At 35.1% G+C, this 144,179-nt stretch overlaps 1 protein-coding gene and 1 pseudogene across 1 annotated transcript; both read left to right on the forward strand.

Annotated features, from left to right (window-relative positions):
- The first annotated feature begins 5,869 nt into the window (after positions 1-5,869).
- On the forward strand, positions 5,870-6,045 carry LOC127539531 (uncharacterized; annotated as a pseudogene).
- A 5,247-nt stretch (positions 6,046-11,292) lies between these two features.
- Positions 11,293-112,541, forward strand: IQUB (IQ motif and ubiquitin domain containing). Its single transcript, XM_052001377.1, has 14 exons — positions 11,293-11,571; positions 15,311-15,360; positions 25,205-25,674; positions 33,828-33,962; positions 45,846-46,010; positions 46,122-46,294; positions 46,610-46,765; positions 57,083-57,293; positions 72,793-72,968; positions 95,001-95,171; positions 95,883-96,059; positions 99,133-99,381; positions 103,965-104,150; positions 111,478-112,541. The coding sequence occupies exons 3-14, from the start codon at positions 25,209-25,211 to the stop codon at positions 111,715-111,717; spliced, it is 2,505 nt and encodes an 834-aa protein (XP_051857337.1). The 5' UTR covers positions 11,293-11,571; positions 15,311-15,360; positions 25,205-25,208; the 3' UTR covers positions 111,718-112,541.
- Positions 112,542-144,179: the final 31,638 nt, after the last annotated feature.

The raw sequence follows: 144,179 nt of genomic DNA on the forward strand, positions 1-144,179 counted from the left end.
TACAAATCCTTGATGCATTAAACATGATTACATTTAATTTTGAATCACAGAATACATTATACCTATTGGAATCAACATACCAGGGTTGTAAAGCATCCCAAAGTACAAAAAATAGTATGGGACTAATAAATCTTAATCTTTAACACAGCGTGAAGGTATTTTTTCTTTGATACAAGTAAGTAGTGAAATCAATACTCAAACTCAAGCCCAAAATCTGTGTTCAACTAAAGAAGGTCATTGATAATCTGGTTGCCTTTCTTTGGATGCTTTCCAGTTTGTTAGTGTCCATCTTGAACTATGGTGCCAAGAAACAGAAATTTCAAATTAGGTCTGACCTCTTTTCCATTATATAATTGTAAAATTATTTTAACCCAACTGTAAAAATTTTAATTTATCCCTACTTAATTTGAACTAATTAGTTTGAGATGCTGATTGTTACCTAGGATGTTAATGATCCCTTCTACTTTATACTGTAACATCTTCCTCCTCTTGCTGATTTTGCTTCTCTTGAATAAGGAATATTCACTTAGACCTACATTCCCATCCTAGGTTTCATCTCATATAAGTCTTAGTGATTCTTATAAGATCGAATATGTTTTCTTGTGTTAGGCTTTCTAGTTTTTCTTGTATCTGTGTAAAGTTTGAGCATTTTGTGTATTTGATGCCATAGGATTTTACTATTTTTGAATTTTGTTATTGTAGCTATTGATCATATTCTATCATACATAGTATGATACTTAAACTCCAGACAAATTTGACTACTTGTTGCTTTCTCTTAAATATGTCCTGTGGAAAGATGCACACTAATGCATTGTCAGATGGTAATTGCAGTTGAAAACTGATGCAACCACTTTGGAAAGCAATTTAGAATTATGTAAAGAAAATGACTAAAATGATTCTTTTTTTCAAAGCTTTTCATTTTCAAAACATATGCATGGATAACTTTTCAATATTGACTCTTGCATAGCTCTTATGTTTCAGATTTTCCCCTCCTTCCCCCCACCCCTTCCCCAGATGGCATGCAATCCAATATGTTATACATGTTAAAATATGTTAAATCCAATATATGTAAACAATTATCTTGCTACACAAGACAGATCAAAAAGGAAAGTAAATGAGTAAGAAAACAAAATGTAAGCAAACAACTACAAAAAGAGTGAGAATGTTATGTTGTGATCCACATTCAGTTCCCACAGTCCTCTCTCGGTAGATATGGCTCTCTTTGTCACAAGAAATTAGCACTTTTTTTAACCCAGAAATTTCATTGTTAGCTATATACCTCAAAGAGGTCATTGAGGAAAAAATGTAGAGTCTATATACACCAACCTATTTATAGCAGCACTTTTTGTGACAACAAAGAATTAGAAACAAAGTAAATAGGTATCAATCAAATGAGGAATGGTTAAGCAATTTGTGCTACCTCAATACAATATGTGACCGTGGGCATGTCACTTTGCTTCTGTCTTAATTTTATCATCTGTAAAATGTGGAAATAATAGCACCTATCTCCCAAAGTAGGTTGTTGTGAGAATCAAAGGTAATAGTTGTAAAACAACACAGTCCCTGGCACTTACTTAGCATTTTTAAAATGTTACTGTGGAATATTACAGCCTTATAGGAAATGATAAAACATGTTGAAACCAGAAATGTAGACTACCTGTGTTCATGGCCTTACATCTAGAATGCCCTTTTTCTAATTAGAAATTTTTTCTCCTTTTGTTGAATACTCATGTACTTTGCTATTCATGTGTGTGCCAGATTATTACATTTGTTTTATTCATGTCCTGTTCCTGAGCTGGACTTAACTCCACTACTGTCCTGTAAGTATATATAAATGAGGCATCTATTCCATGTACCCCTTTTTAGATAAAAATACTTATTTAATTGGGTGAATAAGGGAATAGCAGTACTGGCTGAACAAACAAATTAGTTCCAAATTTGGGAACTTTAAATAGCTATGTGAATTTTAGGATGTCCAATTGGAAGCAATTGTGGAAGGAAATCCCTGAATGGCACAGAGGACTAGGGCAGAGAGATGATTTTCTTTCCTCTTTGCTATTTTGACTGTCTTCAAAACTATTATATCAGTAGAAATTATATCCAATAGGTAGCAGAAATATATAATCCAGACAAATGCATTCTAGAGAGTCAGCTGAGGGAGGAAGTTACCTTTGACACATAGGTAACCAATTGTTTCATGACCATTGCACTCCAAGTTTGAATGAAATCTGCTCATGGTGTTTTTGTGGGAGAGTACCACAGTCTTTGGGGGGAAATATTTTGTACCAACCACACTTAACTCTAGAATCTGGATAACTTTAAGCTTCCTTGCTTGATAGGGGATTTATGAACTATGGTAGTAAAATTAATTTCTCTCATGATTATCTTTAGAACTTTAGTAGAGGACATGTCAGTTCTAATTGGGGGAATAATCCCAAAGAGAGGGGTCTTATAAATATTATGGAGCATTGGGGGGAGTAAGATGGGGAGGGTCTGATCTTGAGATTTCATCACTGAGGGAAATTCTCTTTACTGAAAAAGTTCTTAACATTTGTTCAGGGTTGTAGAGGGCTGAAACTATTGGGTTGATGCACTGAGGTCAGGACTGCTGAGCACTTGAGGCTAACTACTGATTGGACAGTACTCTATGGGCATATGCTTGGAAAATGGTCCTCCCACTATCAGTGCTGGCTCAATGATTGGTGTATAGAGGATTATAGGAGGGACTAGGGAGTGGAGTAAGACTAGCCAGACACATTCTCGGCAGTAGGCGAGGAAGAACGAGTTTGCAGAGATTCTTTTCTATCCCCTTCACTTCTACCTCTAAAGACCAAGAATATAGACGGACTTTTGCTTATCCTGATTCTGGGTAACAATGCTTCAAGCAACCCTTTTAGAATGAAATGCTTATATTTTGATTTTGGTGATCACTGGAGCTGGTTGCTTTTCATGTTAGAGTTTGGGCCCAAAGAGATTTGAGGAGTATGTAGCTAGGGGAAGAAAAACAAGCTAAGCAAATTATGGTAAAGTGTTATTTCTAGATACACAACAACTGCACCAACCTTTAAAAGTATTTTTGGCAATATTCTTCATGAATAGATTCTATGAACTATAATCTCCCTTAAAGGGAGATTGTTATCGTGGTCTCAAGATCGCCAAGCCTAATCTTAGCGTAAGAAGGATCTCATCCACTATTAGGTTTTCAATTCTAAGAGGGTCAAGAAATGCATAGCCAGACTGAAAAAGGAAAAAAATGTCTTAGTGCTTGAGTTGATAGGAGCTTTAGCTTCTAATGATTGAGACTAAGTTTTCATAGTTTAGTCTTATTTGTTGCATACAGACAACCAATAGTATTCTTTTTTTTTTTAATTTTATTTTATTTTATTTTTTTTTTATTTAGTAATAACTTTGTATTGACAGAATCCATGCCAGGATAATTTTTACACAGCATTATCCCTTGCAATCACTTATGTTTCGTTTTTTCCCCTCCCTCCCTCCTCCCCCCCCCAAGATGGCAAGCAGTCCTATATATGTTAAATATGTAGCAGTATATCCTAGATACAATACATATTTGCAGAACCGAACAGTTCTCCCACTGCACAGGGAGAGTTGAATTCAGAAGGTAAAAATAACTCGGAAGAAAATCAAAAATCAAATAGTTCACATTCATTTCCCAGTATTCCTTCTTTGGGTGTAGCTGTTTCTGTCCATCATTTATCCAATGAAACTCAGTTAAGTCTCTTTGTCAGAGAAATCCACTTCCATCAGAATACATCCTCATACAATATCGTTGTCGAAGTGTATAATGATCTCCTGATTCTGCTCATCTCACTTAGCATCAGTCCATGTAGGTCTCTCCAAGCCTCTCTGTATTCATCCTGCTGGTCATTCCTTACAGAGCAATAATATTCCATAACATTCATATACCACAATTTACCCAGCCATTCTCCAATTGATGGGCATCCATTCATTTTCCAGTTTCTAGCCACTACAAACAGGGCTGCTACAAACATTTTGGCACATACCGGTCCCTTTCCCTTTTTTAGTATCTCTTTGGGGTATAAGCCCAATAGAAACACTGCTGGATCAAAGGGTATGCACAGTTTGATAACTTTTTGGGCATAATTCCAGATTGCTCTCCAGAATGGCTGGATTCGTTCACAATTCCACCAACAATGCATCAGTGTCCCCGTTTTCCCGCATCCCCTCCAACATTCATCATTATTTTTTCCTGTCATCTTAGCCAATCTGACAGGTGTGTAGTGATATCTCAGAGTTGTCTTAATTTGCATTTCTCTGATCAATAGTGATTTGGAACACTCTTTCATGTGAGTGGTAATAGTTTCAATTTCTTCATCTGAAAATTGTCTGTTCATATCCTTTGACCATTTATCAATTGGAGAATGGCTTGATTTTTTATAAATTTGAGTCAGTTCTCTATATATTTTGGAAATGAGGCCTTTATCAGAACCTTTAATTGTAAAGATGTTTTCCCAGTTTGTTGCTTCCCTACTAATCTTGTTTGCATTCGTTCTGTTTGTACAAAGGCTTTTTAATTTGATATAATCAAAATTTTCTATTTTGTGATCAGTAATGGTCTCTAGTTCATCTTTGGTCACAAATTTCTTTCTCCTCCACAAGTCTGAGAGATAAACTATCCTATGTTCCTCTAATTTATTTATAATCTCGTTCTTTATGCCTAGGTCATGGACCCATTTTGATCTTATCTTGGTATGTGGTGTTAAGTGTGGGTCCTTGCCTAATTTCTGCCATACTAATTTCCAGTTATCCCAGCAGTTTTTATCAAATAATGAAATCTTATCCCAAAATTTAGAATCTTTGGGTTTGTCAAACACTAGATTGCTATAGTTGACTATTCTGTCTTGTGAACCTAACCTTTTCCATTGATCAACTAATCTATTTCTAAGCCAATACCAAATGGTTTTGGTGACTGCTGCTTTATAATATAATTTTAGATCACAACCAATAGTATTCTGTGGCACAAAGGAATGGGGATTTAGTCTTAGTTGTTGCATACAGCCAACCAAAACTATTCTGTGGCACAAAGGAATGGGGAAGGACATAAATCTTGGAGTCACAGGAATTGCTAAAAATCAGGTTTGTTCCTGTTGAAAATAAATTTCTCTGTAGTTACTCTTAGAAGTTGGGAAAAATCTAAGATAGTGGAGGGTTCCTTAAGATAGAATATTTTCTTGTTCATCTGGGTGTCATCAACAATGAGGGAAGCAGGGACAGCTAAGTGGTACAGTGGATAGAGCACCAGCCCTGAAGTCAGGAGGATCAGAGTCCAAATATGACCTCAGATACTTAACACTGCCTAGCTGTGTGACCCTGGGCAAATCACTTAACCCCAATATCCTCAGCAAAAATCCCAAAACAAAACAATGAGGGAAGTAAAGGAGAAACAAATAAAAATTCTGTTTCTTTGGTGAGTATTTAAGGTTACTTAATCATAGGTAGAACTCTTCAAGACACAATACTCATGTTTACTCCCCTCTGCTGTGTTCTAAAGAATTTGAAAGGCAGTTAGTTATAATCAAATAAAATTATTAAAGCAGCTAGGTGGCGCAGAGTGCTAAGTGGAGGGAGTGCTTGTCCTGGAGTCAAAGAATCATTTTTGTAAATTCAAATTCAGCCTTAGACACCCTGTTTGCCTGAGTTTCCTCATCCACAAAATGAGCTGGAGAAGGAAATGGCAAACCCCTCCATTATTTTGGCCAAGAAAACCCCAAATAAAATTAAAAGAAAAATAAGATCACAAAGAGTCAGATATAATGAAACATCTGAAAAAAATCAAAATATATTTTTTAAAAAGTTTACAAATCTGAGGTTAAGAATGCATAGCAATATCGCTTCTCAGCCTTTTGGCTAAGATCAAGTGTAGTATAAGAATGCATAGCAATTTAAAACATGCATTTTGGGAGCCTTTTTTGTGTCCCAGCATTTAGCTTAATGATCAACACATCATAGGCACTTAATAAATACTGTTGATTGGTTTGATTAGCCAAAAGTAACAAACTATGAATACTTTATAACATTCTTCTGATAACATTCTGCCACTAGATGGCAGTTGATAATAGAATTAAAATAGGAAACAAAAAGCTTATTTTATGTTAAAAATTAAAAAGTCAAGGTGGATAAAGGTGAACAGTTAAATATAGTGTGAAAAATAAGAAGAATGATTTTATGTAACAAATGCTAAATAGATATGAAATAATTATATTGTGAAACAAAGATTCCATAAACATTTTTCTGCTTTTACAATTGGGATATTCCAAATTCTCAAATCTATTCTCAATTTTCTTTGACTTGCATATGCATTTATCTTATGGACAAATCTTACATCTTAGTAGGAATGTTCCATTACTTTAGAATGAAATAGATGAAATAGAGCTATCTCATCACTGAGAACAATCTTATTATGTCTTTTTTTTTGGTAGCAATAAAATAAAAAAAGTTAATACTATTGGATTTTGCCATGGTGCCATTAGTCTTTTTATCCATAGAAAGCATCAGCCTAAGAAGACAACCAATTAAATTTAATTAATAATAATAATGAGAATTAAATTTAAAACCAATTTAATTAAATCAAGCAGGTCAGGCCTACTATGAAAAAGCCACTACCTATGCTATATGCTGAGATACAACCCCCCCCCCCCAAAAAAAAAAAAAAAAAGAAAAAGAAAAAGAAAAAAGAAAGAAAGGAACAAAGAAAGAAATAAAAAAGAAAAGAAAAAGAAATTTTCCATGTTTAAGATCTTACATTCTACTTGGGGTGTGAGATATAATATGTATATTGATAAGTAGATACAAGATAATATGGTTAAGGGAAGTGAACACCAAGAAAGACATTTAAGCTAAAGAATTTGAGTGGATGAGGAGTATATTTGGTCTTGACATGGAAGGGGTTCTGCACAAAGACAGATGGAATGTTAAATCTGAGGAATATCTGGTAGGTAAGTTTTAAAAATTGGAATTGTATTAGAGAATCTCTATGGCAAACTTTCTATAAGTGGAAGAGACAAAATAGTCTGCCTCCATGTAAGCGTTTCCTTTTGAGTCCCTTCTTTTTCTCCCTATATTCCCATTCCAGTCCCCATAATATTTTGTCATCCATTTCTTTCCTAAATTCTAAACTCTTGTTATGCCACAGTTCTCTTTAACTGTCCTGACTCAGTTTCCCTGCACTATTTTCCCTTGTCTCAGTTTCTTTAACTGTTCTGTGTCAATCCCCTAAATTGTAAAAAAAACCCCTCTGGTCCATTACTGAGGACCAATTACTCTAAGGTTATAAATTGTTAGCCCAACTAAGATAAACAAGAGAGTAGACCTCCTGACTCTTTTCTGTCCTCAAGAATTTACAACATCCCTCTAAAATATTCCAAGATATTTCACTGACATCTTTATCTCTGTGTATTCAGACATCCTGTCTCTGAGTTTTTTGGGGTTTATGGCCTCTTCCATCCTGACAGTTTTCCTGTACTTCTCACTCCTTCCTTTGTTCAGAGAAAAGGTATTTAAGAAGTTGGGGTTCCTCCATTCATTGCTGGAGGATTGGCAGCTGGCGGCTGGATGCTGGATGCTGGATTCTTTGAGATGACAGTCTCCTCCAGCCCTGGGACCAACATGGGTTCCTTGATCCCAGTATATCTTTATCTCTGTCTGACTGGATAATTTGAGACGAGAGTCCTGTCCAGTCAATCTTACTCTCCCATTAATAAAATATTTAAAACTCTCTGATCTCTCTCCTGTCTCAGTTTCTCTGGCATTAGACTCTTAAGTTGAGGAAATTACTGTGTTAAGCAATGCTTTTACTCTGTGCCTTTATTAGTTTTGAGATATTACTTGTTTCAGAGCCTGGGGATTATAACTTGGGGACAAAGAAGACTCACTGCTAATTATTTCCATGTATTCTCTTCATTATTACTTCATTATTTACTTCACAAAGTAAACTTTGTAACTTTGTGAGTTCACACCTCCCATAGTGCTCTCTGGCCCTAAGAGCTTTAAGGGAGGTGTGAATTCACCAAGTTACAAAGTTTACTTTGTGAATCTCACATACTTGTGAACTCTGATGAGTAAAGGTGTAAACACAAGTATTGTATTAATTAGTTCTACTTAATACCTTGTTTCAGGTTCTGGCCCAAAACATCTTCTTGTAAGATCAGATCAACTCTAATTAGTTAGCAGTTTGTAAAGATTCCAACAGGAGAACATTCATATGTGTAAGATTCCATGTAAGAAGATAGGCTACATTTCGTAGGAAAGAATAAGCTCTCTAATAGGAAATCTTGTGGTTGGAGGAATGGAATGACATCGGGAAGCTGCCTCAAAATTAAGTTTCCTTCTCTTCCTTTGCTTTAAGAGAGATAATTTCTATCTGACATTCAGGACAGAGAAATGCTGTAAAAGAACTGACATTCTCTGCCTACCACACGGCCGGTGAGAGCAGCAAATTTTGACAATTAGGTTTCTGGGATGCTACTTGCAGAGACCTTTTCCTCCATCTGTTGGAGATCAAGACTGATGGCTGGAAGAGCTGAAAACAACATTTAATACCTCTACTTGCGCAATGCCTCGGCTTGTAGTGAGTAGAACCATTGCTGCAACTGATGATGCCCACAAGTTGGGCCTAGACTATTTACTAGAGAGTGAGCAATCACAAAGGCTGATAGAATGAACCAAGGAGCATACTCTTTCTGGCATTGTTCTTGCTTTAATTGCTTAGAATTCAAGCTTTGAATTCATAATTTACCTCATTATTACTTCACCATTATCTATGAGTGAAGTATGGTTTGGAAATTTCTGACTCTATTCAAAATAGGGAGGATAGTCAAGAAGGAGGAGGTAAGTGGAAGTGCCTAACACGTATCCTTTCATTTTATATTGCCTGATAAACAATGTGGGCACATGACAATTATCTGTGATCTGTGAATGTGGAAGGTTGTTTAAAGATGAGACAGAGCAATAGATTTTCTACTTGATATAATTATAATTTCTTTTTCCCTCAGCATAAAGGCCTCTTTTTTTTTTTTTTTTGTTTTGTTTTGTTTTGAAATAACTTTTTATTGACAGAGCCCATGCCAGGGTAATTTTTTATACTTGCACTCACTTCTGTTCCGTTTTTTCTCCTCCCTCCCTCCACCCCCTCCCCCAGATGGCAAGCAGTCCTTTATATGTTAAATAGGTTACAGTATATCCTAGATACAATATATATGTGTAGAACCGAATAGTTTTCTTGTTGCACAGGGAGAATTGAATTCAGAAGATAAAAATAACCCGGGAAGAAAAACAAAAATGCAAACAGTTTACATTCATTTCCCAGTGTTCTTTCTTTGGGTGTAGCTGCTTCTGTTCATCCTTGATCAATTGAAACTGAATTAGCTCTCTTTATCGAAGAGATCCACTTCCATCAGAATATATCCTCAAAAAGTATCGTTATTGAGGTATACAATGATCTCCTGGTTCTGCTCATTTCACTTAGCATCAGTTCATGTAAGTCTCACCAGTCCTCTCTGTATTCATCCTGCTGGTCGTTCCTTACAGAACAATAATATTCCATAACGTTCATATACCACAATTTACTCAACCATTCTCCAATTGATGGGCATCCATTCATTTTCCAGCTTCTAGCCACTACAAACAGAAAGGCCTCTTTTTGTAAAGATACTTTATGGTGCTGAGAAATTAACTGAGAAATTTAAAAACTGATAAAATTTTCAGCTCTAACTTCTCTGTTCAGTTCTATATTAGATGAATATATGTTAATAGCAGTGTTGATTCCTTATTTATGTTCCTCTAAGCATAACATAGCTTCCACTTTATTTTTCTTGATATTTTCAGTTTTTCTTTTGTTTGATACTATAAAACTTCTTTTTCAAGAAAAAAACAAAAACAAAAACATCAGAAAAAAAAAGTAAACATCAAAACTATTTGATAAGAACTACTGGGAAAATTGAAAGCAATTTGGCAGTAATTAATGTTCAACCAATGTTTTACAATCTACCACAATAAACTTTAAATATACAATCTAATTGTTAAAGGCAACAGCATGAAAATATTAGATGAGAATTAGATCAGTTACAGATTATATTACATCAGTCTTTAATCAATTATTAAATATATAAATATATAATCATGTATAATAAATATAAATGATTTGAAATTACATATAATTTTAAAAGCAGAAATATTAAATATTTTATAGACCATAATGGAATAAAAATAGCAATCAGGAAAGAAAAAGCAAAAGATGAAGGGCCAAGTAGAAGCATAGTAATGATTAAGTCAAATAATAAAGCCCTCCTGCATACATGCCAGACTATTGGTAGGACCACTTGGCAGTTGATTTGAGCACTATTATCTGTGCCCAACTTAGATATTATATTTCTTCCCTAGATTATTGATGTAGTAATATGCTACTTTTCTGTAAATTTAAGAAAGAAAAAAATCCATATATTGTGATTCCATATTGTGGTTTCATAAAGAGTTATATGAGCTATATTCTTCATGTCTACATGCAATCACAGTGATTAAGTAGTTGGAATTTAATAGTTCTTTAAAAAAGTGAAAAAGTATGCTTCAATCCACACTCAGAGTTCTTCAAATCTCCTTCCTTCCCTCCCCCACCTTCCTCTCTCCTTCTCCCCATCTCTCCTTTCCTCCCTCTCTCCTTTCCTCCCTGTCTCCTTCTCTCTCTCTGTCTCTCTCTCTGCCTCTCCCTCTCTCTCTCTCTCTCTCTCTCTCCTCTCTCTCTCTCTCTCTCTCTCTCTCTCTCTCTCTCTCTCTCTCTCTCTCTCTCTTTCTCTCTCTCTCTCTCTCCCCTGCCCTTCCTTCCCAGGTTCTTTGGAAAAGTCTTGGATCGTTGTCTTGAATAGAATAGATAAGTCTTTGACCATCAAAGTTTCAATATTGCTGTTACTTTGGGCCGAGTTTTCCTGTTTCTGCTCATTTCACTTTGCATGCAGCTTTTTTTTTTATTTTATAATTTTAATTTTAAATTTAATATTCTGTATGACAGTGGACATAAAAATGCTTCAGTAGAAGGAAGGAACATTTGTCTCTGGACACACAATATTCAATTGCGGTTAGGCTTTTAAAAATTTTTTTATTATTATTATTTTTTAGTAATTGAAGGCCCATAAGTCAATTTATTCTCTCTCTCTCTCTCTCTCTCTCTCTCTCTCTCTCTCTCTCTCTCTCTCTCTCTCTCTCTCTCTCTCTCCTCTCTCTCTCTCTCTCTCTCTCTCTCTCTCTCTCTCTCTCTCTCTCTCTCTCTCTCTCTCTCTCAGAAAGCCACGGCCTTGTTCCCTTTAATATTTTAGATTCCTCTTCCTTGTCCTGTCAATTTCAACTTTTCTTCACCTCTGACATCACTTACTTTCCTTTCAGCTCCATCCCTCAGTTGGCTATTCTCGTTTTTGATCTCGCGAGAGTTGGTTTAACCTATCGGAGCTTCGGCTGGTTGCTAGGATATGTTTAACAGCAAGCGGCTCAGACGCTTCGGCTAATGATATATCTAGGTGAGGAATTCACTAATTTCTAAATCAGGTAAGAGAGAGTGTCGCAACTGGTTGCTCTTCACCAGGGAAGCTAGTCTTCTATTCCAAAGCGCGGAGGCGATAGAACTGGAGATGCAGTTAAGAGTGGGCATTGCTTGGGAGAATCGGAACTTCTGTTTGCTTGCACTGCTTCCTGGGAGTTGTATTCTCCTGGGCTACAATTCTCTCCAATTCCAGAGTCCCTTAAGGTCCCTTCCTCCCTTGCAGCCCTCCGTACGCAGCATTTCCCGCTGGGAGTTGTAGTTCGCTTTGTGTTCTAACGAGAAGTATTGCATTACTTGGGCAATTAAGAACAGCGCAGCTCTTTATTCTTCTGGTGATAACTACGTTTGCTGTGCGTGGGAAGCACCGTTCTCAGATTCTCAGAGCTTTCTTTACTGGTCTTTGTGTCTGAGTCTGCTCTGTAACTGTTTTGTTTGGGGCTTTTTTGTTTGGTTTGTTAGGACAGGACCTAGGATTTCATTGGGGAAATTCTCCATGATCACACTCTCTCCCCCGGTGCGCTCGTGCACCAGTCCTACAAATTAACAGTGCTACACGTAAAAGGACCCTTGCTTTTTCCAAATAATACAAATCAAATTAATTTAGATTTTAAGTTCTCTAGTCTATTCAGTCCTGTGGATTTGAATTGTCTTTCTGGAGTATTAAGAAGAAAATTATCAATGAATTAAAACGTGTCTCCTTTAACCCAAAATTAAAAGTTAAAGATACTGCTAGTTGAATGGCTGCGAGGAACGGGCAAGATTTTCATTATAAAACATAATCATGATCATAGCTACCTTTATATAATGCTTTAAGGTTTGCAAGATGTATTTTATTATTATTATCAGTATTATCTCACACTCCAAACAACCATGGAGAAGTAGGCACTATTTTTATTCTCATTTTGCAGATGGGGAAATTGAGGCAGACAGGTTTAAAGTTTAAGTGACTTCTTTCAACTGTATTGAATGTGGTCTATAAATCTTGAGTAAAGTCCTACTACTGATATGAACTACTTACTCTCTTGCCTTGTTAAGAAAGAAGTCCAACAGCTATTATCAGGGATAACCAATTCCCAGACTTTCCTGAGTGATTGTGAGGATGGAACTTTTTATCCACCTTCACTGTCTATCTCTCAACTTCTGGGTATCTTAAAAAAAAACCTTTGAGATGTTGATTAACACATTTTAGACTGCTATTGGACCTGGTCTGTCAGGTGCAGTCTCTTCCTCAAACGCTCCCTATGAGCTCCCGAATTCTTCCCAGACCTTGAGAACCGCCAAGACAATATTTTCTCCCATAAAAAATGTACTCATGATGAAGATCTTTGGCTTTTCACGACTAACCCTGCCTGCCATGAGGTACTCTCTCTCCCTCCTTAGAATACCTTCCCTCTGCTGGTTTTTCTCCTTACCATAGCTAACTCTGGTCTGCTAACCTCCTCTATGGATCTAACCTGCCAATCACTGGCATACCTAGGACTCCTGGCCTAGTCCTTTAATGGATTCTTCCAAACGCCTTTCCTGGGTCCTTTCCTAGGTAAATCCATTGCTCTTCCAACTCTATTTCATATTTGCCACTCTTGGTGACTGTTTTACCCCTTATTTTGTCTCTTCCCTTAAATCTATCTTTTGGCAAAGAGAATGGCCATTGTGGATTTGTCACATGTTTATTTCAAACTAAGAATTGCTACTCTATTCTCATCACTACAATGGGAATTGTTATGTTACCTTTCTAGAATTTATAGATATCTTCATAGTATGAGCTGAATGAGATTTCCAGCTCTGAATCTCACTAGTTGTGAAATTGTGGGCAAATCATTTAAAATCTCCAAGTCTCTGCTTTCCTTTTTATAAAATGAGCATAACATATGTACTGCCTACTTGACAGGGTTGGTTCGAGGAAAAACATTTTGTAAATCTTAAAATGAAGGATGTAAATGTAAGTTATTATTGTTGATATCTTGTTCTCATCTTGTTGGATGGAGTTCAGATAAAAACTGAACTGTGACATGTTGCTATTCTATTATTATTTTCTGTTTGTACAGATGTATAAGATAATGCAATGAAAATAATAGCTAATATTTACCTCGTGTTTACTATATGTCAAGCACTGTGCTATTCACTTTTTAAAAAAACTGGGATATAAGCTTACCTTTTGCAGGTATATTGAAAGAGTTTTTAAGATATCGCCAATAGAAAGATAGGATTTAAGGCTAGTCTGTAGCGTGTTACCACATTGTTTTGATTTCCTTCTCTAGATCTCTGTAGTTTCAAAACTTTTTCTACTTTATTGATTGGAGATTATAAATATTTAGCATGGCAGCATCTACTGAAAACATTTTCTTAATTTTTTATAGGTTAATGTTGTATTTGAGTGATTGTACAGGCACAGACCACCCTGTCCTAATTATGCCAATTATAGAGTGGCATCCTCTGAGAGAAAACTGAGATGCGAAAAGAAGGAGAAGTTTATCATAACTAGCTTGTTAAAAATAAGTTTTATTGGGATTAATTAAGTTGACACAGAAAAACAAGCATGGTTCCAGGGTGGCCCGGTTCATGTGCAAGTTTTCCCATGGAGTAGTTCTTTTGCTGTTTACATTTACTCAAGATAATTTACATTTTTCTGCAGTCATTGGTCATATTCCCATTCTGGTCTGCTCTCCCATACAATGATTATGACCAATAATTTTATCTGCAATAGCATTTTGTTTCCAGGAACTGATTTATTGACTTTTCAGGAATAGTATGGGTGATATTTGCAGTATCCAGATTTATTATATGATAGTTTGTGAAGGATAGTGAGTTTCTAGTGAATGATTGTAGTTATCTGATCATGTTGTAGATATTCAGTAGTGCCAAAATTCTGCAACCTGCAATGATATAATGAATTGTTTCCACATCTTCATTACATATTCTTTATTGATCAATATCTAGAGTTTTTAACAACAGCTTTTCCATAATTTCTAGTGATAATGACCCAATCTTAAATGGTTATCATAAATTATTCTGTTTCTCCTAGAAAATTTGCATGTTTCAGCCACTTTGTGTGGTTAAGTTCATGTGAATGCTGCCCAACTTTGAAAGCTTTTTCAATCTACTCTTAAAACAGCTATTCTTAAGTTATATCTGGAGGTAAACCACTTTATTATATTTGACAATTCAGTAGTATTATTTATTATCAACCTTTTACTATTTTTTTTTCAGCTAAGTAGACAGAACATTTATTAAATGCTTGTTTGTTATGTGCCTGGAACTGTGTTAAGTGCTAATGGTACAGATGTAAACAAAATAGCTCTTTAAAGATTTTACATTTTAATAGGAAAAGACAATACATAAAGAAATATTAGAAAATGAGGTAAAGGAAACAAGGTATAGTAAGGAGTTTAATTTGATTTTTATACCAATGTTAATGAATAATATTAGCCTTATTATTCTGTTTCTTTCCTTTATCTTTTCCTGGCTTAAGTATTTGGACTATATTTGTCTCATCAAAGAATTTGGTAAAATTGTTTCCTCAGTTTTTCAGAATAATTGTTATTTAAATGATTAGTAGAGTTCTTCTATGAAGCTACCTGGACCAAGTATTGTTTCCTATTTGGTAGTTTATTATTTCTGGTAAATTTTATTTTCTGAGATTATTTCTATTTCATGTCCTGTTAATTTAGATATTTAGTAGTTTTATATTTTTTAAATTCACGCTCAATTAATTCCTTATTTTCTGTTTTGTTAATGTGTTTTCAGAGATAAATTTTTCTTCTGAACATTTCTTTTACTGGTTTCCAGACATTTGGGTATGTAGTGTCTTTATTATTATTGTCTTTCACAAAAAATTATATTGTTTCTATGATTTATTATTTGACTTAATCATTATTATGCTTCTACTTGGCCCTTCATCTTTTACTTTTTATTTTCTGATTGCTATTTTTATTCCATTATGGTCTATAAGACATTTAATATTTCTGCTTCAAAAATTATATGTAATTTCTTTTTCGCCTTAGCATAAAGGTCTCTTTTTGTAAAGATACCATATGGTGCTGAGAAATTAGCTAAACATTAAGAAGCTGACACAAAATTTTCAGCTCTAACTTCTCTGTTCAGTTCTATATTAGATGAATATATTTGAATACCAGTGTTGATTCCTTATTTATGTTCCTCTAAGCATAACATAGCTTCCACTTTATTTTTCTTGATATTTTGAGTTTTTCTTTTGTCTGATACTATAGAACTTCTTTTTCAAGAATAAAACAAAAACAAAAACATCAGCAAATGTAATCATCAAAGCTATTTGATAAGAACTACTGGGAAAACTGAAAGCAATTTGGCAGTAATTAGTGTTCAACCAATGTTTTACACTGTCTACCACAATAAACTTTGATTATACAATCTAACTGTTAAAGGTAACAGCATGAAAATATTAGATAAGAATTAGATCAGTTACCTTTTCCTGCTATGGTTAGGCAAAAGTGGAAGGAATAATTCTTAATCAAATAAGAGAAAAGTGTGTGTGGGGGGGAGTTATTATCAATTAAATTCAAATTAAAAGTATTTACCTGAGCAAAATGAATGGAGATAGAATATGAAAAAAAGCTATCAAGTGAGGAAAGAAAATCTGTGTAAAATCTTTGATAAAGGTCTAAAATCCAAGGTGTTAAGCTTAAATTTCACTAAGACTTTTGAGACTCCCTTTATAAGAAAGAGAGAGAAAAAGAGAGACCGACAGACACATACACAGAGACAGACAGATTATTTATATACATGCATATACATATATACACAAACACCAAGAGTGGCTCTACAATAGGAAGTAATGAAAGTATAGGAACAAATCATTCTTTAAAGAATTATTAGCTATTATAATGAAATGAAATATTGGTTTTAATTACTAATAATAAGAGAAATGGAAATCAAACTGATTTTGAGGTTTTGCTTCTCATCCAGAAAACTATTCAGAAGTAATCAATATTGAAAGGGTTATGTAAAGATAGAGATTGTAAGTGGAACATTGTTCTAGAAAGCACTTAGAAGTATTCTAAGAAATATCCTCAGTCCCAGTAATCCCACTATTAAGCATGTGTCTCAATCAGCAATAAGAAGAAAGTTTCCACATATATGAAAATATGTATAGCAGCACATTTTAATAGTAGCAAAGAAATGGAAACAAAGTAGATACCTAACTATTGGGGAATATATGAATGATTTATGCTTTATGAATTTAATGGCATATTACTGTATTGTAAGGAACAATCAATATAAAGAATTCAAAGCATGGAAAGACATATAGATCAAGGCAAAGTGAAATAAGCACGACCACGTAAACAATATACACAATGCCTACAGTACAGCAGTATTAAGTAGAAAGATTCCCCATTCCTCAAAGCCTTCAGATTGAATATTATGTGATTATAAGGACCAATCTTAGTCCCAGAAAAGAGTTGTGAAAATGTAATTGCCTCCTTTCTTTGCAGAGATGTGTGGGACTATAAGTATGAAACATTGCATGTGTTGCCGCACCTAGCTAATGTGTTGATTTTACTGAATTGCATTTTTTTCTTCTTTCTTTCAAAAACTTTGTTACAAGGGCCATGTGGTAGAAGGATTTATTTACAAATGAAAGTAAACATTAGAAAGCATTAACATTTTTTTAAAAAATCAAACACATAAGAATTCCTTTATCCATAGCAAATTTTGTTTCAGTCTCTCATTTTTACTTGGTATGTTTATTTTTGAGATGTGAGATTCATTTTTGGCTCTTCATTTTATTAATTTGCATGATTTATTTACATATTTTGGTCTTCATTTATTTCTTGTTGATTTTTATCTTCTGTATCTTTTAGTTGGCCCTTTATCCCTGTGATCAGTTTTAATTTTACTGATTTAATGCTAGTCAGTTGCGATTGCCTTTCCTCCATTCCTGTTTACCTGTCTGCAGTGGTAAACACAGTACCTGGTCGATATTAAGTGCTTAGAAAATGCTTATTGACTTATTGACTGCCCTACCCAAAGTTTTTTGACTTTATAACTTGTTAATTATTCTGTCTCTGTTTTTATTTCTCTTCCTTCTTTGAGCCATCTCTTTCCTTGCTCATATTATTAAAAGTATATGGTTAAAAATCTTTCCTTTTCTCCATTTAACCTCTTATTTTAAGTAGCATCTGTATCTATAGTTAATTTATATAATTATATCATCATCACTAGATACATATCTACATCTCTCTATATATTTTAATATATAAATTTTATTATATATAAATATACATAAGTATATATATTTAATATTATCCCTTGTCCAAGAAATTTTCTTTTGTTTTTTCTTCAGTATATCTTTTCACTTGCATTATATTCTTAATTTTATTTTCTGATTGTTCCTTCCTTATTCTCTGTTTTTATCATGACTATGTTCCCCTTTATCTCATATTTCTATTTTATTATCGTTGTAGATATTTTCCTATTTTTTATTTTCTTTTAGAAATATCAATTAACAAAGGAATAACTGATGAATGGAAGCAGTGATGGGAACCCTAAGTTATAAGGTCCAGTCCTACAATTTGCCCTTACCCTAAATAAATCTTTATTCTTAGTGTCATTTGATCATATGTATGGTTCTGTGTTTCCCCCTATCATTTTGGATATGAGCTCACCCTTGGGAATTCGTATATACTACCTGCTAAAATGTGATTCTGTGCTAGGAGGTGTCAGTTTGAGAGAATGATCTTAGTTTCCCTCATATATCTCCTGTTCTGGGTTGTGATTTTGTCTGGAGAGGTGCAGCACTTTGGTTAATAAAGGGATCCATAATGTCTGAATTTCCCCTAGACTAAACCCATTGTAAGATTATTCTCTTAGAGTAGACAAAATCTTTTCTCCCATGAAGAATGTTCATTAGTAATACTTTATCCTTCCCCTGTGCAATAATTTATTATAGTGTTATTGTAGTATTTTTCCCTGTTTTCAATTACCTTTTCCTTAAAGTGCTTGGATACTTTGAAATTTGGTGTTTGTGTGTATGTGTGTGTTCGTATATATAATATATAAATATTGATATTATTTTATTAACTTTGATGCCTTTAAGAAAAAGGTAGTTTTTCTCTTTACATCTTTTAATAATGTTTAATTATACTATTATACAGTATGAGATCATGATTATCACTCTTGGATGAATGAATGAATAAATTAAAAGTCATTTATTAAGCATCTATTGAGTACTAAGCACTGTGCTAAGTACTGGAAACACAAATTACAAATAAAATGAAACCATTTTTGGTCTCAGGCATGACACTCTAATTGGAGAAAATAACAATATGAGAGTTTATCTACAAGGCAGAAGTTAAACAAACAGAAGTTCTAAAGCTCCACATTGGGTAAATGGCAAAATCCAGGATTTACGAAGGAGACAGAGGACAGTATTCAAGGTCTAGAGGGCCTAGTTACAGAGTAGATGAAAAGACTCAGTTGCCTTTTTTTCTTACTTGGAAGTATTACGATCCAAATAATATAAACAGCAATATTGCTTTTCCTGTTAGGATCATGGGGCATGGGTAAAAAGAAGGGAAGCAGAAGGATTCCTCTATTGACGGTTCTTCCCTCTTGGATAGTCCTGCTTTTTTTTAATTCTCCTGAGTCATAATAAATTCTACTCAATATATTGTTGTTCTGCTTTTTAATCCCTTCTGCTATACTTCTTCCTATTGTGGGGAAGTAAATACCATTCATATTCATGATTCTGGATAGTATTTATTTCCTTTATTATGATTGTTAATTATTTCTTCTGTCTGTCTTTTAATTTTTCGTCTTTTTGTTCCTTCCCTCTACTTCATCTTCACAAAGAAGGCAGGAAAACACAAGGAATCTGAACAAAATGAATAATTTATAAAGTGAATATTCCTTTGTCTTCTTTCTTCACCTGACTCAGATCCTCATCTTGAGTTCTTGCATTTTCTTTCTCTTTTTAATCACCCCTATATGATCTGCCCTCAGTAGCTGACAGATTTTTAAGCTCCCCAATTCTGCCATCCTTCTGAAATCTTATTCTTCCCTCTCCTTGTTCTCACCTTTTTCACTGTTGAATTTTATTTATATATGTGTATGTATATATGCATATATGTATGTATGTAGATAGATAGAGATAGAGCTATTTAGTGTGTGTTAAATACCGGAGGCCAGATTTGAATGCAGGTTCTTCTGAGTCCAGGACTGACATTCTATCCACTGTACTATTCAGCTGACCCAAATTTAATATATGTTCAACATTGTGTGTGTGTGTGTATGCATATATATGTGCATGTGTGTATATGCATATATTCTCTTCTTTGCCAAATTGAGATAAAATTGATCTCATGTGATGCCCACTTCCTCTACCTCCTCCTTTATTTTATATTCTCTTTTACTATACTCTTAACTATGGGAAGTTAGTTGTTTCTCTTCCTTTCTTATTTCTTTCTTACTGTATTCATTTTTAAATAATGGAATATTATTGCCCTGAAAGAAATGAAGAACATAAAGAATTTAGAGAAATTGGGGAAGATTTGTGTTAACAAATATCTTTAATGTAGATTTTTATTGATATCTTTTGTTTTTGTATCACCATTTCCCAATGCATCATTTCCCTCTGTAGCGAAGAGATGATCCTTATCACACAGAATTTTATTTTATTTTAATTACAGCTTTTTATTGACAGAACATATTCATGTGTAACTTTTTACAACATTGTCCCTTGTACTCACTTCTTTTCCAACTTTTTCCTTCCTTCCCTCCACTTCCTCCCCTCGATGGCGGGCAGTCTTATACATGTTAAACATGTTAAAGTATATCCTTGACACAATATATTTATCACACAGAATTTAAAAAAAAATAACTTACAAATTTTTAAAAATTATATTAGCATTTCTTATGATTTACATCAGTGGAATTCATCCCAGCACCTCTCTCTTCCCTAAGAGCTATTTCACATAGCAAATGTTTTAATTTTTATCAACTAAAAAAAAAAAAAAACACAATGGGATCTAACTTTTTTCAGCAAGTCATGGTTCAGCACAATGCATTTAAGAAAGATTCCCAGCAATCAAAAAGGATGTAATTATTAAAATAATATATCCACATGAACCCAAACAAAAGTCAAAGAAGAATCTTCAAATAAAAGAGTGTACCTCATGGCTATTTGTTTATAGACATGGAGGGATTTATAGGGCAATTATGAACCATGTCACCAGAAATTAAGAAGAGTTATCCTTTGGGGATCCTGATCAATTATTGATCAGTACAGATTATGCAAATATAACAAATACTTTTAAAGAAAAAAATCAACAAAAAAATCAATTCATGAAACAAGTCTGAAAGTTTATGTAAAGTTCCATATGTAAGAGTAGGGTTGAGAGTATTTTCTTATTTATCTTCTTTGGGATTAAGTTTATTTTTTTTTAATTATAGCTTTTTTATTGACAAAACATATGCATGAGTAATTTTTCATCATTGACCCTTGCAAAAACTTCTGTTCCAACTTTTCCCCTCCTTCCCTCCACCCCCTCCCCCTCTCATACATGTTAAATATGTTAAAGTATATGTTAAATACAATATATGTGTACATATTTATACAGTTATCTTGCTACACAAGAAAAATCGGATTTAATTAATAATAATAACCTGGGAAGAAAAACGAAAATGCAAGCAAACAATAACAGAAAGAGTATAAATGCTATGTTGTTGTCCCCACTCATTTCCTAGTGTTCTTTCTCTGAGTTTAGCTGGTTCTGTTCATTACTGATCAATTGGAACTGATTTAGATCCTCTTGTTATTGAAGATAGCCACTTCCATCAGAATTGATCCTCATTGTTGAAGTGTATAAGAATCTCCTGGTTCTGCTCATTTCACTTAGCATCAGTTCATGTAACTTTCTCCAAGCCTCTCTGTATTCATCCTGTTGGTTATTTCTTACAGAATAATAATATTCTATAGTATTCATTTACCACAATTTATTCAGCCATTCTCTAATTGGGGGGTATCCATTCATTTTCCAGTTTCTTGCTACTACAAAAAGGGCTGCCACAAACATTTTTGCGCATGTGGGTCCCTTTGCCTTTTTTAATATCTCTTTGGGACATAATCCCAGTAAGTAACACTGCTGGATCAAAGGGTATGCACAGTTTGACAACTTTTTGAACATAGTTCCAAATTGCTCTCCAAAATGGTTGGATCTGTCCACAACTTCACCAACAATGTATCAGTGTCCCAGTTTGCTCACATTCCCTCCAACATTCATCACTATCTTTTCCTGTCATTTTAGCCAATTTGAAAGATGTGTAGTGGTATCTCAGAGTTGTCTTAATTTGCATTTCTCTGATCCATAATGATTTAGAGCACCTTTTCCTATGGGGAGAAATAGTTTCAATTTCATTATCTGAAAATTGTTCATATCCTTTGACCATTTATCAATTAGAGAATGGCTTGATTTCTTATAAATTTGAGTCAGTTCTCTATATATTTTGGAAATGAGGCAGGATTAAGTTTATTCTTTGTAATTTTGGATTACTGACTTGATTTTTTGGTGGTTGTTCATTCCAATAGTTTGGTGTGCTGTTATACATTGTTTCTGGGCTTTATTTGTTTTATTTTGTATCAGATCATATGAGTCTGTGTTCCTCTATATTCATCATAGTTATTGCTCAGTAATATTCCATTATATTAATGTACCATAGGTTATTTAATTACTCCTTAATCAATAAGCATCTCTTTTATTTCCAGTTCTTTGCTATTTGGTGCTAGGGACAGCTAGGTGGTGCAGTGGATAGAGCACCAGCCCTGAAGTCAGGTTAGATCTGGTCTCACACACTTGCTCTCCTAGCTCTGTGATCCTGGGAAAGTCACTTAATCCCAATTACCTTAGGAAGGAAGGAAGGAAGGAAGGAAGGAAGGAAGGAAAGAAAGAAAGAAAGAGAAAGAAAGAAAGAAAGAAAGAAAGAAAGAAAGAAAGAAAGAAAGAAAGAAAGAAAGAAAGAAAGAAAGAAAGAAAGAAAGAAAGAAAGAAAGAAAGAAAGAAAGAAAGAAAGAAAGAAAGAAAGAAAGAAAGAAAGAAAGAAAGAAAGAAAGAAAGAAAGAAAGAAAGAAAGAAAGAAAGAAAATGGTGCTAGAAAATATTTTGGTATATATGGGATTTTTTTTTTTTTTTGGTCATACCTTGGACCCAGTGATGAAATCTCTGTTAGAGCACAGGCATTTTAGAAACTTTCTTAGCATAGTTCCAAATTTCTTTCCAGATTGATTGTACTGATTTACAATTCTGCCAAATGGTAATAAGTGCACCTGTCATTTTGTAGCACCTGTTATATTGCCATCTACTGCCAGCTTTGCTAATTTGCTGAGTTTGAGGAGAAACTATAAATGCTTAAATGTACATTTCTTTTAATTAGTAATTTGGAGCAATAATTTATATGGCTGCAATAACTTGTTTCATACTTATTTATTCATATTTTAAACATTATCTACTAAGGAATAGCTCTTTTATATTTCTGATAGTTGCCTGTATATCTTGGATCCCATAACCTTATCAAAAATGTTTGCTATAAATGATTTTTTCTCAGGCATTCATTTATTTACTTCTTCTGGTTGCATTGATTTTATTCATATGGAAGCTTTTCAGTGATCTATTTTATATTTTTAAATTGCACCAATTTTCTGTTTGCTTAAGAACTCACTCATAGTTATAGTATGAAAGGTACCTGATATAAGTCTTTAATAATTTTTTGTTACATATTAGAACTTTTAATATTGCCAGATATACATTTTGAGTTTATTGTGGGATATAATTTAAATGTATCATATTTAATTGTCGCCAGACTGATTTACAGTTTTTCCAGAAATTCTTATCAATTCATGAGTTATTTGCTAGATAAATTAATATTTGGGCATTAATTTTATTATGTATGGTGGTAGATTATGTATGGGAGGAGTGCTGATTAAGTCCTTTAAAGATTCTAGTACTATAGTACTTTTCATAAAATTCATATTTTACCTTGAAGGAATTTTCTTTTCCAATGGATTTAAGTGTATTTGTTTTATATTTAATGCATAATTTTCCCCTTCCATTTTCTTCTTTCTTTATAAAAAGTGACTGATTTGTTGCTTTCCTGTTAATATGATCCTTAAGTCTCAACAAGCATTTAAATGCTTATTGTGTGATATTAGTCATGTTAATTAATGGGGATGCAAAGAGAAAAGCTAAACTTTAGTTCTTGTGGAAGGGGGAATTTGAATACTAGCTGATACAGCATGTTTGTATATAAGTACATACAGAACAGATGTAAAATTAATTACAGGGTAGTTTTGGGAAGCAAGAAATTAGCAACTGAGATAAAAGGTTGAGGTGACAATCAGAAAGGTGGGGACAAATAGCATCAGGAGATATACTCTTAAGATCACTACAATATAAAGGATGATAACCTTTAAAGACTCCCAAGACTTCTAATGAATACAGAGAATCCCTGAGAGACATTTTCTTTTCTTCTTTTCTTCTTTTTTTTCCTCTCTCTCTCTCTCTCTCTCTCTCTCTCTCTCTCTCTCTCTCTCTCTCTCTCTCTCTCTCTCTCTCTCTCTCATATCTCTCTTTTTGCTGAGGCAATTGGGGTTAAGACACTTGCCCAGGGTCATACAGCCAGGAAGTATGATCATATTTGAACTCAGGTCCTCCTGACTTCAGGGCTGGTGCTCTATCACTGAGCCATCTAGCTACCCCGAGGCACATTTTCAAACATGGTTAATGATTTATTTTGCTGGACTGTACTTTTTTTTTTTTCCTTACAATATAGGTTTTGGGGAGAGGTATGGGAGGGAGGTATCTGTGATAGGAAAAAAAAATGTCAGTAATACATTTAAAAAGAAAGTTTGAGTCAAGAGAGACTGAGAAGTAGTCAAATTTCCTTTTTGGAGGCCTAGCCTAACCTTTTCATATTCTCTGACTGGAAACATGGCATCATCTATTAAAGCAAATCTATTATTTTTCCTCTCAGTCCTCCCCTGAAATTAGAGAAGCAGGTTAACATTAAAATTAATATATATTAAGAGACTTCCATTATCTTATGACTTTTTTGTATTCAAATTAAATGGAGTAGAAATGTTAATAAAACTTCTGGACAGTTGTCTTATAAAATTCATAACCAGAGAACTAAATTGATCAGTGAAAATATATCATCACTACTGGGGGAGACAATTTTCATCTACTAAAGGTGGGAAAGCTAAACTGGATAAGACCCATGAAAGTTGTTGATCCAGAATTTGAGTTGCCTACTTGCTAAGGAAGAGGCTTTTGGTTTTTATTGTCTGAACAGCCCTGCTTAGGAATAAATTGCTTATTGAATTGGGAAGGCATTAGCAAAGTTTTCCTAATAATAATTGTCATTATCATACTAAATTGCTGAATCTAGCAGTTCACATTTGTTTATGATTTGCATATTGCTTTTCTTGTCTTGCTCACTACTTTTACATTTCATCTTCATATGATTGAACATTTTTATAAATGATAGTGTCTATTATTGTGGAAATTCCTTGATGAAAGCAAGTTAAATCTAAGAGAAATATATCTATGATTATAATGCTGTTATATCTAGAAAGTCTTATAATTATGTAATTATTTAATCTTTTTAATTCAGGAAAATGTCAAATCCAAGAAAAGAGATTAAAGATCAAAGTGAAGTAGGATCGACTGATGCAAGTGAGGCAACTGAAACAGAGGATGGTGTTGAGACAGAAGAGATCACAGGACAGCCCATGGTGGAGATCATGCCCACCGGAGAGGCCAAAGAAAAAATCACGGCAGGGACCCAGATGGAATCCAAAGAGCTTGAGGGTTGGGAAAAGCAAAAGCCTGGCAAAAGCATCCTGGAAAAAAGTACGGGGAGAGAGAAAGCCCCTGACACAAAGGGCAAAAAAGTGAGAATATTGGGCTCAGTGACTGCACAGCCTGAAAAGAAGGAAACGAAGAGATGGGAGACCCAGGCAGATGAGGAGGCAGGGAAACCTGAAAGGCCAGAGAGGTTGGTCTTCACTCCATCTTATTTGGCCAAAATAAAGGACATAAAGGATTCCTTGAAAACGTCAGTGGCAGATTGTATAGTCCCAGGTATTGCTTCATTTATATGCTTTCCCTTACAGCCCTCTCCTCCCACTCTTAACTGTTGACTAAGCCTTGGGTGCCCACCAGTGGTGGTGTTCCCTGCTCACCTTTTTCTGGGGAAGGAACCATCATAATTTGAATGAATGTAACCTTTTTTATTCTTCAAAGTAAGTCATTGCTTCAGGACAGATTGTTTTTAGAAATTTTAAGGTTTATTGAGCAAATTAGCCAGTCACCATTGGGATTTCTATACATGCAGCTGGAAAGCCACTCTTTTTAGGTAATTAATAGAAAGAGCACTGAACCTAGCTTTCTACTTTCTAGGAGTTCTGGTTTTGGACAAGCCATTTCCTTTCTTTGGGTTTTGGGCTAGATGATCTTTAATGACTTTTCCATCTTTTACGTGTTATAATTCTTTATATTATGTAAGATCTTAAACTAGAAGTTGTATTGACTTTTGGTTTTTGCAAAAAACTAGAAGCAAGCAGCTTATATTTTACTTTTTTTCATAGTGTGTAAGTAGCAAAAATAATTATGTTATTTTGCACCAATTTCATTATCTGGTAGATGATAGTATTACTGATCATTTTTGTGACTTTGCAAGAATATCTATCAAAAAATTAATTAGATAATGTTTGAAAAGCTCTAAGTTCCCCAGAGAGAGGTATTATAGACTAAGTTAATCTTCAGATTGAAGACTTTAAGTAATTCACTAGTCATACTTAATTAAAAAAAAAAAAAAAAAAAACAAAAAAAAACTTTGTTTGCATTCATGATATTCCCACCAGAAAATCTCCAATCTTCTTTTAACACCAAGATTGAAAGATGATAGACTGACTTCATTTCTCTTATATATTGTATTCATTTCCATTTAACTTTCCTTCCCTTTTGTTTTGGGGAAAATGCCAGATCACTTTTAACCTATATTTCCATATTCTCCCCTGGGATTAACTTTATAATTGGTTGACCCTAGAAAATCATTGTTGTTTCTTAGATTTCAGAAGGGTGCAGAAAGAATTTTAGTGGTTGCATCCAGAGAAGACATTGCTATATTCCTGGTTTCTAATTTGTAGTTTGGAGGATCTAGGTCATTATTTAAAAAGAAACTAAAAATAACAATCCAAGGGGTAGAATTCCATGAATCAATTCAATGGAAGAATTAATAATTATAATGGTGTGCTGCAGTGGGGAGGGGTAGGGAAAGAAAAAAATTAGGTACCTAAATGGATTTTATAACTGATGAGGTTTGAGTGGTCTCAATTTCTGGTGGTCTAGAGGTTAGTGGCAATAAGAGAGTTGTTAAGAATCCCCTTTAAATCAGCTGAAGGTTTTAGGAGTGAAAGAATTCACTCATTCATGAATTTTTAGTTGCACAACGAAAGTTTATTGTTGGATAGAAATCAGTTTAATAAGAGACTGACTTCTATAGTGGCAGATCTATTGGAAAATGTGTAATGACCGCGTATTTAAAATCAGCTGGAGTCAGGAATTCAGGTTAAGGGAAAAATCTTCAATATTTATTGAAGTGAAGAGATGAATAAGGATTGCGATAGCAAATATAGGTAAGAAAGATTGCAATAGCAATATGGGCAGCTGCGACGGGAAGCCAGCTAACAGAGAGAGATCTGAGCTGAGCAAACCGTTGCAATGGCAATGCAAAAAGTCTCTCTTTCCCCTTCCTTTTCCACTCCCCTGCCTCCACCCACCAAAATCGTCATTTCCTATACAACACATCAGGAGTTGCACAAAGAGTGGCCGGGGGCCATTCTTTCTCCAAGCTTATATATTAATAGAGTATGGTCCAATTACTAATAAAAATGGAGTTTTGCATGAGAATGCTTTCTCAGTGGACAGAAGATCCTGGCAGCTTAGTGAGCTAGCTAGGTCCATCTGCAAAAGACCTTAGTGAAAGGAAGCTGTTATATTGGGTATCTTTAGTGGGGGCTGGGTCAGCCTGAGCAGGTCAGATCCAGTTGGGGCTGGGACAGATCAGATCAGGATTCCTCAAGTAAATGAGAATTTAGAATTTCTATGGGAGTTGATTCTCTAATCCTGAAAGGTGGGCTCTGTCTAGACTCCTTCCTGGGAGATCCTGATCAAAGGAGATACGATCTCAGAGTGATAATCTTAAAGGGAACAGTTCCTCTCCCCCTTCATCCAAAGGGAACAGTTTTCTCCCTCTTCATAACCTTTTACTATTATCATTAAAGGTCTCATCTGTATTTTAAAAACAGTCAGCATAACTGTCTTCCAAATTTTTGTTTTCTATTATTATTATTTTTTTGCTCAGTTTATGAGTTCCAAATTTTCTCCTTCCTTTGTGCCTCTCTCCCACTTACTGAGAAAGCAAGCAATATGATATCACTTATACATAAAACAGAAACATTATACAGAAAACATGCAAGACGTATTTTTGCATTAGCCATATCACCAAAAAAGCTAGAAAATACTATAATTTGCACTCAGTGTTCATCAGTTGTTTCTCTAGAGATAAATAGTATTTTTTACCATGAGTCCTTTAGAATTGAGTAGTGACTACTTTTTTCTTTTACTTGTATCTTTAGTGATTTGCACAGTATCTGGTAAATAGATATTTAATAAATGTCACTTATGTAACTGACTGAAAATATGTCTACCTGGGAAGAAATCCCATCATTGTAAATCCAAATCACTTGAGAATTCTGATTAATGCAATGAGAGTTGGGGTTGAAGATGAAGCATGTTACCCATTTCCTGTCAGAGACATGAGGGTCTCAAGATAAAAGATGAAATGTTTTTGGATAAGGCCAATTTGATTTGCTTTACTTAATTATTCATATTTGTTATATGAGTTTTCTTTTTCTTTTCAATATGAGGGTGGGAGTTGGATTTAGAAAAATTCTCATTAATTGAAAAACATTTTTTTAAAGGAAGTAAATTATATTTATAGAATAAAGGGGTCTCTCTAGATAGCCTCTCAGGTTTTTTCCAGTTTTAGACTGATGATCAATCTATAACTCTCCATGATCATTTGCCCTCAATAATTTTTAAAAATTGTATTTATTTGTTTAAAATACTTTTCTTTTTAACTTTTGAGTTTCAGTTTCTCTCCCTCTCTCCCATTCTTCTACCACCCATTGAGAAGATAAATAATATCAAGTGTACATGTGAGGGCATATAAAACAAATGTCCATATTAGCCACATTGAAAAGAAAAGAGAGAAAAGAAAAAGAAAAGCAAAAAAAAAAAAAAAAAGCAAGAAATTTACACTTCAATTTCATCAGTTATATCAGTATTCATCAGTTCTTTCCCTGGAGATGAATAGCATTTTTTCATCTTGAGTCCTTTAGAATTGTGTTGCATCATTGATCAGAGAAACCAATTCTTTCAGAATTGATCATAATTACAAGATTGCTGTGACTATGCATAATGCTTTCTTGGTTCTTCTCATCATACTTTGCATCAGTTCATGTAGATCTTGCCATATTTTCTCTGAAACCATCCCCCTCATCATTTCTTATCGTTTAAGAATATTCCATCACAATCACATGCCACAGCTTATTCAGATATTCCCCACTTGGTAGGCATCCCCTCAATTTCTAATTCTTTGCCACCACAAGAAGAGCTGCTATAAAAACTTTTCAACATACGTCCTTTACCTTTTTCTTTGATCTCTTTGGGGGTATAGATCTAATAATAGGATTGGCAAGTCAAAGTATATACACAGTTTTGTAGCTCTTTGGGCTTAGTTTCAAATTGTTTTCCAGAATATTTGGACCATTTTACTACTCCAGCAACAGTAAATTAGTGTACCTGTTTCCCTTTTATGCACTTTTCATTTCTGAGCGATGAAAAGTAGCATCTTACAGTTGTTTCCATTTGCATTTCTCTAATCAATAGTGATTTAAAGCATTTTTTTATATGATATAGATAGCTTTGATTTCTTCTGAAAACTACCTGTTCATATCCTTTAATCAAATGTCAATTAGGAAATGCCTCTTATTTTTATAAATTTGAGTCATTTCTCAGTATATTTGAGAAATGAAGACTTTTTACCAGAGAAATGCCATAAAACTTTAATATTGATTCATTGTCTATGTTATCTTTTAGCAAAATATAGTTTCTCTGGTTATCTTTTTTATATAGTTCTCTTTTTGGTTTTGTTTTGCCTGAGATCAAGACACTATCTCTGCCTTTTTTGCTTCAGCAGAGGCATAATAGATCATGTACTAGCCTTCTATTTAACTCTATGTGTGTTTCTATTATGCTTCTGTTGAAATCCCCATGTAAGCAGACTCTATTCATTACTTTGTTATTGTTGTTTTATTCATTTTAAGGAATATAAACTTTTTAATTTTATTAAGACCTATATGATTTCTCTTTCATGTTTACTTTTTCACACTTTTTTTTTTTTTAAATCCTGTGTGTGAATGTCAGGTTTTCTATTCAGCTCTGGTCTTTTCTTCAAGAATATTTGAAAAGTCTCCATTTCATTAAATATCTATTTGTACCTCTGAAAGATTATTGTCAATTTTGTAGGATAAGTAATTGATTGTAATCATAATTCCTTCACCTTCAAGAATATCATATTCCAATCCCTTCACTTTAAGTGGAAGTTATTAAATTTTATGTGTTCTTGACTATAACCTCTGATATTTGAATTGTTTCTTTTTGGCTGCTTGCAGTATTTTCTCCTTGATTTGGGAGCTCTGCAATTTGCCTTTTATATTCCTGGGCAGTTTCATTTTGGAATCTTTTTCAGGAGATAATTAGTGAATCCTTTCAATTTTCATTTTATCATCTGGATCTAAGATATTGGGAAGTTTTTTCCTTCATAATTTTTTGAAATAGGATGTTTAGACCCTCTTTTTTTTTTTTTTTTTTTTAACATCATGGCTGTCAGGTAGTCCAACACATCTTAAATTCCCCTCCTTGATCTATTTTCCAGGCCATCTGTTTTTCCTATGAAGTATTTCATGTATTCTTCTATTTTTTCATTCTTTTGACTTTGTTTCTTGTTTCTTGATGTCTTATAGAGTTATCTTCCATTTGCTTAATTCTAAATTTAAAGGTATTATTTTCTTCAGTGAACTTTTGTACTTCTTTTTCCACTTTTGCTTTTTAAGGAATTTTTTTCTTAGTGAATTTTTGTTACTCTTTTATCATTAGACCAATTCTCTTGTTAGGATGTTATTTTCTTCAGTATTTTTTGTGCTGCATTTTGCCAAACCTTTAATGCTTTTTCTACAATTTTCTTGCATTTACCTTCATTTCTTTTTTCATTTTATCTCTATTTCTCATATTTCTTGAATAATTCCAAGAAGGCTTATTGAACTTGACTACAATTAATCTTTTTTTTTTTTTTTTTTTTTGGAAGCTTTGATTGTAACTATTTAGATTGCAGTCTTTCTGGCCACCATAGTGGCTTTATAGTTCAGTTTTTTTGTTGTTGTATGTTCAGTTTTCCAGCCTATTTATTTACTTTTAACTTTATGTTAAAGTTGGGCTCTTCTTACCTAGAGGGCAGGCTTTTGTGTGCTGCTGAGCTATGAAAGTTTTTAATCTTTCCACTGTAAGATCCGGTGATCCTTGTGGTCACTGTTTCTTCTGGTTTGTACTCCGATCTTTCCCCAGGAAGGGTTCCTGCTTCCCTGAAGCAACAAGTGCCAGTGCTTTTCTTGGCCCTAGAATGTGACCACTCTCAAACTCTAGTGTTGCCCTCTCTTTTTGGACTGGCACCAGGGCCCCTGCTACCTATGACTAGCCATGAGACCTTCTCTCTGATCTACAACTGTAGTGCCTAATTGTTTTTTTTTTTTTTTTCCCCTGAGGCAATTGGGGTTAAGTGACTTGCCCAGGGTCACACAGCTAGGAAGTATTAAGTGTCTAAGGTCAAATTTGAAGTCAGGTCCTCTTGACTTCAGGGCTGGTGCTCTATCTACTGTGCCACCTAGCTGCCCCACCTAATTGTTTATAGGCAGTAAAGTTACCAATCAGTGTGCCTCTGAGACACTGTGCTCTGGGCTGTACTAGCTCAGACTTCAAAACCTTTCTTTCTGAGTTCCTCACTTGTTCTAAGCTGGAAAAAATGTATCACTCTGACCTGTTATTGACTTTGTCAGTCCAAAATTTAATTGAAGGAGTTATTTTAAAGTTGTATGGAGGGTAATTTTGAGAGAGTTCCACTGGGTTGCTGCCTGACCTTTACCAATGTGGCTCCACCAGAATAATTTCTTGATATTTCAAAATAATTCAGTTAAGCCTAAGGACACTTTTGTATCCATATTCACAGTCTCCAAAGCTTAAGCAGCCATCAAATAAATGAAAAGCTTCAAAAAATTGTGGAAAGGTGTGGAAAGGATAACCACAAGTTTCAAATCATTTCTTCCTGGAAATATCACAAAAATGCAAATAGATTCTAAGTTTTTCAGTATCACTGACTCATCTCTATTTTAGCAAAAATATGTTTAAACAAACTATTATAAGCTAAGACACTACCTCCTTCATTCCCCAAATTTTATTTTAAGGAATATTTTGAATCATTTAAAAATAGTATCATGTAATAATAATAATAATAAATTTAAAATAATAGCTAACATTAAATAGTATCCACTATGTGCCCGGCACTGGGGCTAAGCACTCTACAAATTTTGTGTCATTCTGTTCTGTATGTAACAATGATAGTATGTAACAATGTGAGAAATCATTCCGAAGCCTGGTAGAATTAGGATATATACTTCTGGGTGCCCAAAGAATCAGAATAGATGTTGGTATAGGATTGGGTCTCCTCCTTCAGCTGGGTCAAAGAATGTTGTGTTTAGGTTGCGTTCTGTTGAAAGTATTGTAATACCGGCTGCTAAAACTGGCAGAGATAGGAGAAGTAGTACTGCTGTAATTATTACAGATCAGACGAATAATGGTGTCTGGTATCGAGATATTGCAGGAGGCTTCATGTTGATAATTGTCGTAATAAAGTTAATAGCTCCTAGGATGGAGGAGATCCCTGCTAGATAAAGTGAGAAAATAGCTAGATGTACGGATGGTCCTGCATGGGCGAGATTGCTTGCTAGAGGTTGGTAGACTGTCCATCCTGTTCCAGCGCCTGCTTCAACTGTTGAAGATGCCAGAAGGAGAAGGAATGATGATGGGAGCAGTCAGAAACTCATGTTGTTCATTCGGGGGAATGCTATATCGGGGCTCCAATTATTAGTGGTATTAGTCAGTTACCAAAGCCTCCAATCATAATAGGCATTACTATGAAGAAAATTTTTACAAAGTCATGGGCTGTGACAATTACATTGTAGATTTGATCATCGCTGATTAGAGTTCCAGGTTGGCCAAGCTCTGCTAGGGCTGTGCCAATTATGCCTTCTCAAGTACTGAACAGTAGGTAAAGAGTTCCGATGTCTTTGTGGTTAGTGGAGAAAAGTCATCGAGTAATGAACCTAGGTAAAATGGCTGAGGGTAAGCATTGAACTATAAATTCAAAGACAGAGACTAGATATCTCTTTTTACCAGGGTAATAAAATGAAGCCAAATGTTAAGGCACTTAGCTGTTAACTAAGAGTTACAGGGAGGTAGGTGCTGCTATTATCCCTATTTTATAGGTGAAAAATTGAAACAAATAAGAGATTAAATGACTTGCCCAGGTTCACACAGCTAGTAAATGTTTGAGGCTGGTGTTGAATTCATGTCTCCACTCCTTTTTCTATTGGGAGAATGAATGCCTAGATTTAATGCATTACCTATGAGTGTAGATTATTAGCCTTTCCTTTTCAGATGTAGTGTTACTTCCTCTTCCCTCTGCTTTTATAACTAAGTTCAGTATTAAATCTTCCAAATGCTTCATTTATAGAACTATTTCCTATAACGGAATAAATCATACAAATCAGGAGTTGACTAAGTAGACACTGTGACAGTTCTTATATCTTTTGTTTTTGAGGTATTTGGATGGGAAAGAATGGTAAACATTTTCACAAACATGGTTTCGGGGAATGAATGGATAATTTAAGTCAGTTCTCAATAGTCAGTGAGAACTGGTAATAGTTCTCATAAGTGGAAGAAGGGATAAAAAAACAATCAGCATATAATTATTCCATATGTGCCATTTTTGAAATGAACTGAAGTGTGCTAGTCTCTAGTATGAAAGGATAAATAAACTTTTTTTCTTCTTCCTGCAGTAAAAGTTATGCTTATTCCTGCGGACCAGATATTTACAGTTAATTTTAAACTTGGCCTGGTGTTAAGACAACTCAAGGAACACTTTTCACAGCTCTTAAAAATACCACTTGAAAATCTACAATTCATGCATAATGGTAAGTTCTGAGAACTAATGTTATCTAGATTTGATGTGTTTAAAAAATTAGATTTTGTTAGCTTTAGAATTAGTTTTAAAGTTATTTAGTAATAGAATGATATATTTTAGATTATTAATGTACTTATTAACCTTTGCCAATATCAGTGTCATTTTCACAGCATTAGGTCTGCCTAGATTTTGCCTGAAGGATTGAGGAAACACCAATTGAAGTTAGATATTTGTGAGATTGGATCTGAAACTTGACACACTTCTTTATTCCAAGCTTTTTCTAGTAAGAACTGTAGGTTCCATATCTTTTATAATACCATTTACCGTATATACTCGAGTATAAGCCGAGTTTTTCTGCCCAATTTTTGGGCAGAATATCCCTTTGAATGCTCCCCTGCTGTGTAGTATACAGCGCGAGTGCCGACTGTGATTACTACAGGACCGGCCGTTGCTACGGTGATGTGGCTGTTCCTGTAGTATCACAGTCGATAACCAGACTGTATACTAATGCTGGCAACCGCTCTACATACGTAAACCGGTACCGGCTCTCCTCCTCTGCGGGCACCGATGCGCTACCTAAACCTACTGATATAATAAGTTTTCCCAGATTTTTGGGTTAAAATTAGGGGCCTCGGCTTATATTCGGGTCGGCTTATACTCGAGTATATAGGTATAAAGTAATTGAGGAGGAGACAAAATCCAGGAAAGAGTTGCCAGAAGAAGAGAGATGTTAGAGATAGAGTGCATGGCCAACAGTATTAAATGCTGCAGAAATATAAGCTAGGTTAGACTAAGAAAGAATTTTCATATATGATAAGGTGCTCTTTGGCAGTCTTTTGAAAGAAATTTCATTAGATTGATGAAACTGGGAGACAGATTGTGGAAAGAAAGAATGTATACAAAGAGAGAGCACCAAGCATACACCACGTGTTTTAGCAGTTTGATAGAAAGGGAGAGAGATTAATTGTGGAATTGTAGATTTAGAGCTCAAGGGATCTGAGAAACTATTAAATCCAATGTCTTTGTTTTATAGATAAAAAAACTGAGACATAGAGCAGTTAAATGGCTTACTGGTTGTCACATGATTATGAAGTATCTCAGGAAATATTGCAGTTCCAGTCTAATTCCAAACCTTACAGTAATCTGACTGTGCCAGCCTGCTGCCTCTAGATTAGTCAGATTTTTCAGGAGGTTACTAATATCTTTTGTTTATTACATCATCTTAATTATCCCAATTATCTCCTCCCTAACTCTTACTAGAAAAATCTTCCCATAAAATAATATTTTTTAGAGAGGAAAAACCCCAGCACAATTTATTTAAAAAATATGAAAATCTGAAAACATGTTCTGTATATATTGTTGGTGGATTTCCCACCTCACAAATGAGTGGGTTTGATGTGTCCTCTCATTTCTATCACTTGAGTCCCCCTTGATCTTTACAATTTTATTACATTTTCTTTTGATTTTTGGTAGGTAGTTTTTCCATTTTACTATTTATATTGTAGTTATCATGTCTATTGTTTTCTTGTCTCTGCTTGCTTCATTCTACACCAATTTGTATAGATCATTCTACACTTCTTTATATTTATCATACACATAGTAATGTTCCATTACATTTTTGTATCATAATTTGTTTAGCCATTCCCCAATTGATAGACATCTACTTTGTTTCCAATTTTTAGCTCCCACAAAAAAGTGTTGCTGTAAATATTTTGGAGTAACAGGGGACTTCTTGTTGATGGTTTTCTTGGGTTATAAACCCATTAATGAAGTCTTTGATTTTAAAAGGGTATGGACATATTAATCACTTTATTTGCACGATTCCACTTTACTTTCCAAAATGCTACACAAACACCATTGTATTGGTGTGCCTGTCATTTTATAATTCCTCTAACATTGACTATTGCCATTTTTTGGTGGTCTTTGATGGTTTTTAGGATGTGAGGTAAAAACTCAGGATTGTTTTAATTTGTCATTTCTCTCATTAGTTTTTTGGTACCTACTTTCCTATGATTGTGAATACTTTGCAATTCTTTTGAGAACTTCATGTCTTTTGACCCCATATCTAATGGAGAATGGCTATTATTTATATATATGTAGTTAATCTATCTTGATTACTCAACCCTTATCAGAAAAAATTGTTACAAAGATTATTTCCCATTTGACCACTCTTCTTTTCCTTGGTACATTAATTTTTTCTGTATAGAAGCTTTTCAGTTTCAAGTAATCAAAAGTTATCTATTTCATCTTTGTTAGTTACATCTATCTCTTTTTGGGCTAAGACTATATTTCTTAGGCATAATTATGGTCTGTTTCTCTTGTAATTTTTTACATCATGATCTTTAATTTTAAAGTTGCATATTAATTTAAAATGTAATATGGAATATGCTACAAGCTGTTGGTTTAAGACCAATTTTCCCCAGATAACTTTCTAATTTTCCCAGCAGATTTTATCAAACATGGATTTTTTCCCTAGGTAATTTGTGGTGTTGATTTTATGAAAAAATTGGGTTTCTGTCCTTTTTAAAAATTTGATTTGAAGGATAGATCATTCTGGGCTGCATCATTACTCTTTGGAACATATTATTTCATACCCTCTTATGTTTTCTAGTAGCTGTGTTATTTGAATTTTTCTTTCTTTGTATTTGAAGGTCTTTCTCCTGATTGCTTGTAGAAGTTGTTTCTGAATTGAATTATTAAATTTAACCTTTATATATCTTGCAGTTTGCCACTTTGGATTTTTTTTTGGAAGGGATGTATGAATTCTTTCAATTGGTCTTTCATTTTCTTTGTTCAGAAGTTTTGAGCAGTTCTATTATAGTATTTCTTTCATTATGTTATTCAAGTTTTTTATTTTTTTGTTTGTTTTTTTCATGTTCTTCTAGAAGATCTGGATTGTTTCTACTTATCCTATCTTTAAGACCAGTATTATAGTATTTCTTGTATTATGTCATTCAAGTTTTTTATTTGTTTAGTGAGACTTGCCATTACAGATTTAAGTTTTTCTATTCTATTTTTTATTTTTGCTGTGCGCTGTAAAATCTGCCCTTATAATTCCCATTTCTCTTTTGGACCATTCAAGAATCTATGTTATGGTTCTATGTTCTCATATTTCAGGAGTACTCTTGCAGGAAGTGTCGGATCATTTTATTTTGTTTTAAGTTATTCATTCATGAACTCATTTATTGGATCTGGAGACCATATTTTCTTTTGCTGTTAATGTTTTCCCTCTTGATTTATCTGCTTATGTTCAAAGTCTTTGATGTTTCTTGTTCCTGAGATCTATTCATTTTCTATCTTTCTCCCCTCTGATAGTGGTTTCCTTGGATGTTAAAGCATTTCAGCCTCTTCTTACTGGGCAGTTTCCTGTTCATAAGCCCAAATCTCTGCCCCAAATGACTTTTGAGGTATCAGAACTGGTCTCAACTGCATGTTATGTTCTTTCCCTCAGGCTTAATGGAGTACTCCACAGCCCCTTCACATATAGGGTTCTGCCCTTGTTTCCTGTTTTGTTCTTACTTTTCTGGACTGGAGCTGGCATTCAGAGGTCTGCCACACAGGCACTGTAGGGTTGTGGTCCCTGGAAGCTTTGATTCCTGAAAGGCGATGGCTACACTGGCTGACTGTTTCAGCTCGAGCAAACTTCTTTCTGTCCCTTGGAGTTGGAGTGTCTATAGCATTGGGAAGAGAGAGAAGGGGACCTGGGGCTGGGGGCGTATTTTGTGGTATGTCTCTGTCAGGTTCCTGGACTGTTAACGTTCACTCCCATACTAGGCTGATTGTACAGTTTAAATTGGCTGCTGGGTGAGCTAAGGATCAGTTAGCATCATTTCATGGATTTTTCTGTTAGTTTTTTTTAAAACTTTCTTTTGGATTCTGGGTATTCTAGACAATGGAGTTAGCTAGAATTACTTTATCTTTAGTGTATAATTTCTCCTTTAGAGAACTTTGAGAGGTCATGTAGGTCAGAAAAAGAAAAAAAGAGCCAATCTTCTATCTTATTGCTCATGCTTATGCCTTGGAAGTCCCCCTATGATCCTCCCTGATCTAGGCCATTACTCGAGGCTCTTAGAATTAGTAGGTTAAAAAAGTTTGTTTTTTCTTCTTCACAAAGAAAGGGAGGTTTGTGCATGTGAAAAAGGAGGAACTGTTGGCCATCCTTCATTCTTAAAGAAATCCAACATCATCATGAGAGTGAGGTCCTGACTTGTGCTTGTAAGTGAAGCAGTGTTGTGCAAAGTTGTCAGCCTCATTCTCTCCTCCTGAGTTATTAGAGTCAAGATACTTAAGTCAAGGTAAAAAAAAAAAAAAAGCAAATTTTATTGGCAGTTGGTGAGTCCTTACAGAGGAGAACTGAAGCAACTATTTATCAACCAAAGAACACTAGTAGAAACAAACCTTGCTTGACTTTCTGGGGCCTACTTTATAAAAAAGAAAATCCCCTAAGGTTTAGCAGGATGTCTACAATCTACCTTATGGTGATCCATGATACTACTCCAAGGAATCTAAAAAGTTTATGAAGCTTTGGACCAGAAATTGAAGAATTTGGCTATGGGCACAAGCTGTATTTTCTTCACTGTTACTTATTGAAGGCAAGATATGTCTTCACTGTTACTCATTGAAGGCAAGATATGTAGAAGAGAAAAGTTGACTTGGAAAGTGAGCAGAGATTAGGAAGGTGGTACCTGAGAATGAGATTTGGACTAGTAGACCATGACTTAAAATGTAGATATTATGGATTCTTGGCCAGGGATGGTACACCTTACAGGCTAGTAAGTGTGATTTTGTATATGTTTTCCAAATCTAATCAAGGTTAAAAAAAAAAAAAAAGGAATAGGAAGAGAGTATCTTGCTTGTGTATTTCCCTCATAGGTATCATTGAAACCTGATGGGATAAAAGTGATGACTGGAATTTGATTCTTCTAAATGAAAATGCCTTATTCAAGGCAAAATGTGTAAGCTGGGAGTAGGATAGAATTGTATATTACCAAGATAAGCTTATGTAAGGAAATTCAGGAATTAGAAGCAGGAACAGTTGGGTGAAGGTCAGTAGAAGGAGATATAGGAGTGACTTTATCCTGAGACTAATATTGCAAGTTACCTGCCCAGGAAAAGGAGATAGAGGAGTTTGGGAAACTGATTATGAGTTTGGCACAGAAGAAGAAGAATTTAGTGATAGGATATTTCTCTTGTCCAGACATCTGCCGAAGCTTTCTCTCTGCCAAATACAGAGCAACCAATAATTTCTTGAGTTGCCTTAATGATAATTTCATCCTTCAAAGAATGGAAGAAGCATCAAGGAAAAATTTTATCCTGAGTCTGATTCTGCCAACAAGGAGGAATGAGCTGGTAGAATGGAAATGATGGGAATTGTTGGGGAGAATGGATATCTTTTTATGTTATAATTTGTGGTGATAGGAAAGCCAGATATAGCCTCACATGCTCCCTAGATTTGAAAAGTTATATTTCAGAGAGTTCAGAAGAAAAGTTGGTAAAATTCTCATGGGAAATCAGCTTGAAAAAGTTGGGAAATCCTCAAGAATAAAATTTTGTAAATAGGGAAACAGTTCCCATGGGAATAAAATGAGAATTATCTAAGGAGTTCAATTTAGATGAACTCAACAATTTAGTAAGAAAGAGCTGCATAGAAGATGAAAATGAAATCAACTAACAGAAGATGGGTATAAGGGGTCTTATAAAAATAGTCAATAAATGCCAAAGTTCAGAATGATCTGAGGCTATTGAAGGAAGTTAAGTATAATTTTAAAAGGTTATTTTTAGCTAATAATTCCAGTTACAGCGAGTTCACTTCTCACAAGGCAGGCCATTCTATTTTCTAAAAACTCCAAAGTTTAGGAAATTGTTATTTCTGTTGATTTGAACTTCAATATCCTAAAATGACAAAATTAAAAAAAAAAAAAAAACACCACCTTTTTCCTATGACAAGCCTGAAAATAACTGAAGACAACTCACACATATATCTGCCCTTTCCTTGTCCCCAAGACTTTTCTTTAGCCAAAAATACCCAATTCCTCTAGCTAATCCTCATATATAATTTTGAATTTTCTTAAGATACTCCAGTGACATAAGCATAATATTTTAGTCACTCTTTAAAATATACTGTTTTTTAAAAATATACTGTTTCTATTAATAAAGATAAGCTTTCACTTTTTTTCACAGACATATCACATTTTTGCCTTATTTCAGGCTGTAGCCAATTCAAATCTTTAAATCTTTCCCACTTATCTTTAGTTTGACTTTCTTAACCATTCTTATTTTATGTTTTCTAATTTATCAGCAATCCTCAACAGAGAAGCCTGAAGCAGCATAGGAGTTGAGTAATTCTACTTTCTTCTTGTTATTGAATATCTCACTCTCTGTAACAGTGGACCTATTTTTTATTTGTATTTCTTGCTTCAGCAAAATCTTGTATTTGTTCTCTTTATTTGAATTATTATTTTTTGTTGTTGTTGTGTTGTTTGAAACTGATGCCCACTTAGTCTCCACCAAGATTCTGTCCCAGGTGGATTTTTTGACAGTATTCTTTCCTGGTTCTCTTCTTCCTTGCTAATTAAACCTTCTTCTCATTGTTCTTTGCTGGTTCCTTATTATAGCCTTCTCCTTCGCTATGGCTCCTCCTGGACATTCCCCTCCCCTTACTTCACTTCTCCCAAATCTACACCGATGACTCACAGATAGATCTCTCCAGCTCCAGTTTCTCCCCTGAATTTCCATCCTCCATTACAAATTTACCTATTAGACATTTCAACCTGGATGTACCTGCATACATCCCAAAACTAGTATGTCAGAAACAGAGCTATGTCATTCACCCCCTTTCCAAATGTCTATTTATCTGGGAGGTGCAACCATTCTTTCCATTTCCCAGGTTCAGTAATTTATGTATTATCTGCCACTCTTCACTCTCCCTCACCCCATGTGGCTAGTCATTCTCCAGATCTGAGTATTTCTGCCTTGCTTCTGGGTTCTTCTCTCTACCTGCACTGCCATAGTTCAGGATTTTAGTCTCTTGCATGGACTGTCACAATATCCTTTTTATTAGTTTTACCTCAAATCTCTCTCCATTTCAGGCCTACTTCCCCACATAACTACCTAAGTCATATTCTTTTAGCACATACTCAAAAAACTTCAGTGGTTCCCTATTGCCTCTAAGATTAAATAAAAACTTCTCTTTAGCTTTTGAAGCCCTTTGTGCCCTAATCCCAGCCTCTCAAGAACCTTTGTTCTTTCATCCCTTCCTACTTCTGCTATGTAGTCAGACTGGCCTGCTATCCTATCTTTACCCTGGCCATCTTCTAGGCCTAAAATGTTCTCCATCTTTGCTTGCACTTAATATAATCTCTCATTTTCTTTTTTCAGTGATTTTTTCCTTCAATATTCAGCTCAAGTAGCATCTTCTACATGAAGTCTTTCCTGATACTCTTAGCTACTTGTGCCTTCTGTTCCAAATAACTTGTATTTCACTGCTGTTTATTTGCATTTATTTATGTATTTATTAAATATACTTTTTTGTTTTTATTTATTAAAAAAACTTCATTTAACAAGAATTTATTTTCTTTCCCAGCTCTTACTGGGAGAAGGTAATGAGTGGAGAGTGGGAGGGAAGAGAAAAGCAAAACCTTTATAACAAAAGCACATTATAAAAATGCACTGCCACTTTGACTTTGTCCCAACATATGTGTTTTATTCTGCACCCTTAATCCATTATCTCTTTATCAGGAGGAAGGCAGCATTCTTCTTCATTGTTGGAAGCTGAGAGACACAGGCTCATAGTTTTTCCACATGGCACCCAGGAGCAAAATGGCAGTGGCTTGGGTCTCTCCAAGGACCTGTTTTTAAAATTTTAGCCATAAAATTTCTCTTCTAAATAAAATTTCTCACCTTGTCTCCTCTGCCCTCCCAGGGAGGGTGAAAAGAAGCAAGTATTACCCCAGACCAGATGTTCCTAGTCAGAGGAAGCGTGTTGAGTGTGAACCTCACTCATGACCTGACAAGCTGCTTGGGGTATCTCAGCTATAGGGCCGAGGGGGAAAAAAAAGGGGGGCTTACCAATGATGGTGACAGTGAAGGGGTAAAACCAGGGGAAACCAGACTCTCCCTATATGGGCCATTAAATGTTGGGGTTCAATGGGAACTCCAACAATGCTGGGATTCCAGATCGCCATCATGAGGTGTCTCAGGGGAATTTGCAGGTTCATATCTAAGTCAAGGAGCAAAGTTTATTATAATTGTAATACCAGTTAAAGTGAGCTAAATCCCAAAAGAAGTTAGCAAAGAACTGGGAACAAGAAAGTAAATTTGTAGGGAAAAGTTAGACCAGGTACTTCACTGATTTGCTAATTGTATGATATTATGTATAATTGTATGACTCCAGTTGGGGAGTGGTTTGGTTCTGATTTGTGCACAGATGTGGTGCCCATAGTTCTCTGTGGGATGCTGCTGGGGAAACCTTCCAGAGGTGTGTTTTTAGAGCTGAAAGGTCATTAGGTTTTGTGTTATATATCCAATTTTGTTCAACTTTAAGTACCTCATTATTGTTGCTCATTAATCTTGGAAACCCCATTATTACTGAACAATGGTCTGTTACCTGACAGCCAGCAATATTTGTGGGCTCCGGCATTCTGGTCAGATAGAAATATATTATTTATAACTAGATTCCTCCGAAGGCCAGGTGGTCATAAGGGCTATTGCTACATCTCCCCAGGAGCTGCACCACATCACAGGGGCTGTAAATTTGAGCTCCAAAAAATTGAGGACCATGGGGAGAAAATAATGGAAAATCCAGGATTATAGAGTTCTGGGATTTTGGACATTGGTCTCCAGAATCAGGGTGGGGATTTGAGGCTGACAACAGGGCTTCTGGGCGGTAGGGGCAGGGGAGGATGAGGGAGGATTGGGGCTTCTGAGGGAGCCTCACATTAGCGGACCTTATATCAGAGGTGCCAGAAATGCCCAGCGTTCCCAGATGTTGGGGTACCAGCACCTACTCTAGAAGAATCCAGGTTTGAAAGTATCAAGTATTGGCTGGGCCTTGGGGGAGAGTGGAATTCAGGAGGGTGTGTCATCCTTTTCCAGCTGGTAGCCTGGAGTCCCAAAGGCTTAACTTTTTAAGAAAATGCTGGTTAGCTTGAAGCACAAACAGCAAGTAGACTGTCCACAGAGAGACTCCGAGAGGCCTGGCAGGCAGACAACAGCAACAGAAAGCCAGATTTAGATCCTCGAGGTCGCAGGTTACAGTGGCTCCCCTTTGAAATGCTGTGGAGCTTAAACACACCCCCAGAAAAGTCCTGCGCTGGAGCAGCTTGTCCCCCTACCCAGGGTCCTGGGGATATGCAGGTACACACAATGGACCTCAGAAAAGGATGTGGCCTTTTTCTGGGTGTCCTACTTTAGGCCCATCAGAAAAGTGACTCAATGTGCTTTTTGATTACAACTATACCATGAGACAAAGCTAGGTTTTTGATTATACCCCACCTTAGTTGAAGAATAGGACAAAAAAAAAGAAAAAAATTATATTGGGTTTTTGCATTTCCTTTGTCCTATGGCTTATATGGGTTTGATACTGTCTATGAAGAGGTAAAATAGGCACCAGAAGTGGTAAATAGAAATAGTTTCAGGAAAGCAATAATTTTATAAATAGCACACTAAAAATAGCATGCTAAAGATTCAGTTTGGGACATGGAGGGCCACAACAAGACATCCATCACAGATTACAAAAGAGTGCTATTTATTATGTGAATTAGCAAGGAAAGGGGTTTTAACAATTAACAAAGGGAAAGATAAGTTCCCTAGTGGAACTCAGAATTAACCAGAAGGAAGATGCCATTAAAGGGAATACACCATGAAATGGGAGTAGGCCATTGACTGGCAGACTAAATCCATAGAAGAGGTTAGCAGATTAACCCAAAGGGAGTGAAGCAAGGGAAGGAGATTACACCATTGATTGGCCAGCTAATCCTAAAAGGGATTTAGCATCCTAAAAAAGTTAGCTGTAACAAGGATAAAGACACCATGAGTCCTGAGGATGAGGGGTGAGAAGAAAGACACTATGAGGCAGGACACCATTTAAGGCGAACCCTAAAAGGGATTTAGCAAAGATTATATAGACCAGGAGCAGATCTCTTATAGGGAAAATATTAACCTCAGGAATTTGAATCATAAATTGGCTTTCTGATTGAATAAGTAAAGGCAGGCTTTCTGGAGACTTAGGCCTGAGGTGGAACTGAAAGTCCACTTGAACAAAAGGCCTACTTAAGTCTGAGATGATTCCCATCAGTGCCATTTCTGCTAGTCCCAGGATGTATAATCCTATGAATGCTTCAGGCTTTCTCTACCAAAGCCCACCTAGCTTCCCAGGACTTCATCATTTTGGCCATTTATTTGTCAGTTTAAAAATGGCTCTTACTCTTATAAATTTGGATTAGTTTCTTATATATCTTGGTAATAAGACCTTATTAGAGAAACTTGTAAACATTTTTCCTTATTAACTCATTCTCTTTTAATTTTAGCTGCACTAGTTTTGTTTTTATAAAAATAATTATATTTTATAAGATAAAATTTGGCAGGGCTGAATGTAAAATCCTAAATTTGGGTTCAAAGAATCAATTCTACAGGTGCACGATGAAGCAGTTATGTAGCCAAAACAAGCTAATTCAATGTGGGATTGAGAAGTATGGTGACTAAAATGAGAGAAATTATAGTCTTGATCTTCTTAGGTCAGATCTGGATGCTTTTTGATCCAGGCTGTCACATTTTAGGTATTACCCTAACTGTGGCTTTCAATATGTATTTTTTTTTTTCATTTTGTCAGAACTTTTTGTCATTTTGGTGAATGTTTTTCTTTCTAAAGCAATTTTAGAGAGCTTTGGGTAGTCATGCTTCTTTCTAGAATTCTTATTGTTGGGTTTGTGGGTCAAAGATAAAGTCAGAAAGAATTTAGGTATTTTATTATGTGCCATGAACAGTACTAAGGGTGGGAAACAAAGGAAGGTTAAAAAATAAACTCTGCTATCAAGAAGCTCTTAATGTCAAGGGGGACACAATATGTAAATAAATATATGCAAAGAAGATATATAGGATATACTGTAGATTATCTCAGATGGAAGGCCCTGAGATTGAGGAGAACTGGGGGAGACTTTCTTGTGGGAGTGATACATTAGCTGAGGCTTGAAAAAAAACCATAGAAGTCTGGAGGTAGAGTTGAGGAGGGATAAAATTACAGGCATGGGGGACAGCCAGAGAAAATACCTGCAGTTATGAGATGTGTGTGGGTTGGTTAAGCCTGAGACAGAGCCAGGTGATTTATACCTCCATGAAATACTTAAGTTTAGAAAGTGGAGAAGTAGTTGTTTTTTGATAAATGTACTAATGTAGCCTTTTATACCAAATCAGATACATTTACTAATCAATGCAAAATTATAGACATTTTTGGACATGGAGCATGATTTTGTTTGAAGCAATCATTTGTTTCTATTGTTTTATCTTTGATTATATGACATACTGATTGTCTAGAATCTTTGCTTTTCAAAAATTGGAAGAGGAAGGGGTTTTCTAAAGGAAGATAGGACAGACAGCCGAAGTGTGGAAGGATATTAGAATAGCAGTGACTTAATACAGATGTTTTATGATAATATGATAAGAAGTATTATGAAATACTGTTCAAAACAAATTCATGCGGGGTATCCTTGTATAGACTACTTTGCCATCATCAATTTTATGACACAGTTTACAGAAATGTAAGAAAAAGGGACTGACTGCATTGTGTTTGATTTTTAAATAGTACAATATAATTCCACAGTCATCTGGAAGCATTTCCTATACAAAATCTGTATACATTTATATTCTTCTTCACACTTGTAATTTGTTTTGTTTTAAGGGAGAATTGTAAAAGATATTGAAACCTTAATGCATCTTGAAGTTATGCCAGATGAAACTGCAAGATTGGATTTATTTTCCTCAGATTCAGCACTTTATCCAGTCAAACGAATATATCAAAAAATGGAAGGTCTAAATAATATCATAACTGTGAGGGTGCAATCTGGTAATTCATTTGATTTTCTTTTAATATGTGTTTTGTAGTCCTTTAAAAAAAAGCCATATTTAAACTCATCATTGTGAATTGTTTATCCACTGTTGGTGTTTACTTGTATAGGTGCTATGATGTACCAAGATATCGTTGTTGAGATTGAAAAAACTGATTTCCACAAACCATTCCTGGGTGGATTCAGACATAAAATAACAGGGATAGAATATCATAATGCAGGGACACAAACAGCACCCAAAAAGCTGTCTCCAAAAGTAAGCTTCTTTACTAGATCGACTCAGGTAAGATTTGTGATTTTCTAAGTTATTTATAGAACCAAATATATTGCTACATGATTATCAGAGAGTTCAGTTGATAGAAATAACTATGAATGAAAACCATAATAATTAAAAACAAACATAAAAATGAATTGAAAGAAAGTAGTATGAAACAAAACTTTGCTTAGTCTAATATGTTTAATAAGCCTAATATGTTAATTAATATATTAATATATACATGACAATAATTTTAACAGTTGAAAAATCTTTAGTAAATAGAATACCTTAGGGTTTCAACCTTCTAATTTATTTTTAACAAAGCACACGTTTTTATTCTAGACGGTCGTTGAGAAGAAAAAGCTTGTAGCAACTACAAATAGAACATCTACCCAGATGACCAAAATTGGTGTTTATGTGTCTAATATGACTGATAAACTCTTAACTCCAGAGCACTATATTACAGCAGATGAATATCATGCAAAAAGATTGGCAGCGGTAAGATCTTTATGTTAATATGGCTGGGTGCTGAAAATGCTAGAATATATTCTTACTATTTCCTATGTAGTACCTTAGGGGATCTCACAGGGTAGACCCTTCAGAGCTGACTGTATGAGGTCCCTAGTTCTTTTGGGGTCTGCCTTCACAAAAATCATTTTGTGGCTCATAAGCCCTGACTGATGTGTTTAACCAGCTGGAGGAAACAGTTAGTTCAAAGACAAGCCATATAATGGAAAGGTTTGTAAGGAAAGGAATACTAAAATATTTTTCCATAAATCTAGAATATACAGATTTAGATATAGTGGGAAGATTGGACAAGTATGGCTGGAGCACAAACATGGAGGGAGCGAGTGGGGCCAGGACACATTCCTTTAGGGGCTGTTGCTTCTTTCCCAGGAATGCTCTTATTGAGTCTGTTGCCTGCTTATCTTCAGCAGAAATGTAGTCTCCCCCAGGTACTTCTCTGCTGGACAAATCGTCTTGACTGAGTTGCTCTGGAGGCTGATCTGCTGAAGGCTGCTGGACTAACTGCAGGATTAGTTGCAGAGATTGTGCTGGGTGCTTCCAGGCAAGCCATATTGGTCAGTGGTGGTAGAATTTCACTGTGTTCAGCATCTGGATTTAGTTCAAATCTTTGGCTTATATTACTGTCTTCCTCATATAGAAAAGGAGGAGTGCTTCACGGCAGTTTTAATTAAGCAGAGGCTTTTTTAGGAAAGCAGCAGTCCTCAGCCAAAGAGAAACCTGGCTTATTATACAGTCTTGGCTACAAATGAAGCTGTTTTCATCCCCAAGTGGAAGACAGCAAGTTCTTTATTTGTAAATTTTTGATAGCTTTTAAAAAAATCACTTTTATTTATGAATCTGTCCTTTCCTTTCCCCTACCCTGAGTGCCATTCTTGGTGTGACTTTAGCATGTTCCCCTGTTCTAGAAAAGGAACAGTACATTAGTGTGGTCTTTTTGAAAAGCATTATATCATTATAAGAAATACAAAATTTTGTGGTGTTCTCTTCTTTTTCTAGAATATGATGGTTCTCTGGGAAGCAGGTTTCTTGGGAAGGTTTTCTGGAGGCAGCTTTAGTTTCAGTTCCAAGTAATAATCACCTCAAATACAGCCAGGAGTTAAAATCCAATTTTTATTGTCTCTTCCAAAATAGCCCAGTTAGCTTTCTTTGGTTCTAAGAGCTCTTGTTGCTAGCTTCAGCCTCCAGCTCTCTCTGAATCTTGGTTCTGCCTGACTGCAGATTAGCTTCTCAATTTCCTTAACTGACTGATTCCCCTGACTCAGCTCCTTTTTATGCTCTTTTAGAGGTGTAAACTCAAAGGTTGACTCCTTCTCCAAGAGTGGGATTATAGGAGATGTAACTTTGGATATCTCCCAATTTGTGAATTCCAATGTGTGAGTCAATGTGTAAACTCTTTTAAATGTGTGAGCTCTAATGTGGGAATTCTCCCAAAGGTGTGAACTCCAAAGGTGTAAACCCAAGCACATAAGTACTGTTTCTATCAATTCATTGAGTTAACACTAGGATTCTAACAATTCTTTCTCCAGTGATTTTCACCACTATTACTCTAAAGACGTTAATAATAATAAGGGAAATATTTATACAAAATATTCATAATAGCATTATTAGGAATAGCAAAAAACTGGAAATGACACTAGTATCCAACAATTAAATCATTGTTAATAAAATGAATATACCATAAGTTCCACAGTGTACTATTTGAAAGACCTAATATAGAGATGTCATGAGCCAGAGTTCTGGAGAAATTCTTACAACAAGGTGTTAAATCAGTGGAATTGATAAGACAAGGTAATTAATAGTTCTCTAGTTCAGTACATGTATTTAGTACTTAAAATAGTTCTACAAGATTGACACCTATTCTACAAGATTCACACCTACAATGATGTAATTATAATAGAGTATATAAACTGGGACAAACTCAGCCAGAGACATTTATTCCATCTCCTACATTTGTGGTGTCTGGCCTGTCCTCCTTCATTTCTCCACTGAGACCAAGGCCCATATGAAGGGCCTCCAGAAAGCTAGCTCAGGTCCCAGGCAAGAGACAAGACTATGAAGTACACAATAAAGAATTTGGACTTTATCCTTGGCTCTTCTCCTGGTGATTACTCTACTGAAACGAAGGCTGGACCAAAGACCTCCGGAAAACCAACCAGAACATTACATAGATATGCTATCATCATCTGTTGGAAGTTCTTCCTCCTTTAACTCAGTTCAAGCTTAAGGTTCCCATTGCATAATATTGATTTAGAATGAGCTCATAGTCCATCAAAAGCCTTAGAAACTTTTCAGAGGAATTGCTATATAACCAAGTCTCTCTCATCTTGTACTTGTGAAGATGATTTTTTTGATCCCAAGTATATTTATGCTTATTCATATTAAATTCTATCTTATTAGATATAGTGCAATGATCTCTTTTGTAAAGATCTTTTTGGATTCTGACTCTGTTATCTAGTGGGTTAGCAATCCCTCCCAGCTTTATATAATTTGCAGATTTGCTAAGCATTCTATCTAAGCCTTTGTCTAAATCATTGGTGGAAAAGTTGTAGCACATAGTCATGCACAGATCCCTCGGCCATTCCATTGTAAACTTTATTCCACCATTAATGACTTCTACTTGAGTTTGTATAACTAATCATTTTTTTTTAATTCCATTTTTTTTTCTGCTTCATGTTCTCTCCCTCCCACCTATCCTTCTCTCACTCACTGAAAAGGCAAGAGCAAAAAATCCTTGCAAATACACAGTCAAGCAAAACAAATTTCCATATTAACTATGTCCTTCCTTTTCCAAAAAAAGAAAGAAATATTCATTAATCAGTAGTCTACAGTCATCAGCTCTTTATCTGGAGGTGGATAGCATATTTCATTGTTAGTCCTTTGGCATGGTTGGTCATCAAGTTCATAGAGCTCCCAAGTTTTTTTTTTTTTAATTTTTGAAATTTTTTTCTAATTATGTGTAAAAAAAAATTCAAGTTCCAAATTCTCTCCTTTTTTCCCTCCCCTCATTGAGAAAGCAAGCAACTTGATATAGGTTATACATATGCAGTCATATAAAACATTTCTATATTAGTCATGTTGTGACAGAAAAACACAGAACAACATACCCATTTCAATCTTATCTTGATAAGTGTGAGATGTTGGTCTGTGCCTAGTTTCTGCCATACTGTTTTTTAGTTTTACCACCAGTTTTCTCAAATAGTGAGTTCTTACCTAAGAAGTTGGAATCTTTGGGTTTATCAAAAAGTAGATTACTATAGTCATTTACTACTGTGTCTTATATACCTAATCTATTCCACTGATCCACCACTCTTATTTATTAGTCAATACAGATTGTTTTTTGATAATTATTGCTTTGCAATACAATTCAAGATCTGCTATTATAGCTAAGCTGTCTTCCTTCACATTTTTAAAAAATTGATTCCCTTGATATTCTTGCCTTTTTTGTTCTTCCAAATGAATTTTGTTATTTTATTCCTAGTGCTATAGAGTAATTTTTGATTAGTTGGTATGGTAATGAATAACTAAAGTTAGGTAGAATTATCATTTTTATTTTACTGGCTTAGCTTGCCCATGAGCAATTAATATTTTTCTAATTGTTTAGATCTATCTGTGCAAAAATGGTTTTATAATTGTGTTCATGTAGTTCTTGGACTTGTCTTGGCAGATAGACTCTTAAATATTTTATGTTGTCTACAGTTATTTTTTATTAGAATTTCTTTTTCAATAGATGATCAGTATTCTTTCAATTTCTATTTTTTCCCTCTGGTTCTAGGCCATTAAGGTAGTTTTCCTTGATAGCCTGTTGAAATAGGATTTCTAAGCTCTTTTTTTTTTCTTTTTTTTTTTTTTTTTTTATATCATGACTGTCAGGTAGTCCAATAATTCTTAACTTTTTAATCTGTTTTTCAGATCAGTTTCCCTTCAGTGAGATATTGCATATATTCTTCTATTTCTCATTCTTTATATCCATTTATTTATTGGATGTCTCCTGTAGTTATTATTTTTCCCTTGCCCAATTCTAATTTGTAAAGAATTATTTTCTTCATTGAGTTTTTGGGCCTCCTTTTCTTTTGGTCAATTCTACTTTTTAAGGAGTTCTTTTCTTCAGTGAATTTTTCTATCTCCTTTTCCTTTTGGCCAATCCTGAATTTTAAAGAATTCTTCTCTTCAGTGGATTTTTGTGTCTCTTTTATCATTTGGCCTAGTCTGTTTCTTAAGGCATTATTTTCATCAGTAATTTTTATGCCTCCTTTACCAAGCTGTTTACTTTTTTTTCATGATTTTCTTGTATCACTCTTATTTCTTTTCCCAATTTTCCCTTTACCCCTCTTAATTGATTTTAAAATCCTTTTTAGAGCCTGAGACCAATTAATTTTTTACTTTGAGGCTTTGCATGTAGTTATTTTGATATTATTATCCTCTTCTGAGTTTGTATTTGATCTTCCTTATCCAAACAGTAGCTCTCTATGATCTGGTTCTTTTTTGTTGATGTTATTGTTGTTTATTTTTCATCTTTTTGACTTTTAACTTTATGTTAAAGTTGGATTGTGTTCCCAGGGTAGAGAGTGCACTGTTTGAAGTTTCAGGTTTTTCATCCTACTGTTTTTAGATCAATTTCTGTAAGTTTTTGGTTCTTCCAGGATGCTATGATCTAAGGAGTGGTACAGTCATTGCTCTCCTGACTTGTGCTCTTGTCTGTGAGGGACCACAGACACTTTGTTCCACGTTGGAACTGTAACCAGGGTTATTGCTGCCCTGGGACCTCAAGCTCTGGTGTGCTAATGCCTCACTTCACCCTGGGATGGTGTCCCTGAACCATGAGTAGGTATTGTAACAAGCACATTCAGTGGTACTGAAAGGGTATCCTCTCATCTCCTGATCAATTTTCTGACCCCTTTACCATTTGGGGATTGAAAGCTCTGGAAGTTGCCTTGTCAAGGTGTAGTCTGCACTGGGATGTACTTTATTCTCACCCCACTGAAACAGACCTTTCCTGTTGATCTTGTCTTAGGCTAGGTAATTTTTCATCCCATCCTTTTGTTGGTTCTACTGCTCTAGAAATACATTTTGAGACATTAATGTTGTTTGGAAGGAAATTTGGGAGAGCTCAGGTGATTCCCTGCCTTTATTTTACCTGCTTGGTTCCATAACTCTCCTCCTCCAAAGTCTTTCAAAATTGCATATCTATAACATTGCCTTTATTGTATAAATTGTTCTACTGGTTCTGCTCACTTTGCATCAGTTCATACAAGTTTTTTTTTTTTTTGTTTTGTTTTTTTTGTTTTGTTTTATTTTTGGTCTTATAGTACAATAGTATCCTATCACCTTTATTTTTTAATAATTAATTTAGCCATTCTCCAATGAACATTCTCATCAATTTCCAATTTATTACTGCCCTGAAAAGTGGTACTACAAAAATTTTTGTGTACATAGATGATTTTTCATTGCCTTTGAGCTTTTTGGGGTATAGACCTAGTAATAGTAATATTGGGTCAAAGGGTATTTCCAGTTTTTGTTTATAATTTCAAATTACTTTCCAGAATAGCTGAACCAGTTTACAATGAATCTGTTTTCCTGTAGACCCTCTAAGCTTTATTTTCTGTTTTTTGTCAATGTTGTCAGTCTCATGGGTGTGAGGTGGTATCTCAGAGTTGTGTTAATAAGTATTTCTTTAATTGCTGGTGATTTAGATTGATATTCTTCATATTTTGATAACTTGGATTTCTCTTTTGAAAATTGCCTGTTAATATCTTGGACCATTTATAAGTTGAGGAAGAGTTCTAATCAGTTGATATTTAATCAACCAGTTAGAATTTTACTTTTTCCCACTAGAATACCATGACATATTTATCAAGTGAGTTGCTAAAATTTCAGCAATTTACATAGACATTTACTTTACTTATCAGTTTAATAACTTTGTCAAAAAAGGTTAGTCTTTTGTGACTTATACTTGATAACCATTTCTAGGTGAACACTAATCACTTCTAACTTAATCATTCATTCTTATTTTTTCCCCCTAGAAATTGGAACCCATCTCATTAACTTAAGTTAGCTGACTTTGTTGTTTTCCTGGTTTAAAAAAAAATTAGAACATTTATCTTTTGGGGGGAGGAGGGAGCAAAAGTCCAGCATTCTCTCCAGTCTTAGTCTTTCAAATATAACTGATAATAGTTTTGCAGTCACTTTCATCTAATGTTTAATTCTTTGAGTAAATAGGTGGTATGATTCATCTTTGCACATGTGACTTGAATGTCTTAGTCTCTGCCTGATTTCCAGTATATTGGTTAGCAGCTGAATCCACTAATTTTCTTTTCTCTTTTCAGTCTGAAGTTGTTCTTCTTGGAAGGGAAAGTGTAAACAAAGTAAGATTAGGCAGTCACACTTTATCTCTTTTGTCACCTTCAGGGAGATAGGGCAATTTCTTTGATCCTTCCCATTTCCTCACCATAACTATCAAAATAAAACAGACCACATAGGCTGTTTACTGTCTTTATCTGTTTTGACCAGCCTTTGTTCATTCTGAGTTTGAGCATTTTGATACTGTCCTTTCCCGACCATGTCATTGTTCTGTATTCTATTCATCCCTTGTTAACCTGCTCTTGTTCCTTCTGTAATTTGTAGTTGGGGAATTATCTATGCCTGTGTTTAGATGTTTTCAGACAACTTCCATTTTTTCTCCTCACTTCATTTCTTCCCCTTTATCTTTTTTGAATTTTATTCTTGATAGTTTCCCAATGTTCCTGAACTGACTTCCCCTATAGAATTTTAGTCTATGAGTTCTTACCTATTTTTCCTTTGAAATTTTCTCTATACAAATCTAGGATGTAAGTCAGATCATTCCTAGCTATTCTCTACTTCTTTTTCACAAATTTCTATACAAGTTAACATGCATATTAAAAGCCTCTAAATTGCACTATTTGCATTTCATATATAGTTACTTTAAAATTCTCATTTGTATTTTTGAGTATTCTTATTCCAAAGTTAAGAATAAAATGTAAAATAATTGATGCTCAAAAATTATAATAAAATCAAATGGAAAAAATAATTCATGACCTAGAAGCAGAAGAGATCCATTGATATGGGACCATATAATATGCCCTCATGAAATGGCCATTAAAATGGTTGCGTTTCCTTTATAAATGGAGTAAATTTGGTATAACATCACCTTCCATATCCCCCCATCCCAATATTTTAGTTAAGGAGATGCTACCCCCATCCTATAATATCTCCAGGGACTTCTGGTTTTTGGTAGGATCTCTATCTGTTGGCATTAGTCTAAGATTCTTCCTACATTGTCTCATTTTTGTAGGTGTTTTTTCCAGCCCAAGAAACATAACCAGCTTCTCATGGTGACATAACCATGCATTAGACTGTGAGCTTCTTGAGAGATGGGATTTTTTCCCCCCTTCTTTCTTTCTATGTACAGTGTTTAGCACAGGGTCTGGTATATATACTTACTAAATGATTGTGGACTGAACTGAATTACTTATTCTTTTCATTTATCCTCAGTTTCATGGAAAAATTACTGAAAGACCTGATTTAAATCAGTTCTCCCACTTACTAGTTATGTGATCTTGGGAAAATCGACCTTTAGACTTCATCTGTTTCCTCATTTACAAAAGGAGAGGAATAATAGAAGTCAAGGTTGAGTCTAATGTTTCAATTGGTGACTGGAGAATGAAAGTAAGAAAATGGTTATAGAGAAAAGGAGGGAACTAGCCACTTCATCACTTCTAATTATGGCTCTTAAACTCTAGCTTTTTTCCCTAGGAAAAATTAAAGAAAACTTCATTTTTAATTTTTACATAGCAATATTTATTTCAAAAGATATAATCAGAAAGATATGAATGTACTTTTCTTTTGTAACATGTGGGAGTCATAATCCTTCTTATCTCTTATTACCTCAGTCTCTAGAAAGGGGAAGGGGATTAGCTTCATAGTTTAGCTTAGTTTCTATAGACTGCAGGCCCAGTTTCAAGGCCAAAACTTTCCTGGAACTTGAGTCCAGGCACTCTGGCTTCTAAGCTGGTCTTCACTCTTTATTTCAATTCTGTTTTGAACTCCCATCCTGTAGAATCACCTTCTATATCTGGAGGATGGACAAAGTAGAACAAAAATAAACATTCTCAGGGCCATTTCTCCAAGCCAGGGTAACAAGAGAGAGAAAAAGAAAGAAAGTCCATGCATTTTCACTGGTTCAGTTTCTGGTATTATTTGCTATGGTTGAACCTGGGATTTTCACCCTGTGGAGGTAGCCAATAAGAGAGCCACAGGTCAAGGGCAGTTTTATTTTTATAAAAAGATTCAAAGGCAATAAAATATATTCTGAAACTAAAAAGTTTTTATAAGAATTCAGCAATATTATAATGAAATTAATGAAAATATTACCTCCCTCCCCTCCTTTTTTTACTTGTTTTTCTGACCAATAATTAGAAATATTTGGACCTTACAAAATTAGGCAAATTATATTTGCTTTGGGAGACAGGCAATTTGGCCTCTCAGAAATAAAAAGAAAACAAGCTGGGAGCTTTTGAACATTAATAGGTTCTATTTCCTAGAGCAGGTAAGCTGAAATTATTGACAGATTTAAAAATAAATTCCTAAATCTAAAGCACACAGTGAACAACTTTCAGACAGCTTTGTGAAATTAAACCTTTATATAAAAACAAACAAAAGCCCCAAACCAAAAACAAAACTATTTGAAGATTAATTCTGAATAGGGAAAGAATTACTGATACTGAAATCTGAAACTAAGTACACAGCTCATCAAAATTTGAAAAGGCATAAATAATAAGAACCTTTATAACTTCTGGAAGTATTCATTATAGTGACTTAATTCAGGTGAACACATGCTTCCAATAGAACCCATGAAAACACTTAATCTATATTAGGAGTTCTATTTATTAGGAGCCCCAAACTGTAATAGTTTTCATCTATTCTTCCTAAATTTAACATTGGCAAATCTTAGTAGGGAACCCGGTCCAAACAGATGATAGACCACAATAAAGATTATTTCATAAATCAGAGAATTGATCATTTTAAGTCCTCATTATTTCATTTATTTAAATTTAAAGGCTTAAATAAAACTGGTGAGCTTGGGAAAATTTGACTTATCTCAGATAACATAACTTCAAGAAGTATTTAACTGATCTTTTAAGATCTTCATTGATCTAAATCACCTGGGAACATTTTCAGTGAGTTAGAAATAAATAGAATAGTAACTCACTATCCTATAAAATGATGGAATTATCTAGCGCATTGATTAATGTATCTAAATACTTTATAATCTCTTCAGCTCTGAGGTTATCTTATAAACATCTTTCCTCTCAGAAAACCTCATTGGATGTATTCCTTTTCAACAGCGGCAATAGGAAACACAAATAGGGAAAATGTAATTTGTAAATTTTGATTTGAGAATCAAAAAAAGTGTGTGTGTGTGTGTCTGTGTCTGTGTCTGTCTGTGTCTATGAAGGAAAGAGGAGAAAAAAAGTAGATTAAATTTTTTTTCCTTCTCTTCTTTCCTCCTTCCTTCCCGGTAGAGAAGGGTACTGGGATGGACAAAAAAATGCTTTATAATTGCAAAATACTATATAACAAAATTGAAAACCCACTTAACCATTTGTTTTTGAAAGAGAAAGTGACTTACAGGATAGGGTACATTTCTAAACTGCTGAAGGTGGAAGACACATTCATATATGACATTCATATAGGATAAAGCAGCTAATACTCCCTCTGATGCTTCTCAATGAAGGTTCTCTGGGCAAAATGAAATTTTCCACTATGGGCCAAATCCCCTTATTGTAGCTGATTGAATAATGAAAGCTGTGAATTCCATACACTACTTTGAAAATGTGCCAATTTAAGGGTTTTAAAAAATTATTTATTTTTTCATGTGAACTATCACTTAAAATTTTTCTATGACAAAATTTAAAAAATAAAAGGTAGCTTACAGTTAGGTTGCAAACTTTTTTAACATAGACACCATGTTTTCTGATTATTTTGTACATAGTTTCTAGAAAAGTGCTGGGCCCATTTTAGTTATTTATTGAATATTTACTGATTGTTTTCCCTTTTCACCTCAACTTTTCTTTCCTTATCATTTAAATCCTAGTTTAAGTAAACCATTGTTAAGAAGGAGCATTTGTTCATTTCAAAGGCACCTATGAATGATTCTCAGATTATACAATATTTTGGATCATTTCTATTACTAATTATCTTGAATAGTAAAGACAATGAAGACAATTGATAATGGGCTCACTTTTCCCTTCTTTTTCATCTTACACTTAGGTACTGGTGATACAAAGATATTTTCGAAAGTGGCTTGCCAAAAAAATAGTAAAAGGCTTAAGAGAACAAAAAAGATTAAGATTGGAGTGGGAAGAACAAGAAGAAAAAAGGAAGGAAAATGAAAAGAAAGAATGGCTGAGAAAAGAGTATGAACGGAGAATAAATCCATATTCAGATGAAGACTTTGAACTTCTTTTCCGTGCCTTGGAAGGTAAGGTTAATGTAGGTTCTGTGTATGATGTTGCTTTAACAATTTCTTGATGGGATAACAATATATTTTACAATAGCCAAATGTATTATATATTTCTATTCTAGAAAAAAAGTTTTTTTTGTGTGTGTTTTGTATAATTTTTAAAATTACAAACCAGGAACAAAAAGAAATAACCAAATAAATAAATAAAAAATGATGGATCAAATATTATATAAAATCCTTAAAATTTGATAAAATAGAACCAGGCACATTAACAATTAAGCAAAAACAAAACACCAAAAAAGGCTGTTCTTGCTCTGTAAGTCTTTCTGAAGTTTTTGACCCTTCAACTTAAATATATATATATATAACATGTATACAAATGTATTACAAAGTTAATTTGTATAAAATTGTGATTGTGTTGACCTCAATTTATATCACTTTATATATGTCGTTCCACAATTCCCTATATGCTTCATTTTGTTCTGTTTTAATGTCATAAAATATTCTCTTACTAAGATTGAATTAACCATTCTTCTATCATTAGATATATGGATTGGTTTTTTAAAAAAAAAATTTTAATAGTAGCTTTTTATTTTCAAAATAACATGCAAGGATAGTTTTTAGCATTCATCCTTACAAAATCTTTTGTCCAGTTTTTTCTCTCTGTCTCTCCCCCTAGACAGCAAGCAATCCAATATAAGTTAAATGTGAAATTCTTCTAAACATATATTTCTATAATTAACATGCTGTATAAAAAAAATCAGATCAAAATGGAAAAAAAATTGAGAGAAAAAAAAGCAAGCAAACACTAACAAAAAAAGTGAAAATATTATGTTGTAATCTACAATCAGTCCCCACAGTTCTCTTTCTGGAGGCAGATGGCTTTCTCCAATCACAAGTCTATTAGAAGGGGCCTGAATGACCTCATTGTTGAAAAGACCCCCGTCCATCAGAGTTGATCATCTCATAATCTTGTTGTTGCCGTATACAATATTCTCTTGATTCTAATTACTTCATTTAGCATCAGTTCATGTAAATCCAGGCCTCTCTTAAATAATCCTGCTGATCATTTCTCCAATATTATTGCTCATTCCATAACATTCATATACCATAACTTATTCAGCCATTCCCCAACTGATGGGCATCCACTTAGTTTCCAGTTTCTTGCCACTACAAATATTTTTGCACATGTGGGTCCTTTTTCCTCCTTTATGATATCTTTGGGATTCAAGCCTAATAGAGACAAAGGAATCAAAGAGTATGCACGGTTTGATAATTTTTTTGAACATAGTTCCAAATTCCTCTTCAGAATGGTTGGATCAGTTCACAACTCCACCAACAATGTATTAATGTCTCAGTTTTCCCACATCCCTTCCAACATTTATTATCTTTTTCTGTCATCTTAGCCAATGTGAGAGTTGTGTATTGGTAACACATGGGTTATTTCCAATAGAGCAAATATGAATATTTTTAGTTCAGATAAGTTCTTTTCTCTTTTTAAAGTTTTGTTTGTTTTTTAGAATAAACTCCTCACTATGATAGAATAAATTTCTTACCTCATCACATCTGAAAAGAATGATCACTTTTATGGTTTTTGTTGTATTTTGCCATAATACTTTATTTGCATCTATCTAAAGACATACTAACAGTGTATTATAGTATTGTGCCAGTCTTCTTTGTGCCATCTTTCATAAGACTGTGCACATTTATTTTATAAATAAGCAATTTCAAACTTCACATGTCTAAAACGTAGTTCATTGTCTATCCCTCCAAACCCCAAACTTCTTCCTTTCTGAAACTGAAATTTCAGTACTTTTACTAGTATCACATCCTCCCAACTACTTACACTCAGAACTTTAGCATTATTCTTGATTCTTGACTTTTACTAACTCCATGTTTGGTCTATTGCCCAATCTTGTCGTTTGTATCTTTACATCTCCTGTATATGTATTCCCCTCTCTCTACCCTGACAATTATAATCAGGCCCCTTATCACTTCTCACCTGTAGTATAATAATCTTCACAGACCTTTTTCTCCTCAAGTCTTTATCTACCACAACCTTGCCTTCTGTCAAATATCCAAGGGGTTTTTGTAAAGGGAGGCTCTGACCATATATATCACTTCCTCTCAGCGAGCTCCTCTGGGAATCTGTTCTCTTAGGACCAAATAGAACCTCTTCTGTTCAACACTTAAGTCTTTTTAAACTAGGCCCCTTCCAATCTTTCAAGTCTTTCTGTTTGATATTCCCCTCCATTTATTATGTAATCTTGTCATGCTGACCTACTCCCTGTATAATTTTCAAATACTGTAATAATTTCAAATACAACACACCATCTCCCTTTGCACGGACTCACAGACCCAGTTTGTTCTACCTCTTTACCACTGGCTTTCTTCAAGACTTGGCAAAGACTGCTTTCAGAAGATCCCTCTTCCCTCCCCCCTCCATTCTCCCTCCTTTCCCTTTCAGATTTTCTTTCATTTACTCAGATTACTTTAATCTGCATACAGTATACATCTTATTACATATATATTGTTTTTTCCATTAGAATGTTTGTTCCTTGAGGGTAGGGGTTGATTTTTTTTTGTTATTTTGTTATTTTTGCCTTTCTTTGTATTCCCAGCACTTAGTATGATGCATGGCACATAAGTGTTTAATAAATGTTTATTGCATTAATATTACATTATATTGCATTAATAAATGTTCACTATAAAATTATTAATTACATTATAAATATATATGTATATTTAAGAGTAACATGTTAATTTTTTCTAGAAACTTTGAGCATAATGTAATAGGTTCATTACTCTCTTAATATTTTATGATTCAAATTCAACTTTATGTCATTTTTCTTTTTGATGGAACCATTTGTATAGGTAGCTCCTCCTTATAAAGAACTACCAATGCAGATCAGCATCTTCTCTCAGCCCTTTCCAGAGGCATTGAGGCATTTAAGTTACTGGGGTGCCCCAGCCAGTATATGTCAGAGACACTGCCAGGCTTTAATAGTAGGGGGCAGGATGAAATTCAGATGACTAATTAATTTTGAATAAATTTAGTTCTTTTTGAATTTTTTTCCTATAAATAGTTTACAGTTTGATTTTGTTTTATGTCATTCATTTTATTGGGAGATTTTAGATACAGGGGATAGACTGAGGCAGGGGCAGAGCCAGAGCACTGAAAGCATCCGGTTCTGACAGGGTGAAGGGAGGCATTGGGGATATCTGATAATTGGGAATGGGGAGAGGCACCCAACATTCTGATGATGTCTAAGATAGAAGGTCTTTCTTTTTATCTGGATCATCATGATTAGGAGGGAGAGGTAGTGTTGCAGGATTGAGCAGAACAATTGAGGCAGAACAATTCAGAGAAACTGAGGCAGGACAATTTAGGGAAACTGAGTCAGGACAATACAAGAGGATTGTGGCACAACACTTTGGTAGCTTTAAAATAGTTTTTCTTTATTGTTTTATAGTAATGTTGAATTTTAACTGTGATGTGACTAAATATGTAAAAATTTATTTTTCTTTGTTAGAATCCAGTGGGTTTTTTCTAATTATTCTTTGATAATTATTATTGTTATAATCATTATTATTATCAAAAGTTTTTGGAGATTTTATTGGAAATTTATAATGCTTAGATGAATTTGTCTCAATTTTCTTGGATCTCATGAATCTTGACTTACATCAGCCTTTCTGATTTTTTGAATCTTTGTTTTTCTAATAATTCAGACGATTCAGAGAGTTTCATTTTTAGTTTGTTTATTCAACTACTCTGCATTGTGCATAGTTCTGCTTTCCAATGAAATAAGTCTACTCTTGTTTCTAAGGTGGTTGGTTTCTTTAGGTTTTTTTTTAGTTTTTTTTCTTGAATAATTCTCATTAGTCATTTTCTTTATTATTTTTTTTCAAGTCGTCTTATAGCCTATTGCTTTAGAGGTAGAAGATACCTCAGAACTCAATCTGTTGTACCCCTCAAATGAGGAGTAACTGAAACCTTGGGAAGTTAAGTAGTTTACTCAGGATCACACTGTTAATAAATGTCATTAAGGACCAACTTTCAAATCTAAGTGTCCTGTACTTCCAAGTCCAGTATCTCCTCTATTGCCCTGCACTCCCTCCCTAGGGCTATAAAATGCACACTCCTGCATATGCATTTCCATGAATAGGGTTTTTAATTTTTTAAAACACTTCTTATCAAGTTCTTTTCTTATTTAAAATTGTGATTTACATAGTCAAAAAACATTAAGTACTTTATCTGTCTCCAAGCGCTGTGCAAAGTGCCAGGGAAACAACAACAACAACAAAACAAAACAAAAACAACAGCTCTTGTCCTCTAGGAGCCAATAATTCAATGGGACAAAACTAGCACAAAAACAGAAGCTAAAAAGGGAAGGTGGGTAACAGGTGTGGGGTATGATGGAGAAATTTCTTTAAAGGGGGGAAACTCTTTGCTCTTTCTGTCCTTCAATTGTTGATCCCTGGACATTTCCATGGAATCTTGGAACTCCATTTCATGAAGTATTCTTGTTCTTTTAATAGGCTGAATAACTTTTGTCTTTGAAATTGGTGCCCTCTTGTGGCTTCTGAGGAAACTAACTCTCAGATTAGGAAATTCATCTTCCCTATTCACTCTACCCTTTGCTCCATTCTAAACAAGTGTTGACCATTTTCCTTGGCAAGAGCCATACCTTCATCTGTATCCTTTATCATATACCTTTCTGTTTTCTCCAGGAGTTTGTATTTGGTGTTTGCTTCCTGCTATATACTGTGCTAAATATTTTACGAATATCTTATTTGATTCTCACCAAAACCCTGAGAGACGGGTGTAATATTCTCTCTAAAATGTAATATTCTCTGTTGGGGTTTTCTTGGGGTCTCTGGGAGCAGACATCCTTTCAGTTCAGTAATCACTACAAATGCAGCCAGGGATTAAAGTCCAAATCCTTTATTGTCCCTTTCCAAGTCTTGTCTCCTTTCCTGCGGCCCAGTTAGCTTTCTCATAGTCCAGATCCTTTATTATCTCCTTCCTGGGGCTGGGCAGCTTTCTGGAGAGCCTTTCAGTCTGGCCTTGGTTCCAAGAGCTTGAGCTCCTGCCACCTTCTCTGGCTTCTGAATGTCCCTGACTTCCAAGGGTTTGTGCTTCAGCCTCCAGCCAGCACAAAGGTGGAAGATGGAATGAATCTGTCTCAGCCTCCGAGAGCTTCTAGTGCGCTTGTCCTTCTGGCCCTGAGAGCTTCTTGCTTATATGCCCCACATTGAGTATCCACCAATCATTATATCACTAGGAAACCATTATTTGTTAGGATTAAATCAGTGCTAAACTAGATTTAACTATTGTCTCCTGAATGGCACTCAAGTTCTGGCCCATAACTTCTCCTGGTAGGATTAAATCAATCATACTGAACCATGCTAAATTAGATAACTATTGTCTCTATCAATTCCACTGACTTAGCACCTTGTAAGAATCCTTTGTTTCAAGTCCAGAGTTCTGGCCCATAACAGAGGGGTGCTATTATTATCCCCATTTTATAGTTGAGAAAACTGAAGCAAACAGAGGGCTTGTCTGAATGTCCTGTAGTTAGCACGTGTGAACTCCAAAACTTAATCTTCCTGACTCTACATCTAGCATTCTGCCTACTTGCCTCAAAATGGATACTTAATCAAAAGGTGTGTACATTTTTGTCCCTTCATTTCACATTTCTAAAAGGCTTTCCTAAATATCATTCTATGTCATTGAGAACTCAAATTACTCCATCAACAATGTACTGGTGTGCCTATTGTTCTACCTCTTTCAACACTGACTGTTCCATGTGTAAGTTGTACTGTATTTAAGAAAGCAAGATAATAGAAATGTCAGAGTATTGGCCATTTGTCATTCAGTCAGTCAGCAAACATTTATCAAACAATTATTATGCACCAGGCACTGTGGTATGTTCTGGGAGTATTTGATCCCTGTCTTAAAGTAGTTCAAATTCTATTGAGGGGAGATGACATGCAAACAACTATGTACATACAGCATATACCCATGCACACAAACATGCATGTATATGTATGTGTGTGTGCTTGTATGTATATTGATTTGTATGTACACACATACAGTATAAATGAGAAATACTGGTCAGGGGAAAGGGAAGAGGACCTGGGAACAGTCTCCTGTAGAAAATGGAATTTGGATCCAGTCTTGCCTGATGTGAAGAAAATTTAGGAGGTAGAAGTTTGGAGGGACATTTCAGGCTTGAGAATAGCCAGTGAAAGGGCACAAAGAAGGGGTGGGAGATAGATTGTACTTATGTAGGGAAGAGAAAGAAGGTCCATGTTACTGGACCATAGATTTCTAAAGTTATTTTTACAGAAGCTGTGGGTGTTCTTTGCTTTCATCCAACAATGACACATTAATACAATTATGAATGAAGTCTGACAAGAGTCCACTTGGATCTTTTGAATCACCCCATTTGTCCATAATCACATGGAAGAATATGGGAATTAATGCAGTTTAAGAACACAGTAGTAGTGAGTATCCTGGTGTGCACTGGGGACAGAGGAGTGAAGGCTAGAGTTGGAAAAGTGGCTCAAAATGGGGGTGGGAAGGCAAAAAAAGATGCTTTTATTTACATTGTAGTTTTCCTTAAGGTCTTGGTTCTGGCTCTTGTATCTGAAAAATCATTGTAGTGGATTTATAAGATATCAGCATCATTTTGGAGGTTTAGAAACCTCACCCTCCAATTCTCTTAGTTTCTCTTGCTCATCTTCTCTAGTCCTTCCATATAATTCTGATCGGAATCCATGACTCATGCCACATTGAACTTGCTTTTCCATTGGTGTGTGGAAAAAAGACCACCTGGCTCAAATAAATCAAGGAGACATCGCAAGGTAAAAGCAGAAAGGAATTTTATTATGATTTCGCAAGAAAGGATGTCTCCTTCCCCACAAGCAGTCAGGCAAGGAGAGGTGGGGCCCAGTTAACAGACAAGGTTTATATAGGGATCTGGAGTAGCTCTTCCTATAGTAAACACTTCCTAATTAGTCAGGATAAATGACCTCACATTCTAAGTCATAAATGAGGAAAACCTTCTAATCCAACCAGATCTTTAGGATTACTAAATTATCTTATGTGGGAGTTTCAATGCCAAGGTGGCCTCAACTTAGTCTTACAAAGAAAAGGACTATATGGTAAACTATGTGATCTCTAGAGAAAGAAACCTGGCCCTGAGGCACAGCCAGCCTTCATTCAATTTTTACAACAGTCTCCATCTTGAAACAGTTTTCATAGTTCACTTCATTCAATGCCTCCCTCTTTCATCATTTGAAAACTTCTCATACCAAAATTTATACATGTCTTCAACTCCCTGATTGATTTCATTTTCAGGGTCAGACCTATCCTGATAGGTGTGGGTTCCCACCCTTGTCTCTTGAGCACCATTGATGGCACTGATCCTATGACTGTATCTTCTATCTTAATGATTTTGCACAGAGTTTTCTGAACCACATTGGTAATAAGTTGCATCATACACGGGGGACATAACTCCATTGAGAGCTATCAGGAGAAACCACAAAACCTGTTTCTAACAGGCTTCTCCACATCAAGATCACCAAGAAGTGTTAAAAGGGGAGGCCCAACTTTGAATCAGAACATGTATTAATTTTCTGGTGGCTTTGATTATATGTTTTTTCAAGATAATAGTATTTTTTCCTGGAAACATAGTCTTTTCTCATAGGAATATTAACTATGAAATTACCCAGTTTCCTCCCTTCCTTGCCCTCCATTCTAATCATCTTGGATAAGACAGATTGGGAATTAGAGGGCCCCACCAAGTGCTATGAGGATAGTTTTTCACAGACATTTTCTTCTTATTGATTGGAGTTTTCTTTTTGGGCTCAGGTAGCAGAGCCACTTATCATCCCAACCAGTTATGTCCCCCGTAATTGGAGTAGGTAACCTTTCACAAATAAAGATGCCTACCACAAAAGTCAGCAACAACAGAGATGTTAAAATAAATAGACAGACATACATCTAGCAACAGATAGATGACTAGGCCAAATACTCACTTCCTATTTTAGGATATAATGACCACATTTTTTGGGAGGGAGGAGGAGGTTGTGCTCATGGCTTCTACTCACCATGGTTCTGATTATAAAAACTTTCCACAAGAGAAAAAAGGCAGGGACATGATTATAATAGCATCAAAACAAATCCTTCAGATTTTGACCTGAGAGCACATACCTAATAGCAACAATTCCACTTTAAGCCAGACTCAGGAATAATTAGGTGGCTTATTATTTGAAAGAACACCACTGGGAAACCGAGTCAGAAGGATCCCACTTTGAGTGGAGGCCAAAGTTTTCCTTACAACTCTTGCCTAAATACTAACTTCCACCTGTAACAATTCAGGATCACATTCTTCTGAGTAGCTTGTGGTATATTTCTTTCAGATGGTGGATCACTGGCTTGATGATACATCAGACAATCATACCTGAATTTAAAACTCCAAATAATATCAGTGACAGTCCCAAGAGATTTTATCTCCAATAGTGAATCTTTTTAATCAAAGCTTCAGATGAATCTAGCTCTCAGGGATCACATATCCTAAATAGGTATCAACTATGACCTTACGTTTTGTAACAGTTAGAGATTCATCCTAGAAGGTTCACTGCTTATCTTTCATATCTAAGTAGATGGTTTTAAGTTCAACATTACACAAATCATTTTGCTTTTAAAATGCTCAATACATAGAAAAATTCTAAATTGCATATTGTCTATAATAGAAACACATCCAAAGGGACAAAGGCAAAAATTATTATTTTCAGTCCCTTTAAATAATGGGTACAACTTTAAGATGATTCTATACAACTAATTAAAACTTATACCAAATATAGAATATACTAATTTCACATTAAAAAATCTTCTCAGAATTAATATTAATAATTTCTCCTTCTTCTTCTTTTCCTCCTCCTCCTTCTTCTCCTTTCTCTCCTCCTCTTCCTCCTTCTCCTTCTTCTCCTTGTTCTTCTTCTGACATTTGGGGTTTAGTGACTTGCCCAAGGCATACAGCCAGGAAATGTTATGTATCTGAGGTCTGATTTGAACTCAGGTTCTCCTGAATTCAGGGCTGCTGCTCTATCTACTCTACCCCTGATTTCTTTATTCTAAAAAAAAAAGTTAATTCAACTTCCTCCAACTAAGGAGTGCTTTTAAAGTTTTTTTTTTTTTTTTTTGAAATATAAATAATAGATACATCACCAGTATTATTAAAATTTCTCTAAGCTCAAATATTATCATCTCCCACCAAAACATTACTAATTGAAAAGTCAATTTTAGAGATTATAAATTGTCTTTAATAATCCATTCATTCTTGAAGCTCCTCTACAGGTCCTATAAACCTGATGTTCTTCAGCCTCCAGATTGTAGTCTCAGTCATCTGTAATGGCTGGTAAGGTCTTTCCCACTCTGCTTCTTCCAGGACATAGTAAGCAACCATTCTCCTGCAAACTGCAAACTCCAGAGATGTTGTGTGGGTCAGCAATCCTTGTTTCCTAAGGGTTAAAAAGGGATGAGGACACTGCCAATATATAATTCCTTAAAAACTTAAACTTTGTTTCAAAAGGGCCTTTCCCTTTCTCCTCCCAAATAAAATGAATCTATCTTATATGAGGAAAGTACCAGGTTATTTCTGGGAACTGTTCTAATTCTTTAACAAAGCAATAAGCAAACATTTAGTACAAGGCAATTTAGTTTCTAACATCAATTTGAGATTTAAGATTAATTTAAGATCAGATTAAGAATCTGATTCAATCTTTCCACTCTCCTGGATGAGGGCAGATGTCCAGGTGTGTGGAATTGCCATTCAATTTGCAATCCTTCCTCATTATTTCTTATAAAATCTTAAAAGTAAACTATGTTCCTTTATCAGACTTAATCTCTACCAATCCATACTTAGGTACAATTTGTTCCAATGTTCTCCTAATCTCTTTTAAAGCAGCAGAGCTCAGGAGAGAGCTTCCACCTATCCCTGTCTATCTCAGTTTCCCCACTATTGTCATTTCATTAAAACCTAACCTAAATACTTTGGAGCCAGATTTCCTTCCTGTGGAGGGATACCTCCTCAATACCTTCCTATTTATATTTAAATATGTTACACACCTTTCAGATACGATTTGTTCTGCAATTACACACATCTCCATCCACCAAATTTTCTTGCCTTTACTTCTCTTTGTTAAAGGGAGAAAGCAAGACAAACTTTATGATTAATATTCTAAATAGCTTTGGATCAAATTTCATAAATTTATGCCACATATCCATCTGGGCCAATAAAGTGTTAAAGCACAGCTCATGCAATTTTTACAAATTACCCAGTATACAATTTAACAAGCAACATAGTAGCTTAAATATATTTCATCTAATTAAGAGATACAAACATGTAACCTCTTTAGGTAAGTTACCAGAGAACCCAAATTTTTAACTTAAATCAAATACTGATTTGAATATCTAGTAATATGCTTCAATATCAAAGCACACATTTCTAAACTCTTATACCAGAATAAACAAGTTCACAATTTTAGCATGCATGAGTTAATAGTAATTATCCCTTCAATTTCGGAATCAGAATTACAATTTAAGAACACACACACACACACACACACACACACACACACACAGACCCAAAAAGATAGCAGAAAACTGCTCTTTCAAGTCCTACCACAGGGCTTTAAAAAATTGACAGAATCTAAGATCCCTAGGGAAGAGGGGTAGAGAAATTTGGACCCAGGTTTCTGGCTACAGGTCTGTGGCTCAGTGACTATCTCACCCTCTATGCCAGAAATGCTAGGGAGGGGACCAATGTCAAAGATGTTGGGGCACAAGTGCAAACCCCAGAAGAATTCAGTTCAGTCAAGGGTATCTCCCTTGCCAAGATAGATTCCACAAACCTGAAAAGCTTGGAAAAACCCAGAGAGAGCAGTTTTTCCCCCACTTTGGCAGTTCCCTGCTACCTCCTCTCCCTAAGGCTTTTAATCATGTAAATTAGGCTTACTTAAAAACACAATAGACCAACTCAATTTAGTTGATAGTAAGAAGCTACTTAAAATTTATTCTCAAAAATCCCAGAATCTCTAAAATGTTTTTAATAGTTCTATAACTTAACTATTCTGCAGGCTCAAATTGGCTAGTTCTGAAATGTCATTTTTCATTTCATTTTTTTAAAGTGGTAGCACACTGCTTTTCCATTTTCCCCAAAATTCCCAAACTCTCTTATTAATCCCTTTAAGTCTATGCTCTTTTCCTTCATACATACTTAAACTTTCTCACTAACCTTTTTTATATGCTTTCTTCTACTTGCTTTTTTTACCATCTTCACTATATTAAATATGTTTTCCTCTTCTCTCCCCTTCTTCCGCAAAGCTGCTGTAGTCAACCAGACTCAGAAGGAGAGAGAGAAAAAGATTCTCTTTCCTTGGGCTAAGGACCCAGAATTAGTTTCCAAATTACCTTACCAAGGTCAGAAACAATACACTCACCCATCCAGAGTGACTTCAGTTAAAGATCTTATGTTGAGCCACTCTGAAAAACTTGTACTCTGTATTCCAGCAATTCCAACAATTCAGCCTGATCTTTTCCAGAGTAGCAACAGAGGCTAACTCCTTAACTCTCACTCAGCTTGCTAACTTTTTAACAGAGAAGACAGAATGTAAAGTAGACACACACAGAGAAATCTATTTTACACACAGATTTAAGTCAGACATACTCAATTAGCCCTGAGAGCGTCCTCCCCATACAGAGCAACAATATTTAATCATTTTACTTTTTTGCCCTTCCAAGGGATTATCTGCTGGTATCTTTATTTTCTCTTCTGTGGAGGGAGACTTTGACTGAATCCTCCCATTTTGAATATTTGATGAGGATTTTCAGGATCAAGTGTGCTTAGAAATCAATCTTTCACACTCAATTCACTGGGATACCCCAACCCACAGTCACCCCAAAAGATTCTGACCCTTCAGGAATCTAGTGCACTCAGACTCCAAGATCTAGTTTACCTTTGGAGTCCTGCACACAGAAGTTGCCTGCCTGACAGCCATCCAATCCCTACCACTAGGGATTTGCTGCCTTGTTTTGCCCTGAGTGTCTCCCCTTTGGGTCACTTGACCTGGGAGAGCAAGAAAGGTCCCACTGCCTAAAGCAAGGCAGGGCTGCCCGGCTAATGGAGACCTTACCCACTCCCCAGGTCATGTGATCCCAGACGAGCCCCCATAAACTGTGTGGAACAAAGAACACCAGCTCAAATAAATCAAGGGGATTTCTCAAGGTAGAAGCAGAAAGGAATTTTATTATAATCTCTCAAGAAAGGGCATTTCCCTCCTAACAAGCAGTCAGATAAGGAGAGACAATCCCAATTAACAAATAAGGATTACAGGTTTGGGATAACTCTCCCTATAATAAACACTCCCTAATCATCCAGGACAAATGACCTTACATTCTAAGTCATAAATGAGCAAAAACTTGCAACCCAACCACATCTTTAGGATGACTAAATTACCTTATATGGGAGTTTCAATGCCAAGGTGACCCCAACTTAGTCTCACAAGAAAAGGACTATGTGGTAAACCATATCATTTCTGGAGAAAGAAACCTGGACCTGGAGCACAACTGGTCTTCACTCTAGTTTTAGAGCACTGTCTCCATCTTGTAAGATAGCTTTCACAGTTCATTCATTGGGAAGAAGCTAATTCTCTCCTCCACCTTAATAATAATAATAATAATAACTATAGTTTATAAAAGAAATTGAAGAAAGGTGAAGGATGGAGGAGGACCTAATAACATTTACAATTACATGTAGTGAAGGTTCACTTGAGATTTCCTGAGATAGTTTTACAAAGAGGTTCTATTTATTAGTTTTAAATTTTTCATTTCATTTCTGTTGTTCAAGGAGAAAAGTATACTTTTCAGGTCAGGTTTTCTTTCTCAGGAATGTTTCCAAAAGTCTCTTTGTTACTCTACAACCATCTTTTTTATTTAGGGTTAGGCTTAGATTTATTTGTAGCTTGAGCTCCATTACTTTTAGGAACCCTTTATTACATTTCCTCCTGTGTTTTCTGGTAAGTTACAAAATAGACTTGTGTTATAAAGAACTTGATTTTGAATTTTATTGTTCAATTTATCCATCCTTTGTCTTAAAGTTTACAGCCTTTTTGTTGTTGTTGTTGTTTTTGTTTTGTTTGTTTTTTAGATGACCTATGAATTTTTTCAACTGGAATTTAATTTTCTATGTTCAAATTCTGGGAAGTTCTCTTTTATTTCTTGAATTATGATGTTCAGGTTTTCTGTCTTGTCAAGTTCTTCTGGGAAATCCATGATACTTCAGACCATTTCTATTCTTCCTATCTTCATGATTAGTATGTTTTGCTTAAATAATGAGAATTTTTTTTTGTTATTGGTTTTTTGCTTCTCTTCTAGATTTTCTTTTATTTTTGTGTATTTATATTTTTGTTTTTCTGGTGTCTCGCCATGACAGATTTGAATTTTTCTATTGTATTATTTTTGCTACACAGGTCATAAGTTCTGACTTCATAATTCTCATCTATATTTTGAACCATTCAGGAATCGTGGTTGTATTGCAGCTCCATGTTCTTAAATTCTACCAGTTCCTCTGTTTCATCAATTATTGATTGACTTTATTTTGTTTTGCAGTATTTATTCATAGATGCCCGAATTCATTTACTAGATCTGATGGCCATATTTTCTTCTGTTGTTAATGTTTTCCCTGTTGATTTAAAATCTTATGCTCAAGGTCTTTGGGGTTTCTTCTTCCTGAGCTCTTTGGGTAATTTTAGTCTTTAATTCCACCCCTGATACCCATCTGATTTTCCTTTCTTACTCACTTTCTGACTCCCTCTCTGAGTGGTTTCCTTGAGTGCTGGATCTCAAAGCAATTTAGTTTTTTCCCACATTGGGGAATTCACAGTTCAACAGACTAGGTCTCTGCCTCAAGTGATTTCTTGGGGAACAGAACTGGATATAGCTGAATGTTGAATTTTCCTGCAGACTTGTGTAATGCTGCAGAACATCTTGACTCCCTCCTCCCCTCCTCCTTCCCCCCAAGCTCAGCCCCTAAGTTCTGCCTGGTATCCTGTCCCACTGCCTCTGTAATTGGCTTGCTTGGCAATTCAAAGAGCTGGTGTTCAAAAGTTAATGCTCTGTGCTTGATTTCCATGCTTTAGGTCTCTGAAACTCTAGGGGAAGGGTTGGAGTCAGAAGGGGGCCTGAGGACTATGTCCTGACTTTTTTCCTGTTTCTTTGCTTTCCCATAGGGATATTTTGTAGCACAGAGCTACATTCACCATGCTGCTGGCTATCTGATGTTGTTCTAGAGAGCTTCTGCCATTAGAGTTTTGATTTAGCACTAGCTGCCTGTTGTAGTTTGAGCAAATTCCTGTAATTTCAGGAAAGTTTTCCTGGAGATTTCCTAGAGAGTTCAGATCTCATGGCATTAGGAAGTGGGAGGGGCTGTAAGGAGGCGTTTTGTTGTAGGCCTGTGTGTCAGGTCCTTGACTTGTGTGGTGCAATCTTGCTGCCAGGAGTGAGGTGGTAGTAATGAGGGGCGTGCTGAACGAGTTCAGGGTAGACATCAGTTCACAATTTGTTTTAGTTTTAGTTTTTATTGCCTTCTTTTGGATTCTGGGTGTTCAAGATCATAGAGACAGTTGAATTTGCTTTATCTTGTCCATTTTGGAGCTGTTTGAGATGTTATAGGGATTAGAAAAAATGTTTAATTTTGCATCTTGTTGGTTATATATTGTATTAACTTTCAATTATTGTTGTTAGCTGTCCTTCATGTTGTTGTTTGTCCTTGATTCTCAAAGAGGACCCTGACATCAGGGAGATAATGCCATGACATGCAAGTGAGCTGGATTTAAGTGAGGGAGGGCTGGGCAAAGGCTGCTACCCCACTTTCCTCTCTAGAGCCAAATAGGCCAGTAGCCAGATATAGATAAGGATAACTAGAGATGGATCTGGGTGATTAACTTTCAATAGCAACCTAATGCCTGTCAGATTACAAACCAGTGATAATGGTGTGTGAGTAGCAAAAAGCAACAACCAAAACAAAACATTTCATATTGCTGATATAAAGTTGGATTAAATTGCATATATGTCCTAAAGAAGAAGAAAAATGTTTAATCTAAGTAAATTTAATAAATAAGTTAATTTAGTGATAATTTATCAATTTAAAAGTCAGATTTTTTCTTCAAGAATTCTTTCTCCTGTTATTAAAGGTATATTATTTTCTTTTTGTCAAATGAAAATCTCCATTACTCTAGTACATGTTCCAACTTTTGTCCTTTATTCTGATGTGATTCTTTTTATGCTCAATTATGTTTCACAGGTTTATAAGTTCAGCACATTGAATTTACTATGTTTAAATGATCTTAAAATAAGCTACTTTTTTATTTGGAAATGATGGCAAAATAAGATTTGGCATCATTATTATTTTTTTTAACCAAGAATCTTTTACTTTTTCCCCCCCTACAGATTGGAGGGTAGAGCAAATGGATTACATTGATGAGACTTTCACTGGGGCTGAAAGGAAAGCTGCTCTATGTGAACTTTTAGAAAAAGAAACACAAATAATTGCATCTATTGGGAGGCAACGAATCCGTGCCAATGATAAGAGGCAGGAAAAGGCAATAAGCAGATTCTTGGATAAGGTTGGTGAAATAATTATCATTTGACTATATATCCTGAGCATATCAATATGACAGAAGGCTTTAAACTAGTGGAGTACAAATTTTATGAATGTCCTTGAATTGTGTTTAGCACTTTACTGATTAATTCAGAATGTATTTGCGGATAAATCTATGTTTAGTGGATTTGGAGTCAGAGGACACAAATTCTAATTGGAGTTTGGGCAATAAAAACCTGTGTGATGTTGGTCACATTACTTCTCTTATTTAGATATCAGTTTCTTCATGGCAAAGTAAGACCATTGGACTTATTGGATCTATAAAGCACTTTCCAACACTAATATGTGATACTATGATCATTCACAATAGCTTCAAATAAAGATTAATAATACAAATCATGTTTTCTTATAAAATGAACACATTCTGAACAGAAGAGATTTGACAAGACAGGAAAAAGAAACATGTTTGAAATCTTTTAGATTTGGATTTAGGTTGACTGTAAAATGGTACAGGTAAATCTGTAGGTTACTTTACTGATAATGTCTCCTGTATTTGGCAGATTCTTCCCAGCAACTAGGGGATGTTGCAATAATTCATTATTTTACTCTAGCACAACAGGTCATTATGTGACTGGAAATTCTTGACCAAAAGACTATTACTATTATTGTAAACTGTGTAAATATACAATTAAGAAAAAAATGAAAGTAATTACCCTTTTATGTGTTGAAACTGCCTATTAGATATTGAACAACCTGTTCCCATGGAGACTAAATTATTTTTATGTTGTTGGCCTTCCAGTATAATTAAAAGTCAGTCCAGTAGAAAGTAAAAAAAAGACAGTTTTCCAAGAACCTATTAATTTATGATGGTGTTTCAAATTCTGTATTCAACATATGATCTATAACTTATCTGAGGGTCTCAAAGTATGTACAGTATATACTACACATATTTAAACTAAGGGAATTAATAGTTATGTGATCTTAATCACCAATAAATATTAGCCCTCCTGTCTGGAGTGAAATGTAGCAGTGTATAAATAGTATGCTGACATCAGTTTTAAGCTTCCAGTGAAGATTACCAATAACAGTGAAAATGAAATATATTGTTGTAAACTATGAAAGTTCCTGGGAGGCCTCTTGAAGGTTTTTTCAGATATCTTCAGGGGAATATTGTGCTGAAATGGAATGTGGACTTCACAATTTTCCATAGAGAGTTCTTTGTAATTCTAGAAATTTTATAGCTTTTCAAAGAAACAATATTCTAGACTAAATAGGCAATCTTGGAGCTGTGTTTCAGTTCAATAAATACTTTATTCAGACAGAGTTTCTATCTTCAATCTGGTATTTTGTAGACTAAATCTGTCAATAAGAGAATTAAATATTTATATAATCTTATTTATAATTGGACCTTGGTTGATATTTTTATCCTGTGAAAAATTTTTGAACATTTGACTTTCCTTCTACCCTTCATAATCTTGAGCTGCTAATTGAACACCTTAACCTTTGACTCCCTTAACTTCTTTGTACTATTACTTAACAAACCCCAACTACCATCTTCAGGAGCAAACACCCCTCCCACACTTTTCCCCCCCACCCCCCAATAATGTTTGTATGTATATGTAAATATACATATATACATACAAGGTGTTGAAGAAAGTCATATAACCACTAGACTGGGTTCCATACTAAATTATTTTCTCTAATCTTAGAGAGAATCTTGCAGCTACAGGGTAATCTTTTTATTCTTTTTTGATTGACTATCATGCTTTCTAACCTAGCTATTCCAAATCTTTTCTTCTAAAACCTCTATACTAGTCTCTCCCTCAAAGTAGAGAAGCTCACTTAACCTACATACAAAGGAGTTCATAGAGTTGACTTTGCTATGATCCACAAAAGTTCTACTTTACTTCTATGTCTATGAACTATGAAATTATTCAAACTCAAATTTATCATTGCATCCTACATTAAGCTTTACCCTAACTTGGGTACCTAACTCGATTATTTGTCTTCAATCTCTTCCCATTTGATTCTGTTCCAGGCCAGCAGCATTGCTCTTGCCATATTCTATATAAATCAGTTCAACTTGGTTCTAAATATTTTTATACTTTTTCTCTCTTGTCCTATCATGCCTTGCCAAACTCCCAACTTTGAAAGTTCCCATTGGCTGCCTCCTTTACTCTAGTTGACATGCTATTGAACAGAACTGGTGAGAAAAATCAAGAAAAATACTAATTTATGTTATATAATCTCAACTGGGCCCTTACTACAACACAATAAACTTTTTATATATCAGTTTTCTATCCCTTTCAACAAACCATTCATCACTATTCCAAAACTTTTCATCTTTCTTTAAGCGTTGCATCACACTTTCTTCACACTGTCTCTCAACTGAGGATTTAATTCATGAATTATTTTTCTCCATTCTGCTTTTCACATTAGTCAGGTTTCCCATATTTTCTTTTCCTTTATCCCTGTCTCACATGAAGAAATGACCTTTTTCTCCTTGAAAAATATGCTCTCTGGTACCCACTTCATTCTGTCTCCTCCAGCATATTTATATTCTCTCTCTCTCTCTATCTCTCTCTCTCTCTCTCTCTCTCTCTCTCTCTCTCTCTTCTCTCTCTCTTCTCTCTTCTCTCTCTCTCTCTTCTCTCTCTTTCTCTCTCTCTCTCTTCTCTCTCTTTCTTCTCTCTCTCTCTCTCTCTCTCTTCTCTCTGTCTCTTCTCTCTCTTTCTCTCTCTCTCTTTCTCTGTCTCTCTCTTTTTCTTCTTCCCTCCCTCCCTCATTCTGTTATTCATTCTTTACTTATCTAGAGTTAATTCTTCTAAGTCGTGACTTTCCTCATTGTGATTTTGATATATCAGTTTAAGTAATTAAAAGGGAATTTTTTGAGAGTTTTGTGGAAGCCACAGATGACATGAGAAATCCAGCGTATGACATAGAAAAAGTTTAGAAACTCAGAAATGCATAAAATAAACCTCTAGTGTTGTATGATATCAGGAAAAAAGAAAGGGAAATTGCTGAAGCCAGAAGACTTCGTTAGTACAAACGGAGGGCCAAAATATTTTATGTGGATTTTCCAGATAGAGAGAAAAGAAGGAAGTGACATGTGATGTCCATTGTGCATTTTCTTTGCAAGGAGGAAGGAATAATTGTGCAGGCTTCCTTTCTGCTGCCTGCAAATATGCCCGACATTTCTCCCATCATTAATAACAATAAAAAAAGGCTCTCACTTAATCGAAGTATACCTGCTAGGTCTTATCCTATACTCCCTTGATTTCTATGGTTTCTAGTGTTTTTTAGTAGGAATGAATGTTGTATTTTGTCAAAAGTTTTTTTTCTGTATCTATTGAGATAATGATGGGATTTTTGTTGTTTTTGTTATTTACATGTCAGAATATTCCTAGTATAAATCCCACCTGGTCAAAATGTATGATCATTTGTTATATTGCTATAATCTTGTTAGTATTTTATTTAGTGTTAATCAATATTCTTTAGAGAAAACTGGTCTATAATATTATTTTTCCATCTTCTTGATTTAGTCATTAAAACTGTATTTGTGTGATAGAAACAATTAAATTAAATTAATTCTTATACTATAGGAATAAGTTGTTTTTTAAAAGTTTGATAGAATTCACTTCTAAATCTGTCTTTCTGGGGATTTTTTCTTAGGGAGCCCATTGATTGCTTGTTAATTTTTTTTTTCTAAGACAGGTTTATTTAAGTATTCTATTTCCTTTTCTTTAATCTGGGCAATTTAAATTTTTATCAAGTAATCTGTTTTACTTAGAATGTCAAATTTATTGGCACATAAATGGGGAAAATAGCTCTTAATTGCTTTAATTTTCTCTTTGTTGATGTTATATTTACCCTTTCCATTTTTGATACTGGTAATTTAGTTTCTTTTTTTTTTCTTAAATAATAGCTTTTTATTTTTAAAAACTTATGCAAAGATAGTTTTCAACATTCACCCTTGCAAAACCTTTTGTTCCAAATTTTTCACCCTCCCTTCTCCCACCCTTCCTTTAGGCAGCAAGTAGTCTAATGCATGTTAAACATGTACAGTTCTTCTAAACATATTTCCACAATTATCATGCTGCCAAGAAAAATGAGATCAAAAAGGGGAAAATAATAAGAAAACAAAAAACAAGCAAACAAAAAAAAAAGGGTAAAAAAACTATGTTATGATCCACACCCAGTTCCCATAGTCCTCTCTCTGGGTGCAGATGGCTCTCTTTATCACAAGACTATTGGAACTGGCCTGAATCATTTCATTTTTAGAGAGAGCCACATCCATCAGAATTGATCGTCATATAGTCTTCTTGTTGTCATATATAATGATCTCCTGGTTCTGCTCATTTCACTTAACATCAGTTCATATAAGTCTCTCCAGGCCTCTCTGAAATCACCCTGCTGATCATTTCTTAAGAAAATAATATTCCATAACATTCATATACCACAACTTATTCAGCCATTCTCCAATTGCCCATCAATTTCTGGCCACTACGGAAAGAGCTGCTACAAATATTTTTGCACATGTGGATCCTTTTTCTTCCTTTATAATTTCCTTGGGATGCAGACCCAGTCGTGTCACTATTGGATCAAACGGTATGCACAGTTTGACAGCCCTTTGACCTTAGTGCCATTTTGTTCTTCAGAATGGTTGGATAGTTTCATAATTCTACCAACAATGTATCAGTATCCCAGTTTTCCCACATCCCCTCCCAACATTCATCATTATCTTTTCCTGTCATTTTAGAGACTCTGAGAGGTATGTAGTGATACCTCATAGTTGTCTTAATTTGCAGTTCTCTGATCAATAGTGATTTAGAGCATTTTTCCATATGATTAGAAATGGTTTGATTTTCTTCATCTGAAAATTGGTTGTTCATATCCTTTGACCTTTATTAGTTAGAGGATGGCTTTTATTCTTATAAATTTGAGTCAATTCTCTATATATTTAGAAATGAGGCCTTTATCAGAACCCTTGGATGTAAATATTTCCCCCAGTTTACTGCTTCCCTTTTAATCTTGTCTGCATTGATTTTGTTTGTATAAAAACTTTTTAACTTTTAATTAAAAATTATCTATTTTATTTTCCATAATGTATTTCAGTTCTTTTTTGACCACAAATTCTTTCCTTCTCCCCAGATCTGAGTAGACTATCCTTTGTTCTTCTAATTTGATTATAATATCACTCAATATCTAATTTGATTATAATTACCACTAAATCATAAAATCATTTCAACCTTATCTTGGTATATAGTATTAGGTATGGATCAAAGCCTAGTTTTTGCCACATTAATTTCCAATTTTCCTATCAATTTTTGTCATATAAGTGAATTCTTATCCCAGAACCTGGGGTGTTTGGGTTTATCAAATACTAGATTACTATAATCATTGACTATTGTTGTCAAGGGCTGAAAACTCTTGAGTTCATGCACTGAGGTCGGACAACCGAGCATTCAAGGCTAACTACTGATTGGATAATACTCTATTAGCATATGCTTGGAAAATGGCCTGCTCCACTATTCTGTGCTGGCGCGATCTATTGGTGTATGGAGAGATTTGGAGGAGGGATTAGAGAGTGGAGTAAGACAAGCCAGAGTGACTCCTGGCGGGGAGAGGAAGAAGAGAGATGTGGAGATTCCTGTGTCCATTCCTCTCATTTTGACCAAGAATAAAGATCAAGGACTTTTGCTTATCCTGACTCTGGCTGATTCTAAAGTATCCAGGGTGTTAACTCGGTCTTCACATATTGTGTCTTGTGAACCTAAACTATTCCACTGAGCAACTACTCTATTTCTTAGCCAGTACCAAATAGTTTTGATGATTGCTACTTTGTAATATAGTTTTAAATCTGGCCCAGCTAGGACACCTTCAGTTGCATTTTTTTCATTAATTCCCTTGAAATTCTTGACCTTTTGTTCTTCCAGATGAACTTTGTTTTTATTTTTTTTTTCTAGCTCTGTAAAGTAGTTTCTTGGCAGCTTGATTGGTATGACACCGAACAAGCAGATTAATTTAGGTAGAACTGTCATTTTAATTCTTTTAGCTTGGCGTATCCATGAGCATTTAATATTCTTCCAGTTTTTTAGATCTGATTTTATTTGTGTATAAAGTGTTTTGTAATTGTGTTCATATAATTCCTGACTTTGTCTTGGCAGGTAGACTCCCAAATATTCTATATCAACAGTTTTTTAAATGGCATTTCTCTTTGTATCTCTTGCTGCTGGACTTTGTTGGTAATGTATAGAGATGCTGATCATTTATGTGAATTTATTTTGCATTTTGCAACTTTGTTAAAGTTGTTGATTGTTTCTACAGTTTTTTAGTTGATTCTCTAGAATTCTCTAAGTATACCATTATATCATCTGCAAAGAGTAATAATTTGGTTTCCTCATTACCTACTCTACTTCCTTCAATTTCTTTTTCTCCTCTTATTGCTAAAAGTAACATTTCTAATACAGTATTGAATACTAATGGTGATAGTGGGAAATCTTTTTCACCCCTGAGCTTATTGGGAGGGGTTCTAGTTTATCCCTTTTACATTTGATACTTGCTGATGGTTTTAAATAGATGCTACTGATCATTTTAAGGAAAACTTCATTTATTTCAGTGCTCTCTAGTGTTTTTAATAGGAATGGGTGTTGGATTTTGTCATTTTTTTTTTTTCATCTATTGAGATAATGGTGATTTCTGTTAGTTTGGTTATTGATATAGTGAAATATATTAATAGTTTTCCTAATATTGAACCAACCTTGCATTGCTGGTATAAATCCTATTTGGTCATGGTATATTATCCTGGTGATAATTTGCTGTAAATTCTTTGCTAATTTTTTTTTAAGGTTTTTACATCAATATCATTAGGGAAATTGGTCTATAATTTTCTTTCTCTGCTTTGATCCTACCTGGTTTAGGTATCAACACCAAATCTGTGTCATAAAAGGAATTTGGTAGGACTCTTTCTTTTCTTATTTTTCCAAATAGTTTATATAGTATTGGAATTAATTGTTTTTTAAATGTTTGGTAAAATTGACATGTAAATCCATCTGGCCCAGGAGATTTTTTCTTAGGGAGTTGATTAATATCTTGTTCATTTTCTTTTTCTAAAATGAGACTATTGAAATAATTTATTTCCTCCTCTGTTAATCTAGGCAATCTATATTTTTGTAAGTTAGCTTTTTATCCCCTTTTGCATTGGCCAATTGAACTTTTAAATGAGTTGTTTTGTTTGTTGGATTTTTTTTTCCATTTCAGAACTTCTGTTTTTCAAGGAGTTGATTTTGTTTTCAATTTTGCCAAAACTATTTTTTAAGGAATGATTTTCTTCAGATAATTTCTATATTTCCTTCTCCAGAGCTTTCATTTTCTTTCCCCATTTTTCTTCTACCTTTTAAGATCCTTTTTGAATTCTTCCAAGAAGGCCTTGTGATTTGAGACCAACTCATATATTCTTTGAGGCTTCATCTGGAGACAGTTTATCTTTAGTGTCCTCCAGGGTTTGAGGTCTGTTCTTCCATGTCTCCATAAATGGTATTTATGATCAGAGCTCTTTTTGCTTTTTTGCTCATTTTTAAAGGTTGAGGCCTGCTCTTAGGGCAAAGGGGAGATTGTCCCAAGCTTCCTCTATAGGTGACAGAGCCTCATTATGCTCCAGGGCTGGTGCTGCCGGCTTCCTTCTTGTGCTAGGTGAGCATGGCCAAGTACCGCTTGTTGTTCTGGGGTTCAGGGGCTCACTATTTGCCTTTAGTAAGTTGCATTGAAGGTCTCATGGTTAGTCTGTTGATCCACTGTCCTCAACCAGGACAGAATAATGAAGTATTACTGTATTTTGGCTATGAGCCTCCTACTAGATTCCCCCATGCACAGAAGCCTCTCTGCCTTGGATCTCCCTGAATGATTGTCACAAACATTTCCTGAAGTTCTTCCAAAATATCCTTTGCTGGACATTTGTTACACTCCAAATATTTGTGAGTTCTGTCCCTCCCAAACCCATTCAGAGGACTGATAAGGTATTGATATAAGGGAAACCAGGAAGAGCTAAGACAAAGACCTGTCTACTATCCATCATCTTGCGACTACCCCCCCGAGTTTTCTTCTTTCATTGTTTTTCCTCTTTCTTTCTTTGATTCCTCATAAAATTAACCATTGGTTTATATGTTTTATTAAATTTCCCCCTCACAAAACTAGATTCTAATTTTATTGGTTCACTAATTTTTTTTAAAATTTCAGTTTAATTAATTTTTCCTTTGATTTTCCAGATTTCTATTTTTGTGTTTAGTTGGGGATTTTTTATTACTTTTTTACTAGGATTTTTTTTTTAATTGCAGGCATAATTTAGTAATTACTCTTCCTCTCTTTTACTGACATAAGCATTTAGAAATATAAAATTTCCCGAATAATGCTTTGAATACTTCCAACAAACTTTGATATGTTGTCTTATTGTTGTCATTATCTTCAATAAAAACTTTTGATTTTTTATGATTTGTTCTTTGATTCATTCTTTAGGATTAGATTACTTTGTGTCCATTTGATTTTTAATTTCTGCTTTCAAGGTCTTTTATTATATTGTGAATTGCATTCATTATGGTCTGAAAAGGATGCACTTAATATTTCCTCCTTTTTTATTTTTGTTTAAGAGACTATTATGCCTTAATATGCTATCAGTTTCTATGAAAGTGCCATGTACAGCTCAGAAAAGGTATATTTCTTTCTATTTTCATTGAATTTTTTTCTAGAACTATCATATCTAACTTTTCTAAAATTCTATTGCTTCTTATGATTAGATTTCTCAAGTTCTTAGATGAGAAAGTTGAGATTTTTCACTCCCGTAGTTTTACTATATGTTACCTTATAAAACGCATTTGTTTTTCCTATAAGAATTTTGATATTCTGCCATTTAGTGAACATATGTTTAGTATTTATGTTACTTCATTGCCTGTTACTGTTTAACAAAATTTATTTTCCCTGATTATCTCTTTTAATTAGTTCTGTTTTCATTTTTGCTTGTGTGAGATCATGATTGGTACTCTTACCTTTTTTTTTTTTTTTTAACTTCAGCTGCTCTGTAATTAATTTTGTCCCAGCCCCTTATTTTAACTCTATGTGTGTTTTTCTATTTTCAAGTTTTCTGTTTCTAGTAAATAGTGTATCTCTGGATTCTGGTTTCAAATTCATTCTACTATCCATTTCTACATATGGGTGAATTCATCCCATTCACGTTGTAGTTATAGTTACTAACTATATATTTCCCTCCATTCTATTTTTTTCTGTTTATCCATCTCTTTTTCTTTTTTACTCTGTTATTGTTATTGTTGTTTAATTGTATCTGGCTTTTCATGACTCCATTTGGGATTTTCTTGGCAAATTTACTGAAGTTGTTTATTTCCTTTTCCAACTCATTTCATAGATGAAGAAACTGAGGAAAACAAAGTTAAGTGACTTGACCAGGGTCACACAGCTGGTAATTGTTTTGAGGCCAGATTTATGATGAAAAGTTTTTCCATTCCACTCATGGTGCTACCTAACTGCCTGTCCTTTGATCAAGATTTATATTATGTCTGACTCTGCTGCCTCCTTTATTTTGCCCTCCCTTTTATTGATTCCACTTATTTTATTCTCTTTCCTCTCATACTTTCCTCTTGGGTAAGATAGGTTTCTATAGCTGAGTATGTGTACATATTCTTCCTTTTTTGAATCAATTAAAATAAGAATAAGTTCAAGTATTGCCTGCCATACCCCCTCTTCCTCTCTTCTGTAAAAGTCCTTCCTTTTGTATACTTCTTTATGTAAGATTATTTCCCACATTTTTTATCTTCTTTATCCCTTCACTTGGTGCAACTTACTTTCTCAACCCTTCATTTTTTTTGATATCATACCAACATATTTAACTCATACCCCTGTCTTATGTCTGTTTCCTTTAGAGATTAGAGTTAGAGTTATCTCTAACTTCCCTAATAATGATCAAGTTCTTAGGGATTACATATATCATCTTTCCATATAGAAATATAAATATTTTAACCTTATTAAATTCTTTGTTTTCTCTTTCATATTTACCATTTCATGCTTTTCTTAAATTTTATGTTTGAATGTCACATTTTTTATTCTGCTTTAAAAAAAAGTATGTTATAGACTTTTCATCAGGAATGCTTGAAATTCCTGTATTTCATTTAATATCCCTTATTCTCCCTGAATGATTACATTCAGTTTTCCTGGTATGTTACTCTTAGTTGTAATTCTAGCTCCTATGCCTTCTAGAACATCATATTCCAAGCCCTCTGCTTTTTTAATTTGGAAATTGCTAAATATTGTGTGATCTAGATTGTGTTTCCATGATATCATTTCACCAATTTCCTCTGCCTTTCTTTTGCCAGGAATTCTTGTTGGATTTATGTTCAATCTACATATCTTTTCTCTGAGACTTTGCTTGCATTCATGTTATTATTTTTGTCTAAGTTTCTGTCTTGATTTTCATTGTCACCATAGAACCTTTTTATAACCAGGTTCTTTTGTTGTTGTATGCTCATTTTTCCAGCCTAACTCTTGACTTTTAACTTTATGTTAAAGTTGGGTTCTGTTTCCATGGTGGGAGAAGTTTTAGGATTTTTCATGCTGCTGTTCACAAAGCTAGTTTGAGCGTTCTTTAAGTTTTTACTATTTCCAAACTGGTGTGATCTGGGGAGAGTTGTGGATGCTGCTCTTCTACTCTGTTTGACATAGGAAAGATCCCTGCTCCTCTTCACCCTCCTGTTATAGTAGTACTTTTAGCCCCAGAATTGTGACCAGGGCCTCAGCTTCCTTGTGCCTGCAGGCACTAGTGCTTCCCTCCATTCTGGAACTGTCCCCCAGAGCTCTATATGGGCACTCAGAGTCCCCTATCATCTCCTCCTGATGAGTTGTCTGACCCCCTTCCTTTCTGTGGACTAGGAGCTCCTGAAGCCCCCTGCTTTTGCTCCTTCCACAGCCGCCTCCCAGGCCATTGGCAATAGCACCTCATATGCTCTAGAGCAGCCACTGCATCAGTGTCAGGGACCCCAGTGTCACTGGATCTCCTCAGTTCCTAACATAGAACTCTGATCAAGTAGGTCCTTAAAAATATTTGTAGACTAAATCTGCATAGAGGTAACAATTGAAACATGGATTTAGATGATGTGTGAGAGAGAATGTAGAGAACGAATATTAGAAAGACAGAAATGTATATAGAAAAGAACCAGTCACAGAAATGGGAGGAAGACTAAGTTGAGTTATGTCATAAGCATTGACTGAAGTCCTCTTACTGGCAGACATTGAATGCTGGGGTTTTCAGTGATGTTGTTGGGTACCTTCGGTGAGGATGAAATTAGCATCAAGGTCAGCTACTGATGGTAATTATTTAACTTGAAAAGGCTCTAAACCTGACTAAAGTAGAGGGAAGTGAGTGTGTGATTCTTTAATCACAGATTGTGCATTCAATTCAGCCTCTGAGGCTGAGATCCAATAGAATATGAATTGATTCTGTGCTGTTTGTGCTAATTTTGGCTTAACAATACCAAAAAACAGAGTTTCTCTATTAGCCAGCATCTTACCATCCATATATGGAACCTTTAGTTATAGCAAATGGAAAAATTTTGAATGCTGTGAGAAGCATAAAAGTTCATTTATCTTGGCGGTATAATTTCCAGGGAAATACGCATAGATGATGAGGTTGATATGCTTATTTCCAGAGTTAGAGCAGTATTTGGGAGGCTCTGAAGGAAAGTGTGGGAGAGAAGAAGTATTAGGCTGCTTACAATACTGAAGATCTTCAGAGCCATTATGCTGACTTCATTGTTGTATGCCTGTGAAACCTGGACAGTCTATCAGCTTCTTGCCAGGAAACTGAATTATTTCCATTTGAATTGTCTTCTGAAGATTCTGGAGATCACTTGGTGAGATAAGATACTGGAGGCAGATCTTTTCTCCAGCTGAACTGCCAAGTATTCAAAACCTATTGCAGAGAGACTTATTCTGATGGCCATATTGTTCAGATGCAAAATAGGCATTTGCTTAAAAGACAAATGTGTGTGGCAAACTCATGCAAGATAAGAGCTCACATGGAGATCAGAAGAAGCATACAAGGATACCCTCAAGTTCTCTCTAAAGAGCTTTGGAATCGATTGTGAGACATGAAAAACACTGGCAGAGGACTACCAGCATGGCTGCTTGCATCAAAGAAAGGCTTTGTGCTGTTTGAGCAAAACAGAATTGCAGTAGTTCAAAAGAAAGGTGAGCTGCACACATTTAGAGACACTACAGATGTTCACATGGCCTACTTGTGACTGACCTGGGGCAGAGCCTTCCCAGTTTGTTGCTTGTATTGTCTGATTTACCACAATCAGGTACATTGTACTTTGACCCCAATGCACATTGTACTTTGACCCTCTCAAGGAACTCATGGTTTAATGAAGATGACAACATGTTTGCAACTGTGCGCAAACCAAGCTCTACATATTAATAAATGTACCCATTGTAGATAATGTCAGTTGTAAGGCACTAAGATTGAGGAAGCCTGGGAAAGGCTTTTGTAGGAAGTGGGACTTTAAGCTAAGAGACTTGAAGGAAAGCCAGGGGAGCCAGGCGGAAGAGAGTTCTAGGCATGGGAAATAGCCACTGAAAATTTCCATGGTTGAGAAGGCAAAGGAAGTATCTTGTATGGGAAACAGCAAGAGGCCTAGTGTCTTGAATCAGAGTATATGGAAAAGAGTATAAGAAGACTGGTAATGCTCGAAGGGGTTTTGTCAAGAAGGGCTGGAAAAGCCAAACAAGAAATTTTATAATTTTATATTTGCTCCTGGAACAATAGGGAGCATTGCAATTTACTGAATTCTTTGATAGCTGAATTGGAGGATGGACTAGAATGACAAGAGACTAGAGGCAAGGAGCCCAAATAGCAGGAGGTTACAGCAGTCCCTCTGTGAGTGGTGGCAAGTGTCAGAGAAGAGAAGATGATTTTATGAGAAATGTTGTGAAGGTAGAATCCATAGGCTTTGAGAGTGGGTAAGGTTAGGTGAGGGAGAGTGAGGAGTTGAGAATAATCCCTAAATTGTGAATCTGGGTGACTGAGAGTATGGTGGTACCTTTCACAGTAATAGGAAGGTTAGGAAAGGGGACAATTGTTGGCAGGGTAAATAATGAATGTAGTTTTTGACCTATTACAGTCTTTTTTCCTTTACCTTAGATGTAAATAGAAAATAGGAAAAGAGAAATAAAATTGCCGTATGTACAGCCAAAATCTTTCTTTGGATCTTTTCCAATTGTCCCATGAGGAATATTGTTCTGTTCCAACTCTTTTTTATTTTTACCACTTTATGTTCACCCTGAGGCTCTGTTTTGTCTTTTTTTTTCCCCCTGAGGCAATTGGGGTTAAGTGACTTGCCCTGGGCCGCAGAGCTAGGAAGTATTAAGTGCCTGAGGTTGAATTTGAACTCAGGTCCTCCTGACTTCAGAACTGGCATTCTATCCATTGCACCATCTAGCTGCCCCTGTATTTTGTCTTTTAAGGGAAATTTGAAGAGCTTGGAATTTTCTGACCAGCTCTGCTATCTTCCCAGAATCTTCTCTGAACTTTTAATTTTAAAATGTGTACAGGACGCCCAGTTCAAAATATCTAATAGACAATTAAAGATTTGAAAATGTAGAATAGGAGAAGGATTAGACCTGGATAATAGATCTGAGAATCATCTACATAAAGATAATATTTGAATTCACGGGACCTGATGAGATCACCACTAGAAGTAATATAGAGGGAGAAGATAAAAGGGCCTAGGACAGAGTATTGGAAACACTTTTTATTACTAGGCATGACCTGGATAAAGATATAACAAAGGAGACTGATTAAGGAGCAGTCAGACAGGTAGAAAGATAATTAGGAGAAAGCAAGATCTTAGAAATCTAAAGCAAAGTAAGTGTCAAGGAGAAAAGGATGATCAACGGTGTTGTCAAAAGTTGTAGAAGTGAGAACTGAGAAAAGCCTATTTAATTTGGTGATTAAAGAGTGACTTTGGAGGGAACAGTTTCTGTTTAAATGATGCAGTCAGAAGTCAGATGCAGAGATAAGAGTTTAAAGGAAGGTAAGGCACCAGTTGTAGATGACCTTTTCAAGGAATTTAGCACCAAAAGAAAAGAGCAATATAGATGATAGTTAGTGAGAATGGATGGATCAGAGTAAAGGTTTTTGAAGATAGAGAAGATTTTGGTGTATTTTATGCAGTAAAGAAGCAGCCATTAGACAGGAAGAAATTGAAAACAAATAAGAGTGAGTATGACACAAGGGGAATCTCCCAGGGGAGATGGGGTAGAATAGCATCACTCGTGAAAGAAGAAGAGTCAGACTTGGAAAGGGGGAAGGCACTCTATTTATGTGAGATATGATTGAAGAAGGTAGTAGTAGAATGCATCGAAATGATTTGATAGGAGAGAGAATAAGAGGTTGTTCTTGGCAATAGCCTCAATTTTTTGGTGATATATGAGGAAAGGTTCTCAGCTGAGAGAGTGAGAGAAGGGGTGGTATATGGGAGAGCCGAAGGAGAGCTGGAAAAGTCTTTGTGGGGAAGATAGTGTCACTGAAGCGAAGGAAAAATAAAATGATAAAAAAAGAGCATATTGTTAATTGTCATATTATGCTAAGAGTTTAAGGGGAATAACTTAGAAGCAGTTTAGAATTTGTCATTAAAGAGTTCATTATTTTTTGGGAGTGGGTTAGAGTTCGGATGGGATATCAGTTAGAGTAGTGCTGGGGATGGAAGCCAGATAGAAAGAGTTTGAGATGTAACTATATATGGGTAAAGAGGAAGAGTCACTTGGAATAAACTAAAATATTGTATAACTAATTATAGAATACTTTTTGTCATCATATTAGGTACCTTATTTTTGAGGGCCATAGTAGGTAAAATAATAATTGATTTAGATAGTCAAATATTTATATTAAGCACCTATTTTGTGCTTAATATCATATGGTTAGTGTGCTAAATTCTGAGCATAGAAAGAGAGTCTAAAGACAGTCCCCATGCTTTAGCAGCTCACAATCACAATCTAAATATCTGTATTTACAATATATTGTAAAAATTTCTATGTGTCCATCCTATGGCCCTGATCATACTCTCATATACAATAGGCAGTCAATAAATATTTGTAGATTTGATTTTACTTCCATGTCCTATCTTGATTGCAAAATTATATATTTTAAAATAATTCCACAGGTCTAGGTCAGATCAAATCTTTTCTGTATATAATAATTAGCAACCATTTTTAAAGATAGCAATACAGTATTGATCTTGTTTAGATATCTAGACAAGAGGAAAACATATTTCTATAATAGAGCAAAATAACTTTGGAGTTGTGAAATTTTGTTTGGTCTTTAACATCTTTGTCTTTGAGTACAAAATGTGATATAATTCATTGAGCCAGTATTATATTCCTAAACTTCTTCGTAAGAATAGAGAATTTCAAAGAGTGATGAAATAAACTATTTCAGTTAACTAAAGCAAGACAATGAATTAATCAGTATTGATTTCTACACTGTTTTTCTTACCTCTTAATAAAAAGTTCAATCTAAATACTGGTTGGAACATTAGAAATAGAATTTTTAATTTTAACACACCCAGTGCTGCCAACTTCTATAGTTTTATGACTTCAAAGAATTCACAATTAAGAAATGAAGAAATTCATGTCAATAAATTTGGAATCAAAATTGCTACCTTGATCCTCATTTGTCATTACCCCTTATTAAATAAAAGCTGTTTATTCTGACTGACATAGGTGGTTTTTCCCTATAACATTATAAAGCTGTTTCTTTCTTTCATTTCACTTCCTAAAACTCTCAACCTTTAAGAGAAAAAAAAAAGGAAAAAGTTAAAGAAATTGAAAATTACCATATGTTAATTTTGATAAGTTCATTTTAATTTTTTCATATCGCCTAATAGGATAAAGCAACACACTTTCCTATTGTCCTTTTCCAAGTTCCCTTATACCCTGCTTTAAATGGGCTTGTACCCTGTAGATGAATAAACTTTCTTTTATTTTCTAAAAGGAAAGGAACTTGCCACTCAATAGCTTTTTAAAAATTAATTTTATTTTTAATTTGTTCATTCTGAGAACTAAGTATTAACTGGGGAAGAAAAAGATCTACTCTAACAGCTCAACCATTTCCCTCTCCTTATCTTATTTGAGAGGCCTGATTCTCATAAGGTTTGTGTGTGCTCTCTCTCTGCCTCTTTCTCTGTCTCTCTCTTCTAGCCCCTCAACCCTCCTCCTTTTTCTTCTCTTCCTGCTGTTCTTATGTTTTGCACCTCTGATGTTCTGCTCTGTCTCATTTGTTGGCAGCTAACTGATATTTACAAAGGGCCCACTTTCTGAAGCAATTCAAAGAATGAGATTATTGTGCATTTCTTATTGCTGCCAGGACACTCTAGGGAAGAAGAAAGCTAGGAAAGAAAATTAACCCATTTGAAATATTCATGTTTGCAATTGCAAATTCTCGAAGGCCTGAAATCAGAGAATTCTGAAACTGAAGACCACATTATTAGTGTTGCAAGTTTAGTTGTTGGTGAAGCTGATTTTTTTATTTATGAGTGTTTTGTCTCCTTTTGCATAATGCCTTTAAATAAAAAAAACCAACCTACTTTTAGGCAAATTTCAATAAATTGTACTCTTTGAGAGAGAAATTTTTAAAAATATCCAAAAATGCAGTGAATCTTATTTTCTGTTTTATAGGTAGGTCAGTCTTCACTTTCATTAGTCTCTCTTGCCTGAAATTTGACACAAAGGAGAGAATAATTCCCTAGATATACAAATATTAATAACAATATACTCCACTTCTATGTCTGGGGGACTATACGAGGAGCATGTACAATTGCACTCTCTTCCATAAAGGGATGCATTGATGTTTTCAGATTAAATTTTTTACTTTAAAAAAGTTTATTGTTGAAAGAGTAAAATCTATTTGTTCTTTCAAATCTTGTTACAAATCTAGTTAATTTATGATTTAACGGTATCATTTTGCAAAGAAACAACCAAATATATAATACAATTTCCCTGAAATAGCTAAGTAGTGTAGTAGAGCATTGGGCTTATGATGAGGTTTAGATTTGGGGTACCCAAATGAAATTAGGATTTCTGGTGCTCAGGGAGTTAAATGAGGTCTAGTGGCGGGTTCGGGGTTCAGGAAGTCAGATGGAGTTCCCTGCAACCCTTCACAATTCGGTGCAAGGGTAAGGAGTTCTGAGGATTCCCTTTCTGGTGGCGCAAGAGTCCCCTGTAAAGGAATTTTCAGACCCCAAAACCTAGATTGATAAAAGAGGTTTATTATGGGGTTTGGAAGTAAGGTTCAAGCTAGTTAAGGAAATAGGTGAGGGCAGAGAGAAGAGGGCACTGGAAACTATTCCAGTGGGCAGAAGCTCCTGATGCCAAGCATGGCATAGCTGGCATGTTTGGAACCTCTGCAGAGAGAGGATTTTGTTTTGGCTCTTTTATAATGAGAGATTTAGCTAAAGGAGGCCCGTGGGTAGAGTCTCGAGTTGGCTCAGATCCTATGAGGGTTGTGAGAGCCCAAGTTGGCTCAGATCGGGTGGGGGCTGGGACAAGCCAGAATCTCCTATTGGAATTCAAAGGGGTGCTTTTGACCAGGATTTGTGAATCAAAGGTCTTAGCTTCTTGAATTGATAATGCATCAGCCAGGAGAGGCTGGGAGTAATCTGAATCACAAACCAATTTGAAAAGATCACAAATCAGTTTCTTAAAGGGACCACAATGCACTTCCCTTATAGTTAGGAAGATCTAGATTCAAGGCCTAATTTAGATAATTAGGTATGGGCTTATGGGAAAGTCACTTATGCTCTCTTATCTTCAGTTTCTTTATCTCTAAAATGGTGATAATCAGAGCTGTAGCATTTACCTCTCTGGATATTGTAAAGATCAAATAAGATAATGTAGGTAAAACATTTTGCAAATCTTAAAGTCATTTTTAAATTATCTCTTCCATTGCCCCAAATTATCAATATGGTAAATTTTCAATTTTCAGGTTCTTTGATAGCAACTTTCAAAGATATACAGAAGAAAGGTGGTAGTATAGAAATAGGTATTACTTTGAATTGATTCAAGACATAGCATAAGAAGAGAATATATTATATACATTTTTGTACTGTGAAAAGTGAAAGACAGCAAAACAATGAAAGAAGCATGGGACAAGGAGCTAAGAGACTTAGGCTCTTTGAGGGTGGGCAAGCCAATTATCACCTTGTTGACTAAGTTTGTTGTTTGACATTGAATAGGATACTTTTCCTCAGGCTTTCATATCTCTCATATGGAAATAATAGCACTTCCCTACCTCCTTCTTCAGACTGATTCTAAGTATCACATCTGCCATTCACCTATTTATTGAGCTTCCAATATGGATCTAGGACAAGAGATTACATCCAAATTATGAAAGCAGACAATAGAGTTGCAATGTCAGGATAAAATGGAAAACAATTAAGTGCTAAACTTTTTAGTATTGACTATAAAAGCATGAGATCAAATTAGTGAGAAATTCTAGTGGGATAGAACAGTCAGAGAAATCTTAATAGAAGAAGTAGATATGAAGGCTAAGCAGGATTTGGGTAGGTAGGAGATACTCTATGTGAAAATGCTTCAAATTACATGGAGCCCTAGCTAAATGGCAGAATATCACTATATTCAACAGGAAGGACAGGGAAAGAATGACATTTTGTAATACTTTTAATGTTTGATTAGCTGAGATTGGAATCTCTGAAACAAAGATTCATAACTGGATTATTACAAATGAAATGATTTGCTGACTACCAGAGTAAAATTATGCAGAAGAAAAGCATATATAGCAATTGAGACAACATGAAACATTGAATTAAAAAGTTGGCTTAAAATTACAAAACCATTATAATGCCTTGAAAATCCTTTCAAACAGAAATTGAATTTTGCTCTGTATGGAACCAACAATAAGAAGGCTGAATTTCAGGTGGTCCTCAAACTACGGCCACGGGCCAGATGCGGCAGCTGAGGATGATTATCCCCTCACCCAGGGCTATGAAGTTTCTTTATTTAAAGGCCCACAAAACAAAGTTTTTGTTTTTACTATAGTCCGGCCCTCCAATAGTCTGAAGGACAGTGAACTGGCCCCCTATTTAAAAAGTTTGAGGACTCTTGATTTAGAACAACACTTTTTGATTTCTAATTCATCAGTCTGAAATGTTATACTATTTTATAATCAGGTTATTTCCATTCCACTTCAAAGTGCTTAATAGGTTTCAAATTAGTTCTGTCAGTTTTAAAATAAATTACTTAATTTTAGATTTTTATTTTAATAATCTACATCACTTATGGTTTCTGAGGTTTGATGTTATTCTTGAGGCCAATCCTGAAAATGGATTTTAAAACTTCCTTTGTAGCTACAAACCTATTTGAATCTACTTTTAATTTGTCCTTTAGTTGACCAATTAACATTGTTAATTACCTGCATGAAAGGAATAGAAGAAATATCATAATTGCTGAAAAATATAAAATATTATTAAAAAAAACTTCATTTTTTCTCATTGTAAAATTATTTGACCCAATACTTGTCAATGTAAAATTACCCAACCTTATGCTTCTAAAAAGAAATTTGAATGGAAAATTGCAAATATAATTTGAAACTTTTTTTTAGTAATATAACTTTATATCTGTCTCTGTTTAGCTATTTCAAACACCCATCCAAGAGACAGCTAAGTGCCGCAGGGGATAGCGTGCTAGGCAGCATGCTGTAACTAGGGCCAAAGCTATCAAAAATAGTCTCCAGTCAGCCATCAGATATATCCAACTTCAAAACAATTATCTAGTAATTTCATGAATCAATCTCTTGAACTGTCATACCCTAGTTTCAGATAAATTATATATAAGGAAGAAAATTAACTTGCCAGCATTTTGGGTAGATCCTTTGTGAAAGATCTATGGGAAGAACATAGACATGAATCACACTGGATGAGAAGCCACGTGTAAGTTGTTATAGGCAAGAGGAGGAAATACCCATATCAATGAGAATATGTGTACATGTCTATGTATATATATTATATATAAAGTTCCACGTTGCAGTATCCAAGTATCAAATTATTGTAAAACATGTCATATCCTGTATTTTATCCATAAAGAAGTAATTTTAGGTTATTTTGCACTGATGTATTTTTAATCCTTAACCTATTCAGTTCATCTGTTTATCTCTTCCCTCTCCCTCTCCCAATCGCAAACACATATATGAATGCACACACAAAAGTCAGTGGAAGGTACAAGAATCTGGATAGGAGTCACTTTCCCCAGTCTCTCATAGTTCCTAGTGTGAAAAACTAAATGTTTCCAGATCAGGTCAGTGGCTATTGACCAGGCAATTATTGACTAGGGTTGTAGATGCGGCAAGATTAAGGGAAACAGACCAGAGACTAAATGCTAATTTGGGATTTTTCAGTTTAGTATTTTGAGTTCAGAGCTATAAAAGCTCAAAATTGGAGTAATGATAGATAAATGAAACTAAGACCTGTAGAGATCTCTAGACCCAGAGAATATACATTTACAGAAATTACTAAGGACAATGACTCTTGAAATAATACCTTGTAATTTTGTAACAGTTTAAAAAATAAGTATTTCTCTTACTAATAAATTGTTGATCTACTGTATTAGTATGGATTTGACAAATTCTGTCCTCTAGAGGCAGTCTTCTAAACATTTTAGTCTTGATGGTAAAGCCAATGTTATTATTATTATTATTGCGTCACGCTGGTTCCTTGGAAGAAGTTTCCACATCATTTCTATCACATTTTCCAAAATTTTTAGTCCATAATATTTCATATTCTTATTTTATGAAAATTTCAAAATTGTATCAGCTCTTATCTATGCATGAAGATGTTCCCTTTAAGTGTATCAAAATTTTTCTGGGCAGTTCTCTGCTGGGCTTCTTTTCTATGGTACAAGCAATTCACTACAGTATTTAAAAGGCCCATATCCTATTTTGCACAGAAATCCAGTAACTGATGAGCTGAATGACAGTGTTTAGGAGGTATCTAGGAACTGAAGGATTCATACTAATCATACATCATAATGCTATTCAATAGTTTTAAGTATGTGAAACATAGTTTCTTCATTTTGGTAGATGGATGACTCTATATAATCCCTTTTTAGTTCACCATACTATGCACTATAACTATTCATGAAAACAAAATATTTTAAATTTATTTTGAATTTAAGAAATGAAACAAACATTTCCATAACACATTAGAATAGAAAAAATGATGATTGTATGTGAAACTGCAAATTTATTCTATATAACTTGCTATTCCTTTAAAATACATAATAAAATTATATGACTTTTTTTTTCTTTTTTTTTCTTCTCAATTCTCTAGAGATGGCTACCATTAGACACACACATATGTGTGTGTATGTGTATAGTAGATTCTTAGATAAAGATCTCGTATTTCATATATATAAAGAACTTTGTCAAATCTACAAGAATACAAAAACTACAAAAAATTAGTTCCCAGTTGATAAATGGTAAAAAGATACTTTTTTGATGAAGAGATCAAAACAAATTATAGTCATATGAAAAAGATGATCTACATCATTATTGCTAAGAGAAATACAAATTAAAACATCCTTGAGATAACATTTTGTACTTATTAGATTGACTAAGATGATTGAAGAGGAAAAACAAATGTTGGAGGAGATGTAGAAGAATTGGTTCATTGATTCACTAATGGTGGAACTGTGAACTGATCCAGCCATTTTGGAGAACAATCTGGAATTATGCCCAAAGAGTTATTAAACTGTCAAATAAAAGATTAAAAATAGTCTTTGTCTTCTGACTAATTATTGTACTTATACTGTTTCTGATATTCAACATTTCTATGTTTCTTATAAATCTTTAATTCTCTTAATTATATATTCTTATCAATGATTGCGTTCATATTAACATCATATTTAGGTAATCTTTTTGTTGGTAGAAACAGAATAGATATCTTCAGTCTTTAATGAATTAGTATTAATTCAAATGTATTTTTTTTTGAAGTGTTCAGCTCCAAAGAAGTGGATATCATGTAATGACAAAGAAACAGTAATGGATACACAATATACCATCAGAGCCAGAGAGCTGCAAGATATCTATAACTGCATTATAATTAAAAACATTTGTGATGATGAGAGGCTAGATGTGCTATTAACACTGAAGCACACTGTGAAGGTACTTTTCTCTTTGATTTTGTGTTAGAAGGAATGTTTTGATGAATCTTAATGTAAAATCAAAATGTCTCAAAGCAAATAATTATTAAAATGATTAATAGATTCATTATGTGAATGAAATTTATTTATTCTCAAGGAACCTGGTTTTTCTTATTTAAATTTGACAGATTATGGTTTTGTAGTTTTATAATTAAATGTCCATTGAGACTTAAATTGTACTTTCATCTTTTTCTTCTATAAGATATTTGTATTTAATTCAGAATGTGGCATGACACAAAATATTTCAGAAGTAGGAAGAGAAACAATATAAGCAAAAAACACAGAGCTAATTCTTACAGAGTCAGACATCTGCAGACTATTTGGGGAACAGCCCAATATAGTTTTGGGTAAATGAGATTTATCCATTAGTTGATAGTCATATATCTCTAATTTTCTTACTTGTTCTTTTGTTCAATTATCTTTTTTTTCCTGCTCTGCTCATCCGAGTTGCTATTGTTTTTTGCATTACCATGTCTATTCTAATTACCTATCTCTTTTTTAATGATTTTCTATTTTTTACTGGTATTTTTTTTATTCAAACACTCTCTTTCATATTAAAATACAAGTGTTGGTTTCTTTTTAAAAAAAATATTCTGTATGGTAGATCAGGAAACTGATCAATAATGAAATGGTCTTAATAAACTCTTATCAAAAATCTTTTTATCTTCTGTAGGAACATGAATGTAAACTGACCCAAGACATCTTAGAATTGATTGACCGAGAGGTTGATCTTATGATGAGGGGAGTTAAAAGCTCTAATCTTGAAGGACTCAGAAAAAGAATAGCCACACTATTTCTTCAATATATTAAAACACCATTGTTTAACCCTGAAGTCGCTAGACACCTTAAGGTATTTTTAAAAAACTTTTTCTATATTATCTTTTCTACATTTTAAGGTGTAATTAATATGGAAAAATGTAAAAATACTACAGGCTTGTTTTTGAACACCATGAATACTTAGCAGTGAAACCTATTTAAATATTTGAATTTTTACTATGTCAGTTAAACATTTTGCCCAGGGTGGAGGGAAGATTACAGTTAGATTAAAGTTTTCTGTTTTATCAAATTCAACCAGAAACACTATTCACTTTTCTTGAATATGACTGTAGTATTGTGAAAATGACCTCAGTGAATCAGAAGTCACTAAGGCAACCTCATCCTTCCAGAACAGAGGTATCAAATTTGTGGTCTGCCTGCAAAACTCCCAAGTGCAGCCTGAATGGATTAAAATGTAATTGGGAAATGGTTAACAAAATAAGTAAAAATACAGTACAACATAGATAATGTTAGTTTGTGGTTCTTTGGAGTTAGTATGCTATAAAAAACATTTGATTCTATTTGAGTTTGATACCACTGCCTAGAGGATCCCAGGAAGTATATTAAAAAGGCCCCTGAACACCGAAACTAATTATCATAAAGCTATAAAGCCTATGAGCTGCATTCCCTGGGTTAAGTTCAGAGGCTTTCATTCAGATTCAACAGAAACAACAAATTAGAAACAGGAGAGTTACAATTAAAATAGGCAAAAACAACAATGAGAAATAATAACTGTTATTGAAGAAGACAAACTCAAAAAGCCATCCCCAAACTGAGCCCCATATTATTGGATAAATTCACAATCATGATTCTATGTCATCAAAAAAGTGAAATTTTATTCAACAGTCTCTTTCATAAGGCAGAGATGAAGATAATAGACTGCATAGTGTAGTGGAAAAGGGAAATATATCAATAACCAGGAGATGTATGTCTAATCACAGCCCTGTCATGAATCACCTTAGGCGTGGGCAAAACTTTGGATTTCTCTGGTCCTTAGTTGCTCCCTATGTAAAAATGTGAGAACTGGACCTGAAACAGGATGAAGATTGCTTACAGCTCTGAAAATTCTATAATTCAATGTGATTTCCATTAAAAATAACTTTTTTTTTCAAATTTTAGTATGTAAGAAAGTAAATCTTAATTGCTTCAGAAATTATATTTTTGTAGAAAGCCTTAATGATTCTAGCATTTGCCACAAGACCCTTTCCTGTGAATCTAGGAAGGGGTTCCCTAGGTCAGATAGTCGTTGGACATGTGACCTCATCACTATGGTGGTTTTGTCCCATCCTTCCTTTGTGTCTTCCATTTTGTGTGATTCCTGCCCTCTAAGTCCTTCTTAATTCACTGAAGGCCTTTCCCTCACGTTTTTAATATCTCCAGGGCAGCACTCTGTGTAGCAGTCTCTGGTAGCTCTTTCTTATCACATGACTAGTCTACTTCTTTTTCTGGTCATTCATAAGATAATGAAGGCTTTATGTTTTTTATTGTGTCTTTGCTGCCCCTTCGCATGTTCAGGTCATAGATGGTCCAACCATTTTGCATCTTTCTTTTACCTTTTCAAAAGCATGCAAAAGGGTTGGACTTTCCATGATCTGAACACGAGAAGGGGCAGCAAAGACACTGATATTCTTTCTCCTACTTCGTACCACAAAACAGGAAGATAAAGAACTTTTTCCAAGATCATTTCACTAACCACAGAGTTAGAAATGAACTCAGAAATTTTGTCTCTTTGGTTTTTGTACTAATTCCTCCCTCTTTTGAGGGAGCAGTCAGTGTTGATTTAGACCTTTAAGAGTCTTAATCCTTTTTCGGGTCATAGATCCTGTTGGTACTCGGGTGAAAACACGAGTCCCTTCTCTGAATAATGCTTTCAAATGTGTAAAGTAACATGTATAGGATTACAAAGGAAACCAACAACTAGTGAAAACGAAGATTTAATGTTTTTCCCATCCACATTCATAGACCCCTGAAGTCTATTCAAGGATCCCGTGGCAGGGAGGAATCTATGGACCCCAGGTTAAGAAACCTTTTTAGAGTAGGGTATTCAGAAGGGATATATTCATGACCCTCCTCACTGACATTCTAAACAGCCAACGCTGAGACATTGAATAAACTTGTTTGTTAGCTGAATCATTTCCTATCCCCTACTCCTCCGAAATCCTTAGATGGCCAATTTCCCCTTAAATAATGTTATTGTTCTTATAGGTAATCCAAACTGGTTGGTAAGGTGACTGAAATAACTAGATCATCTAATTGATAGTCCTGTTATTTATGCTGTCTAGACATAGTCTCACTAGAATAAGTAATGCAATTCGCTATTGTAAATGCAAAATCTAAACTATCTTTTTACATACACACCACGGGGGGAAAAAGAAGATTTCCTAGGAGTCAGGAGACAAGAATTCTAGCCCCTTCACTGATTAATTTAAAGAACACAAACTTAATTCCCTGTTTACTGGAAGGTCTTTATCCTGGGAAGAATTCTTTATCCTTTATTAACCTATATGTGTTTTCTCTCTAGTACTTGGTACATAGTAGGCACTCAGTAAATACTTATTGGAGAAGAGAAACTGCCTAGTTTTTCTTTTTTCCATTTATGTCTGTTGCTTAGACAATGCTTTGCCTGTAATAAGAGCTTAATAAATACTTTGTCACTTATTCGTTCTTCACAATCTTTATAATTTAGAACAATTTATTTAATTTCTTTGAGTCTGTTTTCCTACCTGTAAAATGGAAATATTCTTGCCTACCATTCATTAAACAGAAGGTTATTTTGAATGTCACAAGAAGTATATACATTTTGAAATTATAAGGTATTTTGTGAATGATATTCCTAAAATGGAATGTATTTAATAACTTCACAGAAATTTGTTGTTTTCTAAATCAGTTGGTGACATTCCATTCTCTAAAGTGTTTAAGCAGTTATACTTTTTGAAAAGTAAATGCTTTAGTATTGAGTTTTTTAAAAAATTCCTAGACTTGCAAATATTGTTAAATACCATTTTAATATACATTCATACATATATTGATCAATGGCTTCATAATTTTTAGATGATCAGATCTTATGGATTGACATAAGATTGAAATCTTCCAATTTTTCTATTTAGGTTCCTCAAGATGCGGCAAAGCTTTATAAGAATGTTTACTTTTGTCACAGTTGTGGGAAGTATTTGCCATCTACAGAGTTCTCCATTTCATCCACTTCATACCATATTATCAAATGTCGCAAGTGCTGTATGCTTGACAATGAAGCTCGACAACGTGAAGCATTTTTGAAATATAAGATTTTACTCAAACAACTCTATCAATCAGAAGCTGATTATGAAGATGATTCTCAGATTGCTTACCTGATACAGGTATGATCTATATTATCCATTAGTGATTGATCGTAGAATTGATTGTCTCTCTTTGACTCTCTATATAGCATTTTCAAGTGAAGTGATAGTCACTCTGATCAAGAACAGTGACATGTGAGAACTATGTTGACTGAATATATGTATAGTTATCAAGAAGGATGCAAAATTTTTAAACCACTTTCCTATGATTCCATTCTGAAAGCATAGGTATACCCATGATGTCCTCTACATAATATGGTAGTCTTTTTTCTATACCTTTGCATTATATAGGTTTAGATCTTCATTAGCTTCTTTCTTTGTTTTGGGAACTGATTTATCTTTGACCTAGAAAGCCAACCCTCAAGAAGGAAGGTGGCTTTTGCTTCGTAAAATGATGATAATTCATGAAATAGGCCTCTTTTTCAAATCCTTATTAACAGTAAATAGAGTTTACTTTTTGGAAGTAAACTCTTAATACATTCTTAATGCATTAATTAATTAATTATGTTGTAGTAATTAATTGCTGCTGGAAATATATTACATTTTATTTTAATGTCTTAGATTTATTCATTTCACAAAAATTAGTATTTGATGAAGTCAGGACTATTGGCAAATGACTGATTTATCTAATCATGTAGATTTAATCATAGTTGCAGCAAAGTACTGTTAGAAGAATCACAGAGATTTATAATTTCAAGGAACCTCATTACTCATATAGTCCAACCTATGCAAGAAAAAAAAGAAAGGAAAAAGGAAAAAGAAAGAAAATAATTATTTGACTGGAGGTCTTCCAACTTCCAGAGACAGGGAAGCCACTTTTTCCTGAGATGCCCACTCCGCTTTTTTTTTTTACAGCTCTTACGTTGAAAAATTTTCCTTAAATCAGGTCTAAATTTGCCTCTTTCTAATTTGCACACATATCTTCTAAGACTGAACAAAACATGTCTCAAGGCTTCCTGTTTCCTCTAGGTTTAAATACTATTAGCGATCGAAAAGTCTAACAAGGAATTAGGCCTCTAGTCTTAGAATTTTACTAGATTATGATCTTCTAAACAGATGGGTTTTTTTTTGCTTTTTACCATTATATCACTTAGACTTAACACCATACCTGGCATGAAATAAATGTCTGGATTGACTTGGTTAGAGAATAAAGATAAACAATGCTGAACCCGATAATTGATCTCATTAGCACTCTACAGTAACAAACAACTGAACTACTGTATTGCATGTTGAAAAGTAAATAAAATACAAGACAAAATTTCCTGTCCTTTGTTTATATGCCTGAGTATTTGTAAATCTCAATTTTAGCACAAAGAACAGATAATCTTGCAGGAGTATAGTAGTCATCTTCTATTATTTAATAAAGGGTTAGCAAATGAAAGGAGAATGAAAATCCATTTATTCATTTGTGGACATTTATTAAGTGTCTGTTCTATGCAGAGGCACTGTGCTAAGAACAAGGATACAAAGACAAAACAAAAATCAAACTGTGCCCTTAAGTAGCTTCCTCTCCATTGGGAAATACAACATTTAAGATAGGGATATGCAATATTATTTAAGGTAGAAGAAAACACTGATTACTAAACCAATAAAAGTTTTCCAAGGAAACTAATTATCCTAATTTCCAGAGATAAATAAGAAGTACTTTCCAGATAATATCTGGATTAAGGGCTGGAGACAGGAGATGCAATGCTGATTTTGGGGAAAAGCAAGTCACTGAATTTGGCTGGACTGCAGGGTACATCTCTGGCAATCTTGGAAAATATGGGGGGGAAGGCCAAGTCCAGCCACACTGGAGAGTTTGCCTTGGAATGCCACAGGCATGCAACAGTGCCTCTGCATGGAATAGAAACTTAATAAATGATTTTCAAATGAAAAAAGGTGAATGAGTGGATTCTCACTCTCTTTTCGTGTGCTAACCTTGCTTTAAATACCTTTCAACATGACCATATAGTGAGCTCAATTGTTTATTAGTGTAGCGTACTAATGAGGTTGATTTTCATATTCAGTACTCACTCATCTTTATTCTGAAAAATCCAAGTCAATCCAACATTTATATCATGCCAGACATGGTGTTAGGTCTTAGTGATATAAAGTTGAAAAATAGCTCTTCAGGAGCTCATAATTGAATAAAATTCTAAGTCTAGAGGTCTAATTCCTGGTTCGACATTTCATCAACATCTAGAAGTGAGAGTTTTAGTGCAAATCTGCAAACATTATTAAATCTGTCTTTAAAAGTGTGTTCCAAAAATCAAGTTCACAAAGAAAAGGTAAGGAGGGTATTGCCAGCAAGTTAAATGGAAAAAGGTCAAAGTCACTTAGCTAACCAAGTATGAGTAGCAAGTATGAATTACCTGTGTACAGAGTCAAAGAGTTGATAATTTGCTCTATTTTGTCAAATCTGAGAGTGCTGTGATTAGGTGTAGATACCTAATTTTAGAATGATATGAAGAGGATAGAATGCATCCAGAACAGGATGACCAGGATGGTGAAAGGATGACAAAAACTCCACATAAAGGTTGGTTAAAGGAACTGAAGGTATTTAGCTTGGAAAAAAAGAGTTAGAAGGAAAGTTTATGACTTCATTTGAAGGGCTGTCATGTGGAATAGTGAAGTGTCTGAGAATATAGTTAGTTTGAAATAATTCAGAGAGCTTCTCTTATAGTCTCAAAAGACTTCATTGACACAAAAGGGAGAAGATCAAACTGAGAGAGTCTAGCAGTTAAAAAAAAGTTTGGGAGAGCTTTACATATTAAAATTTTAAGTCAGTCAATAGGATAACTGACTATGGAAAATCAAGATAAGGGAGGAGCCAGGATGTCTTTTCATTTGGGTAAGGAAATAGGATGGTTTTTTAAACAAGGTATTGTCAATCAGACAGAATGGGTTTTTTTGGAGGAAACAAGAAGCAACCAGCACAGGTTTTTTTGTTCCACAGTCCTAGATAAGCATTTTTGAGTAGACCCTGGGCTCTGACATCAATAGTATCCTTCCTTCCGTAGACAACAGAAGTAGAATTGGGTGAGAATTGGTGAGAGGCAAAGGTAGGACTTGATATAAGGAAAAAACTTCCCAACAATTAGGAAAAAAAATTTCCAAAGGAAAATGGTTTTCTCTGAGAAGTGATGACTTTCTTCTCAGAGGAGGTATTCAAATGAATGAATGAAGAATTTATTCAATACTTATTATGTGTCAAACATTATTCTATGGTGGAAAGACAGGTAAGAAAAGCTTAACAATTGCTCTTTTCAGGGCTCAAAGAGCTATAGCTGAAAGAAACAACCCAGAATAATGTTTAACTACAAAATTGTCAACACAAGGCCCAGTTAGATCCTTAGATCCAGTAGGTCAGATGACCTAGCCAGGGGTCTGCAGGGCAGAGGGGCATGGCAGAGAATGAGTCCTAATGGTCCTTCATATTGCCAGGAGGAATAGGATTGGTGACTCTTGTGTCTCCTATTTGTGTGAACAGTCAAGCAGCCCAGTGGGTTCTGGTTTTCTGGAATAGATTACAGAAGTGTGTACAAGGGGGAAGGGAACCCTCAACTGTATTATTTGGGCCTTATTGCTGTGGATTGTGGGATGAACTTTTAGAGACATTGCTGTAATAGGAACTATATCCCCCTGATCTTTGGGGGGAGTGGACCTAGGTTGGGAAAAAACCTAAATCTCAACCCTCCAGACCTTTGGGAGCAACTCTACCCTCCTCTTCCTAGGGGAAATAATCTCCCCTACATAATAATCTCCACCTACAGTTCAATTGAAGATCTTGGCCTGGAGTATAATTACCACTCTTTATTGATTAGTCTCTCAAATTCATCTGGAGACCACTTCCTAGCCCCGGGCCATAGAAACCTAAAGATAATCACTATGTACCCAAACCTTTGCTAATTCCTATCAGGAATAGTCCGCAGAGAAAAGCTGTTTCTCAATCAAAATAAACCCTTTTTATTTTTTTATTTTTTTGCCAAAAACCTCGCCTGGAGAGCAGAACTGCAATATTCTTTTGCAAAAACCCGTGACACCGGCCTGGGAACCCATTACTGTTAGGGTATCTCTCACCCCTCATTTCTCACCCCTCAACAATATGATGTGGTAGACATTCTTGTCCAAGTATAATTTGGACAGTCTTTGAGGTCTCTTCCTGCTCTGAGATGATATCTTTCTGTTATTGTCTTTGTATACAAAGAGCACATTTATATGATCTGCTTTTTTTAGGACTGTATTCTTCAAGTTGAAATGATAGTTTCCAAAATAGTGAATGTTATAAGCAGATCTGTAGATTAAAAAATAGGTAGTCATAGCCTCATTATTTGTACAGAGATGGGAGGATTTTTTCCCCTTTAAAATAGCAGTAAATACAATATAGTAAATATAAATATCTTTAAGAATCTTAGGTATATTCCTGCATACTTCTAACTCTTTTGACCAATTCTCATTCAAAACAAGGAGCTTTGTACCTCGATAGAGCTCTTTTAAGTGATATGTTTTTAAAATATGTAAAAAAAAATTAAAAATCAAACTACATTTTATATAACACAAAAGCTAGAAAAACAATTTTATTAAGTGTAATCATTCATTCACAAATTTGCTTTTATTTATAGCTACAAGATCTCCAGTATCTGATTGAGAACATTTGGGCTTCCCAGTCAGCCCTCAGTGCCTGGGATGATCTCTATGATTTGGTCACTGTCCGATGGGATAAAACACAGGAATGGGCCCCTTGGAACTGTATTCTCTTGACTAAAGATGAAGCAGCTGCTCATCTCAAGATACAGAAGCTTGAAGAGGTAAGGGGGAAAAAGTGTATTATTTAATTAAAGATTAAAGGGTATTTGGGGAGCAATTGGTTTGATAATTTTATTAGAGTTAATTATTTTCTAAATGCATTCCAAATCTTTTTGGGTTGTTGTATTTAAAAATAGTTAGCTATTCAATCAATAAGCATTTAGAAAGCAAATACAGAGAATGAAACAATTGTTTATTTGAAAGAATTTTCATTACGTTGGGGGAGACAAGATTATATATAAGGACAGCAGAATAAATAAAAAGAGAAAAACCATAAATATAGAAAGTGGTTGATACTTTGTAGTTAGGGAGATAGGGCACTAATAATTGAGGAAATCAGAAAAGTCTTTCAAGTTAATCTTGAAAAAGAAGAGAAAAAGGTTATTTGAGGTGAGATGGCAAGGAGAGAGGCAGTCTGTTCTGGGCGTGAGGCATAGGCAAATTCATGGAAGTGGGAACCCTTGTGTGCATATTGTTTAGCTTGAATACAGAGTAAGGGAAGGATACAAATACACATCTCTCTGTACTTAGATTTATCAGCAATGTGGGACTAATATTTGTCTTTTTAGTATTGCTGCTATGAGAATGTGATAATGAATAGGAAAAAAATCTTTCAAAGTCATACAGGGCTACTAGTTCACAGGTGTTAAAAGCAGGTGGAGGACTGTAGCCTCAGAAAATCCAGAATCTAAAGGGACACAAGGAGCCATTCTTCCATTTTACTGAGATGTGGGTGGGGTGGATGACTTGCCTAAGGTACACAAGTTGTCAAATGAAACCAGTTGGCTCGAACTTCTGGATCCAGCAATGGCCTCGCGGAGGGAGGTGGAATCTCTAAGGGGAGGAGGCAGGCACAGCTCTTACAAAGGCAAAGACATAGAATATTGTATATGACAAATATAACTGGATCACAGAGTGTGGAAAGGGGAACAAAGGATAATAAACCGGGGGTGTAGAATAAGCTCCTACTTAGATGTTTTCTGAATCTACTTTGTATATCTCTGAGCCTTTTGTAGTAGGCCATGGCATTCTTTCCATGTCTAAAAGATCTCTAAATTTAGGACAGCATTTCATAGGAAGGCTCTGCAGCCTAATAAGACTGGAAAAGTAGCTCAGGATCACTGGTTCAAGTCATAATTGATTCAGATTCACAGGCTAGCAGTGCTGAAATTCTTTCTATCATTTCTCTACTCGTGGTACCTTAAGATAATCAAATTTGAAGAGTCCCCAAATGACAATGCTGATTGATAGTTTTAGAAACCCACAGTTAAATCAATCCCATAGGATAAATTACCTTCTTATTCTTGGGGTCAATTTCTTTAAAAATACGCTGGAGATTCAGAGTCAAAATTTACATAGCATACTATGGAAAATGAAATGAAAATATTTCAGAATTGATTGAAATATGGATATTTTCCTATGACAGTTGTCAATGAATTAAGAATGGAAATGATGTAAGTAAAACTAAGGTTTATAAATTTGAACCCTTGCATCTATTTTCCTCAGGTTTGGTCATTAAAAGAGTAACAGAAAATGAAAAACACCATAAATTTTGTTATATTATAAAGACCCACTGCACTTTAACTGACAATCATTGTGATGGAATATGGATTTGCAATAGTCACCTAAGCTCAGGGCTCCATTATTCATTTGTTTCCTGCTACTATAAATGATAGAAGCATTGCAAAAATAAAATATCATTTATTGTTTCCAAATTTGAAGTCAGGAGTATTTGAAATTGGTAGGACATGTTGATGAACAGATTTGAGGAGTCCCTGTTGATTTCCAAAGGAATTCTTTTCCTGAAAGCTATAGATGAAAATGTAGAAGAGAGGATACATGCATTTAATACTGAAAGAAGTTTGGCCCCTCAGCAGCTGAGATGCATTCTCTGCCCACCATTGATTCAATCTTAGCTGCTGCTGTTTCCATGAAAGATATCACCTGAGGGAAAAGAAACTTCTCAAATAGTACCCATTTTGAACATATTTTCCTATTTCCCTGCTGGATGTGTGTAGGGTGGGGATGCTGATGTGGTTAATATATTTTTGTTAAATTGAATTTGAAACTTATTTCAAGAGGCAGGAGGGTGCATTGGGAAAAAGCTCTCCGTTAATGGCTAGACTCTGGTCCTGCTGTATTGGAACTCTGGGGGATTTGTCGCCTTCAGAGGCTCTTTGCTCTCATCCATAAAATGAGGGAGGGGCTCTACGGCTCTTTTTAACTTTAACATGCTGTGATTCAGTGAGGCATTGTGGTGTAGGGGCAGAAAACTGGCTTCAAAGCCAGGAAGCTCTGGTTCTGACACACACATGGTTATAGGTCCTTATCCTCCCTATAGGTAATACCTTAAGTTGGCTCAGAGTTTCAGAGAAGGTACTGAAGTACATTGAAAAGGGAGACAGGTCTTATCTTCATCCTTTTAAGATTAAAAGATGTTCATTTATATCACTTCATTGATCCTTACCACCCATGGGGAGAGAGGAATGGAGGGGCAAGTTCTGCGAAAATTGAGACTAAATTCACTGACCCCAGAGTGTCACAGCTATGCAGTGAAGGAATTATGTCTTTCAGATTTTAAAGGTCTAAGCCCATGGCTTTCTCCACTGCACCATGCTTCTGTATACTCCCTAGAGAATGAAATAAAGATTACAGTAGTATTAAATGTTATATTTAATAAGCCAGGTTGCCTCGTAAACATTCAGTCACCAGAAATGCAGCCAAGACTATCAGTATCACCTCATTTAGGACAGGGGGTTAGAGTGAACCTCATTCCCAGAGCTGAGATTTCAGTGCTTCTTCAATTAATCCACATAGCTCCCTTTGTGTATTTAATCTAATTACTGCAATATCAAATTAAATGTTCTATTTGTATGCATTTCTAATTTCAGGATACCAATATGATTGGATTTTTGCTAAATAGAGTTGAGGTTCCAAACCAGACTGACTCAAAATATTTCCTATAATTATGGTTTGAGGCCAGTGTGATAGAAGCTTCTACATTCAGTTTAGTCAAGTAACAAGAGTCTTTTCAGTTTGTCTTTGTGTTGCAGATTTAAACATTTTTTCCATTCTTCTTTTAATTTATAGGCTGTATTTGTCCATTCAAAATTTAGGGAAAATAATCATGTCCTTTTTGAGGACTAATTTTGAACAAGGGCCTACCTATCCTATCAAGATAAGAAGATAGAAAAATACATACAGAACTTTTTTTTTTAACATTAAAAAAAAGACCCATTGAAGACTTTCCATTGCAGATAGTATGGTTTATAGTGAGTTATAGGGATAGGGCTAGGGGAGATAGAAAATTGGAGATCCAGGTTCAGTTTAAATTTGGTTATCACTGATATTCCTGTACTTCCCTCTACTCCCCAACTCAGTATGATTGCCCTAAGGAAGTGAATCTACTTACTCAAAACCTTTATCAATTCTGTTCATTTTAATGGTATGTTCAATGTCTTCTAGCACAAATAGGTACCACTCCATCATTTTCCTCTGAAAAGCTTAATACTTTTTTCTCCCTGATACTTATTCTATTATCATATGCATTTGCCTTTGGGTTTGGAAAACCTTATTGTGGGGAATATTAGGCTTTTTTAGCCTCAACTGCAACTCTCCACAGAAGCCATTTGTGCCACTTAACACCCAGCCAGACCCATTTCTTCTTGCTGTGGTCTAATGGTCAAATTTCTTTGCTATTGCCAAGCTCCCAAGCAACTAATGTATGTTGCTTACTTATTTGATATACTTGAAGTTCTATGTTAGGTGTTACTAAATTTTTCTAACTTGATTTTTATTTACTTATTTAAAAAGTTTCATCTATATATTTTGTTATTATATTACATTTACCTCTAAATTACTTCTACTCCATAAGAATGTCTTTTCTAGGAACAAAAGAAACTAATTAAGCAAAAACTAATAGAAAAATGATGTCATCTAAAAGTTCCTAGAACATTCCATATCCATAGCATTCTTAAGCTTTCTATTTTTAAGTGATTTTTAAAAACTTGAATAAAAATCTGTTTTTTTCTCCTTGCCACTACCATTTCATTAAAAAAGAAAAGAAACAAAGTCCTTGTAACAAACATGTGCAGTGAAGCAAAACTTAATTTCCTCACTGAAAGGTGTGTGCATTGACTATATTTGTTATAAGGAATATATATGTATATATGTACATATATGTATACAGATATAACAATTCTGCATGCTAAATCTCTGTCAAGAAGTAGGTGGCATATATATTTCATCAATTTTTTTTAAGCAATCAGGTTTAAGGGACTTGCCTAGGGTCACACAGCTAATAAATATCATGTGTCTGAGGTTGCATTTGAACTCAGATCTTCTTGTCTTTAGAGCTGGTGCTCTGTCCACTAAGCCATCTACTTACCCCTTCATCGTTGGTTCTTTAGAGTCATGGATGGCCATCATATTGATTTTAATTCTTACAGTTTTCAAAACTGTCATTACAGTGTTGTTTTATGGAAACTGTTTTCCTGATTCTGCTCATTTCCTCCTTTATCACTTTATCAATTTTTAAAAGCAATGTAGTAGATATTATGCTGGAGCAGAGATGCAGAAGTTTGCGTTCTAATCTGGCTTTAGCGCTTGCTAGTTCTAGGATTCTAGTTAAGAAGCTTAACCTCTGCCTCCTTGGGTTGTTAGGATAAAATGACATAATATTAGTAAAGTGCTTTGCCAACTTTAAAGTACTATATAAATTCTAGCTATCATTATTCAATTTTTAAAATTTATTTTAATATAATAGTATATAAATTATTCTTGTTCTTATTTCACTCTGCGTAAGTTCATATGAGGTTTTCCAGGTCTCTTTGAAATGATCTAGTATTCTGTCATATTCATATATATCAATTTATTTTTTCAGTCTGCATATCCTGCTTATCCTTTGTGTTTGATATACTTTCCAAAGAAAATCCTAGGTGCCTAGTAGAGTTCTGGAGTTCTTGTCCTCTTCCAGTGAAATGTCTGATCGTGGATGGTCATTTATTTATTGCATGTATTATTGGATCTATTATTTAACCTGTCTGGGATTCCCTTCTCAACTTTCTAGAATGTGGTGTGACATCTATACTACTTACCTCCTGCCATTGTTGTAAAGTTCAAATGAGGCAACATACAGGAAAACACTTTGACAAAATATAAAGTAATAATAACTAGTATTTATATACTCCAATATCTCTGCTAAGAAAACTCCAGATGGGGTCAGGAAGAGTGAGATTCAGCTGAAAAATGACTAAACAACTTAAATGTCAGTCTTGAGGAATTTGTATTTTATCCTAAAGGGATGGAGTCACTGAATGTTTTTTGAAAAGGAGAGAGACATGATCAGACTTGTGTTTGCATTATTAATTTGATTTGTAGAAAATGGATTGGTAAGGCGTTTCTAACATTAGAATATGCATATGAAGGATGGGGAGCATATTTATTCCATATATACTTCTATAAGTCTTGTTGTCTTCCCCTTTTAGAATACAAATTTCCTTTGAGTTGTGATTGCTTCATTTACTACTTTTATATATCTCTTAATGCCTTAGCACAATGTGGGACACATAATAGGAACTTAGTAAATACTTATTGATTGATTAATAACAGCAGAGGGAAGACTTTGGTTAAACTCTTAATTCTTATGAGATAGGGAAGCTTGTTAATTTCTTTCTTTCCTAGTTTCTTTGTCATCTGGATGAGGATAATAATACCTATAGCACCTACCTTGCAGGGTTTTGGTGGTGCTTAAATGAGAAGATCTAATGTATTTTGCAAACATTAAAGGGGCATTTCATATCAGCTAACTTTATCCATCTGTCTGCCCATCTATCTATTGAGCTCTCTGTCTTTCTATCTATCTTTATCCTGCAAATTTTTACTAGCCTTGATATTCTCCTTATTACTATCCTCTGCCCCTCTCATTGGAAGGTGGTCATGAACCTCCAAATCCCAAGATGGAGCTCAACTCACACTTGATTATGCTACTTTGAGACTTCTCTGATTTCTTCACCATCTCCCTGCATCTGGGTTCCTTCCTTCTTCATCTCCCCCCACTTTTCAACTTTATATGTGTTGCCTTCCCCTATTAAATTGTAAGTTCCTTGAGGGCAGGGACTGTTTTGTTTTTAAATTTCTATCCTCAATATTTAGTACAGTGCTCAGCATATAGTAATAGTAGGTTCTTAATAAATATTTACTGACTGACTAAAATAAAACCTCAAGAAAAGTGTGTGCGGAAGCAAGTACTTCCTTGTCATCACTATTTGAGCAGTTCAGGAAATAGGATTTAAGTGAAAATCATGGTGACAGTGGATAAATTGTGAAAGATGAGAATGAGAATGAAAAAGAAATGAGCTGCAACAAAGAAAGAAATATTCATGAACTAAACATGATACAGAAATAACATGAAAAGTCAAGGCAAGGAGTTGAGAAGGGCTACATATGAAAGTAGCACAAATCTGAGAGACTGTTAATAGAGCTGGAAATAGCCTTCAGAGATCATCCATATACAAAAGAGGAAATTAAACTCTTGGAAATTTCACCAACTTATTCAAAATCATTTAACTTCTGGAAAAAGAAAGGGCTAGAACCTGAATCCCTTGACTTCTGATCCAATGTTAAAAACTCTTCCTTTTCCATTATGACCATATATTCTTGTTTCTTTTTCACATAGTCAGCTAGACAAATTCACCCAGTGGGTAAATTTACTCCTTGCACATTATTTAGTCTTTTGGTAAAGTTCATTAACTTTTCATGTCACTTATCTCCAGCCCTTCAAATTTAATTGGTTTTCCCAAGAACAGAAGTGTCAAAAATGGAGTCCACAGGTTTCAGCAATGCTCTCCAGTGCCAGCCAGAACAAGATTAAAATGTAATTGGGAACTGTTTAACAAAATTAATAAAAATACAATAAAACACAAATAACATTAATATGTGGTTTTCTAAGTTAATATAGAGAATAGCCCACAAGGATCCTTATGAGTTAGTGGTCTCCTCTTTCCACCTTTGAGTTTAATACCACTGCTCTAAAGCCCCCAAAGCTTGAAATACAAGTCTACCTAATTATTACACAAAATCAGGTTTGCTTCTATCACTAACAAGAAGATTGAACAAGAAAGGTAGTATGGCAGAAAAGAAGTGGAGATTTTGCCCATCATCCACATTAAAACAAATCCAGTATCAGTAAGTAATCTCTTCCTGGAGGAGATAGGAATGGATTTGAATAGCAAGTATTGAATAGCAATACGTTAATAGTCACTGCTATGCTTTGACATAGGAAATGATGTTTATGATATTTAACAGAATATGTGTTTTCTTCTCTTTCAGGGATATGAACCTGTATTTATTCACAGAATCAAACACAAGCACATTTTAGCTAAGAACTATTTTTCTCAGATTCCAGTGATGGCTAAAATTTTACATCATACTGTTGTTGAAGAAAAAACAACGGAGGAAGACAATATTGAAATAATAGAGGATGACATTAACCAAATAGAAGAGGAAGAAGATGAGGAAACAGTAGATTCTAAAACATCAGAGTCTATACTTGAGGATACAGAGATGTAATGCTTTCCACATTAGTGTTTTCCTCTGTGGCTAATTGAGTATCAAAACTGTAATGCAAGGAAAGGAAAGGAAAGAGTTTGTGTCTTTTGTAGTATTTCTTAATTAGGAATATGACAAATTTTATGATGATAAAAAAATCCTTATATGAAATGTTTTTTTGTTAGTCTATTAGTTTAAAATCAGAGGATACTTTTGTAACTGTATGGAGTGTTTTGAAGTAAAAAGAAAATGTATCTTTCTCATTTGTTTGAAAATTGATATCTGTATAATGATTAAAATTTTTTCAAAGTGCTTTATGTACATTATAAATTATCTCATTTGAGCCTCATGAGATTTTTTTATGATTTAGGTACCACTTTATTATCCTTGCTTTACAACTAAGGAAACTGAGGCTCTGAATTTAACTTGTTCTTGGTGACATAATTATTAAGTATATCTGCAATAGGATTTGAATCCAGATCATGTTGACACCAAGATCAGCTCTTTATTCCACCACAGAACTTCTGATTTGTATACCAAATCATGTTTTTATTCAGATTATCTTAAAATAGTTAAGATTCCATAGAAAGAATGAAGTGATTTGGTTTATTTGTATTAGACATATTGGATTTTGGCTTTGGACATTAGTACATGTGAGTTCTTAATTTGATTCTTCTTATTTATTGTGAGACTTAGCCAAATTTATCTAATGTTTCTCAGTTTTTCATCTGTCTAATATATGTAATTACTCTTACTGCTTATCTCTAAAGAATGTTGTGAGAAATTTGAAGTAGAACTTTTCCTTGTTTATTAAATATCCTCCTTCCTGGAGAAATCTTATGAAACTCTCTTCTGTCATTGCCAAGGCTTCTTAAACTCAGTGGAAATATATTCACCTTGAGGAATTGCTTTCCTTTTCCAAAAAATGAATAAGCACAAAACAATCCTCACCAAATGACCAGCAAAGCAGTAAAACAAATAAAACAATAAACATGCTACTTTAAAGTATCTTATATAAATGCAATTTTTTAGAGTTGCTACCATAACTATAAACTCTTCAAGAATAGAGGACATATTTTCTTCACAAGTCTCCACTGTACAGTAGTACAGGGACACCAGGGATTTTTGATGGCGATAATGCCATGTGTCTAAGTAGACTTCAGAAGACTGGTTTCACTTAGAATTTTCTGTCTAGTTGATTGTCAGATCTAGCTCTCCAATCCACTTAATCTACTTATTCTAAGAAGAAAGACCACCTTGATGATTAGTTTGAGCAAAGTTCTTGTCAGATCTATTCACAAAACTGTTCTGCTGCCATATGCACTGATATGACTTTTCTGAAAACACCTAAGGGACACTTTCCTTATTCCAATATAATATTTTAATATTATATTTAATATAAAATTTAATATGGTTTTAATATTCCCCACAGTTTATTTAAAAGATGATTTGGTGTATAAAAATAATCTTCTACATCTTTGCTCATACATTTGCATATAATTCAGGAATATACCTATATTGCATAAGATAAAGTATATGTTTGCTATTACTAACATTATGAGATAGTTTTCTTTTTTGATTCAATCTGACAGCACCTTTCAAGTAATTTATGATACCTAGATTTCCAGTAGTGAAAAAGCGATGGTTTCAGGTACTCTTAACAATTACTCAAAGTGAGTGGGATATCCCAATAGGTAGTAGATTCTCAGTTTAAGGTCTTTAAGAAGAGGCTAGATGACAACTAATCAGAGTTTTTGCAGAAAGATTTCTTGTTCAGTTATAGATTGGACTAGGTGATAGGTTTGATTTTTGAGATTTGATTCTGTATGATTTCTATCTATGCCCTTAAATTGCACTTTTGGAGGCTTTCCTTCTAGGCCTTTTAATATTTTGTGGAGAGTAGTACAATACTTGAACTTGTCCATATGTATTGCACCTCACTCTTAAATGTGACTGGCCACCTTCATTTCTGGTACACATATGCTTGATGGGGTCTTGAATGCAATTTTTTCCCTGAGGTCATCATTGGTAATATGCTGCAATCATGTTCTATCATTTCTTTTTTGATTGTCCTTTGGGACTCCTGAAGTTTTGATTTTTATGAGATTGTGATGGTATTGGTTAATTCAAATCACCTAGTTGAAAGTTGTATCTTTATAATTTCAGTTTGTTGATGATAATTCTGCCATCTTCAGCTAATCAGAACAAGTCATCATCCATTTGACAAACCATCATCTTTTTTTTTTAAGAACAGTGTCCATGTTCCCCTACGTCTTTTTTCCCCCAGATATTGTTTCAAAATCATTCACTATCTTATTCAGCACTCCCTTGGCATATTCAGCTTCTAAAATATTATATTATTTTTTATATACTCATCTCCTCACTTGTTATTTCTTCCTCAATGGAACTAAGGTTCTTTGAGGTCAGAGGCCATTTTTTAAAGTTATGTTTGGTGGAGGAGATGGTGCATAAGAGAAATCTTCCTGGAAGCAATTCCATTTGAACTAAACCTTGAAAGAGAAAATTCTAAGATGTGGACAGAGCACATTCTATCTAACAGCATAATCAAATATACAAAGGTGAGAGAAGGTCAAATTTAGGGACTGGTTACCCAGTTTGTCTTGTACGAAGAGTGCACAAAAGTAATTAATGTGAAATAATTCACATAAAAAGATAGGCTAGATCCAAATTGTAGAAAAATGAATAGCTTGTTTTGATCTAAGAAGCAAAAGCAAAAAAAGAAAAAAAGATACTGAAAGTTTTTAAGCCAGAGGAGTGACATGATCCTAAGTATTGTAGGAAGATTGTTTTAGCAGTTGTGTGGAGGATGGAGTGGCAATAGAGAAACCAATTAGCAGACTATTACAGTGGTCCAAGTGAGAGGTAATGAGGTCCTGAACCAGAGTTGTGACCATGTGGGTGGAGAATAGACTTGTAAAAGATTTTGATTATCTAAAAATGTTGAAATTTTGGGACTCAGACAGGCTAACACTGCCGTGATCACTGCGAATGCTATCACCTTTTCCTGACATTTTCTGAAAATTTCCATACCCCAAGTTCATCCCCTGTTTTCTGATAGTTAATATGTAGCATTATCTGCCTCTGACATCAGCCAGATGTGTCTGAGTGAGAACATATCTTTCTCTTAAAACTATGATCTTTGACTGTCTCAGTGAGCTGCCTTTGTGCGAAGGTAAAAAAAAGCCCATCATTCCATCCACTAATTAAAAGAAATGGGGAGTTGAGGGATGGAAAGCAAGATTCAAGTCTGAAGGAAGCCTCTTTGAAGGATTATCATTGACTCTCTTTTTTTGTCTGTGGCCTGAAGACTCTTGCTTCGAGACACAGTTGTGGCTCTCCATTAGCTGAATCCTAATTATATCCTTTCCCCAAACTTTCTTCCCTCATTATCCCTGTTCTCTCATACTCTTAACTTTATACCCTGACCCTCTTATGTGTCTTTTAAAAGCATCATAGGGGAAGTTGGATGGCTCAGTGGATAGAGCACCAGCCCTGGAAGTCAGGAGAACCTGAGTTCAAATCTGGACTCAGACCCTTAACACTTCCTAGCTGTGTGACCTTCCAATTAAAAAAGTACCATAATAAAATTCGTCTTGCTCTATGCATTTCTGGATTGTCTGTTTCTTTTGTTGTACATCCTCGAAGTCTCATAACTGTTGGTAGGGACTGGGATAGAGGTATTATAGATACAGAGATAACAAAGAAATTTCGCTATGAGAGAGCAGAAGGATAATAAAATTGCAAAGATGTCCCTGTGGTTATGCTCATAAATAACTGGAAGGGATGGCAGTGTTCTCCATAATAGAAAAAGTGTGAAGGAGGGGTGAGGTTAAGAGGGAAGAGAAGTTCTGTTTTTTGTTCTTGTTGAATTTGAAATAACTATGAAACTGCCAATTGAAAATATATAGCAGGCAGCTAATGATGTAGCTTAGGACTATAGAGCAGAGGTGAGGACTAGATTTATAGATTTAGGAATCATTAGCATAGAAATGATAATACTTGAAATCATTTGAACAGGTGAGATCACCAAGAGAGAAAGAAGAGGCCCCCAGTACATAGTCTTAAGAAGTGGGAGATGAAGAATCAGGATGTCTAATGGCACTAAAAAGAAGCAGTCAGACATAGATAAAGAAATGCAGAAAAAGAAGTAGTGTCACCAAAGCCAAGGGAGTGGTGGGCAGCTAAGAGAAAGTAGACCAAAAGCATCGAAAGCCTATCAAGAAATAGGGGAGAAAAGACTTAAAAGTCGAGCCAGGTGGGAACTTCAGAGTGGGGAGTTTCAGTGAGTGACGTCAACTTTGTGAAGAAATGAACAAGAGCAAGGTAAGAAGAAAAGAAAATAAGCAGATAATTCTGGAAGCGGCTCAGGAAAGCAAACTTGGAGGTTAAATAAAGGTTTTTAAAGGATGGGGAGGAAATGATGTGCTTGAACAGGGAGACAGAACGGGAGGTATTGCTGGTTATCTATCTTTGCCTTTCTAGGTAACCTCCCTTGCTCTCTTACTTCTGTGCTCTCTGGAGCTTATCTATGGAGCTAGAACAAAAGAGAGAGATAAAGGAACTTACGGGATGGAATGGAGAAGGTGAGATAGTGACTGATAAGGTATCTTTTGGTGAGAGAGGTGATTGTGAATGGCTGAAGGGGCTTGAGGAGAGGATAGAACTTTAGGAATAGATTATAATTTGGTGAAGAATAAAGGGATTTCTATATAATAATGAGGGACTCTGATTAAGAGCAGAGAAAATACATTTTGATAGGAATGATATAGGGTTGAGGATGATATTGTAAAGATGAACTGGTTAACTACTTTGAAGTAGACAGTGACTCTACTATCAGAGTGATAGGCTAGAAGACCAGAGTGGGATAGAGTGACTGGAGAGCATGGTAAAAAAACAAAAAAAACAAAAAAAACCCTTCCTATATAATCTGTTCTAAAAGAGCTCTGTTATGGCCTTGGCTGATGATAGTGCAAAAAAAAATTGATTTTTTAATTTGGTCAATGACTCCTCCTATTCTACTCCATTCCTTCGTGGTTAGCCTTAAGCTCTTCCCAACTGAATGCTTTTGCTAGTGACCTCTTAGTTTTCTGAAAGGAAAAGTAAGGCCATTTGGAAGCAAGGGGAGATAGTACCATATTTATCAAATAATAAAAAGATTAGGAAATATCATTCCACCTTCTTGAAGCAGGATATGATTTATAATTTTGAACATTACATTCTATTTATCACTGTATTCCTGAATCTTTTGGCTTATGCAGAACATTGCCATGTGCTTTTCTAGACCACATAAGGCAACGTTTCTGAAAAGCCAAAGCTTTACCCAGGATGTCTTTCAAAGGAAATTTTGTTTTCCTTTGGAAAAGAAAAAATTAATTTATTTAAATTTGATTCCTCTGGAATCATAGCATATTATAGAAGTCATTTAATCTGACCTGTTCATTTTTAAGAAGATGAAACTGAAGCTCATTGAACTCAGAATACCTTCCCAAGATCTGTAAGCTGGGGACCCCCAATCACCAGGGGAAAAAGTGCATTTTTCATATTACTTGTTCAAGTTCAATTTCTTTCCATTAGATGTCAGTTCTACACCTTCTGAAACTGAATAGTGATAGTAAAGCCAATGCACTTTCTGAATCAAGGAGTTTCCTGCTGGGGTCTGGAATTAGAATTTCATGATACACATTTAAAAATGTCGTTTGGTACCCTCAAAGACTATCATATATTAAATTCACAATAACAGTAGAATAATTTTAAAAGGTGTTTTCCAAATGAAGTTAGATTTCACAGGCAACTCTGAACAAATACTTTTAGGTGAGATGTGCTGAATTCTCTCGGTAAGGGGAGAATTGGGGTAATCCCTCTGGCAGTCAGATTTTCTACAACATTTTCTATATTAAAATCCCAAAAGGTATTGTGTGATCATCGTAAAGTGCTCCAACTGTGTAGAGGAAAACTGACAAAATGCTAATCTAAAAATGGCTGTTTTAAAATATCTGCCTCAACTCAGTCTTTAAATTTTACATTTCAGGATGGATTATTTCTATCTTTTTTCCTAGATCGACAGATTGCTGTGGAGATATGGGACCACAAAAGAAAGATTTACCCAAAACGAACCACACAGTAACCATCTGTTGAGGTCACTGAGACAGCAAAAATGTCTCGTTTTCGCATTCTCTCTGGGACTGCTCTTGGTTATAATATATTTGTGAATTTTTTTTTAAAGTGGGTGTTCTTCTATAGTCTCTAGAAGCATAAAGCAGACTTTTAATTTACAATCTCAAACACTAACACAGACCTGCTAAAAATATTTTTTTTCCTCAGATTTCAGAAGGATAGCATTTTTACAGGGAAACACAACTGTAGTTGTAAGGTACATAGAAACCAAAATCAAAAGGATTGTATTTCTTGCTGACTCAAATGACCCGCTGTGGAAATGAATTTGGGGGAAGTACAAATGGATCAATCTTGAGCAGACAGGGAGTATTAAAACCTTGTACATGTCAGCAGTCTTTGCTCTTCTAGACCTTCAACAGGCAATTTAGTATAGTCTGGTATTCTGCTTTAGGGATGAATTCATAAACTGAATTATGGATTAAAAATAAGCAATAATGGAAAGAAAGTGAAATGAATTCTTTTTTTTTCTTCCATTACTTTGAGGTATTATCTTCTATCCATCTATACTTGTAGGAGAGTTACTCCCTTAAAAAAATAGTTTCCTATGCATTTATGTATTTCTCTTTCTTGGACAATATTCCTCTTAGTACAACAGATAAATACTTTAAGAAGGGTTTGTATCTGGTCCAAGCTTCAACTGGGAAGAATCAGGAATAATTGTGCTAATGGCATATTGGGCTGCTTATTGGGCTTATCAGAGGAACTGCTAAGAGGATAGAATAGCAGTAACTCTCTTCTTCCCTCAATTTCATCAAGTGGCCTGTGACATAGGCCCAGGGTACTTTGGGTTATTCTGCCCTAATTTTCATAGTTCTTCTTCATGATCTCCTTTTGAAGTGAATGAAACATTTTTCCCCATAGGTTTAAGAACTTTGCTTTTTCTAGAAGGCCCCAAATATATAATGTGTCGTGATTTTACAGACATGATTTCCACTATTGCTAAAGAGTTTTGTATCCTATTGTTCTACAGTACTTCTCCAGAAAAAACTTGACTTCAGTGAAAATAAGGTATGAAAATGGATTGTTCAATCAACTCTGTCCTCCTACTCTTCTTGGCTTCCTGCTAATGCTTGTACTTGACAGTTGCCAATATTCTTCCTAATCTGCATTTATCTTCCCCAAATTAGAGGCAACTGGGTAATTTTAGCATGACAGCAGCTTCACTGATTTTTGCTTTTCTAATTTGCCAAGTCAATACTTTTCTCAGAATTTTAGGACACTTATTCTATTTGTAAACAAAAAGAAATTATAATGGTGTCCAGCAGAATTACTTATATAAAATATCTTGGGAAGGATATGAAAGCATTAAGAACTATTTTTTATTGGCACCAGACAATAATGGCTTACTTTTTATCTTCTCATTCCCCTTCCAACTTGATTCAGAATGACATAAGTTGAGATGAGTCTAAGTGTAAGAGCAGTTCAACTTCAAGATCACTGAACTGGGAAGCAGGAGACCTGGGTTGTTCTTGTTCTGTTACTGAATGCATGAACTTGAGCATACCATTGAATATCTCTTTTCATTTAAATGACAAGGTTGAATAACATGCTCTTTAACGTTTCTGCCAACTTCCAAAATTCTGTAGGTCATAGAAGTTAGGAAATGGCCCCATAATTTGAAAAAGCAAGAATACTAGCTTTAGGATAAGACAAAAATAAAGAATCCCTTCCAACTGAAAAAAACAAAACAAAACAACTCCAGCTGTTCTCTCTTCTCTCCATAATGTTTTCTGTTTCATTGTTTTTGTGAACAAAGAACATAGATACAGTTAACTATTTTTAGGACTAATTCATGCCTTTGCTATTTACTTCAGATTTTTAATAACACTTTTATTTTGGCTAACACATCTTGATCTGCTATACCACTCATTTCTTTCATACGCATATAAATTGCTCTTAGCACAAACTTCATTAAGGAAAGGAGAGCTATACTTTGGGCGGAGGCCCCCCTGAGGCAGACATGGGGAGAGCAACGAAACAGTCTGGACAGAAGGCAAATCATGATTTAATAGTTTCAGAAATCCATTATGGTTATTACTTTGAGAGATATAATTGGAAAAATTACTTTTTAAATAAAAACTCTTTTCCAGGCATTTTTTTTAACCGGCTCTCCTGCATTTTGGAAAAATTTTCCCACTTTATCTCCATCTCCTAGATCCTCTGGCTTCCTAGCTTTAAAAAAAAAGAAGAAAAAGAAAGAAAAATCCTTTCTCTTATAAGAAACTCTTCTGTTCTCAATTCTAGTTCTTTCCCTCTGTTGATTATTTTCTATTTAGTCTTTCTGTACAATTTCAGGGCTTGGCACAATGCTGAGAATGTAGTAGGCATTTAATAAATGCTTATTGACTAACTGACTGGGGGATAAATTTGACAATCCAAGTGTAATGTTATGGTTATCAGCCACAGTGCCCATTTCATTCAGTTGGACCCTTACAGCAGATGGTCATCCACCTGCAGCTCTATTCCTTTTCCTTTCTCCCTCCCCAACTCCTCTACTCCTTCCCAGTAAGATAACTTGGGTTTTGACAGCATATCTAGGAGTAAGTTTTTGTGACTGCCCATCAAAATATATTTGATTTGCCTCAACCACTTAGCTACTCCCTTCCTTTAGCTTCTCAAACTAATATTTGAGATTGTTCTCAACCAAATTGCTTATGTCGGTATTATTATCTTACTAAATAACTTAGCTAGAATAGACAAAAATTATAAAAGTAGAAATATCCTTCTTAGATCATAATTTCGTTTGCTCTCCAGGCTGAGCCCTCCCCTCTCCCCCCAAGTGGAGAAACCCTTCCTAAAGGAGTTTCCAAAGTTTTTATCTAGTCTAGGGATGAGCTAACCTGGAAGGTCAACATTGTTAATTATAGACTTCTTGTCTCCTAGTAAAAAGGAAGAGAATGCCTGTAATTCACTTGCAGCTAGTTTAGAAAGCAGTCTAGACACTTCTTTTTTCCTTTAATCTTAATAGCTTTTCATTTTAAAAATACACTCAAAGATAGTTTTTCATATTCATCCTTACAAAACCTTGTGTTCCAAATTTTTCTCCCTCCCTTGATATTGATCCAATATCAATTGGGTATTGAAATCCAATATGTTAAACATGTTCAATTGTAGATAGTTCCGTACTTCAATTCATAGCTGCATGGGTTCAGAGAACAGCAGGATGATGGCTCTAGGTCTGGAACATCATTGGACTTGACTTTATCCCTATTTCTGCAGTTCTCTCAGTGATAAATAGCCCAGAAGCTAATGAACGTTTACTTACTTGGAGCAGCCTGGTTGTTAGAAATCATAGCAGACATCAGAGAAGAGACAGATTTATAGAGCTCTTCACATCTTTTTCTCCTTCAAAGACTAGAATGCAGGATTGGGGGTCTGATGTCATTGTTTACCTGCAAGTGTATCAATCAAACCCAAGACTATTTCATGCCTCTTTGTGTCTCAGGCCACTGCCTTCCCTCTACACTTAAGTAGGACAAACATTCATAGAACAATCATGCAAAATAACCGATGCAGTTTTTCTTTATAGTGACAGAAATATCAACTTTTTTTTCACAATTATTAAATAAATGCACTATGCTTATTCTAAGGAGAGATTTAGTTATGGCATTGAAAATCAACACACACCAGCCTGAGTATTTTCTTCTGTGGTTTGTACTTGTTTTATGTAAATAAAGTTTCCTAGGAAAAGAAACCTGTTCAACAGGTGCCATGACAAAGAGCTCACTGTACCTTTCAGTTATCTAAATTGTTTTAAGTTATAGTCTGTTTTTTAAAATTCCCCCCTCTGGGAATTAGTTGAGGGTAATACTGCTTTCTCAAAAGATCATATCAGTGACCTTTCCAGGTTTCTCCATAGCACCCCATCATTGAGATTTGTGTCATTTGTTTGACTGGCATAATAACTATTCCAAAATCCCTGAGAAGGTCAAGTTCAAAACAGGCTTTTATTCATGTGAAATTTACCTCATACACTTAAACCAATTGCAGATGCCTAATTTGATACTGAATATCAACACTAACATAAACTTTTTAAAATTATATATATTTTTATTTACAAAACATATGCATGGGTAATTTTTCAACATTGACCCTTGTAAAACCTTCTGTTCCAAATTTTCCCCTCCTTCCCCCACTCCCTCCTCTAGATGGCAGGTATTCTAATACATCTTAAAATATATGTTAAATCCTCTATGTATATATATCCATTCAGTTATCTTGCTGCACAAGAAAAATCAGATCTAGAAAGAAAAAAAAACCTGAGAAGGAAAAAAATGCAAGCAAACAATAACAGAAAGAGTGAGAATGCTATGTTGTGGTCCCCACTCAGCTCCCATGGTCCTCGCTTTGGGTATAGATGGCTCTCTTCATTCCGAACAATTAGAACTGATTTGGTTCATATTCATTATTGAAGAGAGCCACTTCCATCAGAATTGATCATCATATAGTATCGTTGTTGAAGTGTATAATGATCTCCTGGTTCTGCTCATTTCACTTAGCATCAGTTCATGTAAGTCTCTCCAAGTCTCTCTGTATTCATCCTGCTGGACATTTCTTACGGAACAATAATATTCCATAATATTCATATACCACAATTCTCCAATTGATGGGCATCCATTCATTTTCCAGCTTCTAGCCACTACAGACAGGGCTGCCACAAACATTCTAGCACATACGGGTCCCTTTCCCTTCTTTAAGATCTCTTTGGAATATAATCTCAGTACAAACACTGCTGGATCAAAGGGTACACACAGTTTGATAACTTTTTGAGCATAGTTCCAAATTGCTCTCTAGAATGTCAACACTCTTTGTAAAATTATGTGTAAGCTATCACATCAATTCCAGTTTTTCTATGATTTTCACGTCTCAGTGAAATATATTTGTGAGAAAAATTTTTTTTGGTCCTTGCCATCTTAATCTTTATTGGATGCCTCCATAATTATGGGCATCACTCCTTTATTCTTTGGTTATAGGAAAATATACTATAAAAATGTGACATCCTTCTATGGCAGTTATTTTGATGAATGGTGCCATTTCCAGTATTGTGGATGAGTATTTAAGATCATTTGGGAATTACTACAAGGGCTGGAAAGGCTCCAGGCATTATGAGTAGAGAAGAGTAGATTGGATCAAGCTGAAAACATGCATTATATTAGAACTGCCATGACAGTTGTATAATTGAAGGCCTGGAATCCTAGGTCCTTTGTTGAGTTAGTTGATTATTAAAATTTTGTGGACCAAATAGTCATTGCATCTAAAAAAAAAAAAAGCTGTTGTTATAACAAAAGAAAAAGATGGCAGCCCTGGGTTTTAAATAGTACATTTCTTTCTAATGATGTGACCTAAAGTTCTAACATTTTATATGGGTTAAAAATTTTAGGCTTGATACCTTAGGCAAGCCTTAAATTGGGAGCCTCAGTTTCCAAAATATAAAAGCGATATCTGGTTGTTAGCAAAAATCAAAAGAACATATATGAATATTCTTTGAAAACTGCCAAGTGCTATATAAATGGAAGGTGTAATATTTATGGAATGCCTAAATATTTCCCAGGGTCTGTTAGGCAATTGAGGAAAAACATTAACTCAGGCCAGGAGACTGTCAGTAAATTATGACTCTAGATCAGCCACCTTGGAGAGACCACTTGGACTTCTTGAGAATCCTTCAAGAGGGTCATCTCCTGGTTTCATTATGTTAACATTATGAAATCATCTATATTTTGTAAGAGCATGAATTAATAATCTTATTTATACTATGTAATAAAAGTCAAATATTTTGCTGGTATCATAAAAATCTGTGTCATGCTTCCTTTTAGTGATTAAAAATCACTATCCTTTTGGTGACTAAAAACAAAACAAAACAAAACAAAAAAAACATGTCACAGAGAGAGTACTATCTTAGATATTTTTATTAGGCTGTTTAACATAATGAGTCTAAAACAAGATTTCAAATAATCATTAGGTCCACTTTCTCTCATTGCCTGTTGGACATTTCTATATGGATGTCCCATAGGTAGTTAAACTCAATATATCTAAAATAGAATCTTTTCCATACCTTTTCTACTTGCATTTTGTATATCCCCATTCTTTCATCTAGGAATCATCCTTGACTCTTTATTCTTATTTTTCTCCTATATCCAATCAGTTACAAATCTTGTGGATCTTCCTTAAAATCTTTTCTATATGTGTTGCCCTCTAATTTATGACTAGATCATATATGCTTATAAAAATAAAATGGAAATTTTGATTATATAAATTGGTAAGTTTTAACACAAAATCAATGCAGTTAAAATTAGAAGAGAAATGGTTAATTGGGAAAAAAAAATCCTTGCAGCAAATTTCTCTAATAAAGGCTTGATAGTCAAGATACATAGTGAATTGATCTAAATGTATAAGAACAAGAGCCATTCTCCGATAAATAAATAGTCAAAGGATATGAAAAAGTGGTTCTCAGGGGAAAAACAGGTTTTGAAAAAATTGAAAAAAATGAACTTACTAATAATAAGACAACTCATTAATTTTTTTTTATTTATTTAATGAACATTTATGTAATGTTCTGGCTAGCTTTCTGGAGTTTCATTTTGGACTTACATGAACCAAGGAGAGTGAAATGAGCAGAACCAGGGTAACACATTCTACACAGTAACAGCAATATGGTATGATAAACAACCATGAGGGACAGGTATTCTCAGCAACACAATGATCCAAAATAATTCCAAAAGACCCATGATGAAAAATGTTATCTGCTTCCAAGGAAGGAACTTGTGGAATCTGAATACTATATTTCATTTTCATTCTTTTTTTTGTGCTTTCTTCTACAAAATGACTAATGTGGAAATAAGTTTTATATGCTTGTACATATGTAATCTATATCATATTAATTACTATATCAAGGAGCGGGTAGGGGATCAAGGAAGGAAAAGAATTTGAACCTCAAACATTTTAAAAATGAATGTTTTAAGTATTTTATATGTAATTTGGGGAAAATAAAATATCATTTAAAAAGTCCCCAAATAATGGTTTTATTTTTGTGTGTGCACTAGTGTTATCTGCATTGGAAGAACTTGCTAAGACAAGAGTTTATTTAACGCTAAGTACTTGGAAGTCCTGGAGTCCCATTCTGCCATTCAAAATTCTATGAAAGATGTTAGAAGAGAGAGAGAGAGACCTTTCCGTGTCATTCCTGATGGATCTTTCACATGAATTACTACCATAGATCAAAGCTGTAGATTCATTCTTCAGTTTTAATAACTCATTCTTTAAATTGTCACTCCAACCCCTACTACTAGTTCTCCCTTCCACAGTCAGGACGGCCTTTTTGTTATCCATGAATCCTGATGTTTCTTAAGTCATTTTTCAGTCATGTCTGTGTCTCTGTAATTCTATTTGGGGTTTTCTTGGCAAAGACACTAGAGCAGTTTGCCATTTCCTTTAGCTTCTTTTACAGATGAGGAACTGAGGCAAACAGGGTTAAATGATTTTCCCAGGGTTAAGTTTCTGAGGCCAGGTTTAAATTCAGTAAAATGAGTCTTCCTGACCTTCCTACCTTTCCAGCTCCCCTCCATAAAAATCTGCATTCCAACAACACTGGCCTTCCAGCTCCTCACACATGGATGATTCACATCCTCACATGGTATCTGTTCATAAATGCCCCCTTCAGATCCCACCCTGGAGTACTCCCTCTCTTCAATTCTACCTCCAGTTTCCCTCGAGACAAATCTTCATTTTTGTGCAAGATCTTTCCCACCAGCTTCTCTCTTGCTGTTGAATTGCTTCTAACACGACTTTCTATTGATGTTATATCTATCTTGTTGGTAGAGGGTATTTTTAACCTTTCTTGTACCTTCAATGCTTATTATAATTCCTAGCACATAGTAAGAGTTTGTTGACTGACTCTGATTACAGTCAACACAGATATCCTGTGTCTCTTTAAAAATAGCAGCTAATCTCTCAACCTATCTTTGCTTCCACTTTGCTTTTCAAAATGAAAGTTGGTTCCCAGGAGGATTGTAGTGATTTATTAAAGATCAGATGATTAAAAGGAAGAACTAGGACTGGAATTCTGGTTTCCTGGCTCAGAGCCCAGCATTCATTCTTCTCCATTGTGCTGCTTCTGCACATGTTGGATAACATATATGTATATATATAATTTTATTTTATTTTTTTGCTGAGACAATTGGGGTTAAGTGACTTGCCCAGGGTTATACAGCTAGGAGACCAGATTTGAACTCAGGTTCTCCTGACTTCAGGACTGGTACTCTACTCACTGCCATTTAGCTGCCCCTATTTGTTGGATATTTTGGATGAATTCTGGAATAACCTTAGTTTAACAGATTATTTTTGATTAGGAATAGAAATAATTGTGTAAACATAAAAAAAAAAACTCATTGGTAATTCATTCTCAACTTGGAGACCATCAATTACTATACACTTCTGGCATTGTCCTTCCTCTATCTTCTGCCGTGGTCTTATCATATTAAAGTCATATAGCTTCCAATTTGTCTCATCCTAGTTTTCTTTCAAGTCTCCCTAAAGTTTTATCTTCTATAAGAAGCCTTTCCGAGTCCTCCTAATTTTTGTCTTCCCACTGAAATTACTCCAGATTTATACTGTATGTAACTTATCTGTGCATAGTTGTTTGCCTATTGTCTTCCCCATTAGATTGTGAATGCCTTTAGAGTAGAGACTGCAAATACATATGTGCATATATAGTGTGTATCTATGTATGTGTGTGTATATATATATTTGTATGTTTATAATTATTAGATCTTTCTCTATATCCCCAGTACTTAGCCCACTGTCTGGCACATAGTAGGTGCTTAATAAATGCTACTGATTTTGGTTTGGGCATAGGGCTTGAAAAATAAAATAAATGCAGTACTGTCAGGATGCATTTTCTCATGGTATTCCTTGTGCCTTCAAAAAAGTTTACCAGATGAAGAATTATTTTAAGTGCTGTATTTTATTCTATGTATAAAAAGGGCCACATGTAGTGGCAAAGATAATCTCTCAGTTATCCATAAATGGGTACTGTGTGGTAGTTTCTAAAAGTTAGTTACTCATTACATGAAGACAAAGCATTAACTATCCTAGGATGTCAGGTCTGACTATATTGAACCTGTTTTGTGAGAAGGATGACCTTTTTCTAATCTGTAGAATAGTTGAGTATTTGCCTCCCCAAAAAACTATTTGAAATTTGACTGACAAATATCATGCAGTAGAATTTCTATATATTTCACAGAATATTAGCACAAAAAGCACTATTTGAATTGTCTGATTTAACCACTTCATTTTAGGCACATTTATCACATTCATTGGGCAACCAAGACAAGACAGTTAATCAATTAATTAACCTTAAGATTATAACACATGTCTTGTGAATTCCAAACGAAAGCATTTTCCATCATTCCCTTTGTGTAGTTGACATGCTGTGTCCAAATTGAATGGGTCTGTTCAAATGTCTTAGAATCATAGAATGATCAAACTTCAAAGCCAGAAGGAACTTAGAAGATAATCTAACTCAATTTCTTCACTTTATAGATGTATAAACCTAGACCTGGAAAGTAAAAGGGACTTATCCAAGGTCACAAAGCAAATTAGAGCCAAAATTAGGACCTAGATTGCTCTACTTTTATGTCTCAGGATCTTGCAGAAAGAAAAGATGGAGAAAAATGCTATATTAAAAAGCATGATACTAATATTATGTTATCTGCCAAAAGTTGAGCATATCTAGAACACAAAGTTTTTCACGTCATAGATCATGTCTTTTATCTGAAATTTGTTTTTTTAAAAATGCTATTTTCCCAAAGGTTAAGTGATATTGACTGTGTTACAAAGTTCAGTGGTAGACAATTGGCTTCCAATATTTGAGAACTCGTACATGACATTCTCATATGGAAATATAGTTTTGGCTGGTGGGATTAAAATGTATAAACTCACTTTTAAAAATAAAGCTGAAAATAAAAATAAACTGTCTTTCATTATTCAAGGTTGTTATAGGATTTCTATGGTCCATATGGTGACTTCTAAAGATAAATTTCAGAGGCCATATTCATACATAAATTTACACTGGCAATATTTCCTTCTTCCTACCACAGAATTTAAAAATCCAAATTAAAAGGGCCCATCCAAGATTCTCAGGCCTTGTGATTGACATACATAGTTAAGACCTAAATTTATTCTCATCCCACACAGAACCCATGTTTAGTATTGTTGCTATGAATTTTTATAGCCAAAATGCAGAATTGGTAAATGAAGGTCCCAGAAATAACTTATACCAAAGAATGTTAGACAATCAAGCCAAATCAACATTAAGCATTTACTAAGCACCTGTTGTGTGCTGGCCACTGTGCTAAATGCAAGAGGAAAGAAAAGGGAAAAAGCTCACTCTTGAGGAGCTCACAGCTTAATGGGGAAGACAACAAAAACAATTATGTACAATCAAGATATATACAGGTTAAATTGGAATAATCAAAAGGGGGAAGGCACTATCAATAAAAAGGAACAGAAAGCTTCTAAAGAAAATTAGGAGGTGATAATAGGGAGGAAGAGCATTCCAAGTTATGCAGGAGAGCCTGGACAAATGCAGAGAGTCAGGAGATAGAGTGTTTTTTGTGAGGAGCAGTAAAGAAACCAGTATCAGTGGAATGCAGAATATGGGGACCCAAATCAGGTAAAAGAAACTGGAAAGGTCATAAGGATCAAATTTATGCAGGCCTCTGAATGCTAGAGGATTTTATATTTCATGCTGACCATGGGAGTTTCTTATGTGGGAGCAGGGTGACATAGTCAGAATTGTTCTTTAGAAAGATTAATTTGACAGCTGACTCAAAGATTAACAGGAGTAGGGAGAGACTTGAGGGAGGGAGACTAACTATTTCAGTAGTCCAGATATGAGGTAATGAGAGCTTGTGGTACCAGTGTCAGAAGAAAGAAGGGGTGCTATAAGAAGTGTTGAGAAATTAGAATTAACAGGACTTGGAAACATTAGTTTGGGGGTGAGGAGTGAGAGAGAATAAGGAATGGAGGATGACACTTAGGTTTTGAGCAGGGATTACTGGGAGATTGGTAGTATATTTAATACAAATAGGAAATTGGGAGGGAGAGTGATTTGGGAAAAAGAAAATTAGTTCAGTTCTGGATATGTTGACTGTAAAATGTCTATAGGACATACTGATCAAGATGTACAATAAGTTTTTGGAGACATGAGTGGGTATTTTCAGCTCAATCATTTTTAAATTGTGCTCAACTCTTTATGATGCTATTAAGGGTTGTCAAAAAGATATTGGAGTGGTTTACCATTTCCTTCTTTAGCTTATTTTACAGATAAGGAAACTGAGGCTGGATTTGGACTTAGTTCTTCCTGACTCTATAAGTAGATCGGATAATCATCAGCATGGAGATGAAAATTTAATCTATGGAGCTGATAAATCACTAAGTGAAATAGTATATAGGGAAAAGAAACAGCGTTCAGGATAATGTCATCTAGTGCAAAACTTCTTAAACTGTGAGTTACAACACCATAAGGGGTCACGTAACAAAATGTGGAGGGGTCATGAAAAATTTGGCAATGATAAAAGGTTTCCAAGTACAATGACAAAAAATTAATTCAAAGTCAAATGTATAATGAATTCAAGGTGTTTTTGGTAGTGCTTTTTCATGTTGCATTGCCATGGTTCTCAATATACTGAATAAGCACACTTTACACTGTGCATGCACAAATGCTGCCCCAAATACCTTAGTTTCAAGATGATGTCATGTAAAAATTTCTCTTATGAAAAGAGGTCGGGAGTGGGAAAAAATTTAAGAAGCTCTGGTCAAGCAGATAGAAGGACCAGTTTTGGAGCAAGAAGATCTAGATTGAAGGCCTATTACGTATTCTAGTAGTGGATGAGCAGACCACGTATCTCAGTGAACCCAGACAATACTCTGAAACTAAGTTATGAAGACTTCACCAGTCTCCATTGACATATCTGCTCCTGCTCAAAAAATCTTCCTTATTTCTCTGTTATTTCAAGTTTAAGATGTAAACTTTTTTGTTAGACACTGAAAACCTTCCCCACCTCTGACTCTAGCTTTCCTTTCTGGGTTTATTATGTAACTGTCCCCTTGAAGGCCTCAGTAGTGCAGCTAAATTGGCCTACTTGCAGTTCCTCCCACATTGTACCCCATCTCTATCTCTCTGCTTTTGCACAGGCTGTTCTCTCAAGCATGGAAGGCTTTCCTTCCTCCCCTTCCCAGTTAGATTCAAAACTCATCCCAAGCATGTTCTTGTGTATAATGCCTTTCCTAATCCCCTTGGCATCTTGGTCTCTCTCTCTCTCTCCAAAAGTCCCTTGTCTTTGTCCCCTGTGTTTAATGTTTCTATATTGGGTCCTTCTATAGAACAAACTCCTTGGGGGTGGAGAGTCTTTTTTGTTGTTATTTTTGGATGCCCAGCACCAAGCACAGTATGGGATGCAGTAGGATCTTTATATGTGCTTCCTGATCCGGTGAGTGATTGAGGGGGTTTTTATAATCAGGTGAGCTTTCCTTGTTCCCATGTACTTTACCAAAAAAAAAAAAAAAAAAAAAAAAGATTAAACTCAAATAACTTCAGATTACTTTTCTGACCCATTTGGCTCTAGGAAATGGGAATCTCTTTAGGGAAATAGGCTGTTTCCCTTAAAGGAAAAATAAATCTGGAAAGTCTGAGTCAGAGCACCTGCAGCAGGTGTCCTGTGTTTTTGCCAATGGAAATCAATCATGGCCCGGGGAAATCCAGCACATTGAGTACTTTCCATACAAGAAAAGAGTTAGAAGTGGGTGAGAAGTATCTTTGTATCCTTTTTTGTGGCAAAAAAAAATCTCAGAAAATTACTGTGACAACATTTTGAGAAATGAGGAATAAACAGCAGATGAAATAGCGTGAAATACATGGTTCCTACTTATTAAATATGAGGCTATTAACGAAAGATGGTGATCAGCTGTTCTCTATCTTCGTTGAGAATTGACTCCATAACATGAGAGATGCAGGTAACATATATTATTGACTTGGAGGATTATTAGACAATGAATGAATGTATTACCAAGAGAGGTTGCTGAATCAATCTTATATTTCTTGTCCTAGAAATATAATTTTAAAATTTTAATAATTTTAATAATTTTAAAAAATGAATAAGTAAAATGAATTCTCCCAGCATAAAATGCAAGTTGACAGCAGCTCTGTGCATATTTTTGATGTTTAACACCCCCTCACCCCTACCCCTTCACAGCCAGACAACCAGCCACAGGAATGGAGAGGAAGGACAACCCAGTGGATAGATTATGAAGTAACTGGAGCTCCACTGAGGAAATTCAGTTCAGACAATTAAGTCTGAGAAATGTGAAAGGGCAGAGGATTAAAAAGATTGAACCACCTGTAGAGGAGTTGGCAATCACTAAAGCCCAAGTGTTTTAGTCTAGAGATGAAGTGTTTGAGAGAGGCTCAAAGGGATATGAATTTGTTGACTGGAAAATAGGGGTGTGCAGGTAAGTGTTTAATAATTGGCTCATCATAAAAAAAGAAAATGTATGCATAACATTTTTTTAAATGTGTATTTTGGGGCAGTTGGATGGCTCCGTAGATAGTGCACCAGCCCTGAAATCAGGAGGATCTGGATTCAAATCTGTCTCAGACACTTAACACTTCCTAGCTGTGTGGTCTTGGGCAAGTCACTTAACTCCAATTGCCTCAGGGAAAAAAAAAGTTTATTTTTTACATTCATTTAAGAAAATTAAATCCTAAATTCTCCCCCTCTCCTTCCTCTACCCATTGAGAAGGCAAGCAATATAATATCCTATATATAGCAAATCATGAAAAACATTTCCATATTAGCCGTGCTGAAAAAAATGCAAGAAAAAATTAGAAAATGAAATGCTCAGAGTTCAACTCATTCTCTCTCTCTCTCTTTTTTTTATTTTTATTTTTATTTTTTTTTAAATTTTATTTAATAATAACTTTGTATTGACAGAATCCATGTCAGGATAATTTTTACACAACATTATCCCTTGCAATCACTTATGTTTCGTTTTTTCCCCTCCCTCTCTCCTCCCCCCCCCCCCAAGATGGCAAGCAGTCCTATATATGTTAAATATTCAACTCATTCTCTTGAAGAGGCTAGCTTTTTTCATCATAAGCATGAGTTTGTCAGCTCTTCTACAGATGGTTCAATCTTTCTAATCTTCTGCCCTTTCACATTTCTTAGACTTAAAAAATGATGCCCAAAGAAGTTAAATAACTTGCACAATGTCATGCAGTTGGTAAGTAGCAAAAGTAGGATTCAAACTTGTGTCCTCTAAATGAGTGAAAGAAAAAAATATTAATTATTATGTGCCAAGCACAATGCTAAGCACCAGGATGCCTGCAAATCAAAAGTAATCCCTGCCTTCAAGAAGCTTACATTCTAACCAAGGGGAATAGTGTTCTAGGTCAGGCACTCACAAAACAGAAGTGGGGCGGAACGAAGTTCTATGTTTTTTGGTGTACAGTTTTTGTTGGGCAACTAAACTATAGTGAATATGTTCAGAGAGGAATTCTAAGTCTACTGTTCATTTCATTGTAGCACACTGTCTTTTCCCATTACTTAGGAATGGGAGGGGGGAAATGAAAGATAAAAATTGGGAAGAATTTACTTTTTAATACCAAGGAAATTAATTGCCATTGAACCCATGAATCTATTTTTTAAAAAATTATCTTTCCAATCTCCTTTATGTCTTTTTTTCTTCTTTGAATGCTTTCCAGGAGTTTTAGAATGCTTGACAGGAAAAAGGAAATGAAACATGGTAAAATTCAGTCATGAAACTTTCTCATTTCACTTTTTTTCTAACTTCGTCGATATAAATAATGTATATGGCTCTGAATGATATAACACAATGTGCTGTATTTTGTCACAACCGAGTTACAATGTGCTAACATATCACAAGAAGGAAGACATTCACCTTTCAAATCCGGATTCAAATATTTCCTGTGATTATCTATGGTACATCACCTTGGACTCCCTCACTTCTACCCACTCCCGCCCATCATTTACCAAGCCTTATTTTGGTTCCTGTTGATGAGCTAGCCAGGAACATTTTAAAATCCACCCTCAGAGATTCTATTGCAGATTTAAATCATATTTTTATCTTGCTCTTGGCAAGGCCAGCATTGTGGGCTGAGACTACCAGCATGCCTCCCTGTAGGCATCCTTTCAGGTAACTAAACTGAGAGCCTGCCTCTCAACCTTACCTGCAGGAAAGGTCATGGAACAGTGTACGACCCTGGGGTCCCACCTGCTGGAAGAAATTCTGTCAAATTTGTGCTTGTAACAGAAAACTTCTGAGCAAAATAAAGGAAAAGCAAAACAAAAAAGCAAAATGTATGTATGTTCCTTTTAATTAAGCTGGTAATCAAATCAGCATGGCCTCTAGAAATATCACTGGATTTGATTGGAGTCAGAATATCTGGCTTTGAATTTCAACTGTTCACCATTTATTCCCTAGTAGATCTTGGCTAAATTGCTTTTTGGGCCTCAGTTTCATATATGTAAATGAAGGGGCTGTATTTAATGACCTCCAAAGTTTCTTTTAGCTCTAAATCTATGATCCCAAAACTTTCTGCATGTTTGCAACTTATATATATTTAATGTGAGCTTTTGATGATTTTTTCTTTATTCACTTATAGTCAGTGAATTTTATCATTTTGGTTCTGTTTTCTTTAGTCTCCATCATATTTTTCCTATATTCATTTAAATTTTTTATATTTTTCATATTTTGTGGTACAATAATATTCTTTCATATCTATATAGCATAATTTATTCAGCCATTAGACATTATTTTCAGTGTTTAGCTATTAATTTTTGTTGTTGTAAAAAATGATGTAAACAATTTTTTTTCTCCCTACATGCAAATTCCTTGGTGTAAATCCAGAGATATGCTGATGTTTAACTAGTTGTCTGAGAAAAAAATATAGGTACCACACACTTTTAAGTTTAATCTGCAGTACTACTGTATTCCTCTTCACTTTTTTAGGTTTGGATCAACAAAACAATAAATCAAGCCCTAATTTGCAGCATTTTCCAATTTCTGAGATGTAAATGCTCACATTGAAAATTTAACAGTGAGTTCGCAAGCAAATAGGAGCTAGCTCTTGTATAACCCTGGAAATATCTAGTGAACCAAAGGGTAAGGACATTTCTGAAACTAATTATATAATTTCATATTGCTAATCAGAAAGATTGAGCCAGTTTACAGTTCGCTGTTTGTCTACATCCTCATCAGCACTGAATTTTATGGTCTTTTACTATTTTTGCCAGTTTGATGGCTCTAAGTTGGAATCTATATAAGAGATTCCCTTTCTTCATGCCTTTGACTTGCCTTTCACTTCTCTGACTCAGTGCTTTAGAATGCATTGCCTCCTTGCCTCTGTCTTGCCTGGTAGAATCCCTATTTCCTCTTTAAGGAATGATTCCTACTTGAGGTCTCTTGCTACTCCCTCCTCCCCACTTTACTTTGAATTGACTTTGTAGGTGTGTTATATTTTATCTATGTTCAGGCTGCTTCCCTCACACCCCTTGAGGAGCACTGTTCTACTTTCATTTTTATATCTCTAGCATTTAGCACACAGTAGGTGTTTATTAAATGCTTATTGAATGAACAGCCCAATTTTGGCATTGATTGTTAAGCATCTGGCTATGTTATCACTTTGATTTTTTTAACCCCATTTTTGGGATTTGAACATTTGCTGACTAACTAGATTTTTTTGCATTTATTGTCAGAAATGATGGATGGGTCCAGAAAAGAGTGTGGATAGGGAGGATTTCACAAGTTCCCATTCAGCAGGAGTTCTGCTATAAAGCATCACTTTATTTTTAGGCTTTAGCAGTACTTATTTTGCCTATGGGATTTAGGCTTTCTGATTTTTCTTTGGATTCCCTCTTGAAGCTCACACAATCTCTGCCAAAAGATTTTCCTATGGAGTTAAAAAATACATCAAGGACTTGGCAATAGGGCTGGTCTCAAGCTAAATTGTAAGAAGTTGGCAAATTCACCCCCATCTAATCCATTTTACTTGTCTGTGTCCTTTTCCTCCCCAAAGAGCCTCCTTAGTCCCAGGCACTTAGTGTCCTCAAATTACTTTCTATGGACTCTGTCTTCTGACAGTTGCACCATTGTGTTAACAAAGATCCCTACGTTCCCTTTTCTCAATCCCTTCACCAGCTTCCAATAAAAGCCTTAATCCTTAGGTGTCTTATTCCTCATTATCTTAGAGAATACAATCCACTTATTTCTCTAATGTCTTTAGTGGCTGAAAGCAGCTTAGTATATTATCTGACCCAAGAATTCTTTTATTTTATTTTGCATTTTTAAAGAGGGGCCCAGTAGAGGGCAGCATTTGAATTCTAAGCAATGAATGGTGGAATTTAAAAACTGGTAAATGAGGAGATCTGAGGGCAGCAGGAGCCTAGCCCGTCTCTTGGAGCTAATGAGATAGCATCCCTTGTCTACTTTGTTTACACATAAAGCGTGCTTTTAATACTGTAAGCCTTCTTTGCCTTTAGGAAGCTGCCTGGACACTTCTTATGGAAACACCAGTTTAAATTGCTGGAAAAGAAATGAGACAAAAATGCCTTGGGAGTGAGGGAATGTGGGGAACAAAATTAACAAAGTCAGCATCCAATAGAAAGAAAAAGGATAAAACGGCGAGTACTGTATTTGAATTGCCTGTTAGATAATTGTATGGATTTCTTTTGGATTCTGGCTTACTCTTCTACTCAGAGAAACTGAAATCAGCCTCAAATTCTTCGTTGGTCCCTTACTGATTCTTGGAGTTCTCCCGAATCCCTGTTTTCCAGGTCAGATTCTTGTGTTATGCTGTTTAGAAACAAATCTGTGAAAGGTGGAAACAGGATCTGCTTGGGGAATCCCAAAGGCCTTCTCTTAGAGCCTGACTTCTGAGATGCTTGATTTCTTCCATAAACCTACTTGCTCAGTTGCAAACACAATCTTTAATTCCGCTGAGAGAAGGTCAGAGTTAAAATGCTTTGCAGGGGAATTATACAGAAAAGTAAAATAAAACAAGAGTTAAGCATAAAAGTTTTAAAGTCTTAAGTTTACCTTGTTTAAAAGCTTTAGAGTTAAGGGTGGTTGGGAAAGGTTTCCTGTAAAAGACAGGATTATAATTGACACTTAAAAGAAATCAGGACATAGTGATGAGGAAGAAGAACATTACGGGGTTTTCTAGAGAAAATGCCTGGACTTAAAAGATGGAGTTTTTTTATATTTTATTTTATTTTATTTAATAATAACTTTATATTGACAGAATCCATGCCAGAGTAATTTTTTACATTATCCCTTGCACTTGCTTCTGTTCCGATTTTTCCCCTCCCTCCCTCCACTCCCTCCCCTAGATGGCAAGCGGTCCTATATATGTTAGATATGTTGCAGTATATCCTAGATACAATATATGTGTGCAGAACCGAGCAGTTCTCTTGTTGCACAGGGAGAATTGGATTCAGAAGGTAAAAATAACCCAGGAAGAAAAACAAAAATGCAAATAGTTCACATTCGTTTCCCAGTGTTCTTTCTTTGGGTGTGGCTGCTTCTGTCCATCATTTATCAACTGAAACTGAGTTAGGTCTCTTTGTCAAAGAAATCCACTTCCATCAGAATACATCCTCATACAATATCATTGCCGAAGTGTATAATAATCTCCTGGTTCTGCTCATTTCACTCAGCATCAGTTCATGTAAGTCTCTCCAAGCCTCTCTGTATTCATCCCGCTGGTCATTTCTTACAGAACAATAATATTCCATAACGTTCATATACCACAATTTACCCAACCATTCTCCAAATGATGGGCATCCATTCATTTTCCAGTTTCTAGCCACTACAAACAGGGCTGCCACAAACATTTTGGCACATACAGGTCCCTTTCCTTTCTTTAGTATCTTTTTGGGGTATAAGCCCAGTAGAAACACTGCTGGATCAAAGGATATGCACAGTTTGATAACTTTTTGGGCATAATTCCAGATTGCTCTCCAGAATGGCTGGATTCGTTCACAACTCCACCAACAATGCATCAGTGTCCCAGTTTTCCCGCATCCCCTCCAACATTCAAAGATGGAATATCTTACTGAGGAAGACTAAAGAAGGCATTGGATTACAGACTATAGCAGAGATAAGAACTTTAAGGTACAAGAAAACTGGAGATTATGAATGGTTTTAAATATCAAACAAAAGACTTTGTATTTGATCTTGGTGGCGATGTGGAGACACTGTATTTATTGAATAGAACAGTAATATAGTCAGACCTGTGGTTTAGAAAGCTATCTTTGATAATTGATTGGAGGATGAATTGGAGTGGGGAGAGACTCGTGACAGGAAGAACAAACAGCAGGTTATGTAATCAAATAATGAGGTAAATAGAACCTGCATCAGAATACTGGCAGTGTCCAAGGGAGAATGGGGACATATTGGAAAGATAGACTTGACAGGATATAGATGGGGATGGTGGTGAGAAAGAGTGAGGAGACAGGGAGGATGCCCAGGTTTTGAGCCTGGAACTGGGACTTTTAAGATGTCTATGACACATCCAAATCGAGATGCTCCATAGGCAGTAAGAGATGTGAGACTGGAAGTCAGCAAAGAGGTTGGGGCTGGATAAATAGATTTGAAAATCATCTGTGGAGAGATAATAAGTCTTGGTGACAGACTGGCTGTGGCAAGATGAAAGAGTAGTGAGGGTGAGGAGTTGAGGAAAATACCATCTGAGATGGCAAGCTGGGTGAGATAGAGGATGCAAATTTTCTGTGACCCCCCACATTCAGTTTCATGACTGGACCCCTAGTTTAAGCAGCTTTGCTCTAGACTTATACTAGTTGTTCCCCTCTCGGGCTTATCTGGGTCTCCATGGCTTCCTACAAAATTCATTCCTGGGTTATTTATGCCTTCTGAATCCAATTCTCCCTATGCAACAAGAGAACTGTTCAGTTCTGCAAACATATATTGGATCTAGGATATACTGCAACATATCTAACATATATAGGACTGCTTGCCATGTAGGGGAGGGGGTGGAGGGAGGGAGGGAGAAAATAATAATAATTAGTACAACAATGGAGATTTATGATGTCTGGCAGAGGGAAGCACGACATCAACAGAGAATGTTGACATCTTGGAATTGTCAGAGCTTTGAACTATCCAGCCATATGGCTACAGGGCCACAAATGTCTCTCTGTGTGTCCCTTCCACACACGTCCCTAACCACATGGGAATCTCAGTGTATTTGCTCCAAGCATTTTCACTGGTCATACATGTTCTTGTCCTACCCAATGAGCTGTGTCGTAAGCTAATAGAGAGTTTACCCCTTGTGTACATGGGAGAATGTTTTCTTTTCACTTCATTTCCTTTGCTATTGGATTGTCCTTCCTTTAATTAGAAATATTCTAGTTCTCTGGCATAAATAAATGCATTGGTGAGGCCCTATATGCTATGATTTTTGAGTAGGGTAGATTTTATATAAAGGGAGCATCAAAATCATTTTGAGTAAGAAAACCACAAATGGAATCATGAAGAGTTGGGCATGAATGAAAATCAGCTCAACAATAACAAGAACTATTTGGCCTTGTATTAACAGAAAAGTAGTTTCTCTCCTAGTTCCTAAACCTAGCTTTATTTCTGGGTCAGTACATGCTTACTAACTATAGATAAAGGTCTTCTACTCAAGGTGAAATTCATTTTTATTTATTTATTTTATTTTTTACTTCTAGCTGAAACCTTAGCTTTGCATTGGTCCAGGATGTAGACCTCTTAATGGCTTCATCATTATTAGCACTGAAATCACTCATTTGCTGGCCTCTGTGTAAGACCAGAACTTTCTTCTTATTTTAAATCCCTTGTACTTCCTACCAAGTTCCACAGTTATATCTGAAGAGATTCATCTAAATGATATTTTATATTTTGCCTAGTCCATTTCCAATACTTTTCCTTCTCAGTGGTGTTCAGGGTTTGATGACTCAGTGCTTTCTTGAGTGAAAAATAGTCTTTCCTAGAATTCCATGATCTACTTCAGAAATGACCAACTACTTTAACATCTAATAACAACAGAACAATCAATTTCCAACTATAACATGAAGAAAGTTATTTTATTATTCTACCTTTATGAATATTTCAAAAACCTGGTTAATATATTTCTAATATGTTAGAAATATATTTTAGGAAAAAGTTATTTTGCATGAAAATAGTGGTTCACAACTGTTTTTTTTTCCCTAAGGAATAGGTTACACTATCAATTATTAGTGAGGCAAATCATAATAGTGCTAGAGAAGCTTTGAGGATTAACTTTAATGAAGGATCTGTTCTTCCAGGATCAGTTGAATTCAAAGGCATTTAAAAAGTTTCATTCCTGGAAGACTGGACAACAGGTAATAAAACTTTTTGGACCACAGCAAGTCATGAAGACATGAAGTATTATCTTAATTGGCTAATCAGTAAGCTTTTATTATATGCTTACTGTGTGTCAGGAAATGGAGTAAGCATTATGAATACAAAAAAAAAAAAAGGTAAAATAATCTCTGCCTTCAAAGCCTTAAATTCCATTGGGGAGACATATAATGCTCTAATATAATAGTTTATTTTAAGCCTGGAAAGTAGTGGCTTTTTCAGTCCTTGTGGTTTCTTTCTCTGTTGCTTTAGGGAAATTATATTTAACTGAAATTTAGTAATACTCTCACAATCTCTCTGAGTCTCCAGCTAAGAAAATTCCTAACCTTTAAGCAGGGATTTGGCTTTCTGATTTAATTTACATTTATATTTATCTCTTGCTAACTTTTGACATCATTATATTTGAGGCAAAGTTCAAGTTACTAGAAACATTTAGGTAAAAAATCCCAATATTTGGAGAAAGAACAGACTTTTTTTTTGAGACTTTGCTCAGTGTTTGAGGAAGAGAATACAGAAGTAGGGGCAATGATAGCCTAAGTCTGCTTCAAGATACCTGTAGGGTCCATAATCTTCCTTGACCTCTCCTACCTTTGTCGTAGCTAAGTATTACTTTCTCTTCCCCTCACATTTTTTGCTTCTGTGTTGCTAATTCTTCCTGGCCTAGCTCTTGTGACGTCCCTGTTCCATCCTCTCCACTGTCAGATCCTTGAAATCTCTCCTGAGCTCTGAACAAGGTCGTCTTTATATCCAAACTCCTCAGGTTGTGAACAAGTCTCTCCTCTAATCATAACAGACTTCTTGTTCCACATAATTGGAAGGTTTCAATTCAAGGAGGTGCTGAGGCTTTGTTCACACCTTGTGAGTGAGACGTGTTCTCATCTGCTGTATGTATCAGGGCTTGGCATCTTGATACTTTAAATGGGTGATGTGGGTTTTTGGTTGATTTATTCAGCCCTTACAAATGCAAGATCTACTAGTTACAGTAATTGGAAGGCAATCTGAGAGGGAGAGGGATTAGCAGTTGCCAGGACCAGGAAAGCCTGCCTCAAAGAGGGAGGATTTAAGCTGAATTTTGTAGGAAGCCATGGAGACCCAGATAAGCCCGAGAGGGGAACAACTAGTATAAACCTAGAGCAAAGCTGCTTAAACTAGGGGTCCAGTCATGAAACTGAATGTGGGGGGGTCACAGAAAATTTGCATCCTCTATCTCACCCAGCTTGCCATCTCAAATGGTATCTTCCTCAACTCCTCACCCTCACTACTCTCTCATCTTGCCACAGTCAGTCTGTCACCAAGTCCAGTTGATTCTACTTTCACATTATGTCCTAAGTACTTCTTTCTTTCAAAATCACCACTACTCAGATCCAAGCTCTAATGACCCGGCAACAAACAGTTTTAATAGCCTGTTGGCTGCTCTCCTTACTTCAAGATTTTCCCCATTCCCATCTATCATCTATTCAGCTGTCCAATTCATGTTCCTAAAGAACAGTTAGGGACATGTCTGCCTCTATTCAAGAAACTCTGGTGGTTCTGTTTAATTTCCAGGTTAAAATATAAAAATATTTAATAACATTTTATAAATATAATATTTATAAAATATAAAAAACTTCCTCCCTCTCTCCCTCCCTTCCTCTCCCCCTCCTCTCTCTCTCTCTCTCTCTTTCCCTCTTCCTCCCTCCCTCCCTTCCTCTCCCCCTTCTCTTTCTCTTTCCCTTTCCCTCCCTTCCTTTCTCTCCCCCTCCTCTCTCTCTCCCTCTCCCTCCCTTCCTCCCTTCCTCTCCCTTCTCCCTCTCCCTTTTTCTCTCCCTCTCCCTCTTCCTCTCCCCTCTCTCAGCTAAAATTCGACCTTCTTTTTCCTGTTGTCCTTAATCCTCGCACCTTTCATCTGAGACTATTACTATTTTGTCCCACATATATGTGTATATATACACACATATGCGTGTGTTTAGTTTCTATTTAATTGTTTGTGTACCTCCTTCCCCATAAATTATGAACTCCTTTAGGGCAAAAACCAATTTTCTCTTTCTTTGTTTCTATAGCAATTAGCACAGTGTTTGGCACATAGTAGCTGCTTAAGAAAGCCTTGCCGTTTTTAAATATCTTCTTTTAATTTTTAATTTCATTCCCAAATTCTCTCCCTTCATCTAACACCTCCCCTATTCAGTGAGAAGGCATCAAATATGACATCCCTCATGCATATGAAGTCATGCAAAACATTTTACATTAGACACATTGCTGGGAGTTGGGGAATAAGAAAAAGAAAAAAAGAAAAAATGTTACAATCTGTATTCAGAGTCCATCAGTTCACTCTCTGGAAGTAGATAGCATATTTTCATCACAAGGTCTTTGGAATTGTGCCAATCATTGTACTGATTAGAGTAGCTAAATCTTTCATGGTTGATATGGTACTGTTGCTGTGCAGAATGTTCTAGTTCTGATCATTTCAGTTTGCATCAGTTCATGTAAATCTTCCTAGGTGTGGAAAATTTTCTTTTCATCATTTCAAGAAATGTTTGTTAATTTGACTTGAAATAAGGGTTAGGTAATGTGAATAAAAAAATAAAAAGGGCTAGGTAATCTGTTATAAACATAGAGGGTAAGGGAAACTTTTAAAAGTGTTCAGAGTTCTATTCCTAAGACTTTGTGATTCTAAGGAGGGGATTCAAGGATCTAGAATTCACAGGGTTATAGTGGTTTAACAGTTGATTAAGGAGGGTTAGTATAAAATAAAAATTACTAAGGGTTTTGGTTTTTTTTAGGTTTTTAATGAATTTTAGCAATATGCATATTTTATCTTGTAAAAATCTGATTTTAGCTCTTATGATCTGTTGGTTCTTCTCCCTGCTAAACAAATACTTTTGTGATTTACTTATTTCCAGCTCATCTTTTATTCACTATTAATAATAATGCTGACATTTATATTGCCCTTTATATACATTATTGAATTTTATTCTCATAATTCTGGGAATTACTTTTTAAGTACTTTATATAAAACATGTTCAGGTAGGTACTTTTAGAAAAAAATAGACCTCTGAGTTTGCTAGCAAAAAACCAAAATTCCCAGCAAGGAAACTCTTTCTATCAATGCAAATCACCAACTGTTCTTCCTTCTTAGAGTAGTAGAAAGTTGTTGAGGGCAATGACAGGTTAAATAACTTGCTCAGGGTAACATAAATAGTGTGGCAAAAATAGGTCTCAAGGTAAGGGCTTTCTGTTTTTTCCTCTACCTCTTAAGCAGATCTTGCAGAAATTATGAGAGTTGTTTCAGAAGGTAGAAAGATGAAGGCCAGAGATTGATACATAGCTGATAAGACTCAGCTGCAGCATAGGAACTTAGATCTCTTCTCCCCCCCAAGTTCAACACTCTCCACCATACCATTACCATTCACAGGCCTGCTGAGATTTCTGCCTGCCCAAATCAGAGAAAAACGGCTTCTGAAAAAAGAAATAAATGCCTTGAATCTCTGCCCCTGCAGTGACTACCTCCAGAATGGGATACACTGCCCATAAACTTGAGTTACAAGATTCAGCAATTCAAATATCAATAAATTATAGTTATAAACAGTGAGGTAACAGCAGGCCTGAGTGAACAGGAAAATTTTGGTTGAAAGATGAATGACATTAGCAGTGATGATCAGCTGAGAGCCAAGATTGTTCAAATGCTGATCATTTTCACTCCAGTGTGGAAAGCTATTCAAAATCCTAACACCCAGGCTAGACTTAATTAAATGATTGTTCAGCTCCTTGTTAGTGACACAAAACAGCCTTGAGCAGCTTCCTAGCTGGATCCAACCACTACAATTTCAATTAGAAAATTCATCCTTCTTTTCTCCAACTCTTAATTCTCATTTTCTTCAGGAGATGCTCAGTAGCTTTTTTCTTTTCTGAGACCAAAGTGTTGGGTTCTTTTTTCAACTTCTTAGATCACCTGAAATACTGATGTAAACTATGCTTTACATATTTACAATTTAGTTCCTTTGGGGTTGTAGTCAAAATTAATTATCCACTGCCACGAACTAACAAAAATGAAAAACTTTGTTAATTTAGACTAAATGAAGAAAGGCTACCACAAAGCTAAAAATAAGAATGATTCAGTACTATAAAGATATTTTTATATTGCTTACCAATATAGCTACTTAACTAAAGCTTAAAAACATTTTTAATAGAGTTCTTTGGGAACTTGCTTTAGTGAGTGGATTAGAGAGATTTATAATGATTATTTCAGTGGTTTTGTACTTGTTTGAAAAGTTTGTTTCCTTAAGCATGAAATATATTTCCCTTAAAATCCTGGTCCCCAGAAATAGGGACCCTAATTTTAAAAAGACAGCAGCATTCAGTATGAAGTACAGAGGATATGGAAGCAGAGAAATGGTTTCAAATTCCAGATTACTGTGTAACTTGAACTTTCTGAGCCTCAGATTCCTCAATGGGATCCTCAGATCCCTATAATGATGGGGACTTAGACTTAGAGGTATTTTACAAGTCTAAATTTGTGATTTCTGTCCCAATATTAAAACCCTGGGGGTTGCTAGTGGGAGCTAAGGTCCTAATCCTATCCATCACAAAAAAAGTCACAGGAGCAACACTTTGCATCCCATTCAAAGGTTATAGACCATGTCAGGAGGAGGAAGATGATGTTTCTCATGGCTTCTGAACACCTTCCATTAAGTTCACTCCCAGTGGACCATGTGCTGATGACTTTGAATCCTCCTTCCATGACAGAACACAGCTTTCAAGCTGTAATCACTCTTGCTATAATTGCTCGTTACAGTACATTTACTACTCCCTACAAAAGCTTTTCTTTCCTAGGTATATATTTTCATAGCACCATAAAGGTTTTCTTCTGAGCTGCC

This window comes from Antechinus flavipes, chromosome 5 (genome assembly GCF_016432865.1).
Source record: "Antechinus flavipes isolate AdamAnt ecotype Samford, QLD, Australia chromosome 5, AdamAnt_v2, whole genome shotgun sequence".
Classification (NCBI taxonomy): domain Eukaryota; kingdom Metazoa; phylum Chordata; class Mammalia; order Dasyuromorphia; family Dasyuridae; genus Antechinus; species Antechinus flavipes.

What these genes read in the sequence shown, in the direction of transcription:
- IQUB (XM_052001377.1), top strand. Translation starts at nt 25,209, where the DNA reads ATGTCAAATCCAAGAAAAGAGATTAAAGATCAAAGTGAAGTAGGATCG. An exon ending in TCTTTTCCGTGCCTTGGAAG is followed by an intron (nt 57,294 to 72,792) that starts GTAAGGTTAATG and finishes CCCCCCCTACAG; the next exon opens with ATTGGAGGGTAGAGCAAATG. An exon ending in TAAGCAGATTCTTGGATAAG is followed by an intron (nt 72,969 to 95,000) that starts GTTGGTGAAATA and finishes TTTTTTTTGAAG; the next exon opens with TGTTCAGCTCCAAAGAAGTG.